Below are 109,513 nucleotides of genomic sequence, written 5' to 3'. Positions count from 1 at the left end.
TAGAAGAACCGAGTTTCCTGTTGTCTTCTTTTGGAATTGTAGTGCATATGTTGAAACTTGTATATCATTTACAGTATTGAGTCTTGTGCCACTGCTGTACCTGATGTATCCAATCCGGATTAAACAGAGTATGTGCCACAAATACCAACAGCATGCTGTCGTTTCTTCCCAAAACCTTCTGGGACGCTCTTCTGGAGAACTCTGGGTGTTGACCTGGGCCACAGGAGTTGCATTTAAATACTAATTAACTCTTCCCAAAGCAATCATTAAGGAAATCAGTGAGATGTCAGAGGACAGCAATAATGCAGATACTGAGGTCTCTTACAGGGTCCCCTCTGTGAATGCTACAAGTTGCAAAAATTAATCCTGGAAACACAATCATGTTGTCTTGGCCTTTTCCAACTACTCAAAGGGGAACCCCCTCCCTGGAGTCATTTGTGACACAAAGGGAGTAAGGCAGGAACAAAGCACAGAAAGAAAAACTTTCAAAATTGGTGCACTGGCAACCCAGGGTCAGCACCCCGAGCCAGCCAGCACTGCCCCAGGACAGCTCTGTATAAGCCAAACAGGAAATATCAATTAGTTTTAGCACTAATGGGTAATTCCATTTCTAATTAAAGCATTCCTGTAAGTGTGGGAAGCCTGATACTGTTGCACCCAGAGGGACAGACCAATTATGATTGCTGCACATTTTTTACATAATTAAATCCTACACTACACAGCCTGCTGCACACCTTGCTATAGAAATGTTATTTATACAGTGTTAATTAACTGGATTTAATTTAGCAGTGCAGGCATTGAGATGCTCCCTTCACTCTGCCACTTCGCTGGGATGTTATCAGCGCCTGGTGTTTACCAAGAGAATCAGGGAAAACAGGATGAGCACCAACTTGGAACAGACCATGGAGAGGGAATCCAGCCTCACCCAACAGGGAGGCAGGAGGGAGGGCAGCCCTGGCACAGGTGCCCAGAGCAGCTGTGGGTGCCCTGGAGCCCTGGCAGTGCCCAAGGCCAGGCTGGACACTGGGGCTGGGAGCTCCTGGCACAGGGGAGGGGGTCCCTGCCATGGCAGGAGTGGAACAAGGTGAACTTCAAAGTCCCTTCCCACCCAAACCACTCTGGGATGCCACAAAACACAACTGGGATTGTTCTGGATTTCCTGACATTTCTTATGTGGGAATGGCTGCCTTTTATCATCCTGTTTTTGCTTTGGATTGTAAAGATTCCAAGTGAGCATCCAGCTGCCTTTCTTTACCTTTTATTAACAAATTGTAACACCGTCACTGGACCTGTGTAAAACATGTACCAGACACAGCTGCTTATAAAAAGACACCATTTTCTGCAAGTCAAACAACATCTGTCTCCTGTGAGTGCCCCTTAGGCAGGGCTGTCACAGCCCTGTCCAGGCTGGTCCCAGCCAGCAGCACCAGCACATCAGTCCCCCTCTCTCAGCAGCTCCTGGAGATACACTGCGTTGGTGTGGTAGGCACTGATGCAGCTCAGGTGCCAGTAGCTCCTGCTGTAGTGGGACAGTGCTGAGTAGTAGCTCTGCCAGGCCTCGTAGTAGCACCTCCAGTGGTGCTCAGAGCTGCAGCCCTGGTGGGCAGCATCCTCCCAGGAGCTGCAGCTCTGCTCCTCCTCAGCTCTGCTCCCGGCAGGACTGCAGAACTGATACTTGTGGCTTTTCTTGGCTTTAGCATTCTGTTTTGGGACTTTCTTTTTCACTTCCTTTTGCCTTGGGCTGTGGGATGGCTCCTGAGGCTGCTTTGGTGTGGGACAGAAACCTGGGGGGCCCTGGCGTGCTGGGGGCACAGGGCTTGGCTCCTGTGTGTCTGAAAAGGCCTCAGAGCAGGAGTTGTTGGCCCTGCTGTTCAAGGAACCCCTGGGGCTCCCTGAGCCATTGTTGGCCCTGCTGTTCAAGGAACCCCTGGAGCTCCCTGAGCCATCGCTGTCAGCAGACTCAGCCTCTGCTGCTGCCTCTGGGTGATGTTCCATCTCTTCCCACTCCACATCCCCATTCCTGGGCAGCCCACGCTGCTCTCCTGGGCCTGAGTAACTTCTTAAAATCTCCACCTCTCTCTCTGACCCTTCTTTAATGAAATAATCATAATCTTCAACAAAATCTGAGAAGCTCCAGGGACTGGTGAGTTGGGTTTTGAAAGAAGACAAGCATGGAATTTTGGGAAGATTTTGTTTTAAGGCCTCCTCATCTGGAGCCTGAGTGCTGTGCTCTCCATCCATCCTGGAGATGGGTTTGACTTGGTTCTTCTGTTCTGTGTGACAGCTGGAAGTTTGGGGGCTTCTATTTTTCTCTACTTTTGCAGGATTTGTGCACTTTTTTGTCTGTTTTTGCTTCGGAGTCTTTTTTGGCCTTTCTGCAGAGGAATTATGCCTTGGAAGATTAGAGGGAGGCTGAGGAATGTCTGGGAAGCCATTCTGGACAGGCTGCAGCTCTGGCTGCTCTGGTTTAGGACACACAGTGTCACAGTTCAGCACAGGAGCCGTGGGTATTGCAGGTTTAACTTCCACCTGCCCATCCTCAAACTGCTCCATCATTCCAGGGGGGATTGGCTCTGCACAGAAGAGAAACAAGCACCACTCAGGCAAGGGCATCCTTCCCTCCAGAGCTCACACCAGTAGCCAAGAGAAGCTTCTCAAAACTGCATGTCAGACATCAAGTGAGGGCCCAAACCAACCCCTTCAATTCTCAGGAGAGTTTAAAGAGCCACAATATTTCCTTCACGGGAGGCACCAAAGGCTGCTCAAGACAAACAACACTGCATTCCCTGTGGGGAGCTGAGCGTGAGGAAAATGGGCTAAAAGCAAAGCAGCCCCAGCAGAGAAGCCACACACCAGCCCCCCTGGGCTTGTCTGAAGCTCTAACAGGAAACCACCAAGCCCAGCTGCACGCCCAGCACAGAGCCCACCTGGCAGAGGAAGAAGCTGCAGGTTGCACTTCTGAGCAATTTTCATCATGGTGTTCTCCTCCTCCCCACGGCAGCAGTAGGTCACAGCCAGCCCCAAGGTGCCTGTGGGACAGAGCAGAGTTAATTGCAGGCCCAGTAGGGCTCAGGCCAGCAGGGTCAAGCCCAGCCAGGCCCAGCCCAACCTAGCAGAGCTGTCCCACCAAAGCGCCCGGCGCGGCCGATGCGGTGCATGTAGGTGTCCCAGGCCAGCAGAGCCCAGCCCAGCACAGGGCTCAGCCCAGCAGAGCTCAGGGCTCAGCCCAGCCCAGCCCAGCAGAGCTCAGGGCTCAGCCCAGCCCAGCAGAGCTCAGGGCTCAGCCCAGCCCAGCCCAGCAGAGCTCAGGGCTCAGCCCAGCCCAGCCCAGCAGAGCTCAGGGCTCAGGCCCAGCCCAGCCCAGCCCAGCAGAGCCCGGCCCAGCCCAGCAGAGCTCAGGGCTCAGGCCCAGCCCAGCCCAGCCCAGCAGAGCTGTCCCACCGAAGCGCCCGGCGCGGCCGATGCGGTGCATGTAGGTCTCCCAGTCCAGGGGCACGTCCAGGTTGATGACCAGGTTCACCTTCTCAGCATCAATTCCACGAGATGTCTGCAGCAGGGGAGGAGGAGAAAAGGGCCGTGAGAGCTGAGTAATAAACCCAGAACCCCAGAGAGGCTGGAAGGGACCACAGTAGGGTCACCCAACACATCTGGCACTCACAGCATGCTGCCCCTACAGCAGCTTTTAGCTGCAGAGCAACTGATAAATTGACACCTATTTTTGAGCCAGATCACAGAATGGGTTGGGTTGGACGTGCCCTAAAAGCATCCCCTCATTCCACGGGCAGGCAGATGAGGAATGGGGTGATGTCTGAGCCCCACTGTGACAATAAGTCACAGTCCACGGTGCTTGATCAGCACATTTATGTTCTCTCCAATTCCAAGCCAAATCAAATCCTCTGAAGTAACTTTATGTGCAATACTCCTGCATGCTGTAAAATTTGCAGAGCAGTTAATAAATCTGAAATGGAATCTGTAAGAAGCTTGTTTGAAAGCAGTAAAAGCTCACCAGGTCTGTGGAAATCAGAACTCTGCAGTGGAATTGCTTTAATTTAGCCATGGCATCAAATCGCTGATTTTGATTCATGTTGCCTAGGAAGACAAAAATTAGAAGCAGGTTACATTCTTCATCTTTATGCCCCTCACATTCCAGAAAACACTGCTTTGTATCATCAGGAATAAGTCAGAAACTTCCTCAAACATCAGCTCCAAATGAGTAAAGAACGAACAAACAAAACTGGAAAACTCAGGTCACTCATTACAAAAAAATAGTCTTTTCCTTGTAGATTGAGTCTCAAAAGACCTATGAAGATTCAAATGCTATTCTCAGCTATTTAACCAGAGGTCCTGCAAGGCAAGATTTAGGAAGTTTTCCTATTTTAGGTCACATTTATGCACAATTTCAGTGGAATCAGAACACTGTGAATGGATTTACCTGAAATGCACTCAGCAGGGAAGCCTCTGGATGTCAGGATTTCAGCCAGATGTTGAGCCCTGAGGGAACACACACACACACATACTGAAAACTGGAAATTAAACCCCAGCCTAAAACACCTGCTAGTCCTTAGGTTATTCTCTACAGGCAGGGACTGCATTCTGATATTTTCAGTATTTCACACTGCATTCCTCAGGCTGTATTTCAGAGCTAAGGTTTGCAGACTGCTCTGAGACCTCACAGCTCTCATAGATTTATCATCCATGGCTGGACATCACAAGCAGTGCTCTCAAACAAGCCTTGTCCAGGTGTTATTGCAAACAAATTACCTGCTGTGCAAATTTGAGAAGACCAAGGCTTGGTTGAAAGGAATCTTGCTGAACAACTCCTGCAGGTGCTGGGTTTTTTCCTCAAAGGTTTTATGTGGGAGGGGATGGGAATTCACGATTTTGTAGTACTGCTTCAGCCCTGAGCAGGAAACCAAAACAACAGATTAGGGTTGCCATAAAAACATGCACAGAGTTCTGTAAGCGTGTGATACTGCAGCTGAAGGGAAACTGCAAACAGACACACAGGAGAGCCTCCAGGAGAAGTTTTTCTTAAAAGGCTATATTTTTTTGAATGGATAGGAAAAATCAGAGTGTTCCATTTGTCACTGGTATTTTAACAATACAGGATCACAGACTGGTTTGGGCTGGAAAGGCCTTTAAAGACCTTCTCATTCCACTTCAAGATTCACTACATCAACACTGGGAAGCAGTATTCATAAACTGAGTAACTTAGATAGGGAAATTCCTAGAAAAATTCATAGAAATTATGAATTATTGTCATTCATAAATTCATAGAAATTATGAAAAATCATGCATTCTAAAGGCACATGTTTTGGCTTTAGTGTCCCCTCCTCATCCATTGCTGACCATGCCACTGTCACTGCTTTATGTGCTTACCAAGAAGGGCAGGGTCCGTGGGGTTCAGCCTGACAAACGTGGGCTCCCTCATGTACCTGGTGAGAGCAGCAGCCAGGGACTCGGGGTAGGTGGCTGACACTGCCAGCATCTGCTTATTGACAGGCAGGGAGGAGTAGATCCAGCTGGGGACACAAGCAGGGCGGTCACTCACACGAGGGCAGCCGACAGGAGCACACAGGCACCAGGGGAGGGCTCTGCCTTACTTGACCTGCTCCTGGAAGCTGCCCTCCTCCAGCAGCTTGTCTGCCTCGTCCAGCACCAGGAGCCTCACGCTGGCCGTGCTCAGGTAGTCCAGCTCGATCAGCTGCTTGATCCGCCCTGCAGGGAGGGACAGCACAAACAGCTCCAAAAACGTCACTCCAAACACTCTAACAATGAACTTTTAAAGTATTCTTTAACCTCTGAGGCTGAGCCCTATTAATGACAACAAGCACAGCCAACCCAGCGTCCCCAGGCCCGGTGACTGAACCGTGCAGGGTCACAGGGACCCAAAGCACAACAAAGCTGCCCCTACCTGGGGAGCCCACAGCGATGTGGCACTTCTTCAGCCTGCTCCTGTCCTGGCTCAGAGGCGTGCCCCCGATGAACACATGGCACTCCAGGCCTTCCATTTTTATGCCGATGGTCGTGATCACGGCGTGGATCTGCACGGCGATCTCCCTCGTGGGAGCCAGGATCAGGATCTGCGCGGGGCAAGGGTTAAACGGGAGGCTCGGAGCCGCAGGATGGCGCTGAGAGCGCGGTGATTTAAACCAACCGCGATGATTTAAACCGACCGCGGTGATTTAAACCAACAAACGGCGGTATCTCACGGCGCTCGGTGCCTATCCCCAGTGAGCGGTTCCCCCTCCGGCCCGGCTCACCTGCGTGGCGGGGCTCTCCAGCAGCACGGCATCCAGGGCGATGGTGGCGAACACGCAGGTCTTGCCGGTGCCGGACTTGGCCTGCACGATCAGATCTGCAAAGAGCGGCCGCGGCGGTCAGGGCAGCCCCGGGACAGCCCCGGGAGCAGGCCCCGGCCCGCCCGCTCACCCAGCCCGCAGCGCCCCAGCGGGATGGCCTTCAGCTGCACCGGGGACGGCCGATGGAAGCCGGCCGCCTCCAGCCCCGCCAGCACGGGCGGCGACAGCAGCAGAGAGCCGAAGTCGGAGGGGCCGCCGGGCAGCAGCACGTCCCGGGTGCGGAACCGGCCCGCCGCCTCCACGGGCGCCGCCATCTTGGCGGGGCGGGCGGGGGAGTCTCGCGAGAGCTGCCGTGATCCCGCGCGGGGCGAGCGCCGCCGGGGGGCGCCGTGCAGGGCGCATGGCGGCGGCTCCGCCTCAGGGCGGGCGCGGAGCGGGCACGGCTCGGACGGGCTGGGCATGGCGGGCTCGGTACAACGGGGAACAGCCCCAAATCACCGCTGAGTGCAGCTCCCGGCCCTGCACAGACACCCCAAACTCCTCCCTGTGCCCGACAGCGCTGTCCGAACGCGCCCTGAGCGCCGGCAGCCCCGGGGCCGTGCCCATCCCCGAGCAGAGCCCGCAGCGCACAGAACACGCGATTTAGGAGCCTACAAAAAATTCCTACAAAAAATTAACAGCACGGTATTCACTCAGCAAAGGGCAAATGTGCTAATCTGTGTGTGCGTTACTTACTACCCTCTGTAGGCCACTTACTTGAAATGTGGGTGGGTTTATGAATATCAGCTTTTATGGCAGCGCCTCGGAGGCTCAGGACGTGCAGCTTGCATTCATTGCGAGGGGATTTGGAAAAGCTCCACAGTGGCTTCTACTGTACAAGCACATACACTGTGCCATTATTCTTACAGTGCTGGGCAGCCAAAATGAATTTTAATGGCTTTGGTGTATCACAGGCTTGGTCACGCCTTTGAAATTCCTCACGTCTATATTCCTGATGGGGGAGAAAAGTCTGTCAGATTCTATTCAGTTCTGTTTTATTGTGATGATATTTTCCTGTGAATATCTGAGCAGCAAACACCTAACCCTGCAGGACAAAGAGCAGCTCCAGTTTGGAGAGCCCAGCAGCTGGCTGGGGCTGTGCCCCAGAGCACAGGTAACGGGATCTACGGGCAGGCCACTATTCCAATAATTTTTTTAATTTTTAAGTGGATATTCTCATTGGTCCTCAAGGGGAAAGAGTCTCCAACATGAGATAATTGTCCCTGGATAAATCTGGGAAAGGAGACAGACAAAGACACCTGGACATAACAAACATTTGATTAAACAGAGCCTTTCATAACCCTTTTAAATTGATGTGATTTGAACAGACAAGAAAGAGCAGCGAGGAGGGACTGTTCCCAGGGGGGAAGGGCAGCGAGGAGGTGACAAAACAGCCCCCAAGAGCCATTGCAGGAGCTGCTGCCCTCTGTGTTTCTCTCACTTATTCCTTTCCTCCCCAGGTTTCATGCAGGCTGCAACACAGCCAAGGTGATGTGTGGACAGACATTATTCTGTGTGTTAATGAGACACTCAGACACTGCACGGCCACTCACAACGATGCTGCTGTTTGTGATTTCATTTTCCTGCAGCCCTTCAGTGCAGACAGACTCCAAGCCGCGTCCCTGTGTGTGAGGCACCCTTGGCAGGTTTGCTGTCCCTCTCCCGCTGGTTTTGGCCCTGGCTGAGGGGCTGTGTCTCATTCAGGCTCCTGCAGCTCTGTCAGCCGATCCCGTGAAGGGTTTTGTTTAACCCTCATTCCCGTAGTGAATCTTACCTGCTGCTGCTCCTGTGTGAGTGCTGTGAGTCACAGCACAAACAGGAATCTTCTCTTTCAGCCTTGCTTTACCTCAGTGATTCTGGAGCCCTGAATTCCCATAGCTGACCTTCACATGTCAGCCCTGCCACGAGGAATCTGCAGCTCTGCCATGACATGGCTTTGCTTCTGCTTGCAGCAAGAGCCAAAGGAAGAATTCCTGCTCAGAGCAGCCTTTGGACAGCTTGACATTGAATCTGAATGCTCTGCAGGCAGAATAGGTCCTGGAAAGGATTTAGGTTGGTGAAAGAAGCAGATGAGACATCCTTCAGAGCTGGAGTACTGCTAAAATAACAGGTTATTTTGAAGGGATATAAACTAGCTTGGGGTCATAAAAATCCGTGAGGTTTTAAGATGTAGAAAAGCCCTGCTAGGGAAAACTCTTCCTCCCATATACACTGAGAAGATGTTTTATTCCTCCAAGAAAGTGCTCCCCACATTTTTGTCCCTGCCAGAAAGTGCACATCACATATTTGATTTAATTCTGTGCTGGACCCATTTCCCCCTGAATTTATATATCAGCTTTAGGTAAGTGATGTTCTAAGACACCTCTGAGTGATGCTGCTGATGCTCCAGGGCGGGTGGTCGCTATTTCACTCTATTTCAGACTATTTCAGACTATTTCAGCCTAACACCTGCAATACCAGGACTTAGGATTTATACTAAATACTTCCCACAGATTTATCCATGTCCTCCTTTTCTTATAAAGCCACTCTTCATTTCCAACATTTAAATTCTTGTTGTGACTCATTGAAATACCGAGGTAAAATGCTCATGGAGGTTGGTATTGGCTTCCAGAAGTGTTGTGTTGTATCTATTTTAAGAATATATTCATTATTGATTTGGACACTGCTACTGCAAGCAGGCACCAGCCTTGCCTTATTCCTTTGCCTTCAAAGGATTTGTCTTTCAGATCTGCCAAGACACGGAATTATTCCGAGCAAATCTGGTTTACATAATATTTATAGAATATTTTGAAAGTGAGATAATCTCATCCTCCTCTCCCAGATGTTTTGAGATGAAGACAGGGAAGTTTCTCTGTTCTCTGCAGCACGTGTGAGTCACTCTTTGGAGTGTGGGCTGTATTTGTGTTTGCACTGCCATGGAAACTGTGTTTGTTCTCTGTACAGTAGAGCTTGGGACAGTGAAAGGGCCATTGATCCAGCACAGACAGTGACTGCATATTCCCCACAAATCTGACTCTGGGCACCCTGCACATTCCCTTGCCCTCTGGAAAAGAAAGCTGCATGGCACGTTACCAGGAGCAGCAAGTCTTGGGAGCAGCAGAATCCTCTCTGTTCCCTCAGTGATGACAAAGCTCTGGGCTCTTCCCAGCGAGTCTGCTGCATGCAGTTATCATCAATAATGACAAGGAGGAGGATGGTGATGGCTCACATCCACCCGAGGCACATCTCAGTGCCCTCCTGAGGAATGGACTGGGTTCCTTGTCAGGCTCATTCTTCCCGAGGATCAGGGAGAACTTCCCAGGTTTCAGATGGAATCCCAAATCCACGGGGCAGGCAGCACAGGCACATGCTGGGTGCAGCTGCAGATAAAAGCAAGGAGATCTTAGGGGTCGGGTCAGAGCAGCAATTTGAGCTCTGCACAGAGAAATGTCAGTGTTTCACTGCTGTTGTTCTCCTCCAAATAAACAAACATCATCCCAGTTTAATCTTAGATACCAAGATTTGCTAAATTATTTTTTGAGCTCGTGTGAGCAGGATGTAGGTCACGAGAAGGCAGCGAGCCGAGAGGAAATCCAAGAGATGCTCAGCACAAGGCAGTGCTGCACAAGGAGCTCCCTGCTCCTCACTCCTGGCACTCCAGGGCAGGCACAGCAATGCCAGCAGCTGGAATTTGGCTGGAGCAGCATTAAAAGTTTAATTTTGAGGATAGGGCATAGCGAGGCTAGGGCATGTCAGAACTTTATAATACAAAGGCCACAAGTGCAGAGACTGTATGCACTAAAATACACTTAATGGAAGGAACAGGAATATTTTCAGGGCTATTTTATCTCTTTATGCACAAATATAAAACCAGACAAAGTTCTGGCATTACAGCCTTACCTATCGTGGCTGGATGTTTCTGCCCCAGTGGGTTTAAACAAGGATGGATGCAATTCAGGTCATGCTGCAGCTAAAGTGGGAGGAAATTCTGAAAGGTTTGTCGTCAGTGTGCAAGAAAGTCGAAAGGAAAGAAAATTCAGTGATAACCACGCTTGTTAGTTCAGCAAAGAACAGTCACGTGGGAGCCTGGAGAAACCAGATCAATGAACTGAAAGACAACAAATGAGATGAGCCTTCAGCTGTGAAGGGAGGGACGTTTCCTCAATCAGGAATGAACGAGGCAGTTCACAGCAGTGGAATACTCCGCTCTGAAGGAGTATTCTAATTTTTGCCCAAGGATCTCAGTTTTTCTTTTTGTCCTGAAATAAACCATGTAACTTTCTGCTTCAGGGAGTTTTATTCTTGGCTCTGTATTTTCTTGGAGATCTGATTTTCCAGTGCACTGCACCATCTGCTCATGGTTTACACCACGACAGAGCGGGAGGAGTGCAGGGCCTGGCATGAGGTGTCGGTGCTGCTTTCAACCAGTTGTCTACACGCCGGAGAAAAATGCTGCTTACTAAGGAAATCCTACTGAGAAAATAGTTCAGATTTTTCTCTTCTCTTGCAAGTTCCCAGGAGTTTGGAGCACATGAATATTCTGTTTTATTTTTTTATTCTGTGCTCCTGAACTCCTTTATCAGTCTCCTGGGACAGGAGCAGCCCTGGAGGCTGGAAAAGGGATCAAAAAGATGTCCTTAGCAGAGCCAAACAGAGCCTAGAAACTCTTCCTGTTCATCTGCCAGAAGATCACAGAGTCTGGTGTCTTGCAGGAGGCACAGGAGCTTGCAGCATCTGCCACTTGCCTTGTACACGTGCAGGTGCCCTCCTGAATCCTTGACATGCACTGAAGGTAAAACGTTGTGTGAGTTCAGTTTGGTCCTTCCAACAGCCGTGGGGATCACTGGCATCCCTGCTGTACTGCCACAGTCAAATGGGACAGCATGAGGTAAATTCGGTTAAATTCACCCAGTGACCCGGGTGCTGGCTGGCCCTTCTTGTCCCTGCCAGGGCACTGTGAGGGACAGCATCAGGTAATTCAGGACACGATCAGTGACCTGGTGCTGGGCTGGCCCTTTCCTCACCCCTCTCAGGGCCACTGCAAGGCCTGGGGGTCACTCCCGCTCAGTGCCTGTGCCCCTGGAGCTGCCCCAGCCAGGGCCATTCCGGCTCCTGGGGCCATCCCACCCTTCTGATCTCTCACTGCTGCCTGGCTCCCCACCCTGCCATATGCTGGGACGGGCTGTGACATCCACACCTGACCCCAGCCCATGGGGAACGGCCAGCTGGCCAGCAAATCCTGCTGGATTTCAGGGAAAAAGCATAGCTGGGCCGGCTGGCTGAGACTGTAAGGAAGAGCCGGGACTGGCAAGCACCCACTCACACCATGGCATGGCCTGTTGGAAGTGATTCACTTTTTGATAAGGTCATTTCTCCAATAAATTAATATCTTTACAGCCCCACATTCTACAGAGCCTCGAAGAGAGATGCTGTTCCCAGCTGAACAGATGGGAAATGGGAGCCCTGAAATGAGCGAGGAGACAGGAAATTTTGACCCATAATAACCCAGACACTGGAAGGATCAATAAACATTAACTCTGGAGTGTTTCCCAAACACATGTGAAAGGGCACATCGCAAATTTCCCATTTAAATTGGATTTTGACACAAAGGTCAGCTTTCAAAAACACTGAAATTGGTTTCTGTAAACAAACAAGCAAACACACTGAATCCTATTATCGTCTATAAAAATGTTTTCCTTCAAAAAATAAGGACCTGGAGAGGCAAAAATTTTAGCCAATCTTTGTGAAATTTATGGGAAAAAACCAAGTAACTACATTTTTAATCCCAAATTTGAAACCACAAAGTAGTATTTCTCCTCCTATCAAGTTCTTTAGCATTGCAGAGCAACTGAGGCTAAAATATCACAGGGGACTCAGCATTTATCATCTAAACAACACATTTTGCAAATAAGATGAGAATAATATTTATTTGTGAGAAACACTCAAAACTTCAAACCCTTTCAAATTCAGCGCAGTTATGAAGTCTGATGATCCAAAAGCGTTTGTATTTTTGTCCCTGCTCGCCTGTCCATCTGTTTGGTGTCCTGCGGTGAGAAGCGATATTGGAGGCTGTTGATTTGAGATAAAAGAATCCTGCTCTTAGAGGGGCTCATCCGTGGCTGCGACATCCCCACACCCGGAGTTTTCCAGGAGCTGCTGCGTGCGCAGAGACTGGCACGGGCTGAAACAGCGAGGGCAAAAATAAACCGCACTCAGGCACCGTGCACACCTGGGAACACCTGGGAACACCTGTCCCTGCGGCTCTCTGTGTGCTGGCCTGGCGCAGGGCGCATCTGGTCCGTGTGTCGGTGTCCCGGCCCGGTCCGTGTGTCCCTGTCTGTCCTGGTCCGTGTGTCGGTGTCCCGGCCCGGTCCGTGTGTCCCTGTCTGTCCCGGTCCGTGTGTCGGTGTCCCGGCCCGGTCCGTGTGTCCCTGTCTGTCCCGGTCCGTGTGTCCCTGTCTGTCCCGGTCCGTGTGTCGGTGTCCCGGCCCGGTCCGTGTGTCCCTCTCCCGGCCCGGTCCATGTGTTCCTGTCCCGGCCCGGGGCCCCGCCATGTCCCCCGCGCTGCCCGGGCACAGCCCGCGGTGAGGACGGAACGGGGACACCGCAGCCGGGTGGCTTTGCAGTTTCTCCCGATTAAGGCCATGTAGGTTAATCCGCGCTTTCGGCGGGGTGGTCCGCGCCCGCGGAGCGACGTGCGGAGCGCCGAGCGCCGCAAACTCCAGCGCCAACTTCGGCGGGGAGCGGGGAGCGGGGAGCGGGGAGCGGGGAGCGGGGAGCGGGGAGCGGGGAGCGGGGAGCGGGGGACGGGCGGGGCGCGGGGCCGGCCCGGGAGGAGCGGCCGCCGCCTCCAGCAGCGCCGCGGCCGCCGGGGCCGGGCCGGGGGATGCGGCCGCCCCCGCCCCGCCGCCCGCACACGCGGCCCCGCCGCCGCCGCCGCGCTGCGCCCGCCCCGCGCCCTGTGCCCTGCCCCGCCGGAGAGCCGCGGACAGACACGGGACAGACACGGGACAGACACCGGACAGCTTCCAGGAGCCGCCCCCCGGACACCGGACTGCCCCCGCTCCTCCCCTCCCGCCGCGGCCCCGCGCCCAGCCGGGCCATGGAGCAGCACCTGCGGCGCCTGCGGCAGGAGCTGGTAAGGGCCGGGAGTCGGGGCACCCGCGGGGCGGCTTTGGGGGGCCCGCTTATGGGTCTTGGTCCCGGTGCCATCCCCATCCCCGTGAGCAGAGGCAGGTCCCGGTTATGGGTCGGGGTCCGTCCGTCTGTCAGAGAAACCGCGGCGGGGCCGTGCGGGGGCTTTAGGGACCAGCTGCCCGCACAGGTCAGAAATCAGGGAAGCAGCCGCAGAGATGGATTGGAACAACTTTCTGTGAGTCGGAAGGATCTAAAGGGAGCGCGCTGGCACCTCCGGTAGCCTGTGAAAGTACTTGTTTAATAGAAAAGCCTTTGTGAGAAAGGAGCGGTGTTTTCGCCCTCCCGCCGCTCCTGCTCGGGGTAGCCCCGGTCCCGGGGCTTGCCGGGGCTTGTCCAGCAGCCCGAGGGGATTGCTGTGCTCTGGGGCTGCAGAGCACAGCAATCTGTTCCTGCGGGGCTGGGCAGCAGGAACCGATCCTTCCCAAAATAGGGCTCCAGCGGGGCTGGCTCGGAGTCTGCGTTATTATCCTGATAAATGGATAATGAGAACAAAAGGGGAAGACAAGGCAGAGCGAGAACGGCTGGGTGAAGTTTCCGAATGAGAGAAGCTCCCGGCATGGACTGGAGGGAGGTGATTCCAGCCGGGTTCGTGCTCCCCGTGCATTGCAGAATCACTCTGTGTGCGTGACCCTGTCCCTGAGGAGCGGGCGAAGCTCCAGCTGTGCCCAGGGCAGAACCGGGGCTGGAGAGCCCCGCGCTGCTCCACATCCCGGTGCCGTGTGAAACACGGCTGGGGCAGTGCCTTTTGCTCCCCATAAACGTGGCAGCAGTGACATTTAACCCGCTGCCGTTCCCAGTGCTTCCCCAGCAAACACAGGAGGTGAAAGACAAACTAAAACAAAGGAGAATGGGAGTCACTGGTGTGCTGTACCCTGGGTGTGATGAATGAAATGCAAACTGCCAACCGGGGCATGTACAGAATAATCTGGCAGCCCTTGAAAATCTGAGCTGGGAGAAGGAATAGCTTCCAGAAGAACATCCTAAGAATAAGGTTCCTAAATCTGTGTTTTGTCTTCTGACCAAATCAGTTTTGTTATCGGAGCAGTATTTTTGTAGAGGAGTCTAAACATTGCACCTCTGAGTCTGAAACATGCCTGTTCTGTAGTGCAAAATACAACTTCTGAAGAGTCAATATATTCAACAGAAAAGGTCATCCCTCACATTTAATGTGAAAGCCAGAAAAAATTACTTTAAATGAGAAAATTCTGGCTTTGTTCAGTCCTTGCTATAATGCAGGAATTTATTTTTTTTAATTATAAAAATGCAACAGTTTTTATTATATGAATAAACCATGACTTAGCCTGACATAAATCTGCATATGCTTGGCTTGAAGCCCTGGGAAGGGGCAGTTGGTACCTGGGAAGGGGCAGTTGGTACCTGGGAAGGGGCAGTTGGAGCCTGGGAAGGGGCAGTTGGTACCTGGGAAGGGGCAGTTGGAGCCTGGGAAGGGGCAGTTGGTGCCTGGGAAGGGGCAGTTGGAGCCTGGGAAGGGGCAGTTGGAGCCTGGGAAGGGGCAGTTGGTACCTGGGAAGGGGCAGTTGGTACCTGGGAAGGGGCAGTTGGAGCCTGGGAAGGGGCAGTTGTCACCTTGAGCTGGGCGAGCTGTGACTCTGCTAGGAGCAGCCCGTGTCTCTGTGACTCTGCTGGGAGCAGCCCGTGTCTCTGTACATTGGGTTTTCACCAGCCCCATTAGTTCCCCTCGCACAGCCCGGGTTTTGTTGTTCAGGACTTCCTTTCACACGGGTGATCCCAGCGTGGTGTGAGCGGCTCTGGGGACATCCGCAGGGTGCAGCTGGACAGGCCTGGGCCCTCCTCCTCCTCCTCCTCCTCCTCCTCCAGCTGCAGGGCCGGTGGGAGCTGCAGCACTGGAACCCCTCGGCGCTGCCCGGAGCAATCCCAGCCTGTCAGAATCCCTCGTGTCCCCGCAGCCCGGAATGGAAACAGAGCAGTGTTTCTGTGGAGGGCAGCGAGCAGCCCGGGGACAGCTGGGCCCATCTGCACCCTGGGCACTGGAGCTGGGCTGGGGAGCTGCTGCTCTGCCTCTGCCTCTGCCTCGCTGCGGGGCAGCTCCTGCCAGCCTGGGCTGCTCCAGAGCCACAGGACATGGGCAGGAATGTGAGAATGGCTTTGGCCACCGGAGTGGGTGCAGGGGAGTCCAGCTCTGGGCATCCCATGCATTTAGGAACACACCAGGCTGTGCTGTGGCCAAGGAGCAGCCCTGCTGTGCAGGGAGATTCTGCAGAACTTCCCTCGGTGACCAGCCAGGCTTTCTAGGGCTGCTCAGTGTCACAAGGCAGGGTTAGAGACTGTCCCATTAGCAGAAGTTCAGTTTGTCTCAGTGCAGGCAGCCTCTGGTGTGGCAAACCAGACTTTTGGCCAGTTTTGAGGAGATTTTCTCAGAAAATAGTGGATGTTGGCACAGCTCCCAGTTCCCAAGGAAAGGCTATCTTCCAGTGCCACTCAATCCCCCAGCAGTGTGAGACAGGAGGATTCCAGCTCTGTTTTTCCTTTCCCTTGCTTTGTTTACTAAAACCACATTTAATGGCTGGTGTGTTTGGCTGGGGGCCCCCCTGTGTCACCTGTGTGAGCTGTGCCAGGCAAGGCAGCCAGTGGGGCACTGCCCTGCTCTCCCCGTTTCCTGTGGGAAAGCTGTGCCAGGGCTGCCCAGGATCAATCTGACCCCTTTCAGTCAGTGGGGAGAGCTCTCCCGCTGCAGCCGCCTGCTTCCCATTGTAAGCTGATCGTTTCTGGCATGTGTGGTGTCCCTTTGATTGGAATCCATTCAGAAGCTTCCACAGCAGTGCTGGGGAGCCTCGGCTGACACAGCCATTCATCCCTGGGAGCAGGACACCCTCGGCCCGGGCAGCTTTCCCAGGGCTGTGCCAGCTCTCTGCACCTCGGCTGCAGGAAATGCGTGAGACCTTTTCTGCTCTGGGAGCCCCTGGGCTTCGTGGGTGCACTGTGGCTGCTGGGAACGTGCTGGTTTCCAGCTCTGGTGATGGAATAATAGGCTGTGCTCCTGCACTCCTGTCATCTGTCCTCCCCTGGCACTTGTGAAATGTGCCCCAGAGCTTGGGAGGGTGCCATTCCTGCCCTTTATCCCCATCCTCAGCGCCCTTTGGTGCATTTGGGATCTGCGTGCTGTTCCTGCCCTTTATCCCCATCCTCAGAGCCCTTTGGTGCATTTGGGATCTGCGTGCTGTTCCTGCCCTTTATCCCCATCCTCAGCGCCCTTTGGTGCATTTGGGATCTGCAGGCGTTGTCCTGAGGCACAGCAGAGCTGTCACAGAGTTATCTCAGCTGAAGGCTCAGGTTCAGCAGGAGCTGTCTGGCTGGGGAATTGGCAGAGAGGAGTTTATTTCTGTGCTGCACATGGCAGTGCCTGCTGCACCCTCAGACAGCAGGACAGCTTGAACTGATGTGCCCAGCACCACCCATGGACTGTGGGATGGGGCATGGGGCTCTCTGCAGGTGGAATAAATCCTTGTTTTGTGTCTGGGACTGCTGAGTCCATGGGGCAGATTCATCTGGCATGTGGGGTATGTGTGGTGTAACAGGCCAGGGGGCACAGCCGTGTTAGCTGTGCCTGTAACCTTACTTGGCTGTGCTTGTAACCTCGCTTGGCATGTTTTGGTCTGGCAGATGAATCCAGGATATATCTGGGCTTTCTGTTGCTTTCTTCTGGGAGGAAAAGTATTTCAGTCACCACTCTGACTGGAACTTCTAATGTTCTTCCTGCACATTTGTCATAAACGCATCGAATTACTGAGTTTGATGAGTCTGACTCCCTTCTTACATTAATTTATGTCCTGGTAGACAGTGTTTCTTGCTATGAATATCCTGCAGGAATAGAACATTGGGTCCGGCTGCAAATACAGCCAATTATTTTTCCTCTTTGTCTGACACCAGGTCCTATTCCGGTAACTGTGTCGCGCTCCGAGGGTTGTGCTGTGTTTGCATCCTGCTCTCTCTGCAGGGGCAGCGCGGGTGCTGTGCAGTGTGCCAGGCACCAGGGACAGCCCCGAGGGCCCAGGGCCACTGCTGCAGCTGCAGCAGGTGGGAACAGGCAGCTCCAGGTGATGCAGGTCCCAGGGATGCAGGTCCCAGGGATGCAGAGCCCTTTTTGGGTGATGGGAACAGGCAGCTCCAGGTGATGCAGGGCCCTTTTTGGGTGATGGGAACAGGCAGCTCCAGGTGATGCAGGGCCCTTTTTGGGTGATGGGAACAGGCAGCTCCAGGTGATGCAGGGCCCTTTTTGGGTGATGGGAACAGGCAGCTCCAGGCGATGCAGGTCCCTTTTTGGGTGACCTCACCCTGCTGCTGGAGGCAGAGCAGGAGGGTGGGTGGTGTCACAGATCTCATCCCTTGGTGTTCCTGAGGGGATGGTGCAAAGGAGTGACTTGGCAGCAGATGTCCTGTCGTGTTTAACTGGGGACAGAAGGCAGTCACAGGTTTGGCCTCTGGGTTATTTCCAGAGCAGCCACCTAAAGATGAGGGTGGATTTTTCAGACTACCAGTTTCACATAATCAGGAATGTTAAAGAGCAGATTCCCAGGACAGCAGGTCTGTGCTGAGAACTGACACTTCTAACCATCATCTTCAGTGGCCAGTGGTCTCTCTTCTCCTTGGGCTGTGAGCGAAATCTCAAGTTTGGAGTTATTTTTGGCCCATTTTTATCCTGGTTGAGGAGAATTGATTTTTCTGATTTGCCTTTAAGCACAGGGAGTGTGACTGGGAAGCACAAACAATATCCTTGCAGTGGGAAGGAAGGTGGGTAATGGAGTGGTGTGAGCCACATCTGTCATGGTTAACATCTGCTTGGGGTCTGTTGAAATTGTTATGAGGGGGAGTCTCAGGTTCAGTTTCAGCATCCTTCCTCTTTCAGATAAACTGTGAGCTCACAGTCAGCATCCCACGCACACCTACCCTGGGAATAGGTAAAAGAGAGACTTGAAATTATTGTGATAAAATGCAAGGACTGAAGGACAGCTGCAGGCCCTTGGCATGCTCCAGGGGAAGGAAAAGAAAGGTGGAACGAGGGGCTGGGGAGAGCTGTGTGTGAGCTCTAGTGGGCAGCAAGGCCATGGCCAGCCACAACTGCAGGCTTGCAGGAGATTAATCCAGTTACTGACCCAAAGGGAAACACAGAAACAATATGGTCAGCTCAGCAGTTCTAAAATAATTTCAGTCTCTCTTATGTCATCTGCTTTAAATACCAATTGTTTGGTGCTGCCTCTGTTGCCCATCAGAACTATTATTAAGAACTATTTGCCATTTGTTCTTTCCTGTCCTCTTAGCAATAACTTCCTCTGTGTGCATTTCTTTTTCCTAAGAGCTGCACATCTGTCTTCCTCCTCGTTGTGACAAACACACTCAGGGCTCTTCTTCCCAGCTCTGGGCTTTTCCTTTCCATCAGCAGCACCGAGCTGGGGATGCAGGGCTGTGGCTGCAGGAGATGGGCTGGAACTGATCCTGAGAGCTCAGAGAAGGGAGGTGTAACAGGAGAGCACCAGTTCCCAAAGGGGCTGGGAAAGGTTACTGATTTACCTGGGAAGGGGAAGGAAAATCTCCCTTGTTTGTGGATCTCAGGTGTTTGGGGTTGATGAAATGCCAGTAACTGCTGGAGAAGGTTCCTTGGGCCAGGTTCTGTGAATCAGTGGTGGAGATCAGTGATTCACCAGCTGGGTAAAGCAGTTGTGGGTTATTGTTTGGGGTGAGGAGATCATGGACAGGGTGGCTTCCAAAGCAGTTGTGGGTTATTGTTTGGGGTGAGGAGATCATGGACAGGGTGGCTTCCAAAGCAGTTGTGCTTTGCTGCTCAGGATGGGGCACTGCCAGTGCAGAAACCACTCTGTGTATGAGCTCTGGCAGCTTTGCTTTGGTTCCCCCCATGTTGAATATTCCCTGACGGTCATTTGAAAGTGAAATTTTGAGTTTTGCGCTTCAGTTCTCAGTGCTTGGGGTGTCTGCAGTGTGAATGAGCCTTGCTCTGAGGAGCACTGAGGCAGAGCTGGCTCCCACCTGCACAGGAGGAGAGCCAGGTAACACCTCAGAGCTGCAGAAGGAACCTCTCCCAGCACACCCCAGTCCCAGGCACCGAAGGGGAGCACAGCCCTGTGAGTACTTGTCTTGCTTCAAAAGGCATGAGTTGGCTTGTGCAGAATTAGGCACCAAATTTTTCATGCCAATTTTTAGGGATTGCAAAAGTCTCAGGGATAATGAGATCCAATTTGAGGCATCTGATTTTTAACTGGTGTATAGAGCTAGATTTGGGTATCTGCAAGCTGTCCTGGTTCTAAGAGGGCTTTTTTGGAAGCAGAGAAGCCAAACCACCACTTGTGTTGAAAGGCTGAGTGTCTCAGGTGAGACACCTGGGGACACAAATCTGAGTTCCTTGTGCATGAAGTGTGTGACCCAGAGCCAGTGAGGGCTGTCCCTTCAGCCTGGAGTTCCCACCACCTCCAGCAGGGCATCCATTTGATTTCCAGCCCAATCTGCTGAATTTTTTGCAGAATCCCTTTTTCTTGTCACAGAGCAGGCAGTTCAGTCCTGACCCTCTGCCAGGGAGGGGATCTCTCCTCCCTGGGACATTGTTCTTTTTCTGGAGAGCCTCAGAGAAGCCAGTCTGGACTTGGGAGAGCTGAGATCTTGGCAAGGAGGAGAGGCTGGCAGTGAGACACGGGGGCAGGTTTATTTTCCCTCCAGAATTTTCTCTCCAAGGTGAGTGCTGTTAATTGCAGGTGGATGGAATCCAAGCCCCGCGGGCTGTTTGGTCACCAGGCAGTGACTTCACCCTGGGCTGGGCTTCCCTCTCTCTCCATTCTGTACAACACTGAGCAGACACCGAGAAGAGCGGGAGATAAAGCAGAGCGGGTTGGTTTGCCTCATTTTCTAGCTTGCACAACCCAAAATTACAAAAGTGTTTGCCCGCAGGGTTGGAAGGCTCGCGATGTTGAGAGCTCGGTCGCTGCTGGCGGGGTTCACATTGCTGGAGGGGCTGGAGGGTGGGATTGCCCCTCCCAGGGCAGGGAACCAAGGGGGCACAGCCCAAAGCCCCCTCTCCTCTGCTGTGCTGCCAGGGCTCAGCCCAGGACCCCCACTCATTCACAGGAGAACATCTCCTCTTCTCTCCAGCAGTTCAGCTGCCCAGGCTGGTGCTGGCCCAGCTTTGGCAGCCCCAGGTGCTTGGTTCAGGAGGAGAGGTGCTGCCTTTGGGCTCAGTCTGTTCCTCTGTCTGTTCCTGTGGGGCAGCTGGCTCTGCCTGTGAGCAGCACTGCCCACACTGCCCAGGAAGGGTTAATGCTCCCGGGGCTGGCCTGGCTGAGCCCTGCAGAGCTGCCCCAGCCCGGGGCAGTTCCCGGGGGCCCGGGGCAGTTCCCTGGGGCTGGGGAATTGCCGGGCAGGTGCCAGGGGGGCTGGAGGAGCCCCGTCCAGGGCAGGACCCCGCGCTCCCCAGGGCGCGATTACTGCCCGGGGGATTTGGTGGGAATGGCCAATGAGGGGCCAGGCTGGCTCCAAATCCAGCTTTTTCCAAAGCCCCAGATAAACCAGACTGCCATTAATAAGGCAAGGAGGGTTAGGACGAGCAGCATCTCAGCAATCTGGAGAGGTAAGGTGCAGTTCTCTCTGAGGCTGGCCCCAGCTCGGGGTGGGAACAGGGACACGGTGAGGATGCAGTTGGGACATTATTTGCACCTCTGCAGCAGGAGTTTATTTGCTGATGCTAAGAAACGCCATAGCTGGAGGCTCTGGGTTGTGAAATCAGGAAGCTGAGCACAGGTTTTCTGTGTCTTTGTAGTTGTGTGCTCATTCTGGGTGATAAACAAGTTCCTTGAGAGGAAAACTCTGAAAAATGTCTGTAACCTGCTGGTGAGTTTAGTTCCAGGTTCTGGGGTTTGACATGGGATTTGTGGTCAGAAACTGTGGAGCAGTTTCCCCTTGGAGAGCTGGGCTGTCACAATTCTCTGATGGCTGCTCTTCCTCACTGCTCAGCTCCACGTACAGAGATGGAAATAGAGCGAGTAATTGAGCCAGCTTGGGTAAAATGAAGGAGATGTAGGAAATAAAGCTTGCTAATGTAAAGCTGAACATAAGAATAACAGAAAAAGCTGGCCCTTTTCACCCTAATCTTGAGATCTGTACAAGAAATGGTGATGAGCTTTTTAGAGGGCTGGTGACAGCGTAGGCTGGAGCTGCCTGGACGGGGTAATCTCTGCAAACCCCTCAGCAGAGTGAAGTGACACGGCCTCGCTGCAGCCCTGCCAGCCCCACTCCCCTCCTGCTAAAAATGACTCATGGCAGCTGTTGGGAAGTGGAGCCCGTGTGTTTCCTGGTGCTGCTTTGGGAATACGATCCAGATCCTGCAGGAGAGAGAGAAAGCAGCAGAGCGAATAAAGGGGGAGCTGGGAAGCTCTGGAGAATAACTTGCTTATTTTAAGCCTGGTGAAGAAAGTTCAATCTTTGTAGTGAGGTTCAGGGACGAAGCAGAACTGCTACTAAAGGTCCTAGCCTGGGAATCAGAGAATTCCTGCTTGAATGTAAGTAATCCTGGAGTTTGTTGGTTGTTCTGTGCAAAATTTCCAGTGCATTGAAATGTCTTTGATTGTCCTCTAGCGAGAGGGGCCTGTGCTGAGGGCATTGAGGGCTGGAGATGGGTTATGGAGTAACAATTTAATTCTTCCTGGGGTTTATTTTTAATCTACTTGAGCACTTCAGGTGAGGAAGCAGGGCTCTGTTCTGGCTCCTGATTTCAGCTGGCGGCAGGGCACAATGGACTCAAAAGCACGAGAACATTCTAAAACTGGCAGCAGCCAAACCCATTCATAGTTCTACACCTTGGGCTTCTGCCTGCCAAGCAATTAATGGGAACCCAAACTCTTTATTTTTGTTGTCAGGTCAAACAATCCACTTCTGTCAGCTCCTCTTAATCCTAGAGGGACGCTCCTAGAGAAATCTAAGGAGAATCGGAGTGCTGTTGGCTGAAGTGGGTGCAGTGCAGGTGGGATGGATGGCAGAGGTGGCCAGGAGGAAGGGCATGGCCCAGCGAGCTGCTCAGCCCTGCTCTGCTGCCCTGGGGACACTGCTGGGGACCCTGACCCATGGGGACACTGCTGGGGACCCTGACCCTGGGGACCCTGACCCATGGGGACACTGCTGGGGACCCTGACCCTGGGGACCCTGACCCATGGGGACACTGCTGGGGACCCTGACCCATGGGGACACTGCTGGGGACCCTGACCCTGGGGACCCTGACCCATGGGGACACTGCTGGGGACCCTGACCCTGGAGACCCTGACCCGCTGTGCTCTCCCCCACAGCTGTCCATGAAGGAGGTGGGTGACGGGCTGCACGAGCAGATGAACTGCATGATGGGCGCCCTGCAGGAGCTGAAGCTGCTGCAGGTGCAGACGGCCCTGGAGCACCTGGAGCTCTCGGAGCAGCGCCACTGCTGCAGGAGCGGCACGGGGACGGGGCTGGGGGACACCCAGGGACGCTGCCCCCCGTCCCTGGCGTGTCCTGTGCCGCAGCCAGCCGGCCTGTGCCAGCCTGCTGCTTCCCCAGAGAGCCACCAGCCCCGGGACAGCCCCTGCTCCTCGCAGAGCCTCTGCAGGGACGGCGTGTGCCCCCCTAAGGGACCCTCCTCAGCGCCCCGGGCACCGGAGCCGGGCCAGGGCACGGCTGGGGCGTGGCCACCGTGCCAGGAGTGCCCGGGCTGTGACGATGGCCACGACTGGACCTCGTCCCTGATGTCGCAGAGCAGGAACCGGCAGCCGCTGGTGCTGGGCGACAACATCTTCGCGGACCTGGTGGGCAACTGGCTGGACCTGCCCGAGCTGGACAAGAAGGGCGACAAGGGCGAGGCCTCCCTGTCCCTGAGCAGGTCCCAGGAGCTCTGCAGGAAGTTCTCCCTCACCACCAACATCTTCAAGAAGTTCCTGCGCAGCGTGCGGCCGGACCGCGACAGGCTGCTCAAGGAGAAGCCTTGCTGGCTCCCTCCCGAGGACAAACAGCCCCACATCTCCAAGAGGTCCAAAAAGATCAGCAAACTCAAGGGCACGTTTTACCTGCCCCTGCACGGGAACCTGCAGAGCCACCACAGCAAGGCAGAGAGGTGCCCACGGGCAGAGGGCCGTGGTGAGCTCCCCAAGGTGGGCACCAGGAAAGTGCCCGAGCCCAGAGACTACAGCCAGGCAGGGTTTGACATCAACACGGCCGTGTGGGTGTGAGCCTGCTCTGCCCAGCCTCTCACAGCTCTGCTCTGCCCAGCATCTCCACACCCACCGCCAGCTGGAGGCCGCCCACCTGCTCAGGGACTCTGACAAGAGAGGATCCTGCAGAAATGCTGCACACGGAATTTTCTGCACAACTCCAGCTGCAGGGACTGCCTGAGCAGCAGCTCCACCTGGGGAGACCTTTGGGGACCAGTACTGGCAAAAATAATGCAGATCTTTAGCAGCTTTAGGGTGAGTGGTGCCACAGGTGAGCAGCTCCTGGTGCCAGGCCCATTCCATCATCTCCAGCTCAATGGTGCAGCACAAAATCCACAGTGTGCATGTGTGTGTATGCGTGTGCAAATATATATATATATATATATATATATAGTTTTGTTTAAAAAATCTATTCCTGCTTGTGTGCACTTGAAACTGGGTTACAAACCAGGCATCCCAAGCCTTGTACCTGAAGCACTTGTTATTTAAATGGAAAGAAATATGTTTGAATTTATAAGACTTGAACAATTGCTGAGTGGGGGCCAGACCCCCAGCTTTGGGGGAGTTTCCCCTTAAACTGTGTCCCTGGTGCCCTGCCAGCATCTCTCCCTCCCCTGCCAGTCCAACCAGGGGGCACCAGGCTCCTTACAGGGGGTTTGTGACCGGGGGTCTCGGTGGGTTTGCCCCTTCCCCTTGTCCCTGTGGATTGTTGCAGGTACAGCGCTGCTGAAGTTCATGGTTGGATTTTCTCCAGATGCAAAGTTCAGTGCCCCATCTCCTGTTGTGTTCCTGTTGCTGTTGTACAAACCCTGCTGTGACAGAACCAAGTTCTTCAGCGTCCGACTCTCTGAGAGTTCCAATAAAGTGGGATTGTCTCACTCTGCTCTGGGACACCCTGGCTCTGTTCTCTCACTGTGGGGGTTCCCTGGCTGTTCCCACCTGGGGCTGGGCAGTGTGGGGAGCTTCCATTGCAGGAGAGGTTGTAAATCCTGGCACAGCTCCCTGCCAGGGTGCCAGCACTGCTGCAGAGTGAGCCCCTGCTCAGCCTGAGCCTGCAGGGCTCCTGCAGCCTCCCCATCCCTCCCCATCCCTTCTGCCCCCCAGCAGGGACACGGGCAGGGGTTTGGGGTTTGGGGAGAGGCTGCTGCCAAGGGAAGAGCCCCAGAGCTGGCTGGAGAGGGGCACAGGGGACAGGGATGCTGGCTCAGCCATGGGGAGTGTGACCGTGTTCACAGGGTTTCTTGGATGAGGGAAGAGACGAGGATCTGACTCCATGTTTCACAAGGCTGATTTATTATTTTATGATATATATTACATTAAAACTATATGAAAACAATAGAGGAAAAGGTTTCATCAGAAGACTAGCTAAGAATAGAATAGAAGGAATGATAACAAAGATTTGTGGCTCGGGCTCTGTATCCAAGCCAGCTGACTGTGATTGGCCATTAATTACAAACATCCAACATGGGCCAATCCCAGATGCACCTGTTGCACTCGGCAGCAGCAGATAACCGTTGTTTACATTTTGTTCCTTTGTTTCTTTATTTTAAACACCCAGCTCTGCTCCTGCTGAGCTTCCCCAGGCTGAGGCCGGCACAGCACAGGCAGAATTCTTGTTCTGCTTTGCAAATTAAATATAGGCACAAGGCAGGCCGTGCTTGTGCCCATACAAGGAGAGGAGCAGGGCAGCCCCCGAGCTCAGCACTGCTGCAGGAACCTGAGCAGGCTTTGTCCTTCCTCCTCGTGGGCTCCAGGGCTGCTGCTTCCCCCTTTCTCCTTTCTCTGAATGCTGAGAGGCTGCTTGGGAAGCATTTTGTTTTCCTCCTCTTTTATCAGCAGTTCGTCCTGTTTGTTACCTCCCCTATCCTTTCCAGAGGGTCACCAAAGAGAAGGAGTTTTCCAGAGAGAGGAGCGGCTTTGCATTAAAATAGGATTTTCCAGGGTGTTTGCAGTGACAAATCCAGTGTGGGCTAGGCTTCAAACGTTTGGAAATAGCAAGAAGATGCAGCTGCATCTCAAAGTTCTTAAGAGAAAAAAATATTTCATAAATATTCTTTATAGACATTCAAATAATGAAGAATATCACCCAAGCCAGACATCCTCCCTAATTTACTCTCCAGAGCAGGATCTGCTAATAGATCAGAGTTGGATTTGTGAATTACCATTTCACCTCTCCAGGGACTTTTCCTGAAATTATAATGGCTTTTGTTCCTCTTTTTTCCCTTCATGAAACTGCCACGAAATTTTTCTCCATTATTGAGTATGAAACCCAGCTAATTAGCACAATGGCAGCGTGTGAGGAGGCCCTGGCTGCGTTCTGCATGGCTGATAGGAGTGAGTGGCTAATCCCAGACACGGGGCAGTAATGGGAGGAGGAGGAGGAGGCTCCCCATGGGCCTGCCTGGGCGGGCAGCGATGGCAGGGGCAGCGTTGGGGTTTATGGAAATCTCTGGTCAGCACTGGGGTTTATGGAGATTCTGGTCAGCACTGGGATTTATGGAGATTCTGGTCAGCACTGGGATTTATGGAGATTCTGGTCAGCACTGGGGTTTATGGAAATCCCTGGTCAGGCTGAGCCAAGGGCTGGGTGAGCAGCACAGCCAGGGCAGCCTGGGCACTGGGATCTCTGGAAATCTCTGGTCAGCCTTGGGATTTATGGAAATCCCTGGTCAGCCTCAGCCCAGGGCTGGGTGAGCAGCACACCCAGGGCTCCCAGGCACCCAGCCCTGCAGCTGCACAGCCCTGGGATGGATGGATGGATGGATGGGTGGATGAGTGCTGCTCGGGCCCATATGGCCTGATGGCAAGAGAGGATTTAGCTCTTAGTGTTAATGGAGTGCTTTTGCAGGAGCTGGTGCTGCTCCCTGGGCTTTCCCTTGCTGGAGCCCACACCCTGCTCTCCGGCCAGATGGCCTCCAGAAGGCTCCCAAATGTGCCTGTAATTAAAGAGCCTTGATTTCCAAACCCATTTCACAGCTTATTCCTCTGACAATGAGATGGGGCTGCTTGGGCTGCTGCAGGGCAGGGGGAGAGGGAAACACGGCTGGGTGCCCTCGGGAGTGTTTGTGTTTGCTGTTTGCTATTTGTGCAGGGGCAGGACAGGCAGGGGCTTTAAACTGGAGCAGAGCAGCGTTAGATGGGATATTGGGATGGCAGGAGCTTTAAACTGGAGCAGAGCAGCGTTAGACGGGATACTGGGATGGCAGGGGCCCTAAACTGGAGCAGAGCAGCATTAGACAGGATATTGGGATGGCAGGGGCTTTAAACTGGAACAGAGCAGCGTTAGATGGGATATTGGGATGGCAGGGGCCCTAAACTGGAGCAGAGCAGCATTAGACAGGATATTGGGATGGCAGGGGCTTTAAACTGGAACAGAGCAGCGTTAGACGGGATACTGGGATGGCAGGGGCCCTAAACTGGAGCAGAGCAGCGTTAGACGGGATACTGGGATGGCAGGGGCCCTAAACTGGAGCAGAGCAGCATTAGACAGGATATTGGGATGGCAGGGGCTTTAAACTGGAACAGAGCAGCGTTAGATGGGATATTGGGATGGCAGGGGCTTTAAACTGGAACAGAGCAGCGTTAGACGGGATATTGGGATGGCAGGGGCTTTAAACTGGAACAGAGCAGCGTTAGACGGGATATTGGGATGGCAGGGGCCCTAAACTGGAGCAGAGCAGCGTTAGATGGGATATTGGGATGGCAGGGGCCCTAAACTGGAGCAGAGCAGCGTTAGACGGGATACTGGGATGCAATTCCTCCCTGTGAGGGAGCGAGGCCCTGGCACAGGTGCCCAGAGCAGCTGTGGGTCCCTGGCAGTGCCCAAGGCCAGGAACTGGGGCAGTGGCAGTGTCCCTGCCCAGGGACTGGAATTAGGGCATGTTTAGGGTGCTTTCCAACCCACAGCATGCTGCAGCTCTCCCCAGGTACCTGCTCAGAGCTTTCCCCTCCTCCAGGCTCCCTCTGCTCCAGACAATTGTGGGGCTCACACCCAGGGCAGGCAGCCAGGCGTTGGTGCTGCAGCTGCCTGATCTGCATGTGCTCATGCTAATGGTGTGGAAACCATTCAGGGCCGGCTTTGTGCTGGGTTTCCTGTGCCCTGAATGGAGCTCTGCCTGAAAGAGGAGAGGCTGGCTCCTCTGCATTTGGCATCATCCAAGAGGGGACTCTCTGTGTGCTGCTCACCTGCTTTCCAAAGGTGGGGCTGATGTGACGCTGTTGGCAGCATGGTCAGAGCTTTGCATGGAATATATGGCTTAGAGAGGCAAATAACAGAGATATTCCTATTTATTCCTAAGAGGAATGGGAGAAACATTCTGTTTGCAGCTCCAGAGTGTTGGGAAATTCTCTGGAGATAAGCTGCACTGCCAGGAAAGTGGAGCAAAAGTCCTCCTTCAGCAGGGGTTTTATGGCAGCTGTAAATCACCCAGAGATGGAGGGGATAAGGCACCTCAGACAGCCAAACCTGCCCCTTCCTCCTGCACCCTGCACCAGCCTGCTCCACCAGGCTCTGAGTGCTGAAATCCCCCCAGAGCAGCCTCTCACCCTGCAGCCCCTCCAGGGGAGGGGTCCTGGTGTCCCCACGCCGGGGATTGTCCCCAGCAGAGTTCAGCTCCTTTGCCATGGTGTGATTTCATGGGACAATTCCATGTGACAGCCCTGGGAATCACAGAGGAGCTGAAGGCTCACAGGACACAGAGCCCCTCATCTCTGCGTGCATCACAGCAGGAGAAAACAACCCCCAGGTGAAGGACTTGCAGCCTTTCCTCTGGAACACAGCGAGGGCCTGAACACTGTACTATAAATTAATTATTTAGATCCCATTCCTGCAGTGAGAGCCATCTGGGCAGATGCCTCCACCCTTCCCCGAGCCCCCAGGAGCTCTCAGCACTCCAGGCTGGAGGAGAGAGCTCCCCACGAGTGTCTCAATGGGCTGGAGCTCCTCCTGCCCTACAGGAAGCAGAGGTGGAACCAGAACAGCTCTCAGCACTTGGGTTCCTCAGCCATTCCGTTTCGCTGGAATTAGGGCAGCCCCGAAGCCTCTGTGCCATAGGAAAGGTGCTGTTTGTGCATGGGGACCTGGAGTGGGCAATGGGAACTGCCTGGACCTGCAGGGATGGCTCAGACAGTTCCTCTGCACCTCAGACAATCCCATTTCCATCTGTGGGGCTCCATGCCCAGCTCAGGGCAGGAGGGCCCTATGTCCTCTCCCAGCTCTGGATTAACAGGGATCCAAGGGCAGTTCTGTGCTCACAGAGGGTCAGGTGTTTGTAGCCCTCAGCTTTGGGGCATTGCCAGCGTCCCCCAATAACCAGGGATGGGGACTGTGGGGAAGGACAGCCCCGGGATGGAAGGAGCTCTGAGGGAAGCAGGGGAGGCGTTTTCCTGGCATGACCCAGGGGAGAGCCAAGAGGGAAAGAGTTAAAAGCTGTCTCCAGGCAGGAGAACAAAACCACCATTGCACTCATCTTGCTGCTGTGCTCATCTAATTACGTTATTTAACAGGATACCCTCTCATTGATTTTAATTACTCACATAATTTGGGAAGTAATTCACAGCACATCCCTGCAGGGTGCATGAGTCTGAGCGGGGAACAATGTGCTGGAGTCTGTGCCAGAGGAGGGAGGGAGGGGAGATGAGCCCAGGCTCCCAGGCCAGAAGGATCTGGAGACCTGTCCCTTGAGAACGGCTCCTCAGGGAGCTGGGGTGATCCATGATATGATAGTGTCACCTGTGATACGATATTGTCACCCATGGTACGCTATTGTCACCTGAAATACAATATTGTCACTCACAGTACGATATTGTCACCTGCAGTACAGTATTGTCACCCACAAATATGATATTGTACCCCACAGTACAATATTGTCACCTGCGGTATGATATTGTCACCCACAATACCATATTGTCACCTGTGATTGATAGAATATTGTCACCCATGATAAGATATTGTGATCCACAATACGATATTGTCACCTGCAATATGATATTGCCACCTGTGATATGATACAATTTTGTCACCTGTGGTATAATACAATATTGTCCCCCACAGTACAATATTGTCACCCGCAGTACAATATTGTCACCCACAGTACAATATTGTCATCCGTGATATACAATATTGTCACCTGTGATTGATACAATATTGTCCCCCTCAGTACAATATTGTCACCTGCACTCCGGGCTTCCCTCCCCAAGATCCCGGAGCCGCTCCTGGTCCCCAGCACCGTTGATCAAACAGTCCCCAGCACTGGTGGCTCTAAAAATGCTTTCACCCCCAGCCCTGCCATTTTCATGTTTTTTTTAACCACAGTTGCACATGGTTCAGTGAAATTGCACCCCCAGCACGCACTTGTTTGGTTTCTTTGCTGTTCTTTTGTAAGTCCCCCTGCTTAATTAGGATGCAAACAATCCCAAAGGAATGTTTAATTAATATTATAGAGCAACAATGGGATGATTAAGCAAGCCTGGGCAGCTGCTATTTATACCCAGGACATGTGCACTTGTTGGGGCCATGAGCGTGTTGAAGAAAAATCCATCCATGGATCTCCTGGTGCCGTTTTATTGCTGGTTTCAATTGTCTGTATCGGGCCTTTCCTCCTCTTGAGGCTGGGCAGGGCTGCTCAAACAGCTCCCTGTGCTCTCACCCTCACACCTCATCATGCTGGGTTTGGGCATTTCCCCTTTGGAAACGAATCCTCTGCAGCCTCTCCGAGGGCTGTGCACAACCTGAAGTAATTGAATTTGCCTTGGGTTGAACTCTTCTGGCACTCTCTAAAAATAAACACTCGATTTCTTCTCCTTCCCGTGGAGCTGCCTCTGCTGGGAGCAGAACCAAACAAACTGGTGAAAAATTAAAGAGGGAAATCCAGCAGAAGGGACACGAGATGGCAACAGCACAGCCCCGAGACTGTCAGGAGCCTAAACCCACAGCAGCCAGTGGCAAATAAATCCATGGGATGGTCTTGGGCACCTTTTAAAACAGTCGCGCTTTACGGCCGGTTTTACGACAGTCGTGCTTTACGGCACCTTTTACGACAGTCGCGCTTTATGGCCGATTTTACGACAGTCGAGCTTTATGGCACTTTTTTACGACAGTCGTGCTTTACGGCCGTCTTTACGACAGTCGCGCTTTACGGCCGGTTTTACGACAGTCGCACTTTACGGCACTTTTTTTTTACGACAGTCGTGCTTTACGGCCGTCTTTACGACAGTCGTGCTTTACGGCCGTCTTTACGACAGTTGTGCTTTACGGCACCTTTTACGACAGTCGCGCTTTACGGCACCTTTGGAACGTGACAAACAGGGGGGACATTAAACACGACACATCATGCTTGTGGTGAGGGCCTCGAGGGGAGAAGGCAAAAGGGACCCCAAAGACACACTAGGGAACACAGAACACTGGACAACACGACACAGACCGGAGCTGTTCTGCACTGCCCACCTGAAAGCTGCCATCAAAAGTAGAGCCGCTCCCTTTAGCTGTCCTAAGAGGCCCTTGGAGAAGATTGCTTTTCCATCTGCTAATTTTTAAATCTGTCCCAAGAACTCCCAACCTGCTACTCTCCCATCATCCCATCTCCAAGCCATGGCCCTCAGCTTATCTTTTGGATGATTGGTGATGTGGATCCACGTTGCACCTGAAATGAGTCTGCCTTGGAGGGCCCCGTGATGGCCTGTGAGCCTCTCGGTCAGCTGCAATAAAGAAAATGAAAACCATGCTGGCTGTTGTCCCTCCCTCCCTGCTCTGCCCTGGCAGCTCCAGCCCTGGCACAGGTGGGGCATAATCCCAACCTGAGGAGCTCCAGAGCAGGAGGAGCCCAGCCTGAGCCCAGCACCCTCAGCAGCAGCAGGACCTGGGGACTCCAGCCCTGGCACAGCCCCAGAGGGCTCCATCCCTGCCTTTACCCCCCAAATTCTGCCCCTGGCAGCCCCAGGGGCTCAGTCCCACCAGGCAGCAGGGGAGACACCCAGGAGCCTCCTCCTGCTGCCCCAGAGCAGCTTTTGCTGTGACTCACCGTGCCTCATTCACCACCTCACTCATTCAATGATTACCTCAGCCCCGCTCTGGGAGGCTTATCTCACACCAAATCCTTCTCAGTGGAGCCCTGAACGCTGATTGTTCCAGAAGGAAAGGGCCCAAAGCTGCCTGTTGGCTGCTGATCAGGGCGAGGGAACCCAGGTGCTCTTCCTGCCCAGGCTGGCAGGGAGCTGTCCCAGCTGTGCCAGCTGCCCCTGCCACATCCAATTGTGCCACATCCATCCCTGCCACATCCATCCCTGCATCCATCCCTGCATCCATCCCTGCATCCATATCTGCCACATCCAATTGTGCCACATCCATCCCTGCATCCATCCCTGCGTCCATCCCTGCATCCATCCCTGCATCCATCCCTGCATCCATATCTGCCACATCCAATTGTGCCACATCCATCCCTGCCACATCCATCCCTGCATCCATCCCTGCATCCATCCCTGCATCCATCCATCCCTGCATCCATCCCTGCGTCCATCCCTGCGTCCATCCCTGCATCCATCCCTGCCCCATCCATTCCTGCCACATCCAGCCCTGCATCCATCCCTGCGTCCATCCCTGCGTCCATCCCTGCATCCATCCCTGCCCCATCCATTCCTGCCACATCCAGCCCTGCATCCATCCCTGCCCCATCCATTCCTGCCACATCCAGCCCTGCATCCATCCCTGCGTCCATCCCTGCGTCCATCCCTGCATCCATCCCTGCCCCATCCATTCCTGCCACATCCAGCCCTGCATCCATCCCTGCTTCATCCAGCTCTGCCACATCCAGCCCTGCTCTTTGCTTCCCCTGCTCCTGCAGATTAATCTGGGGCTGGAGCCCGTGTCAGGTCTCCCTCGTTTCAAACATCATTTATCATACAGGATTATCCTGCAGGGGCTCCTGTGCAGTCAAATTTAATAACATAAACTGCTTCAAATCAAATGATTCCTCCTGTGAATTTAAGCCAAACTGACACAGCTGCTTGACACTCCTTATTTGCAAAGCTAAATGAGAGCTGGGTGTGGGATGCTGGATGTCTGCAGCCTCAGAATGTCACAGCTGGAACCAGGGGCAGGGAGAGTCAGGGTGCAGGGGAGCTGGGGCCAATTTACCCCAGGATTTGGGGCAGCCTGGAGGGAGGGGGCAGCAGAGCTGCAGCACTGCTCCTCTCACTCAGCTCCCCAAAAGGAACTGGATTTCTGTGCAAAACACCTGCAGGGAAAAGGCACCTTAGGGGTCACCTCCATGGGCAGAGGGCTGGGCTGGGGCTGCTGCTCTCCTTGGGTGGTTCTGGAGGAGAGCCAGGGCCTTTTTGGGTTTCTTGGCTGGAAAACTCCTGGAAATCAGAGCTGGGAGACACCAGCAGTGTCCCTGAGCCGGGCGGGCACGATCCAGGGCCCGAAAAAGCTCCAGAGTCCCAAACAGCTCCAATGTCCCTGCCCAGCCCAGGAGCTGCTCCCCGCTGAATTTGTGCTTTGTTGGTGGCTCTGGCAGCAGCTGGCCCGGGCTGGGCACTCAGAGCATCCTCCCTCCCTCCTTCCCTCCCTGCTGCACAAGGGCTCCTTGTGCCCCGCGCCGCCTCCGTGCCAGCCCCATCTGGGCTGGGGCATCAGGGAAATGCCAGGGCTGTCTGACCTCGGGCAGGGCCGGGCGTGGGCTGGGCTGAGCTGTCCCTGGGTCCCCAGGGCTCCATCCAGGGCTGGCCGGGCCCAGCCAGGACAGGGCTGCAGTTCCAGCTCTGCTCCCCACTGCTCCAAACCCTCTGTTAGGTGACTTCAGCCTCCTCTGGTGCTGCTGCCCCTGCAGAGCATCCTGCTGCAGATGGGGACAGAGGATCCAGGAGAACGTGGGTGATGGGGTCCCACCACAGCAGGAAAAACCCTTGTGTGCAGCCTCCTGCAGAGGGAGGACAAGAGGCTGTTTCAGTCCCAGGACAGCACAAACACAATTTCCCCATTTCCCTGGGATAGGAGGGCTCAGCCCCAGGGGCAGAGCTGTGCCAGGGCTGCTGGCAGGCTGCAGCACTGGCAATGAACCCTGGTGGGGGGCTACTGAGCCCAGAGCCCCCCAGTGCTGCTCCTCTCCCTCCTCCTGCACAGCGTTTGTCTCCAAATTTGGGGAGTTTCCTTCCAGGAGGAAAGACAGAGCTGTGGCTGAAAGCCAGAGCAGTGACCAGCTGCTGCAGGGAAAGCAGTGCCAGAGCCCAGCCCCAGCCAGGGGCATGGGAAGGATGCCCAGCCCCAGCCAGCAGGGCTGGCACATGCTGGTTATTCACCAAGTGGCACCTGGGCCTCAGGAAAACCCAATTCCATTGCTCAGTGCCTGGTCCTGGCAAAATAAAGAACACATTAATTTGTTTTGGTGATTTCGCAAAGGTTAATGGTGAATTTAATGTGAGTTTTCAAGTTTCCCTGGTGGCTGCAGGATGCAGGATGTCCACAGCCACTGCAATGGCAGGAATGCAGCTCAGAGCCTGCAGAACAAACCTGCATTTGAGCAGCCTGGGAAACCTCCCTGCCACTCCCTGGGTCAGCACCAGAACCTGCAATTAAACCTTCCCAGAGGGGCAGGACCTGTGGGACCATTCCACCCACACTAGGATCATTCCATCCACATTGGGACCATTCCACCCACACTGGGACCATTCCATCCATGTTGGGACCATTCCACCCACACTGGGACCATTCCACCCACATTGGGACCATTCCACCCACACTGGGACCATTCCACCCACATTGGGACCATTCCACCCACACTGGGACCATTCCATCCATGTTGGGACCATTCCATCCACACTGGGACTATTCCATCTACACTGGGACCATTCCATCCACACTGGGACCATTCCATCCATGTTGGGACCATTCCATCCATGTTGGGACCATTCCATCCACACTGGGACTATTCCATCTACACTGGGACCATTCCATCCACACTGGGACCATTCCACCCACACTGGGACCATTCCATCCACACTGGGACCATTCCATCCACACTGGGACCATTCCATCCACATTGGGACCATTCCATCCACACTGGGACCATTCCACCCACACTGGGACCATTCCATCCATGTTGGGACCATTCCATCCACACTGGGACCATTCCATCCATGTTGGGACCATTCCATCCACACTGGGACCATTCCATCCACATTGGGACCATTCCATCCACACTGGGATCATTCCATCCACACTGGGACCATTCCACCCACACTGGGACCATTCCATCCATGTTGGGACCATTCCATCCACGTTGGGACCATTCCATCCACGTTGGGACCATTCCATCCATGTTGGGACCATTCCATCCATGTTGGGACCATTCCATCCACACTGGGACTATTCCATCTACACTGGGACCATTCCATCCACACTGGGACCATTCCATCCACGTTGGGACCATTCCATCCACGTTGGGACCATTCCATCCACACTGGGACCATTCCATCCACACTGGGACCATTCCATCCACACTGGGACCATTCCATCCACACTGGGACCATTCCATCTACACTGGGACCATTCCATCCACATTGGGACCATTCCATCCACACTGGGACCATTCCATCCACATTGGGACCATTCCATCCATGTTGGGACCATTCCATCCACACTGGGACCATTCCATCCAACACGGGAGGGAGGGAAAACATCACTTCAAATAACCTTCAGAAAACACTAAAAATGACAAACCCAGGCTGGAGTGAGAGCTGCGCATTGCTTTGGGGGAATTGTGCACAGCTCACAGAGGAGCTGGGTGGCTCCAGGGACATTTTAAATGTGTCCCTTTGCTCTCAGCAAAATGTTCTGTGCTCGGCTGGGTTCTGGTCAGAAGCAGAAGCCTGGGACTTGTGGGAGGTTTTTCTTTCCCCCTTTCTTTAGGACACTCTGCAGTTAAGTTGTTTTTAACCAGTCAGACATTAACCACCAAGTGCTTCAGGACCTTCCTGTCTGACCTGGCTCTCCGGGGCAGGACTGCAGCTATTGCGCTAAAATCCATTAAAGAAGAACTTTTATTTTTTACCCAGTGAGAAAACGAGCGGCTCGTGGGAGGCAGAGGGGAAGGAGAGGGGCGGGAAGGCTGCAAATATCCCGAATTAGAGCGGCGATGGCAGCGGAGCCTTCCCAGCCTGCGCCTCTCCCACACTCCCATCTAGCGGCAGCCCGGGCTCGGGAGCGCTCCCCGCCCTCCTCATCCTCATCCTCATCCTCATCATCCTCACTCAGCCCACGCACACCCTACTCTGTGCCCCAGTTTATACAGAGACGTGCAGCAACCACCACGTTCACTGAAATTACTTTATTGCTAAAATATTTTACATTTCAGACAGATACCAACCTGCCAACACGGTGGTGCTTCTGCTGCTCTGAAAAAGGAGCTGCAGGGGTGCCTTGAAGAGAAGCAGCTGAAGTGACTGCTCTGGTCAGGAGGCAGATGTTTCCACATCATCCAGATGTTTGCATCCAGTCCCGTTTGGGCTGCATTAGGAACAGGGCTCTCTAGAATTCACCAGCTGCATAAGGAACACTTTTATAAAATGCTGTTTACAGAGCCTGCTGCCCCTGGTTCCCAGTGATGAGCTCTGTGCCCTGTGCTGACATTTCTGCTCTCACCAACTCGAGGGGGGCAGGAGCCCCCTGCCCTGGGGGTCCCTCAGGGTCTGACCCGCACACACAGAGGATGGAGCACCCAGGGGCCTCTTCAGATGCTGCTCCTTGAAACTTTATAAACAGCAGGGATTGAAGAATGAACAAACGCCAAATGAACAGAAAACCCCTTCAGCTGAGCAGGGACCCCCAGCCAAAGCCAGGCTTGAAACTCAGCATCATCCTCCAAGGCAGACAGAGCTTGGGATGGAACCAAACTCGTGCACAGCAGAGTCACTGTGGAAATACCAGAGAAATAGCTGCAGCAGGACCACCTGTAAAGGCCAATGGGCAACACAGGAGCTGCCTGCTGTCCCTTGGGAGGGGTGCATTAAACACAGCTCAGGGTATTGGGGGCACCTCAACAAACCCCCTGACCCACCAGGATGGGAGAGGAACCCCCAGAACAGGGAGCAAACCCAAAGGCTGGAAACGGTAACAAAAACACAGAAACAAAAATGAAAATGTACTAAAATTTAATCATTCATAAAAGCTGTAATTTAATCTGTGACAGTAAAACACAAGAAGCAATATTAGAGTTGGTTTAGTATATTATATATTTTTGCTTTTAAAGCCATAGAAATCAGTTATCCCAGTTTTTTTTCCTATAAAAGACCCATTTTTCCAAAGCATTATGCACAAACATTTTTAATTAGAATACAATGGCAGAATGAAAATAATGATATTCCGTAACTTTTAAATATAAAATGAAGTCAATGACTCAAAAAGTTATTTGTTGCAGTGAGTTCAAAGGGAAATTTTGGATAATATATATTTATAGTTATAGATATAAAATATAACAGTGGAACATTTTTAGTGCTTGATGGGGAGAAATTATGATAAAATGGTCAATATGAATTTTAATTATAGTAGCAATCTCTAACATTTGAAATGCATCCATGCTCCTTGGGATAATCATATGCTAGAGTCAATTATATTTATTTTCACATCTGTTAATTGCTATTGCAAAGGAGGAGGAATATTGGCTTTCATTTCCAAGAGATATACACAGAGCAACTGCTTTTTCCAGGGGCTGTGTGCAAACCATTTTTAAGATCTAAATTCTTCCTGCAGGATATAAAAAACAGGAGAAGCTTCTTCCGATATGTTACTTGTTTCCATAAGGTTCTGAAGTTGGGAATGCTGGCACTTTCCATTTAGGCAACAGTTCTTCATTCCTGCAATCTGGAGGGAGTAGAAGAAAATACAAATGAGGATGATGGGGGGACATTTCTGACTCTGCTGGTGCCACCAGTGACCTCCAGGGCCTGAAAGCCAACAGGCAGCAGAGGAGCTGCTTTTTCCCACAACTCAGGGCTGCTCCCAGGCACAGAAAACAGGAGATTGTGGGAGTGTAACTCTCCAAATGCCGTGCTTTATCAGGGCCAGAGCAGTGCCAGCCAAGTGCCAGCCTGCTGCCCCTGCCCGATGCCAGCAGTGCCCAATGGCAAAGGCAGGGCTGAACAGCACAGAGCTCACAGCTCAGCACAGAGCACAGCACAGCTTAGCTCAGCTCATTGAAATTACTTTATTGCTAAAAGAAAGTCATTTCAGTAAATAAAAAATACAGTTCGGTAAATAAAAAATAAAGTTCAGTGCAGCACAGCACAGCTCTGCTGGCTCCAGGAACCCCCCGAGAGCTGGCAAAAGCAGGAGGCAGAGCAGTGCCAGCACCCAGTGCCCCTCTCTGCCCCAAATGGGGACATTTCTGTCCCAGCCCTGGAGCTGCAGTTCCCTTCCAGAGCAGGACAGAACAGCTGTGAGCACACAGAGCTCCCTGCCAAGACACACAGGAAGATTATTTATAGCTCTGTCCAGTCTTGGTGTGTTTTTAGGTTGGGTTTGTTTGGGGGCTTTTAATGCTTGTTTTGGTTTGGGTTGTTTTATTTTTTTATTTCTGTGCCACTGAACCCCATGTCCACCCAAAGCCATTTGCAATTGTCCCCAACGGTGCCAGCACAGGGACAGCAGTGGCACCAACGTTTACAGAGAATCACTAGTGTTTCTCAGAGGATAACCAACATTTACAGAGAATCACTAGTGTTTCTCAGAGGATAACCAACATTTACAGAGGATGAAAAGGAAGCACAAGCCAGCCCTGGGGCTCAGGGGAAAGCTCCTGCTCAGTCACCTCAGGAGCAGCAGCAGAGGGCAGGGCTCTGCTGGGAGCTGCTCTGCTCACCTGGCCCAGGTGGGACCCAGGCCCCTCTTACCTGGCTCAGAGCTGCTGCATGATGGGAGTCTAAAGCAGCAGACATGATTTCTTTTTAGGCTTCTTCTTTTCCACTGGTGTTTTTCTATTTATCTGTCTGACCAGGTCATAAAAGATCTGCAAATGAAAAGCACAAGTGATAAAACACAAGCTGTCGGAACTGAGGCAGGCTGGGGAGCTGACAGCTCTCTCCTGGTGCCTGCAGTTATGTAAATTCAATTAAACCGCTTGAATTTATTACACATTTCTCAAGCAGCTGCTTATGGAGAAGGGAACCCAAAGCTCCCATCAGAACTGAAGGGAGCTGCAAACTCAGTTTATCAGCACTACAGCCTTCAGAAGGGCAGGGCAGTGAAACGGCAGCAGTTTCCTTGCTTTGGAAAAGTGGGAGGAAATCGGGATTGACAAAGGGGTTTTTAAAGCAGGCACAAAATCCTCAGGGATCAGCAGCCCAGGGCAGCCCCGGCAGGAGGGGACAGCCCTGTCCCTGTGCCCGAGCCCCCAGTGCCACCAGGGACCACCCCAGGGCCGTCCTGCAGCTGCAGAGCCTGGTCAGAGCTGCTGCTGCTGCTGGGAGTTGTTTTCCCAGCAAGACTCAGCCCATTTATAGCAAAATGAGCTTTGCAAAAATGCGTGCAGCTGGGTCACAGCATTGAGGAGAAATATTTCAACCTTCAGAGGGCTCCACCCTTGTCCTTGTTTATTTTTTCCCCTTCCTGGAGTGGCTGACGGCTCACAAATTCTTGTTGATTCCAGAGAAATTCACAAGACAAAGAAACAGTTTATAACATATTGTAACAACTGAAATCTGAGATTTTCCTTCCTCATAAATTAGATTATTAAAGTGCTAGAACTGACTGTGAGTACAGCCATCTGCAACAAGGTTTCAGGAATGGCACCATCCCTAAAAAGAGTCAGTGTGCTGCAAGAGCATCTCAGAGGTCAGCAGGAGGTCATCTGGATTAAAAACTTATTATCTGAAAGGTTTGGTTCACATGCAGCAAATGCATGTAGGAGTTTATCACTCTTTACCCAGATTTTAACAAATTTAGGAACTCCAAAAGCAGTGAGAAAGCAAGAATAAATCCCAAAAGAATGCAAATGGCTCCCCAGCCCAGGAGGCAGCAGGACAGAGCCCCAGTGCCCTGAGCTGCTTCACTCACAGCTCCTCTCTTTGATTCCCTCAGCTTTTGTACTTTTCACAAGTAGGAAATATCAGCTGGCAGCAAACCAGAACACGGAGATCGCAGCGAGAGCAGGAACTCGTCCTCCAGATAAGCACAGTGTCCTCTGTGCTGTGGGGGCTGCAGAGGCAGCAGGGACAGGCAGGACCCCCAGGGGTGGGGGTGGCACCCCAGGACCCCCTTGGCACGGGGTGAGGCCCGAGAGGGGCACTGTGCCCCCCAAAGCTGGGAATGCTCACAGCCCTGGTCTGGCACCTCCCTGGGCATCTGCTGAGGGCTGAGCTGCTCCTTGCTGCATCCCAGCCCAGACACACACACACAAATAAATCCCTGCTGGAGCAGCCTGGCTCAGCTCTGCTGCTCCTGAGCCTCGACCAGGATAATCCCAGCCCTCCCAGCCCATCCTGCTGGCTGCCAGGCTGATCCCAGCCCAGAGCTGCAGTTATTCTCAGTTCCTGGGGCTCCCCTCCCTCCCAGCCCATCCTGCTGGCTGCCAGGGCAGCTGGGCCCAGGCCAGGATCCTGCAGCTCCTGCTGCTCCCACAGCCCTGAACGGTCCCAGTTATCAGCTCTGCTGCACGGGCTCAGCTCAGCCTCTGGCACGGGCAGATAACTGCAGCACACTCAGAGCTGGTGCCTGATGGGGAGCAGAGCTGCCCCAGCCAGCCCAGGACCCCAGGAGCAGCACCCAGAGCAGAGGGGTCTCAGTTAAACCCAGGGAACTGCTCAGGTCTGCCTTTGGGCATGGCTTTAGCAAGCTGGGGGCTTGCAGGGGCTGTGATGGGGCATCTGCAGCCAGAAATGCAAATATTCCAAACCCAACAGCCAACCCCACACGAGACAAGGAGCACAATGGCATCACCCACGGTGGGCATGGCGGCAGTTATTGTGACAAACATTCTCTCCAGATAAAGCTTATCTAAGCTAAAAGTCATCCAGCTCTCTGTTCATGGCCCCTGGGAGAGGCTGTAAAACACCTCTGAGAGAGCTGGGGACTCACCCTGGCTGTGCAGGGAAAAGAGAGCACATCCCCGGGGCAGACAGAGTGCCTGGCACACTGCACGGCTGGCACACTGCACGGCTGGCACGCTGCACGGCTGGCACGCTGCACGGCTAGCACACTGCACGGCTGGCACACTGCATGCACGGCTGGCACACTGCATGCCTGGCACACTGCACGCCTGGCACACTGCATGCATGGCTGGCACACTGCATGCACGGCTGGCACACTGCACGGCTGGCACGCTGCACGGCTGGCACACTGCACGCCTGGCACACTGCACGGCTGGCACGCTGCACGCCTGGCACACTGCATGCACGGCTAGCACGCTGCACGGCTGGCACGCTGCACGGCTGGCACACTGCATGCATGGCTGGCACGCTGCACGCCTGGCACGCTGCACGCCTGGCACACTGCACGCCTGGCACGCTGCACGGTTCCCTTCCCCAGCTCAGACACACAGGGTTCAATGCCTCATTCACACTGGGAACACACACCACAGGAGGCGCTCACCTCATTTACGTTGATTTTCGACTTTGCAGACGATTCTAGAAAGGCACAGTTACACCACTGTCGTGCTAAGTTCTGCCCCTGCTCTTTGCCCACGACTCGTTCTTCCTCCAGGTCACATTTATTGCCAACCAGGATCATGGGAACCTGCACAGGAGCAACAGGGGGAGAAACCCATCAGCAAGGTCGTGTGCAGGCAGCTCTGTGCTGCTGTGGCTCTCAGGAATGCAGGGGGGGAAATTTTTCTCCTTAAAACTCCCAGCCATAGCCATTAGAGAGTGATCATATTTTTATTTTTGAGGCGTAAATTTTCCTTATTACATCGGGAACCTGGAGCCACAGTACAGATGAAGCAAATGCAAATAAAGCTCATCTGAAATCAGATCTACAGGCTCTATCAGCTTACACAGAGCTGTAAATATCCTGTTCTTTAGAGTTTTCTAGACAGTTAAGAGAAAATTTCTCATACTGAAACATGAAAATGTGTTATGAACATGTTCAGCAAGAAACCAAAGTGAATCAAGATGTGAAATAGGGCAAAAAGGGATACTGAGATGAGTAAGCAGTGCAGGTTTGAAGACATGAAACTGTGTAAGATTACTGCAGAAGGTATTAAAGGTTTATCCAAAAATGGAGTTTGGTGAGCAACTACCTCTGATCATTTGCTGTTAGGTGTAGGAGACGGGAATTTAAACTCTTCCAGATACAGATAATGTAATGATTGATGTACTGGGACTTTACACATGCTCTGAAAGCTCCCTCAGCGCTCCCCAAGGAGATCCTGTGAAAGCAGCTTTGTGTGTGGACGCCCAGCCCTGGTGGCTGGAGAGCAAAGCCCCTTAAGCTCCTGCAGGAACCCTCCCAGCCACGCTGTACTCACATCCTCGGTGTCCTTCACCCGCAGGATCTGCTCCCGCAGGTCCTGCAGGTCGTTGAACGTGGACTGTGCTGTGATAGAATATACTAGTGCAAACCCCTGCCCGTTCTTCATGTACAGGTCCCTCATGGCTGTGAATTGCTCCTGCAAGCAAACGGGTTTTACACTAATTAGCCGTTGAATGCAGCTAATGAACGGTTCCAAAGGAATACTGCTATTGTGCTGGAGACAAGAATGCAGTGCCACAGATGGATTTACATATTTACCCGCCACAGAAACCCACTGGAGCATGGAAATTGAATAAAAGCATTAACACTCCCTTTCCCTTTGCTTTGGGTTTTGTTGGTTTTTTTTCCCTTTATAAAGGGCTTCTTGGAAAAATGGGGGAAAGATGAAGAGCAGCAGTAAAACCATCTCTGCATGGTTTTATTGACTGAAATGCCAGAGCAGGCTGGACAGTGCCAGCCCAGAGCCCCAGCAGGGCCAGGACTTTTACCAGACCCACCCAGCAATGGTTCCTGCTCCTGCTGCTGAGGATTTCCAGGCTTTCCCAATAAAACCAACCTCCAGGGAGCCCCAGGTGCCTGGGGTGTGTTGGTTTGTTGGGGCAGGGCTGTGCCAGCTGCAGGTGACACTGGAGGGACAGCAGGGCAGTGCCAGGGAGGTGCCAGGGCAGCTCTGCTGGGGAGCAGCCCCCTTGGCTGGCACTGCTGCAGCCTGTGGCAAATTCACATTTCAAACCCTCCCGGAGCAGAAAGCTGACATGGGGATGGCACAGGAGGCACCAGGCTCTGTGTGCCAGCATGGGTAGAGCTCTCCAGGCACTGGCACTCACCTCACTGCTGAGGTTATCCAACAAAATCCTTCATTTAAGTGACTGCACTGATTTACTGCCTTTGCTTGGGCAGGATTACTGCTCCTAAGGAAGGCACTGCACAGCAATGAGATACAGAAATGGCACTTACTGTCCCTGCCGTGTCGAGGATCTCCAGCATACACTGCTGACAGTCTACCTCCACTTGCTGAGGAAAGAGAGAACAAAGCTCAGAATGAATGGTCTGCATGGGACAGGCAAGAGAAATCCCAGCTCTGGCTGCACCTCTGCACAAAGGGCTCTCAGCAGAGAGCACCTGCAGGGCTGGGCAGCTCTGCTCTTAGAGGATTAACCATGCCCCAAGCCAGGCATCTGGGTCAGCTCACATGCTCCAGGACTCCCTTCATTAGCAAGGCTTAAATGAGCAGCTCACTGTAAACATCTCAACTTAAGTGAGATTGGAAATATCTCAACTTAATCCACTCTTGCAAATCAAAGCACCCCAAAACTTGGATTTTTCTTTGCTGCCCAGAGAGAAGGGAGTAAGGAAGAGAAGAAAATGCAAAATGTTTCAGGACCCTCAGAGTGAGACTTTGCAAATCTTCCACTCTCTGAGAAATGTCTTGGATCTAAGGAGGGTAATTCCAGGAAAGTCAAGTAAATTTAACAGCAGAACTCACGGCACAATTTAATTCAATTATCACAGGCACAAATGTCACAACTTTTCAGTGTATGTTTTGGTGCCTTTAATGTGCTGACACTTCTGCTAATCCGTGGAACAATGGTTCACTTGACATCCACGCAGGGAAGAAAGCAGCTCTGTGCCTGGATTATGTAACAGCCCAGGGACCCTGCAAGGACTCTGCCCAGCAGCTCCAGCCCTGCACCCAAAGCAGCCCCAGGAATTCCCTCTGTGAGACTTGGAGGAGATAAAAATGATGGTGCTTTACCTTTCTGTATGAATCTTCTATTGTTGGGTCATATTTCTCAACAAAAATTCCCTGAACGAACTGTACAGTCTGGGGAGGAAGGGAAGAAAAACATCCTGAGTGAGCTGAACACAACCAGAAACATCAGGGAAAAGTAACAACAGTAAATCTGCTTTTAAAAGTCAATAGTAAGGAGCAGAGTAAAAGACATAAAATCTCTGTTTTGAAAATAAAATTGCCCTGAGTGTGACAATCTGACATGTGACACTCCTGATCTCTGCTGGACTTTACCTGCATCTATAATAAGTGAAAAGAAAGGCCAAGGGAGGAGCTGCAGGTCTGCGGGTGGTTTTGGGTTCTGTGTAGATCCAGGACTTTTACAAGTTTCCCTGTTTGGGTGGTGCAGCCCAGCTTCAGTTTCCAGCTCCCTGCAAGGCTCTGCACCTCTGGGCACCCTTGTAAATCCTGTCACCCTCTGCCACTCCAGCAGAGTTTCAGCCTCAGAAATGGGATCAAAGTGCTGCACAGACAACAAAAGCTGCTGAACAACTGTGGCTTTGTGACTGTGAGGGTTTCTGCTGCTCCACCAGTGCCCCCAGCAGCAGCCTCAGCACTGGGCTGGCACAGAGGGGTTAAAGCAAGCAGGATCTGCAGGGAACAGCCCCAGTTTGTCACTGCAGCCACGCACACAGGGCTGGACATGAACACCGGGCTCTTTGTTGCACAGGTCAGTCTGTGCAGTTGGGAGAATGAAATTTAAAGTGACCCCCAGATTATTTTAAATCCCACCTTGTAACCTCTCCTTGCCAATGTTTGTAAATAAGTACACAGACTGTGAAAGCTAAATATTATCCACTTCTAGCTGCTAATTGGCAATTACTGTGTGCTGCTATAAAAATAATGGATCATGAATTACCAAATTCATGCATATGAATTACCAGATATGCTGACTTAGCACCCAGCCTGTCAAAAGAATTTAACTTTTGTTTACCAGACTATTTGAGTATTTGCATTTCAGCTGATCAAAAGGTCAGGAATGGTGCTGACTCAGGCTTCACATCACAGAGAAGGAAATTCAAGTATGTCAGATGCTGAGTAATTTTTATTTACAGCATACTACTAAGTGCCCCACTTCACCTAGTGAGTCTTTCAGAGTTACATAAGAAAATTAAGATAATCAGGGAAGTGCTGGTGGCAAAAGCAATACAGATTGCTCACACTGCTGTGGAGGAACAGAGCTTGTAAAAAATTACACCTTGTAAACACCTTGTAGTGATTAGGGTGGCATTGCTGAAGAGTGCATCAAATTTGATGTACAACTGAGTAATCTCTCCTCCTGTTCACTGGGGTTCTGCAGGTGATTTACCAGGATTATCACCTGGCTGTGGCAGCAGAATAAACAATGAGGCAAGACACGAACACTGCTCAGCCATTATCGTGCCAGTGACAAGGAGCACTGCAGTTCTTGCTGCAGATAACTCACACTTGACCAGTTCTTTGCCTGTCTGCTGGAGAGAGCTGCTCGACCGCTGAGTGATAAATGGGTGACAGGAGTTTCTCTCTCAGTGCTCCACTCTCAGCCCTGCTGTGCAAAGCTCTCCTGAGGAACAGGACAGCACTCCAGCAGAGCAAAGCGCTGCTCCTCCCTCTCTGCAGGGGCTGTGGATGCTCTCAGGGCTGGGCTTGTGAGCCAGCTGCTGCCTCAGGATGGAAACCCAGAGCCCTGCAGGTGTGCAGGGCTGATCCCAGCTCTGGGACTGATCCTGTGATTGATTCCAGCCAGGTTTCTCCTGTTGGGCCTGCAATGCTCACAGACACTCAGCTGTGTACAGCACAGCACGCGTGCAGGAGGCAGACATGACACGCTAATTAGCAGCAATTAATCACCTCTCTGAAGCATGGCACAGCTCCCCAGCCCTGGCACAGTGGCTAGTGAGGTGCTGGCACGTGCAGAAGTGACCCAGGGTGCCCAGAGCAGCGGTGCCCCTAGAAGTGACCCAAGGTGCCCTGGTGTGCAGGGAGCTGCAGGGCTGGGGGGCTCAGGGTGACCCCAGACTCACCAGAGCAGACTTGCCCACACCTCCTGAACCAAGGACCACCAGCTTGTACTCACGCATGGTGTGGGCTGTGCAGAGAGCAGCGACCTGCAGGGCAGAGAGAGGGCAGAGTTAGAGCACAGAGCTGGGGGCTGCCCTGAAACAGCAGCACCCTGCACCTCCTGAGAGTGAGAATGCCTTCGCTGCCAGCCTGGGTTTCATCTTCCTGAACACAAGGCTGAGAATGGCACTCTGACAGCCCCAGGTCAGGGGAAGTGGCCACAGCTGGGTCCTGCCAGAGAGGAAGAGGATGGACACAGCAGGGACAGACACGGCGGCTGGGCTGGGCACCACGGGCTGTGCCTGTGCTCTGCTTCCTCAGCCAGAGAGGAAGAGGATGGACACAGCAGGGACAGACACAGCGGCTGTGCTGGGCACCACGGGCTGTGCCTGTGCTGTGCTTCCTCAGCCAGAGAGGAAGAGGATGGACACAGCAGGGACAGACACAGCGGCTGTGCTGGGCACCACGGGCTGTGCCTGTCCTCTGCTTCCTCAGCATTTCACGGCCCCAACCAGAGCACGGGACAGGAAAATGAGATCAGAAAGCAGCAAGTGAAGAGGTTTCCCTCTCCTCTCCACCCCCAGCAGGGAGGGATTTAGGTCAGTGCTTTCTCTCTGGAAAAGGTCAGGCCCAGCACACGGCTGCCAAGGCAGAGCTCTCTCTGCTCGCCCAGCACAGACTCTGCCTTTTTATGGAAATCTCACAACTCCCTCAAGTCACTACGCAGCAGCAGCAAACCGTGCTGCTCCTCGAGATTCCCTGACTAATAAGGCAAATGACAAAGGCAGTGATAAACACTGGCCAGAGTGTTTACAGAGCAGCAGGCTGGGCTGCCCCTGCAGCAAACAATGAGCTCAGCAGCGAGCCCCTTCCGCAGGGCTGCGCTTCCTTCCCAAGTAAGGCTGCACACACACACACACACCAGGCTGGACAGCCCCAGCCCAGGCACTGCAAACCAACCCTGCCCACGACTGTGGGCTTTGGGACAGAAACCTCCTCCAAGGGCTTTGGGACAGAAACGCACCAGGAGCCTGTGAGGAACAGGGGTGTATTTTGTGTTTTCAGCTGAATGTCACCCAGGTATGGGTTAAACAAAAACTCAAACATCCCATGGGCAGCTGGAGAGAGACCCAGATTCCTGTGATCAGTTCAGCACGACTTTAAACTCATTTTAAGGCAGAATAACAGAAATAAAGGGCTTGCCTGTGCAGTCACAGAGCCAAGGGAAGCTGCCCTTCCCTCCCCAAGCCCTGGGCAGGCAGCAAGGCTCAAGCAATCCGTGCAGCCCATCACTTTAAACACCTGCAGGAGGTTTTTCTCCAACTCCTGAAGCCCATGTGAGTGCAGCTGCCTAACTGCAAATTGTGAAAACAACTCAGACCAAAAGGGGCTTTCCAGAACCCCAAAGGCAGAGCAGGCACGGCTGTGCACTCCAGGACACTGACAACAGCTCTGGCTACATTCTGGGAACTGTGAGCTCTTCTGCTCCACCATTTCCCTGAGAAGTGACATTCACTTCCTTTCCTTCTGATATCGTGATTTTGAATGGGATGGAAAGGGGAATTCCAATTAACAATTCTTTTCCCCTTGATAATCCCTAGAAATTAAAAGCTGATGCATTTTTTATAAAGCACAAATGCAACTTATTGATCCAGTTTGTCTTCATTTACCTACAGTCCCAAAGAAAACCCAGAAAGCAATCAAGCTAAGGGTTAAATTTAGTTGTGAACTATTTAACTTCTTATTTATAGTAGAAAATACTTGTGGGAAAGCTTAAGCTGGGAGCAGTACAAAACTAACTTCTCATTTCTTCTCTACAGTATTTGCTGATTTTTTTTTCAGGTGCAACAGGAAACCAAGATCCTGAAAGGCACGAGCCTTATTACTGTAAACCCCACATGCCTTAATTATCTTGTAGCTCTTTCACAAGTATGTTAATGTTATCTGTTTATACGACATGAATAGAGAGCTCAAGAAATTACTATGCTGCATCCCAGCCAACTTTGCATTTGGCAACTGCTGAAGCCCACCTAAATGCAGTGAGACACAGCAGCATTCATTTCCATCCAGAGCTCTCTGGGAGGGAACAGCTCCATTTCCAATGGAATTGGACTATGGCTGTTGAGTGTTCTTTGGAGTCAGGAGAAGGGTATGATCACTAAAGAGTGTAGAAAAATTAACTGTAAATGTTGTGAGACTGGTCTCATTAATTCAGAATGCTGTAGTGCAAAAATAAAGCAACAGCTGAGTGTGTCTCCTTGCTCCCTTTGGCCAGTGTCCTGGTTTGAAAAGTGAGTGAGTGTTTTTGGGATGATGTGGTCAAACTGTGACAGCCAGGCACAGCCCCTGAGCCCCAGCAGGACAAACAAACAGGGGCACAGAGCATGAGTGCCACCCCAGCACTGCCCCAAGCTGCAGCCCCTGTGCCACTCCATCACTCTCCAAACCACCTGCATCACCTGCAGGGCAATGAACCACAGGGTTCTGCATCTGTAATCACCAAAAAACTCCGCTTCAGACACCTGATCCACCAGAATCCAGCTGTGCTCTGCACTCTTTAACAGGAGCATCTCTGCTGCTGCCACCAAAGCGCCCAGGCAGAGACAGAAATGGACTCTCCCCATTCCCAGCAGCAGCCCCAGCTGCCCACAGAGAAGTGGAGCAGACAGGGAGGTAAAAACCTGCAGGATATTTGTGTCAGTCTCCAGAGGCAGAGCAGGCACACATCCCTGGGAAGGACCACGGCTGGATACAAACCCAGCTGGAGCCCAGCCCCAAGCGTGGCTGCTCCCAGCAGCCGCCCCTGGGCTCTCCAGGCCCTGGTGCCCTCTCAGCTGCAGCAGCCAGGGCTGAGCAGGCAGGAAGGAGCAAACTCGAGGGTATTTCCCAACAGAGCTGCGGGAGGCCCTGGGGACAGGGGCTGAGGCCACCCAGGACAGAAACCTGATGCAAAAGCGAGCTGCTGCTGTTTCTAGAGTTTCAGCAGCTCAGCAAGAAGTTTGTAATTTGGGCAGTGGGGACAGAGAAGTGTGAACCAAATTGAGCAAACACAGCACTGAAAGAGTGAGTGCAAGAACTTCACTTATCAATTACTCACTCCAACAATGTTCACAGAAATTTCATTTAAAATATGATGAGAACACTAAAAATGTCTTACCTTGGCATAAAAGATCTCTCATCAGTGTTAGCAGCTCTACTGAAGGTTCTTCCAGGCTCCCCACAAGGAACTGAAAAAAAGAAGAATAAAAAAAAGGAGTTAATAGTTTTTCAAGTGTCAGCATTTGTGAAGCATCTCTGCAGTGCTTAAGCCAAAGCACCCTGTTCCTGTGGACCTCTCCTCCCCAGAACACTCTGCGACTTCACTTACACCGGAGAGACTCAAACTAATCATGTCTGAGGTTGCATCAAGCTCTGCAACACCTACAAAGTTCAGTCATTTTAGGGAATCCAGCAGGTTTGTGGCAGGGCTCCTTGCCCAAGAGCTTGAGAAGCTCCAACATTTCCAGTCCCCAATCTTTGTTCAGCAGCCCTGAGCAGCAGCAGAGCTGATATTCAGTGATCACAGCAAATCAAAATTGTCTTGAAACAGGTAACGGAAGCTCTCATAATCCTTGTCAAATATTTTCCCAAGTGTAAGAGAAAGTGAGCCTAGAGGGCAGGGTTATTGGGATATTGGGATGAAATCCTTCCCTGGGAGGGTGCACAGGGTGGGCAGAGCAGCTGGGGCTGCCCTGGATCCCTGGCAGTGCCCAAGGGCAGGTTGGAGCAGCCTGGGCACAGTGGAAGGGTCCCTGCCATGCCAGGGGGACAGGGCAGGGCACTGAGCTCCCTTCCACCCCAACCACTCTGGATTTTTGTGCAGTGCCGCCAGTGCAAGCTCCAGCACTTCACAGAGCATGGCTCAGCTGCCCCTGCACCCAAAGAGCACAGCCTGAGTTTAAATGGGGCTGAGAGAAAAGGAACAGAAAGGAGCAGCACAGAAACCACAGCACCAGCTCCTAGAGACAGTGTGGGATGGCATCTCGAGGTGCAGCTCATCCCCAGCACTGAGGGGCTCTGCTCCTGCACCCCAGCACTGAGGGGCTCTGCTCCTGCACCCCAGCACTGAGGGGCTCTGCTCCTGCACCCCAGCACTGAGGGGCTCTGCTCATCCCCAGCACTGAGGGGCTCTGCTCCTGCACCCCAGCACTGAGGGGCTCTGCTCATCCCCAGCACTGAGGGGCTCTGCTCATCCCCAGCACTGAGGGGCTCTGCTCCCTGCTCCTGCACCCCAGCACTGAGGGGCTCTGCTCCCTGCTCCTGCACCCCAGCACTGAGGGGCTCTGCTCCTGCACCCCAGCACTGAGGGGCTCTGCTCCTGCACCCCAGCACTGAGGGGCTCTGCTCCTGCTCATCCCCAGCACTGAGGGGCTCTGCTCCTGCTCATCCCCAGCACTGAGGGGCTCTGCTCCTGCTCATCCCCAGCACTGAGGGGCTCTGCTCCTGCTCATCCCCAGCACTGAGGGGCTCTGCTCATCCCCAGCACTGAGGGGCTCTGCTCCTGCACCCCAGCACTGAGGGGCTCTGCTCCTGCTCATCCCCAGCACTGAGGGGCTCTGCTCCTGCTCATCCCCAGCACTGAGGGGCTCTGCTCCCTGCTCAGCCCCAGGAAGATGCCCTGGCATGGAGGAAGATGTCCTGACAGAGAGAGGCAGGCAGCAAGGGCCACTCACCTGGCTGTGAGGAGGACAAAAGCAGTAACTCCTTGCTTGCCCATCACTCACACCTCCTTGTGCCTGGCTTTCAGCAGCAAAGCAGAACATTGAACATTTCCAAGGGAAGAGCGGGGTCAGCACCGTGCCCTTCTGGGCGAGCAGCACAGATGTGCAGAAGGGCAGCACCTCACTCAGGGCTGGCAGTGCCACCCCTGTGCCCGTGCCCTTTCCCAGATAGAGGCAGATCCCTGGGCTGCTGCAGCCACGTGTCCTGGTTATTTTTATCCTGGCAGTTCAATGCTGAATTGTGGCTACTATAAACAAACCTGTTTCATTCTCAACTTGGAAATGTTCTCCGTGCCAGTTTTCTTCAGTTACTATAAACTAGGCCATGGAAAGTGGTGGATTTTCTTTTTTTAAAAGTGTCAACTAAACATTGCTCAACACTCTACCAAAACCACTCCATTACTCAGAGCCATGTTGGCAAAACAAACCCAAACCCAGCACTTGTTCGAGGGGGAGATTTACAGCGATCAAAGCCACGCTTGAGCTGACAGATTCCCTCCAGAGTAAAAACAAAGAGTCCAAACAAACAGAGAACGATGCAGCAGCAAAGGCTGGGAACTCCAGGCCAAGGATCTCCCCTTGAACCAGCCCAGCCCCGCTCCTGGCTCTGCCCAAGGACAGCTCCTCTCAGCACCTGCTCCCTCATTGGTTCTACACCGTGTTCAGAGGGCTTAAATTACTCAATGGTGTCTAAAGCACAAGAAATACTTCCCCAATGCTCACCAAAGCTGTCAGCAATTACACAATGGCTCCAGAGCTGTGCAGGGAACAGGGATGTGCACCCCAAAGGGGCTTGGCTCAAATCCCACACTCCTTAGCAGATACCACCTCTGAACAGCAGCAAGGCAAATAGAGATTACCCTGCTAGTTAGCAAGGAGTCTCTTTAATTAATACAAATCACTGCCATGGACTCACAAAGCCTTCTCCAAGGCAGTCAGAGTCCCTGGCTTCAGGGCACAGGGAAAACTCCTCCACCTTTCCTGAGGCCGCCAACTCCAGAAAAAGGAGAGGGAAGAGGAAAACAAAAGACTAAAAGACCAGACTAAGCAGAAAGCAGGACTCCAATGTGACTTCAAAAGCACAGTTTGACAAACTTCCGCTCACAGACTCTGCATTTATTTCCTTGCTCATTATCACTGCGGTCTCTGACACCACAGCAAGTGTGTTTTAGGTACTGACATTACATAACAGGTAACATTTTATAATTTGTGCCAGAAATCTCAGCCTCAGTTTGGTAATTTTAACACCAAACTCATTATCATTTCCACTGCCTGCTTTCAGCATCAAATCAAACACCAATCAAGGCAGCAAAGGTGTAATTAGCTATGCACAAGCCTGCTGTGGGGTGAGTCATGTCACCACCGAGGTGCATTCCTGATGCTGGAACATGCAGGCTGTCCCTTGTCCAAACCATCAGTAATCCAGGTGTAAATGTATTTTCCTTTCATTTTTCAGGTAACAAATAACCCCAAAAGGACCCAGCAAGAAGCACACACAGAAAATGAGGCTGGTGACAAGCCAAACAAGCAGACAGGTATGCGAGAACACAGGAGAACGATATGGGTCAGAGGTGCTACCTGGAGAGCTCCATCAGAAAAGGCAATAGAGCAGCCCTCAAACCCTGCATCCATCCCCAAAACTGCCAGCCCAGGTGTGTGCAGCTCAGAGCCACATCCCAACCACACTTTGTGCATCACCCCACACCTCCTGCAGCCTGGCAGGCTCCTGAGCCAGGGCCATAAAGGCTGGGCAGAGAGTAAAGTCCTGCAGCAGCAGAGCCTGGGCTGGGCTGGAGCTCCAGCAAATTAACTGCAGCCCACACAAACACGGCCCAGAGACAAGCTCCTTGGAAAACAGCAATAATTCTGTCACGGGAAATAGTCATTTTGTGCACAAACACTCTGGGATTGATCCTCCTCAGCCTGTAATCTTTTGTGCAATCAGCCTCACGCTGAACCTGCAATTTCAAATATCATAATGTTAACTTCTATGGAAGTGGCTGCCTAATTATTCACTGGAAATTGCTCTGCTATAGAAGCTCTCCAGGCAAGGAACAAGGGCTCTGGGCAGCTAAAGCCTGTCGTGCTGAAACGGCTAATTTATTTTTTGTCCTATTGCTCTGCACTTGCAGAAAGTTGCTAGGGACATGTGCCAGCCAGACAAAGGCAGGGGAAAGGAAGCCAGCAGCACAACTCAGAGCCCAACACACTCTGCATCCCCAAATTAGAACAAAGCCCTACGTCAGGGGCTGGAGCTGGCAGCTGCCCTCCAGCCAGACTGCAGCACTCTGCAAAGGAATGCCAACCAGAGCTGCAGGCAGGGCACAGCAGCGGGCACACCGAGGCAACACACACTGCTCAGTTCCCAATATCTGGAATGGTTTGAGGGCAGGGATGGCAGGGACGGCAGGGACAGGGATGGCAGGGATGGCAGGGATGGCAGGGGCAGGGATGGCAGGGATGGCAGGGATGGCAGGGGCAGGGATGGCAGGGATGGCAGGGATGGCAGGGACAGGGATGGCAGGGATGGCAGGGGTGGCAGGGGTGGCAGGGACGGCAGGGCACAGCTCCTCCCAAGCAGCACCACGGCCACATTCACCATTTCTCCTTTTCCATGCAGCCCCACTGGAGCAGCTCAGCAGAGGGCTCTACACCATTCACAGGAGTTCTCCACAGCTTTTTTTGGAAATAAAAATAAAAAACCACTTCCTTTCCCCCTTCCTCATCAGGCAAAGATGTAAACATTAAAGGGCAGATCTGCCATTGGGCACAGCAGCCGCTCAGGGCACTTCCTCCTTTTGCTGCCTATCACATCCACAACTTGCCACTGATTTTTAAACCCTGTAAAGTTTTTCATTCCTCTCCATTTCCTTTAGTGGGAAAAATATTCTGACCTTTCATAAAACAGATTAAATTCCAGACAGACCTGAGGAGGCTCAGTGGTAGCAAAGACCAGCTCCATTCTACTTGGAAGGAATAATTTGTTGTGCTGATAGTAGCTTGGCAACATTCGCCACTATTCTTCCTGGTTTATACAATTAAGAGTAAATAAGTGACATGAGGTAGATAGATTGGCACTGAAAGTTCAGCCTGCACTTTAATTATTTTATTTCTGCAGTAGTAGTGACGAGACATTGGCCATAAAGTCCAGTTTGAGCTTACTTGGTCTCCAGCATAAAAAATATAATAGGGAAAAGCTTCCAGGCCACTAAGGATTCTTTGAAACCTCTCAATGAAGTTGGAGAGGTTCAAACTGCTCTTCCCTTGTATTTCAAGCTGGCAGTGGGTAGGTTAAGACAAGGTATTGGGAAGAAAGTCTTTACCCAAAGGGCAGTGAGGCCCTGGCACGGAGCAGCTGTGGCTGCCCTGGAGCCCTGGCAGTGCCCAAGGCCAGGCTGGACACTGGCACAGGGGAAGGTGTCCCTGCCACGGCACTGGATGGGCTTAAGGTCCTTCCAACCCAAACCGTTCCATGATTCTATGGCTTACACCCACCAGTGATAAACCCTAACACGGGGCACATCCCAGCCCTTCAGCACACCGGGCTAACTCACAAACCCCAGAAAATGCTGAGATTCTTTAAATCTGCCCGGCACAGCCACCATGATCTGTGTTTGCACGCTGGCTGTGACCGTGCAGCCCGTTCTAAAGGTCAGCTCTGCATGTGCAGCCCAGAGATTTTCACTTGCCACAAGCAACCACCCCCCCCATTCCCACGCAATTAAACGCCTCTTTTAACAACAATTTCCACAATGAAAAGCCCCACTGACCATATGGCCGCTTATTAATACTACATTTGTTTATCAGTTTAAATAAACCCCCTGCAGCAATGAGCATCCGTGTAATGAGAACTTAAACACAGCTCACAAGGGATGTCCTGGCACTGCCAAGTGGGACTGCACCTCCCCAATGCTTTTCAGGGCAGATTTCAAGGCTTGACAGGAACCTGAATGGCACTGAGTGCACAGAATTAACTGCAAATAGACGGGAAAGTAACAGTTTCGTTACGTTTCGTAAAGAAATTAAGTTATTTAATGTGGTGCTTAATCCTCCAGTATTTAGCTCAGCCCCTTAATGCTGCTTCCTGGAACCTTGGGCCAGAGTGGGGGTGGAAACTGAATTTTCTTCTACAGCGAAAATGAAACTTCCTTCTGTGTGAAGGTTTTAACCGAAGGAATATTCAGACAGTTATTAACACTTCAGTGCCAGAGAGAGAGCTTCGAGACCAGAGGGGTTTTAACCAAACTGCCAGGCCTGCCCTCTACACCAGGGCTTCTCTCAAATTTCTTAATCCTCCTGAACCTGCTTAAAAGGGAAAAACCCCTTTGACAATTCATCCTGGAACTTCCTTTTTGGTGAATAAAAGGTGACATTAAAGGAAACAGCTCTGGTAGTTTAATCAGTTTTATACGAGCCATTTCAGTATTTACAGGTCAAGCTTGACTACAACCAAAACAGACAATTATAGAGCAGCCTTTAACCAGCAGCAAGGCCAGGGCTGGGGCAGCACAGGGGCTGGATCTGACTCACAGGAAGGGAGGGCACATCCCAAAAATCCTCTCTCCCACACTAGTATGTGCATTTGTCAAACACACAGCCTGGGGACAGGAGGTTCTGCACTATGCAGGACCTGGGCACACAGCTCGCTTCATCTGAGTGTAAATTGCCATCTCCACAAGTTCTGCGCCTTCCTCGTGGTGAGAACACTTTCCACCAAATTAAAAACTTCCTCTATCTGTTTTTTTCTGGAGTAAATCTACAAACAGAGAATCAGACCGACCCACGCTTTCAGCACAGAACTACCACCACTGGTTTGTAAAGTTCCCAAATCTATTTCAACTTCCACCCATGGAGATGCAGGGGATGTGAACCTGGCATGAAAAGGACAAGGGGAGTCACAGCATGAACAGGGCAAGGGCAGCTACAGCACCCAGCTCTGCACACACACTTTCATCCTCCTGTGACACCTGCTAAGCCACCCAGCTCAAGTTTGCTCTGCTGCCAAATGGATTTGGACTCAATTATTGTGTTTGCAACAAGGGTTTGGGCAAACAGCTCGTTTAACAGAGGCTGCAAAGTACTGGAATTACAGAAAAAAGGACAAGCCCCACTTTCTCAGAATCACACCACCGAGGAAAGTGCCCTGGAGCATTACAACATCTGTTTGATCATTTCTAATGGGATTCCTGAAAAAGCCCTGACTGCATTCTAGTGATCAATATGCCAATGCAGTGTATTCACAAAACAAGGCAAAGCCATAATAATATTGTAACCTCCACAACTTCATAAGTGATCTGATGAGTTAAAAGCCCTAAATGCATAAATATTTCATAAGAAAGGCTGTCTGGAACCACTTCAGTCTGTATCTTTAATCATAACGTTATTTTCAGCTACAATTAGTGTTATAATCTAAAGCAGAAAGCAACAATTGGCTAAATTTATTTTATCTTCACCCATATTTACTTCATAAATCCAGCAAGTTTTCTGTTCTTCAGGCCTGATACCCAGTAACAGTTACTTAGCACAGGATTGACAAAAACATCAAATCTCAGGGTAAAGCAAGATGTGCTGGAATGAGACTGTTACACAAAAAAAAGGAGAATTGCACCAGAAATAGCCTTACCCAGTGAACTATGAGTTACTTTTAACTATCACGTGGTGAGTGGCATATAAAAAGATATTATTCTGCACGTCAGCTGTCTGTAATGAAAGTTTTCCTCTTCTCAGCCGCCCCTCCCTACCACTTCAAGTCTATTTGCATGAGAGAAAAGCACATTGCATAGAAATACAACACAAAAGGCATTGCATCCAATGCATGCGGCCGAAGCGCTCCTCCCACGTCCTCGCTGCTTTCCAGACCCAGGGTCCATTTCCAGGTGACAAGGTGGGAAATGCCCGATTGCACAGGGATTCCTGCCTGGGACAGGGAGCTGCAGCAGGGCAGGAGCAGCCCCAGCTGCAGCAGCGATGCTAGAGCAGCCTGCACTGCCCTCGGCTCACACGCAGTGCCCCGCTCCAACACGACAAGTTCACATTTTTGCAGCATTACAACACCGCACAACACAACCTCATTGAACCCAACAAATATTTCCACCAAAAAAACCCCAAAACATTCCAGCCAGCCCTGAATGTGCAGTCTCTGACCAGGGAAATGCAAGGAAATGCAAGTGTCTGTTTTCCTGCAATGCTCCAGCAAGCAGCAGTTATGCAACACAGCCCATTGACAAGCACGCTCCCAGGTGCAGAACATTCCCAAAAAGCAGGGCTCTGACAAAGCAACAATCCCCATCACAGAAATGCTCACCCTGCTTGTTACATGGAGCACATTTCTGAGTGCATTCTGCCTCACTGAAGCCATGGATAAAGATTTGTTTCAGCCCCAACACAGCCACTGCTGTGGGCACATCCAGACCTCTTGCTTCAGTGCCCCAGATGGATTTAAGTATTTCCCATCTTATCAATATTCACAATAAATAACAAACCACAATGCCTCGGGCCACCTGCTCAACAGGACTGCCATTGCCTGGCTCCCCACGTTTTGAGTCAAACAAAGTCAAAGAGGCGAAAGAGCAAAGCCAGCCACCTGCAGCCACGGGCTGTGAGCAGCCCTGGAGATTCATTTTTGCCTGTTTTTCCTGTTACCTGTTTCTCCCTGGAGATTCCTTTTGGGCTGTTTTTCCTGTTACCTGTTTATTCTCTGGTATAAAAGCCCAATGCAGGGTCAGGGTCCCCCTCAGACTGATGATTCTGTTCACCAAAAGAAAGCAGTTTCCAAAGCATGCCAAGCCTGCTTTTGTCAGCATCTGGGCTTCCCAACCAAAAAGATCCAATGGGTGCCTTTGCCTGGGTTCGGGTGAAGCCAGGGCAGCTGCAGTGAGGAAGTGCCTGTTCAGGTATAGCAGGTATTTCCCAACTGCCAATACCTGCTGGAGCACACATCAAAACATCAAAACACCGTCTTTATGTGGCCACCCGACCTGCTCCAGCAGCTGACAGCTGGGAAAGAGCCCCAGCCCTGCCCTGGGCCCTGCTGCCACAGAGAAACAGAGCCAGGCAGTCCTGAGCTCACCCTCAGCCAGGGCTTTGAGCACAGCCTGCAATAGAGAAGTTACAGACCCAAAATGACTGGGCATCCAGGGAGGGATGGGCTCTGGTGTCCCATTTTCTCCCACACACACCCCTGAGGATCTTCCCACAGCACATGAATGCAATTTGAGTTTAAACACAGCATTTCTGATCAGGAATGTAACGCTCGGTGCCTCCTCCTCGAGCACCACCCTTCTTCCCACAGCCTCCTCATTTTAATATTGTTAAATGGCTTTCTCTACACAACTTCATTACTGCAGCATTTGCAAGGGAAGAAGGGATCTCTCAGGAACCAGTTCCTGTCCCTCTGCAGATCAAAACTTGTTTCACAGCAGACCTGGGAGTGAAACGGCACCAGAGGTGCGGCACAGAGTGCTCCAGTGTAAAAACCAGGTACCAAGAGCTGAGCAGGCCCACGTGTGTCCTGACTGATGCTCTGCTGTCACTGGGTTCCCTTTCCCTCATAGGGGAGCTCAGAAAACAGGCACTAATTAACAAAATTATGCTATCACAGGAAATAACAGGAAGCTTCTCATAATGAGCCATTTAGCTCTGAAGGGTTTCAGTCAGACATGTCAAACCAGCTCACAGAGGATGTCAACAGGCACCAGCACACAGCCAGCTGAAAAACAACCAGCACAGACCCTCAATCTGCTGCAGGAGAGAGGCAGCTCCAGGTAACTCCCATGAACACAGGCTGGTCCTTGCAGGTAACAGCCTGGTACCTCTCTGGAACATTCTGGCACCAGAATGAGGCCCAGGGCACGCTCCTGCCAGCTGTCCCAGCACAGCAAAGCCACCACAGCATCCCTGCTGCAGCACCAGGCTGAATGAAGGACACTGCCCTGCCCGGGCCTGGCAGGAGCTGCAGGTTCCTCTCTGTCCTCCATCGGCAGTGCTACTGGCACAATTAATGTGTATATTCTTCACACCCCTTCAATCCTTTCTCCTCTGGTGTCACAGTCCAACAGGGCTCCACTCCCCCAGCACTGATGGTTTTCACTCTGATGCTGGTGCTGGAGACCCTGAACTGCATCAGCCGGGTTCCCACTGGGCTCTGGCTTCCAGGAGGTGCTGAGTGCTCAGCAATGAAGGTTCCGCAGTGGGAAACAGAGGATTCAGAGTTTGCCTTGCCTTCCTCCCCTCCAGGGGTGAGTAACGCACACAGCTCCATCCCACCCCCTGCACTGGAGCCTCTGAGCCTGACCCTGCCCTCCAGGAGCTGCAGGGAGCCCACGGCAAGGATGGAGAGGGACCGTTCACATTCACACAAGGTCTGGCACCTGAGACAGGCTGGACCAAGCTCAGCAACATGGACAGCTCGTTCTTCCTTCAAAGAGACTTTGGGACATCCTTACTTATCTCCGCCATTAGGTGTCATGTTTCCAGCAGGAGCAACTTTCCTGAAGAGCAAACACAAATGCCTACAGGAAAATTTCACTCTGGGATTTAGAAGCATCCTTTTAAGAAGACGCTTTCATTAAAATTCTGTTTAATTTCCAATTAACTATTAAATAAAAGAGTAAAAGAAAACCAGTAACTACTTCAGCACTCAACACAAAATGAACTGAGGCCATACTTTAACCACCATCCTCACTACCTCATCTTCAAAAAATAACCCAACAACTCCTGAAATCAAGGCCAAAAAGTCCAAACAGCACCCCTGGACTTGAGCAAGTTTTCAAAGTTGTGTCTCTCTTGAATCTGCTTCTGCCAAATTAAATACACAAAGTTATAAGAAGCGACTGATGTTCAACACTAATGTGGCTCATCAGAAATGAAAAGAAAGTGATAAAATAGGAAGTCTCCCATATTACCCTAAAACCCAGAAGTTTTGATCAGGATCCACAGCCAGAGCCAGCTAAGCTGATTTTGGCAAGGCTGAAAGTAACACTGGATCAAGGATAATTCTGAACTTCAAACAGCTACACATAAAAAACACTTCAAATATAAAGCCTAAAGGTTTGAACTTATGTATGTTCAAAAGATACACTTTGTTTCCTCTAGGAAAACAGATAACAGGTTCCTGTTGTCAGAGCATTAGGATTCCTCTTGAAGATGATTTTTAAAGTCTGCAGAGCTGCACAGAAGCAATCTGTTCTCTAAACACTGAGTTCAAAGTGCCACTGAGCGCGCTGTGCACGTGCAGGGTACAAGAAAAAGCACTGCAATATAAAGTACAAACAAATGCTTGGAGTTGTTTATGCCCAGGACGATGATTCAATATACAATTAAAACTTTAATGTTCAAGTACATCCACATGTCACCCTCCTGCCATTTAATTACTTTTCAGTTTTTTTAAGAACAGTCCTCAGACTGGCTGAGCAGCCACCAAATGCATCACCAATAACTCATGTCTGTATATTTGCAACTTACGGCTTCAAATATAAACTGCTCCAACGCTCTGTGTAAACACGAGCCTCCAAACAAAAGCATTAACCTGTCACTGGACTTATGCTGCGCGAGTAATGCGGCCCGTTTGGCAGGAGATCCTCTCAAACCTCCAGCAAAGCTACTTACCCTGAACACAGCCACGCCAGGGCCAGGACACGTGATGGCAGGATCCTTCCCGGGAGCCCTGGGGTGCCAGCCTGCCTGGGACAGTGCCCTGAAGTGATGGGCATCATCCCCAGGACCAGGCTGTGAGCAGGAGCTGGGCATCGTCCCCAGTACAGGCTGCCCTGCAGCGCTGGGCATCCCCAGGCCCAGGCTGCCCCGAGCAGGAGCTGCTCTGGAACTGTTCTGGAGCTGCTCTGGAGGGATAACTCCGCTCCCCTCCGGGATCAGGCAGTGCCAGCACTGCGCATGAAAACAGATTTTTATTTTTAGAAGCGGCGCGAGCGCAGCACTTCCTGGCGGCTCCACCTTGAAGAACGACAGACGCTCTGTCACCCTCCATTCCAAAAGCAGCATTTCACAACTTCTGCTACCTGCCACAACACAGGGAGGCAAGGGACAATCTGCTGAGAACGGCAAGTGACAGTTTCCCAGTTTGTAACTTGGCACTGAGAACTTCTGTTGGAATATGCTGCCAGTCTTCGCTCGCATCAATAAATCGATGCCTTTTTTCCTGCCACGGGGATGAACAGAGCATTAAATGTTTTTATGTATGACACTGATTTTTTCCATAGCAACCGGATGTGAACATGGCATTCCCGGAGCAATGAAGTCACTATAGCAACGTGATAATGATGTCAGAATAATCAGCATTTCATACTTGTGAAATACATGGCTTCTGTGAATTCAGAAAGTCACAGAGACCACAAGAGCAAGAGTGCTCCATCTGGAACTTCCCTTTAACTTGTCTGCTTTTGGATAACTTCTCATTAAAGGCACAGAGCTTTGCTAACGCACCATTTTCTGTTTCTCCGAGCCCCATCCATTACTTCCTGAAAGTCTCACAAATTCCCGCATTAAACCCAAGGATCCGCTACACCAGGGAGAATTACTGACACACCATTTCAGCATGAAAAAAGCAACGACACCAATCACAACAGTGAAACATTTCACAGCAGACAGGCACTGTCAGCTGAACAGACGCTCTCCTCGACTCTTCAAATAATCTGGTGTCTCTTTGCGGGGAGCAACACAACCACTCAGAGAGAATTACAGCAGCAACAGAAATTACAGAGCGCCGGTACAATACTCCGAAGGCAGACAGGCGTTTTCAAGTCAAACAACTATTTCAAGAAATATTATCTCCCCTGTCAAGCTACTGAAAGGAAAAAAAAAAACGAGTTTTCATGGTTTGCCCTTCCTGTTTGCAGCTCTTTCCAAGCTGTGCGCAAAGCAAGACCCAATTCCAGCTCGGTGTCAGTCGGAACTGGCTCGGCTGTGTCCAAACCCCAAACCCACACGTTCTGGACCTCAAATATCACCAGCAAAGACATCAACTAACGAGAAGCACCTAAACACCAAAGTTTCCCTACGCAGAGAACGGCTTCTCTTTAAAGCGAGCGAGGGAAGTGCAAGAAGCCTTTCCAGAGCTGAGGTGGTCTGGGACAACCGGTCCTTGGGAGTGGGGGATGATGATGGGCTGGGAGGGTGAAGATGGGCTGGGAGGATGGAGCGGAGGGTGAGGATGGAGCAGAGGATGGGACGGAACGGAGAGTGAGGACGGACCGGAGGATGAGGATGGGCCAGCCCGCTGCTCCACGTGGCTCACGGGGGGCTCCCCTTGGCTTGTCCCACCTGCCCAAACCTCCTGCCGCCCATGCGGGCCGCTTGTCCTACCGTGCCCCGTGCCCCGTCCCGCCGTGCCCTGTGCCAGCCCCCCGGCCGTGCCCCGTGTCCCGTCCCGCCGTGCCCCGTGTCCCGTCCTGCCGTGCCCTGTGCCAGCCCCCCGGCCGTGCCCCGTGTCCCGTCCCGCCGTGCCCCGAGTCCCGTCCTGCCGTGCCCTGTGCCAGCCCCCCGGCCGTGCCCCGAGTCCCGTCCCGCCGTGCCCCGTGTCCCGTCCCCCGGCCGTGCCTCCAGCCCCGCTGTCCCTTCACTCCGCACAAGCCCCGGTGCCCCTGCCCAGCCCAGCGCGGGCAGCGCGGCCGCCCCGCACGCACCTGCCCGCAGGGGCACCGCGACAGTTCCGCCTGCCGCCGGCAGCCCGCCCGGTGCCGCACAAGATGGATGTCCGGCGGGGCCGGCACGGGACCGGCCGGCCAGCACGGGGCCGGGGCCGGGCCCAGCGCCTCCCCCGCGCTCCGGCCGGGCCGCGGGCAGGGAGCGCCCGGCGCGGCCCCGCTGCCCCCGCCCGGCCCCGCCGGACTCCGGCCCGGCCCCGGCCCCGGCCCCGGCCCCTGCTCCGCTCCGCCCGCCCGCGGCCTCGCCAGGCCCCGCCGGGACACCCGCGGCCGCCGCTTCCCCCGCCCGGCCCCGGCCCCGGCCCCGCCGCCTTCCCCGCTCACCGCCGCCCCCGGGCCGCTCCCGCCGCCGCTCCGCCGCCGCTGCGGGCCGGGGCTGGGGCTGGGGCTCGGCTGCTGCCGCGGCCGCTGCTGCTGCTCTGCGCGGCGGCGGCGCCGCTCCGCTCCGCCCTCCGCCCTCCGCGGCCGGGGAGGAGCCAGCGGCGGGCGGGGACCGACGGGCCCGCAAAAGTTCCGGGAGGCCGGGGCAGGTGCGGGGCCGTGTGGGAATGGGTACCTGGTGGGGTCGGGTCTGTCCCTCGGGACCGGCTCCGTCCGGGGATGGGCACCCGGCGGGACCGGGCCGGGCCCGGCCTCTGGTGGCCGGAGCGTGTCCGGGGCAGGGAGCGGAGCCGGGAAGCGGCTGGAGCGCCGGGAGCGGCTGGGAAGGGGCTCAGCCCGGAGAAAAGGAGGCTCCGGGGGGACCCTGAGGCTCTGCACAGCTCCTGACAGGGAGGGATAGCCGGGGAGATTTGGGGTCTGATCCCAGGGAACAGGGACAGGAGCAGAGGGACCGCCCTCAGGCTGGGCTCAGGGTGGATTTTGGGGGAATTTCCCCGTGGAAAGGGCGGACAGCAAGCAGGGTGACTGGGCTGAGGGTGTTTCCATAGGGAAATGATGCTGCACTGCTCACACAGGACAGGACAAGAGTCACCAAGAGGTCACCGAGCACTACCACATCACAGGGCTCAGGAGCAGCAGCACAGCACCTTCACCCCTTAAACACCTTCTCTTGAAACACAACACTTCAAACAGTTTGTTTTCTTGTTTAAAAAAGCGTGAAAAGAAGGAACTGTAACATTGACGTGAAGTACACGTGCAATTGGCAAGAAACAGACAAAGTGCGGGAAGGGGAAACGGAACATGAATGGAAACTGCACATAAATGGGAACAGCACATAAATGTCCTGACGGTGTTTTTGTCACTGAGGTTTGTAAGTGACACACAGGGAGGATCGGGTCAGGAGTCCAGCACAGTCACTGATCTGGGAGATCACTCATCTGCCCCAACTTAACTATAATTCAGCTCTGCACACTCCAGAAAAGCTAATGTCAACAGTCAGTAAATTTCAGGACTTTCTTTCCTCATTGGGAATGTACAAATACCCCGGGAGGAGCAGTCACTCCATGGCTGCGATGCCCGAACATCGCACGCCTGTAACTGAACCTGCTCCAGTTCTCCCTCTCACAGCTTTGTGTGTGCAGCAGAAATGAACACCCAGCGCAGAATTTTGCTTCCAGGTACAATTTGTGGCTGCTGATAGCGATCTGTAAATCGCTGTTTTTATGGCTGCAGAGGTGTCTCCTTCCCTGGGGACCACCGTGAGCAGGTGAATCGGGTGAATCTCTGTTTGATGGGAATCTCTGCAGGCAGGGTGATGTCAGGGAAGGATTTCCACGCTTGTCCCTGCAGGACTTGGCAGCCCCAGCATGAGAGGCTCGGGCACAGGGGTGATAGAAGCAGCTGCCTGCAAGGATGCTCAGCACTCTTGGTTGAGCAACTTGTTTATTCAGAGTAAAACGTTATCGTGAAATCTGTGAACTTAGGAAGTTACTGCTCAATGTTTAAAAACATGAGGCTGTGTCTGGAAAGCAGGCAGGGGCAAAATATCAGCAGTAACTTCCGTTTCAAAAGCTGTGTAAAAACATATTCCTGTGGGCAGAAACTGCAAGGGATGCAATTCCTTTAACAGGCTCAGTGTACATGGAAATGTTTGAGCATTCTGCAAGGCTTTACCCCAAATTTCCTTTGAAATTAAAGCTTTAGCAACCTTTGCCCCAGATATCAACACATTTGCAGCTTTTCCCACTGAGCACCGACTGAAGAGTTTTATTGTATCCAAGAAATCGCACACTTATCTCTTTCATGGCTCGTGGAGCATCTTCCAAGTTTCAGAACAATGAGGGTCCAGGCACACTGAGGGCCTGACTCAGCAGGACACAGCTCCTGTTTGATGTCAGCTCTGGCAAGGGTGACTTTTTCCCCCCATTTTCTGCAGGTTCGAGTGGAAGCTGATAACATTTATTGCTGAGTCAGACTTTGCAAGTACATGAAATTAGATCTGGATGTGAACGTGGTTATGAAATGATCAGAGGAGGAGAAGCAGGTCCAAGTTCAGCTGAAACCAGAGGCACTTTTCCTGGTGGCTCCAGCAGGGAATAAACCTGGATCTCAGTTCCTCCCAGCCCCAGTCCTGCCCTCCTCCAGGCACACAGAGCTCTTGCACTCCTGCCGGCTCCTTATCTCCCATCGGCAGTGGTTGCTGGTCAGCAAATCCAGGCTGTCAGCAGGCTGTCACCTCCCGTGTCCACACCGTGTCTGTCCCGGGGCATTTCCCTTTTCCAACAATCCCCATCCTTGCAGGGACATCCCCAAGTGGCTGACAGCGCTGACACCAGCAGCAACAGCACAGGGTTATGATGCAAAGAGAATGGATTCTCTGCATCCTGTCACATACAGGACACCCCTGGAACATCCTGGACACGGCCCAAGAAACCCAGTGACCCTTCACACTGCACTTTTATTGGAAAATGGTGCCGTTTATCACAGCCCATCTATTTCTACAAAACAAGAGTTGCCACAATAACTTCTTCCCCACACTCTGCAGTCTAGATCCATTAATGTTAAATTACACCAAGATTTCTCTCCCCTTTTCCTGCTATATGGCAGCAGTAAAAACTGAAAGGAAAGCACTTATTTATCCCAGAACCTGCAGCAGGATTGCAGTTTCTCACCTGCTCGTGCAGCTGAGTTGCAGAGGTTGCACTGAGCCTTCTGCAGGCGAATTAATGCGAAGCAGAATCCCTCAGGACTTCTTTTATTCCAAAACAATAATTGCCCAATTGGATAAATGATCACAAGTTCAGCTGATGTAAATATGTAGCTAAGGCCCATTTGCTGATTTAATGAAATTCAGAAACAATTTGTGATTGCATAATGACCTTGGATTCCTGGCTGATAGAATCAGAGGGCTGGCAGTAAATGAAAGTGGGTTTGACACCATGCAGCTAATAACACATTATCCTTTAGCTGTGGCCGTCACAAGTGAAGGTGCTGCTCCATCCTGGCCTGCCCTCAGTGTCTGAGCTGAAGTGCACAGGGAAGGAGCTGGTGCTCTCTAAACTCACAATAACCATGCTTTAGACTCCACTCAGGCAGGAATCAAGAGAAAAACGCTCACTCCAAAGCCCTCAACACAAGCCTTTGAAGTGCAAGCACAATATTTTCTTTACAGATGAGATTGCAGTGTATCATTATGAATAATGACTTAATGATGTAATTAACAGTGAGCACCCACATGGCTGCCAGCACTGCCCTGGCTGAGGGTCACCGAGCTCACACCTCCCCTCCCACGCTGGCCTTGCCATGGATCTGAGCAGAAAGGATCATTTAACACCCATTTAAGCCCCCCAGGCTCGGTAGGGCAGGAGATCCCCAAGCAGAAAGGATCATTTAACACCCATTTAAGCACCCCAGGTTCTGTAGGGCAGATCCCCAAGCAGAAAGGATCATTTAACACCCATTTAAGCACCCCAGGCTCTGTAGGGCAGATCCCCAAGCAGAAAGGATCATTTAACACCCATTTAAGCACCCCAGGCTCTGTAGGGCACATCCCCAAGCAGAAAGGATCATTTAACACCCATTTAAGCACCCCAGGCTCGGTAGAGCAGGAGATCCCCAAGCCCTGAGCCCATTCCCAGACTCCCTGCACAGCCCATCCCTGTCCCACTGCAGGTCTGTTCCAAGCCTGCCTGCCTGCCTGGCTGCAGCTCCCAGGTAATTGGGATGAGCTGTGAGCTGTGGGATGTGGGGAGGATCCCGAGCAGGGCAGTGCCAAAGCTCCAGCAGGTTTGCAAGGGGAAAGCCTGGACTGTGGGCAGCCACAGCACGAGAGGCCCGAGCAGGAAAAACTGGGACAGCAGAGCTCAGCATGGGCAGTAACAAGTGTTTTTCTTTACTGACAAACGTTGCTCGCTGCTCAAAGGCAGCTGCCACCACACATTCTGTATTACCCAACTCCTTCCTGTGCAGCCCTGCGGGGCCAGGCACCGCTCACCCCGTGTGCCTCCTCCATCTCCGGGCACCAAACCTCCTCCTCTGCCTGCTGCTTTCATCCATTTCACCCATTTCAGCTGCAGCTGCCTTTCCCCTCTTCTATTCTGTAAAATCCAGGCAGTACAGTACAAGCAAGTTGGGGGAAAGGAAAAACCAAAGATAAAATGAAAGTTAAAATGTGACTGCAAGAGGAAGTCAGAGACATCCTTTGCCTGGGTTTGTGGAACCCACACATTGAGACAAACAGTGCCTTGAGATTAAATGTCATATATATATTGAAATGAGAGCATGTCTAACTCAGTAAGTAATCCTTCCCATGTTTCCTTTCATGGGGTTTCAACACTTGCTTTCTTTAAACACAGTCACACAATGAGTGTATTGTAGCCAAGGGGCAAGTTTTGATCAGCAGGTAAAAGCAGCAATCCAGGCATTTGTCTATCGGCTCCTGGAGCCCGGTGAGACCCCCGGGGGTTCCTCATTCCCTGTCCCAGTTAATGGGGGCTCCACTCAGGGCCAGGGCCGGTCTCACCCAGGGTCAGCCGCTCTTTGTGCCTCCAGGGCGGCAGCTCAGCAGGCACGGGGCTGCAGGACAGGGTCTGTAAAGGCGTCAGCGAGGGGATAATGCACTCACCTGTACCTGGAGAGGAGATCTGTGTGCCCACTTAGTGCTGCCCTGCTGTCCTAAGAGGGCTGAACCACGGCCCAGCCTTGGAGACCCTGCAGCACCTTCATCCCTCCCGCTCCCAGGGGCTGGCCTGTCCAAAAGCAGCTGTGTCAGAGGCAGCTCCTCAGCTCCCTTTAATAGCTGCTCCACCGTAATTATGACTGCACTAACACTTAGACTCCTGACAGCACCCTTTGTTTGCTGATTGCTTCCCGAGCGCGAGGGCACAGCCCTGGCTCGGAGCCCCTTTCTGGGCAGGAGCGGGATTTCCTTGGGGAGGGCTGGGCCCCGCAGAGCAGACGCTGAACGGGAGGGAGCACCGGGCCCCTGTGCCTGCTCGGAGCCGAGCTCCCCTGCCAGCAGCGCCACCCTGGCTGCCAGCTGGGTGTCACAGCCCGGCTCTGCTGTCAGCTGTCGCCTCCTCGTGAGTCACTTCCACTGCTGAGTGACTCACAGGCTGTGCCTGGGAAGGGCTGCATGCATGTCCTGTGTGCCTGCCACCCTGCCCTGTCCCCCTGGGCAGGGACAGCGGTGCCACTGCCCCACCAGGGCTGGCAGGTCACCCTGGGGCACTGGGCACGGTCAGGGATCTCCTTGGGGCACTGGGCAGCACTCAGGGATCTCCTTGGGGCACTGGGCACAGTCAGGGATCTCCTTGGGGCACCTGGGCACAGTCAGGGATCTCCTTGGGGCACTGGGCAGCACTCAGGGATCTCCTTGGGGCACTGGGCACAGTCAGGGATCTCCTTGGGGCACTGGGCAGCACTCAGGGATCTCCTTGGGGCACCCAGGGGTCATGGAGAGGCTCCCCACGAGCTGTCAGTGCTGTCGGTGCGTGGCTGCAGCCCAGCTGGAATCCCAGTGACATCCCCGAGACGTTTGGGAGCGCTTTGGCTCCCAGCACTTCCCTGTGTTGCCCTTTGAGAAGGGAGTGTTTGCATAAATAGCAGCAGATGCATCTGCAGTCGCTCGTCTCGCAGCCCGAGCGCAGCCCTGGCAGCGAGCGGGGAGGGAGCAGCTGCGTCTGGAGTGAGAAATGCAGCAGACGGGGCTGCAGCCGGCCGGGCTTCATGGGCTGGGGGTGTCCCAGCTCCGTGCAGGGATTGGGAAAGCCTGGGACCCCGGGAGCAGAGCTGCCAGCCCAGCAGGACCTGAGCAGGGCGGCTGGCTCCTGCCCATCGCACCCAGCATGGCCTGGTGGGAGGGCTGGCATGAGGCTCCCGGGCTGTTTTCCCAGCGAGCAAACCTGCCGGGGACGAGGGCGTTATCTGCCAGACCTCGTTTTACCCTAAACAAACGAAAAGCGTCCCAGGAGCTGCTGCCCCGTTGGATAAAGCAGGATGGGAGCTGAGCTCCTGGGCTGGCGGGGGCCGGCTCCCAAGGTTGCCTTAATGACAGAAATCTGCACTTGTCTTTCCGGAGTTACAGAAACCGCAGAGGTATCAGAGCTTTTCATCGCTTGTTTTACTGCCTGGGCTGTGCGCTGTGGTGAGGAGCCGCGTTCCAGACTGACGGCTTCTCCCGAAGGCTCCTGTCACCCCCGATGGTGCTGCCACCCCCGATGATGCTGCCACCCCCGATGGCTGCTGTCACCTCCAATGGCTCCTGCCAGCCCCGATGTCTCCTGTCACTGCCCGATGGCTCCTGCCACCCCCGATGGCTCCTGCCACCCCCGATGGCTCCTGCCACCGCTGTGTGTGCTGCTGTCCCGGCAGCTCCTTGGACACACCAGCAGCTCCTTGGGCACCCACTGAGCTCTCTGGGCACCCACTGAGCTCTCTGGGCACCCACTGAGCTCCCTGGGCACCCACTGAGCTCCTTGGGCACCCACTGAGCTCCTTGGGCACCCACTGAGTTCTCTGGGCACCCACTGAGCTCCCTGGGCACCCACTGAGCTCCCTGGGCACCCACTGAGTTCTCTGGGCACCCATTGAACTCTCTGGACACCCACTGAGCTCTCTGGGCACCCACTGAGCACCCACTGAGCTCCCTGGGCACCTCCCCACCCCAGCAGCCCTCAGGACACCCCTGCATCTCTGCCCGCGCTCTCTGCTCCGTGCTCGCACCCTGGGCCGCCCAGCGGAGCTGTCGCTGCTGCCAGGGGAGCCCAGCCCAGCTCAGCAGTTTCACCCCCGTGTCTGGATGGGGTGGGGTGGGAGTGACGAGGGCCGAGCAGATGGAAACAGAGACATTTTATCTCTGTCCCCGTCCTTCGTCCTGCCCCACGTGCGGCTCCCACGCAGGGGCTGTGCCAGCCCAGGGCTGCACGAGGGCAGAGCTGCATCCCCTCAGCCCAGGAGCACGGTGCTGGGGTTATTATTTACCTGGGAACACGCTCCCTCTGAATTCCCTTCCACTGCAGCGATGGGGTTCCTTCAGACCAACCTTAACTCCAGGTATGTCACGGTGAGGCTCCAAAACTTGCAGCCAGTGTTTCAGAACACTTTATTTCCCTCCAAATCCTGGCAATAAGTGTCATTAACAAAGCAGTTTTCTAGTTTTCTACAGCAGTGGAAGCTCTGTGTGTGTGTTTTGTTGTAAGGAAAAATAAATTCCTTTTTTTCACTAAGGAACTAAAAACCGTCTCTGAGTTAGCTGCAGAACAAAAGAGGCCTTGATTTCTGCCATCCATCATGGAAAAGGTTGGATCCAAATATACATACATCAAAAATAAAAAGGTACAAACAATGCTTCCTTCCTAGAGAGCTTCCCTGGCAAGCCTGGCCCCCAGAGCCTGGCTGCCTCCAGCTCATCTTCCCGTGGTGGAGCCGAGCTCTGGGGACAGCCCAGGCTCCTCTCAGGAGCTCTTCCCTGCAAATGGGTTGTTTTCAGCCCATCCTTGATCCAAGGAGGGCCCAAAGGCTTTCCTGGCTGCCCTTGGTGTGGGCTGAGCTTCCCTCCTTCCCTCTCTGCCCCTTCAGACGCCACGAACTGAGCCCAGGGCAGAGGCAGCGAGCTGGGGGAGCCTGTGCGGGGTCAGTGTGGGCACTGGGACCTTTCTCCTCTCTGCTTTGGGGCCAGCAGCTCCTTCCCCTGCCCAAGGGCCCGTGGGGATTCGTTTGTCCATTTGGAATTGCAGCTCCTCGGGAAATCCTCAGCTCCCACCTCCCAGGGGATTAGAGCAGCCACAGGGCCAAATCCCCATTCATTACCCGGGTCAGGCTGGGTAAATAAATCCTGTTAAGCCATTGGGGCCACGCCGGGCTTACCCGGACAGAAACGGCAGCGCTATAAATAAGGGCTGGCTTTGATTAGGGAAATAAAGGCAGGAAAAAAGCACTTAAAAGATATCCAGAGGAAATATAAGCTCTCCCCTCCAGTCATGCTGGCAGTGATGAATTAGTCCACGAATGCCAGTCAGAGAGTGAGTCATGATTCATAAATAAATTACAACAGATATTCATAGAATCATAGAATATCCTGAGCTGGGAGGGACCCACAGGGATCACCAATCCAGCTCCTGGCCCTGCAAAGGATGACCCAAAATCTGAGGAAATACCTTGGAAACAGGAACTACCTATTCATTTAGCCTGGGACATTTGTGGCCTGAGATGCCACTAAACACTCGAAATTCAGAGTAACTCAGTGGCCCTGTACGAAGCACATATATTTACTGTAGGTGACAGAGCTGATTCCTGGCAGCGTCCAGTCAAGCCTTGCTGGAGACAAACTGCTTTGGAGAAGCTGCTAAGTGGGTCTTAGAGCCCCTGGGACAGGCAGGGCAGTGGCAGTGGGTGCTGCCTGTGCCAGGTGAGCTGTGCCCTCCTGAGGATGCTCATCGGTGAGATAATGGCCTTCCCTCCCTTTCTCTTCAGAGCAAGGCTGCCTTTGCAGTGCTGTGCAGTTTAGCACTTTCCTGGTGCTCAGAAATGAGAGCTGGGAGGGGAGCTCAGGGCCTGGCGTTGCTGTTTCACCCCGTCCTGCCTCCCCCAGCCCTGCTGCGCTGAGATGCAAAATTATCAGCGGAAGAGTTTATAAAATGTCAAAACAGTTTCTCTGCTGTCAGCCAGACAATTTGTGCAAATGGAGCCTCTCTAAAGAGCCTCCTGCCAGCTCCGAGCTCCCTTTCATCTCCCAGGATTTATTGTATGCCATTCCCATGGACTTGTAAACCAGTCTGTGAGGGAGAGCGAGGATGGAAAGGTGTGTGCTGTGCAGGGGGGTCCTGGATCTGCTGTCCTTGGCAGGGCTGGGCAGGGGCTGTGGGACACAAAGCCAGGTGATTTCCTCCCCTCACACGCAGGAGGTGGCTCTGCACGGCTCTGCACGGCTCTGCACGGCTCTGCACGGCTCTGCACGGCTCTGCATGGCTCTGCACGGCTCTGCACGGCTCTGCACGGCTCTGCACGGCTCTGCATGGCTCTGCACGGCTCTGCACGGCTCTGCATGGCTCTGCACGGCTCTGCATGGCTCTGCACGGCTCTGCACGGCTCTGCACGGCTCTGCACGGCTCTGCATGGCTCTGCACGGCTCTGCACGGCTCTGCATGGCTCTGCACGGCTCTGCACGGCTCTGCACGGCTCTGCACGGCTCTGCATGGCTCTGCACAGCTCTGCACGGCTCTGCACGGCTCTGCATGGCTCTGCATGGCTCTGCACGGCTCAGCCCCAGGCTGGGAGGGCAGCTCTGGGAATGGAACATTCCAGGCAGTCCCCAGTGACCCAGGGCTGCCCCCTGTCCTGGGAAGGAAGGGCAGGATAACCCTGGCACGCTGCTGCTCCCTAGGCTGGCACGGATCTGCCTGTGCACAGAGGGGCTGGCACTAAACAGGGCCCTGTGCCAGCCCAGCCCACAGCCACACCCCGAGAGAACCCTAAAAACTCCATTACAGCACAGTTAGCTTTAAAACACACCACAGTTTAACCAGTCCAAGCCCCTGCCCTGCACCCCTGCCCTGTTTGCAGCTGGAGCTCCAGGGCAGCCATGGGGCGCAGGGGGGCATCCCTCCCAGCAAAGGCACTGGGCTGCACTGGCTTGGCAGCCCCAGCTCCTCTCACAGGGACTCAGCAGGAGCAGCAAACTCAGCTCCTCCAGCTCTGGGGCTTTGGGACCAAATCCTGCAGAGAACCCGAGCCCAGCACGGCTCACACTCAGGGAATGGGATGTGGAAGGGAAGAGCTTTCCAGATCTGATTCTCCTCTGACAATTTGCTCTTGACAGCAGCTGAAATCATCTTTGGAACCAGCCCTGCGTTCTAAGGACCGTGAACTCTGCCTTTCAGCACAGCTCTGTGTGCCAGAGGAAGGGTTCCTTCAGGTTTGTGCATCTGTGAGAAAAACCAGCAGCGGTTTTCCAACACCACTGTGCCCCCATTGGAGAGACGGGGGGAAAAATCCCAAACGGGGAATTTCAGAGGGAAACCCAAACTGTTCTGCTCCTGTCCAGCCCTTCCCAAGTTTGTGTAGACCAGATTAACCCTCCTTGTACCATGATGGGGAAACTGAGGCACAGTGACAGGACGCTGTCCCCCATGCCAGGCTCCAGCCTCTTGTTCTGTTCATGATCCAGCAGCCCACAGCCACCCAGCTGGGACTCTGCCCCACACTCACATCCTCCCTCTGCCTCCCGGGGCTCTCACCCTGGAGAGGCTGCCCTGTGCTCCCCCCAGCGCCCCAAACCCCCCCAGAACAAAGGCAGATGTGGCTGTTGTTGACTCACAGGATAAGATCATTGTTGTGGGACATTTTTTTTTCCCTGTGTCACTTAGACATGATTTTTTTCCTAGCGAATTTGTTCTCCTCCCCTCCACCCCCGGAGTGCAAAGGGAATCTGTGCTCAAAGCCGCAGCTGAGGTTGCAGAGACCTTCCCTTCCTGATCCTTATCTCACCAGGATGTAGGAGGATCCCTCGGGAGGAGCTGGAAGCCTTTCGCTGGAGCCATCCAAGAACCGAGCTCAGCCTTTAAATGGCAAAACCATCGAGTGCTGAGGATCTGAGAGCTTTAACCCCATCTCAGGGTGACATCCCCGGCACTCTCCCAATCCCAACCTGCCCGGCACGGAGCCACCTCAATGGATAACAAAAACACCCCATGGAGCCCCGACCTTGGAACCCCAACCTGGGAATCCCAGCCTTGGAGCCCCGACCTTGGAACCCCAACTTTGGAACTCCAACCTTGGAACTCCAACTTGGGAATCCCAGCCTTGGAGCCCCAACCTTGGAACCCCAACTTTGGAACTCCAACCTTGGAACCCCAACCCTGGAGCCCCAACCTTGGAACCCCAACCTGGGAATCCCAACCTTGGAACTCCAACCTTGGAACCCCAACCCTGGAGCCCCAAGCTTGGAGCCCCAACCTGGGAATCCCAACCTTGGAACTCCAGCCTTGGAGCCCCAGCCTTGGAGCCCCAACCTTGGAACCCCAACCTGGGAATCCCAACCTTGGAACTCCAACCTTGGAGCCCCAGCCTTGGAGCCCCAGCCTTGGAGCCCCAACCTGGGAATCCCAACCTTGGAACTCCAACCTTGGAGCCCCAGCCTTGGAGCCCCGACCTTGGAGCCCCAGTCTTGGAACTCCAACTTTGGAGCCGCGACCTTGGAGCCCCGACCTGCCCCAAACCTCTGCCTGCTGCCCCAGGGCACAGGGAGAGCCCTGCCCGTGCCGGGACAGCAGAGGGCACGGCTCATCCTCCTGCGGGGACACAGGAGTCACCGCAGCCGGGCTCTGTCAGGGTTAGCACAGGAAACAGATGCTGCCTGCTGAGGAAGCACCTGAGGAGCATCAGAGCGTCTTGTGCCCGCCCCGGCAGGAACCTGCAGGGAACCGGGGGTGCTGGCTGGAACCCCCGATCCGGCCCCAGCTGGGCTCGGTGGCATCGCCCTCGCGCACAGTGTCCCCAAGGAAAAGCACCTGCCTTGGAGGGAAGGGCACGGGCAGAGGCAGAGCTGTTAAATCCGAGCTGCAGGAGCAGATCCGTGAGCCCCTGGGCAGGGCCTGCTCCATCCTCTGGCTCCAGCTCCGGCTGCCCTGTCCAGCCAGGCCAGGGAGGAGCCTCTGCTCCAGCACCCGCCCTCTGCCTCAGCAACTTGCCTTTCTTTCTCGTTTTCCTGCTCTCATTTGATTGGAATTAATTTTTTCCCGGGTCAAGTCTGTTTTCCCCATGTTGGTAGCAGCAGAGTGACTTCTCCTGGTCCTTACCTTCATCCTTTGGTTTTCAAATGCAGCCCCTTCACCACCCCGCAGCTGAGCTGCCTCAGTGTGACAGTGAGGGACAGATTCACTGCACTGATAAGTGCCCGAGCTTCCTCAGCGTGACTGACAGTGAGGGACAGATTCATTGCACCCCCGAGCTGCCTCAGAGTGACAGTGATGGACAGTCACTGCACCCCCAAGCTGTCTCAGAGTGACTGACAGTGAGGGACAGTCACTGCATCGCCGAGCTGTCTCAGAGTGACTGACAGTGAGGGACAGTCACTGCATCCCCGAGCTGTCTCAGAGTGACAGTGAGGGACAGTCACTGCACCCCCGAGCTGTCTCAGAGTGACTGACAGTGAGGGACAGTCACTGCACCCCCGAGCTGTCTCAGAGTGACAGTGAGGGACAGTCACTGCATCCCCGAGCTGTCTCAGAGTGACAGTGAGGGACAGTCACTGCACCCCCGAGCTGTCTCAGAGTGACAGTGAGGGACAGTCACTGCACTGATAAGTGCCCGAGCAGCGTGACAGTGACAGCGAGATGAAGCTGCACTGATAAGTGGCCTCTTTGCAGCCAACTGCTGTTGCCACTTTTGCACCTCCAAAGGGGCTTGAAAGAGGAACCTGCGGAACGATTTCTTTATAAGTTGCTGGTAAGGACTGTGGGAGGACAGTTCTCCCTTCCACACGTCTTCCCAAGGCACCGTGCTGGCTCGAGGCTGCTGGAGGGATGCAGTGAGCTCCAGAGGGGTCTGCAGAGAGGGGAACAGCTCCTGGTGCTGAGATAGCAGCAGATATCTGATTTGCTGCCCGAGTGCTGAGGTCACGAGATAGCACAGAGGTGTGGGTGTCTGTCAGAGCCCCGGAACAGGCGAGCACAGCCCGAGGATCCCAGCGTGGCCGTCGATGCTGTCGCGTTGCTGCAGCTGCAGAGCCCGGGATGCCCAACAGCAGCCTGGCCCTGAGCAGCCTGGACGGGATCTACATCGGCACCGAGTGCCTGCTGGCCCTGTGTGCCACGCTGGGCAACGCCCTGGTGATCTGGGCAGTGCGGCTGAACGCGGCTTTCCACAACACCACGCTCTATTTCATCGCCTCCCTGGCGCTGGCCGACGCTGCCATGGGGCTGCTGGTGATGCCCCTGGCCATCGTGGTGAGCCTGGGCACGGCCATGCCCACCTACGGCTGCCTCTTCGTGTGCTGCCTGATGCTGGTGTTCAGCAACGCCTCCATCCTGTCCCTGCTGGCCATCGCCATCGACAGGTACCTGCGCGTCAAGCTGCCCACCAGGTGAGGCTGCCCCACCCTGGATCCTCTGCCCTCCTCCCCAGCCTCCCATTACCGTGAAATGGATGCTTGTGCCTCAGAGCCCACCTGGGATGGGCTTTCCAGAGAGCTGGGGGTGCTCAAGGAGCAGTTTCTCATGAGCTGGATAACCATCTCAGCTCTGTTATCCCCGATCAGAGTGCGGTCACAGGATGCATCTGTGGGCAGAGTGTTATATTTTCAGCACTTTTGGTAATCGCACAGGATGCTGAGTGTGTTATAGGGGTTTTTGTAGGCTTCTGAGGCTTATCTTTTAAATAAAATTCCTTTTAGTATTTGCTGAAAATACAAAAGTGGTAACAAACATTAACAGTTAACTCAGCGTTAATTGGTCTCACTCACTGTTTACATTTAAATGAAAAGTACACAAGCTAGAACAGCAAAGCATAACCTCAAGCACCCAAGAAGTCATGTTTTATAATGGGGAAGGACCTGTGGAGCTGTAGAATTAATTTTCCCTACAAATGGCATAAGCCAAATAAAAAGAGGAAGGTACACCCAAGGAAGCCAAGAAATGAGATAGGACTTCCAAGCGCAGCAAAGCAATATCCTGGCAAGAGGAGAACTAGGATCATAATGAAACAAGAAATAAAATAGGTTAAACATCCAATTTTAAACAAGGGAACTTAAGTACAGTTCCTGCTGATGCTGCAAAGTCACTGCTTCAAATGAGGAGGTGGGGCTTGCGTCAAGATAAAATTTGGGTTCCTGCAGTACCTGAACAGGTGAGTTCATCCTTAACTACCTTGAAATGCTTCTCTTTAACATGACCTGGGATTTCTTCCCCTACAGATATAAAACAATCACCACAGAGAGGAGAGTTTGGTGGGCCCTGGGGCTGTGCTGGTGCCTGTCCCTGCTGGGAGGGCTGGTCCCCATGTTTGGCTGGAACAAGGCAGGCCCCAGGAGCTCCAGCTTCCTCCGCTGCAGGTTCATCTCCGTGATGAGGATGGATTACATGGTGTATTTCTGCTTCTTCCTGTGGACCCTCGTGCCCCTGCTCATCATGTGTGCTCTGTATGCCGAGATCTTCTACATCATCCGCACCAAGCTCAGCCAAGGAGTCAGAGGGGCTGGGGCTTTCTATGGCCACGAGTTCAGGACAGCCAAGTCTCTTGCCCTTGTCCTCCTCCTGTTTGCAATCTCCTGGCTGCCTCTGTGCACTATAAACTGTGTTTTCTATTTTCACCCTGACTCTCAGATCCCCCCATATTTGATTTACTTGGTGATCCTCTTATCCCATGCCAACTCAGTCATGAACCCCATTGTCTATGCCTACAAGATAAAGAAATTCAGAACCACATACCTTTTCGTTTTAAGGACCTACATCCTGTGCAAAAAACCAGAGCCAGCTCTTGCAGAGCAAACAACAGACCCAGAGTCATAAACAGAGGCTGAAGCAGCCATTGAGCACCAGAGCATTGATAAAGCACCTGGCTTTGCCAAGAAACTCCTGGGAAATGCAGCAACCGGTGGGTCTGAGGCTGCTCTAAAGCTCCATGTGAATATATGCCTCTATGTAATATAATTTCTAAACACAGAAGATGGAAACTTTTTCTGATTGGGGGTTTTGGGTTTTTTTAACACAAGGATTGGATGAGTTGATTGAAAGATAGGATGTGTTCTTTGCTGTTCATAATCCAGCAGCTCACAAGCTCACTGACCATTCTTGTCTGTCCATTCAGACTAAACTTGAGTCTGACCAGCTTGTGCTTCAGCCAGTGTTGTCATGTTTTCATGAGTAATAATAAACAGTAGATGGATTTTATATTAATTCTGCCTGCTGAGTCCTCCCATGACCAAAAAAACCTGCTCAGTTCCAGTCGATGTCCTGCCTGGGATGGCTCAGAAGTGGCAGCAATAGTTACACCACAGCTGGCACTGCCCACGGTTAGGGAACATGCGTCAGACTGAAAAGAGGTTGTTAAAGGCCAGGCTCTTTTCTTTCTCCATCTTCAAATAAAGGAGCAGGAGCCCTGCTGGGTGTGCGGGGCTGGAGCAGCGCAGGGCACCCGGCAGCCCCAGCCCAGGCTGCTGCTGCCATCAGGTGGCACCTCCAGCCCTGCTCGGACGCTGCCAGCCCAGGAACGTCATCCCGCCCATGCACAGGGAACGATTTTCACACCGCACTTAGAACTCCGTGGGGAAAACACCTGCATGAACATTCCCGGGGATTTTGGTTGCCACTCTCTGATTGTGCATTCCCTTCATGGGAGCCAACCAGGAAGCACAGATTTGCATCCAAACGTTTCATGATCGTCACTTCAATAACAGAAAATAACTAAGCAGAACACTTGGCAATCAAAAAAAAAAAAAAAATGTTGGAGTTGGTGACAGAAAAGGGAAACACGAGGGCACAGATATGGATAGATGCAGAGAAACATTTTCATTTCTCACGTCTCTCTGGTGGTTCTCACAAACGGAAACTTTACAAGGCAGGGAGATTTCTACAGACGAGGAAATCCTGTATCGAAACTCTCCATTTGCCCGCAGCCGTTGGCAGCCAGTTTGAACAGGAGACAATTTCCTGTTGTAACTACAAAAAGAGCTGTGTTACAGAGGGCATGGGGGCATTCCCAGGGCATTCCCTCGGTGTAACACCCTCGTGGCTTTTGATGTCCAGAAAGTGGGATCGTTTTTATTCCATTTGGAGCTTCCTCATCACACAGGCAGTGGTGTCCTGCCCCGCTGGAAGACCAGAGTGCTGTAGGTCACTTCACTCTGGGGATGTGAGAGAAGCCACAGACGTTAGAGGATGCATGAACACTGCATGTCAGCAGGATTTCCCACTTGTGACTTGTCCTCAACACCACATCCCATTAGCAGCCTGTCGTGCATGGGAAATTGCTAAATGCTGGTTCATCCCACAGGCCAGTAGGCTCAGGGTAAAGTCTCCTTTAGGGGCTTCCAAAAAATTCATATCACAGAGGAAAACTGCAGACATGCTCCCCCTTTAAAAAGATTTCTCCTAAGCTGCCTCATCAGTGGTTGAGCCCCAGAACCCCTGAAGTTGTCAATAGAACTGCTGAATAACAGTTGAGTCTCAAACATGACTTTTCTCCCTCCCATCCCAAATTAATATTTACCACACTATCAAGAATGTGAAATATCTGCAAGAAGCATTAAAATGACAGTTGTGACATTTACCTGGGTGTTCCTAACAGATTCTTCAGCTGCCATCTGGGAGAAAGTTTCCTCTTGTAAATTTTGGTGGCATCTTTTAGACCCTAGGAAGGAAAGGGATCCCAGCCTCAGGTGTTTGCAAGGGAGGCTGCAGAGGGTGACAGACAGGTGATGTGTAACATCTGGCACACACCTGCACAGCAAAGTGGCACTTTGGGCTGCCCAGTCCCTGCCCACCTGCTGGAAGTGGCCAGGATGAATTCAGTGCAGCCAGGATTAGGATGAGAAAAGCCCACAGCCAACAGAAACCCCCAGAACTCATCAGTGGCAAAGTGAATTCTTTCCTGAAAACACCACTGGGACAATTCACGAGGAGTTACTGCCAGAGGTGAGCTGTTCACCAACACACAATCATTCAAGGCAGACATTATTTGAGCCACTTTCCAAGTAACTTCTGCAGCCACCATCTGTCTGCTGCTATGCCCTCGAGTGTGTCACTCACTTTTCCTGACGAGGAAGATGATTGCAAAAACCAGGACAGTCAGGAGGATGCCAGAGACGAAGGCCAGTGACATGTACAGTATTTCATAGCTGTTGGTACACAGGACATCGTGTCAGAATCCTCAGTTTCAGCAGAGGGATTGAAGCACCAGCAGTGCTCAAATTCACCAGACTTTATGGAGTGTAACATTTATCCCCAGCCCCATGAGACTAACGTGTGTGTCTGCACTGAGCATCTCTAGGAACACCCATCCAGTGCACAGAGCAGGCAATTCGAACCAAACTTAACCCCCCAAGATGTTAAACATGTGATATATAACCCTTCCCTTGCAGCAGGAGGCTGCGGTCTCAGGGAACTCTGGGTTTGAAATCAGGAAATAAAGGTGCAGTATTTACTTATTAATCCCACATCTGACTTCTGCAGCTCTGAAATCATCTGTAGGGGTGTGGGCAGTGGTGGGGACAGGGACAGTAGGGCAAATGGGTCCTGGTACAACTGCAATAGAAAAAAAAAATCACAAGCTTGTTTTAGAATGTTTTAGAATTTCTCCAGCAGTACTACAAGCAACTAGAAGCACACGGGGGGCTGTGTCTGTGCAGTCTGTCTGAAAGTGGAACCAGCAGACAGGAAAATTCTGCTGCTCAGACGGTGACTGTGGCAGGCAGCCCCTGGCAGCCGTGCAGCTCTTCCCCAAACACCCCCAGGGGCTGAGCCCCCCCAGAGCAGGACACCACCTCAGTCAGCAACACTGCAGCTAAGGAAATTCCTTAAAATATAAAATACCTGAATCTTCTTTTGAGGACCAGCCTCCCATTTTCTCAGAGCATTAACTGACAGGAAGAGAAGCTGAAAGAAAGGCTGAGAGTTGTATTTATATACACATACAAATAAGCAAAACAAACTTGTTATCCTCTTCTAACTCAAAAGACTTGACTTAGTTTCTATCCATTTCTTGGAAATCTTGTAGAAGTGGCACAAAGCCACTCAAACCTGTCAGTTCCTCAGCACCAGCCCCTGTGTCTTGTTCCTGTACACAGAGTTCACTGCTGCCTGCCGGGCACAGCGCCTTCTCCACCCAGAAAATGGAGGATATTTAATAACTAAAAAGCACCTACAGAATTATTTTTGCAGCAGTTAAAACCCTATGAACATTTTCATGATCAGAAGCGGCTTTGAAAAGTTTCTCCCTTGATGTTTTTTAAGTTAAATTGACTTTTCCCACCAGAACAGGAACAGTAACTTTCTCCAATTTGTGTGTGGAATCTTAGAGATAGGGATTCTAAAAGATATTCCACTACAAAACCCCTGCACTGGCATTTCTCACCACATGCTTTGCAAACTGTGGATCGTGAACAATGTGAAAATATTCCAACAACATGAAAACAAACACCCCGTTCTCTGCTGCTGCCACTTTTCCTCCTGCATCCCATTGTTGCCACATTCCAGAGGAGTCAAGCCATGAAACCTCCCAGTTTCCCACACCAAACCTCACAGAGTGTACAAGAATAAAAGAAACAAGAAATGATACGGCTCCATCTTACCTCCCACCATGAAAGTGCTGCTGGAAAACTCCCCAAGTGTCAGCACACCACTCTAACCACTTGCTGTGTGAGAAGAATCTGTCACACGAGCTAAAAGCTCAAATGTCAATCAGATGTGGGCTTACACAATTGTGGAAGTTAAGCAACTTCACTTTTTTATTTAAATTGACAAATAACAGGAAACCATGAAAGACACCTGCATTCTCTGGAACTGTTAGTCTAAAAAAGGAAGGCAGCTTCAGCTTAGGTTGGGCTGAAGTCAGGTTCTTGCCTCTAAAGAACACCATTTTGGTGAACTGCGGTACTGGAAATGTAGGAAAACTGTTTCTTAACCTCACAGAGAAATGTGATTGCAGGCGGCCCCAGTCTGCCCACTTGGGTTTGTGGACTCCATAAATCACAGCACACACACCAGGAGTTTATTTGTGTGGGTGCTTTGCTGGGATTTTTGAGTTTTAACAAATTCCTTCAAGGAAAAGCTTCCCATAAAATGAACAGAACGATGGAAGTCCAGAAAAACCCTTTTGGAATAAATGTGCCCATGTCCCATTTCAGACTGAGTGCACACACACGGCCAGCTGAGGGCGTTTTTCAGGCACCTTTGACACATTTCCTGCCCCATCTCTTTTCCCAGAACCCAGACTTTCAATACGTCACAAGGCTTTATGGTGAAAGGGAGTTTCCAGCTCCTCTGGAGAACAAGAACGTTCACCCAGAGCCCCTCCCAGCCCAGAGCAAGGTGAATGGGAGCACAAACCCTCCTGACTTTAGAACGTGTGTACAAGACAGCAGGTATCTGGGGCTGCTATCACCCAGAATTCTAACACGGGAATCAGATTCAGCAGCAGAATTTTTCTCTGTATCTGTGGAAGCGTTCCTGACCAAACAGGAATCCAACAGGATCTCACACACTGTGGTTCCAACTCATCCCCCACCACAAACCAGCTGTAGTGGCTGCTGTGACCATCCAGTGACTTCAAACAGACAGGCAGGCACTGAAAAGACAGCAGAGGAGGTTTTTTGTCTGTTTAATGGTATTTTAGAGTCATACACTATCCAAGAGGAGGTACTGGGACATGTCAGTGGGCTCAGACTGCTCGCACAGTTGCTTGGGCACTCTTGGACAGCACCTTCAGGTCCAGGATGCACTTGGCAATGCTTTCCTTCTGCTGCAAGAGACAGGAAACAGCCTTCAGGGACATTTCAACAAGAAAATAAACATTTTAGTGCATTTTAGATAAACCTTTTTAGACCTCTAAGTTACTGATCAAGAGGGACGCAATTATAGCTCATGAAGTGAGAGATTCACATCCACTAAAGCACAGATTCCTGGAATCCCAGAAGGTTTGAGTTGGAAGTGAGTCAAAGCTCATCCAGTCCCACCCCTGGCCAAGGTCACCCACCACCTCACGAGCCAGGATCCCTGAACAGCAAACCTTTGTGCAGGCTAAAATGTAAAGCAGGTAAACCCCAGCAAGTACCTGCTGAGGTGTGATGCTCTGAACAACGCTCTTCTCCACCCACTGGATCATGTGGTCCTGCTCCTTCTGCCGCTTCAGGTTCTGCAGGGCCACCTGGTAGTCCAGCCTCTTCTTCACCTCGTTGTACACGGTCAGCAGGCGCTCCCGGTAGTTGGCTTCCAGCAGCATTGCGATGTTGTTCTGCAACACAGCGGCACACGGGGGCTGGAGGCTGGCACAGAGCGTGGCGTGTGTGCAGGGGTGCCAGGGGCCCAGCAGGGCAGGCAGCCCTGGCACTGCAGCAGCGCTCACCCGTTTGGCATCGAAGAGGTAACTGCGGCCCTCGGCCCTCCACTGCTCCTTCTTCTCCTCCTCGATGGCCGTCTGCAGCGCCTGGATGGTGTCGTTCTTCATGGCCAGAGCTGAGGCCATCTTCTCCTGCAGGAAAGAAAGAGAGGACTCCAAGCTTTAGAGGCAAGGAAAACCAGTGCTCTGCAGTTAATGCTGCACTGAGCTGTGAGAACCTGTGTGCCAACTGCCCTGGGCCAGGGCTGAGGTTATGCCAACAGAGCAGAACGAGGGCTCACAAACAGTCATGGAATCCCAGACTGGTTTGGGTTGGAAGGGGCTTAAATCCCATCCAGTGCCAGCCCTGCCATGGCAGGGACACCTCCTACTGTCCCAGGCTGCTCCAAGCCCTGTCCAGCCTGGCTTTGGGCACTGCCAGGGATGCAGGGGCAGCCACAGCTGCTCTGGGCACCCCGTGCCAGGGCCTGCCACCCTCCCAGGGAACAATTCCTGCCCAACATCCCATCCAGCCCTGCCCTCTGGCAGTCTGATGCCATCTGTACTTTAACAAAACCCTTCCTTTGCAGACTAACAGCTGCCAAGTCAAACTGCAGTTTCTTCATTACCTCGTTAAGTTTGTCAGCAAAAGCTGCCACCTCAGGCCCAAACTTCTTGATGGCATACACGAGGACTGTGAGTATGCAGGCAGCTGCTGCTGTCTCATGGTTGACCACGTAGATCTCCTTGGAAAGGAAGTAGAGCAGGAGGCCAGTGCCCAACATGTAGGGCCCTACAGGAGAAATGAAGCAGCACTACTTGTATGAAGCACAACGAGCACCAATAAACTCAAATACCTAAGAAGCAGATACTTTAAAGGCTCACAAGGTCAGGAAGAAGTGTTCTATTTTACCAGGACAAAAAGCAGAGCCACAATTCCACCTAGCAAAGGTGCCACAAGAAATCTCAATAAAAGTGGGAGCAGCTTGCACCTGACGTGGGACCTGCTGCTTCTGCTCATTCAGAGAAACAGGAAGAATTTAAATTTTTTTAAGGACAATCAGGCAACTAAATCTTTCTATAAAATCAAGCTCACGGAATTCTTTCAGCCATTGGTGTCAAATTTAGAGCCAGGAGTTCTACAGTGACTTGTTATTCACAACCTGCACCTGCAAAATACTCATTTTGAGTAATATTTTATCTTTTCAGCAGCCAGAACTAGTGAACAGAACCACGTTAAACATAGCTAAAAATGGTAAAAGTCTATATTAACCTGTCACTCCTGTTTTAGGGTACAGAAACTGGAAAAACTCCTCAGGAATCAAACCATGACGAACTTCTCCTCCCTTCTCAGGCAGAGGTGGCACAGGAGCCAAACTCTGCTGAGTTGTGTGCAGTGGTCTTGTGGTGTGCAACACCCTGTGAACAAGGAGAACATTCAATTATAATTCTCATTAAAGAAATAGACAGAAAGTCTCCCAGAGCACCCTTAGATGAGGCTCAAGCACAATTTCCAATGAAATAAGCAGTAACTGGTGAGGCCGGGCACAGGATGCCCCATCCCTGGCCGTGCCCAAGGTCAGGCTGGCCCTGCTCTGGTGGAAGGTGTCCCTGTCCATGCAGGCGGTGGAACTGGATGAGCTTTAAGGTCCTTTCCGCCCCAAACCCGTCCGTGATTCGAAGAAGGAGGCACTGCCTGGACACACCTCCCCCCCCAAGTGGGTGGGACTAGATAACCTCCACAGGCTCCTTCCAGCGTCCCTGCTCTACACTCCCGCAACACAATGAGAAAAACGCGAGACAAAACCCCACAATGACGCTGTTTGAGCCCAAATCCCGGCCGGTGCCCCCGGTACTCACCCCACGGCGACGGGCGGCGGCAGCGCCCTGAGGGCGGCGGGGGCTGAGGGGACAAGAGGGCAGAGAGCGCGTCAGGGCAGGGCTCGGCCGGCACCCCCCGCCCGCCACCCGCTCCCCCCCGGGGGCGGCACCGCCCGGGCTCACCGGCGCGCAGGACGAGGCGGGACAGCATGGCAGGGCACGGCGCGGGCTGTGAGGAGCGGCGGGGCAGGAGGAGCGGCGGCGCCGAGCTCGTCCCGGTCCTTGACCGCCGCCGCCGGGCGCTGAGATGGCGGCGCGGCTCTCGCGAGAGCGCGGGCGGGGCGGGCGCGGGGCGGGCGCTCTCGCGAGAGGAGGCGGCGGCGGGAGACACGTGGGGGCACGGCCGGCCCCGCCGCCGCCGCCATGGAGGAGCCGCTGCCGCCGCCGCCGCCGCCGCTGCTGCCCCAGGCGGCCCCGCCGCCCGCCCCGCCCGACGGCGCGGCCCCCGCCGTCCCGCTGGATGGGGACCCCGCGGCCGAGGCCGCCGCCGAGTGGAACATCCCGCCCAACGCGCCCGCCTGCATGGAGCGGCACCTGGAGCGCGCGCACTACCGCGCAGGTAGCGGGGCGGGGGGCGCGGCGGGCCCGGGGCCGGGGAGCGCTCCGGGGCGCCGCCCGCGCCTCTCCCCGCGCCGCTCCCCGCGCCTCCCCTCGTGTCTCTCCCGCAGACGGGGCCCTGCTGCTGGGCGCCTCCGGGCTGAACGGGCGCTGCTGGACCGGCTCGCTGTGGGTGTTCGCCGAGCCCCGGCGCGCCCCCAGCGAGGGCTTCTGCACCGCCGGCGTGCAGACCGAGGCGGGGGTGGCCGACGTGTGCTGGCTGGCTGACAGGGGCATCCTGGTGGCCTCCGACTCCGGTAAGCCGTGGGCACGGCCCCGTCCTTCCTGGGGTGCGCCTGTCCCCTCTGCTGAGCTGGGGGTCCCCTGGTCCCTCCCCTGATGTGTGCGGCCCCCTCCCCTGCTCAAAGGCGGACGGGTGTCCCTGTGCATCACTGAGCTGGGTGTCCCTGTCACTGAGCTGGGTGTCCCTGTCACTGGGGTGAGTGTCCCTGGCCATCACTGAGCTGGGTGTCCCTGTCACTGGGGTGAGTGTCCCTGGCCATCACTCAGCTGGGTGTCCTTGTCCATCACTGAGCTGGGTGTCCCTGCCACTGAGATGGGTGTCCCTGTCACTGGGGTGAGTGTCCCTGGCCATCACTGAGCTGGGTGTCCCTGTCACTGGGGTGAGTGTCCTTGTCCATCACTGAGCTGGGTGTCCCTGTCACTGTGGTGAGTGTCCCTGTCACTGGGGTGAGTGTCCCTGGCCATCACTCAGCTGGGTGTCCTTGTCCATCACTGAGCTGGGTGTCCCTGTCACTGTGGTGAGTGTTCCCCTGCATCCCCCAGGTGCAGTGGAGCTGTGGGAGCTGGAGGAGAACGAGAGCCTCATCGTGAACAAGTTCTGTAAATATGAGCACGATGACATCGTCACCTCGGTGTCGGTGCTGGCTGGCAGCAGCCAGGCTGTCAGCGGGGGCAGAGACTGCTGGTGAGTGCGCCCGGCCTGGCATCCCTGTGCCTGGCCTGGCAACTGTGTGCCCAGCTGTGTGCCCAGGCTGTGCTGGGCAATCACTGCTCCCTCTCATCCACAGTGTGAAGGTCTGGGACATCCCAGAGCAAACGGTGCTGCACTCCTACAGAGGTGAGTGCCAACACACCCCTCTCTCCCTTTGATAATCCCCTTTATGTCCCACTTTGACCCTTTCCCCGGAGCCCCTGTCTGGCTCCCTCAAGCTCGGGGCTGTCACAGGGACTGTGGCCATGGCTGGATTGGGCAGCTCATCACCTTGGTAGGAGGCAGCTGCTGCTGAGCAGGAGTTATCACTGTCTGGGCATAACTGTTAAACTGCTGTGCCTCTGGTGGGCCTTGGGAATATGTGGGAAAATTGGATCCCATCTTTGAGGCTCTTTATCCTTTTGTGCTTTTGGTAGCTCACTCCGATGCAGTGACATGTGTGGCTTCCTGTCCTGGTAAGGACACTGTGTTCCTGTCCTGTGCTGAGGTAAAGCTCATTCTATTCTCTAAATCTACCCCATTTAAACGAGATTTAGCTTTAGTTATTTACAGTTTAATGCACTTAGAAACCACGTCATGTATTGCAACCTGCCTCCCTGTGTTACTGCAGTGTTCCAGTCTGATAAATTTATAATCAGTTTGCCAAGCTGATTCCTACAGGTTTGTATCAAATTTTTGGAGCTCCTAGGTCTGTCCTGGGGATGACTGAAGGCTGCACTTGGTGACAGCATCATTTTAACCCAGAGGAAAACACAGGGTCATTTTGCCTGTGAGTCAGCAGTGAATCTGAATTTATGCCACAAAGAAATTGTAAAATTCTTCTAATTCCTTTTGGATTTCTAGGACAACAGAACTTTACTCTGGGACACCAGATGCCCCAAACCGGCTACCCGAATTGGTATGTGTCTGTGTGCAGTCACTGCTTCTGCATGAGTGTGTTGGAAGAAATAAATTATTTTAACTCCAAATCTAGTGATTGGAGTGCCTGTTAAAACCTGAGGAGATCTAACACTGTCACAGAAATACAGTAAGCTTAAAACACTTGTCCTGCTGCAGTAGCAGTGCTGAAGGAGATAGATGAGGAATGTCCTTGTGCTGCCTCCTTCCACTCTCAGCCCAGTTTGTTCCCTTGCAGTTTGCAGTGCCTGTAATTACCTCCCTACCTCAGTCATGTGGCATCCACAGAAAAGTGACATCTTTGTCTTGGGTAAGAGCCTGCTCTCCCCCCAGGCGTGCCAAGGTGGCTGTTTCACAGGACAGTTTCTGCTGTAACCTCGGTGCCCCTCTCTCCCAGGTGATGAAAGTGGAACAGTTGCACTGGTGGACACAAAGAATCCCGACTCTGCCCTCAGCGCTGCCGTGCACACCCGAGCCATCACAGGCTTTGCTTTCTCTGCACACAGGTACTGGTGATTCTGGCACACAACGTGGCTCTGCCTCCCCTCAGAAGCCTTAGTTCTTCTTGGGTGAAACCTGTGAGAGTACCAGTTTTGGTCTTCTCATCCAGGAGATGGTAGCAGAGAATAGAGTAAACCAAGCAACATCTTACTTCTGACATGTGAATGTCCACAGCAAGAATTCTGCAGCTTCAGAATTACTGACCCACACACTGGGGATTTCTCTAATTACAGTCACCCCTGATTAAAGAAGGATCTCTTGTTTTCACATTCTGATCGAGTATTCTGATTGAGTATTCCCACTCAGTGTAAGATTTTTGTGAGTTCATTTACTGAACCTGGGTCTTGATCACTAAGAATCCTGCTGTTTACAAGTTTGTCCCTAAAAGTTCTTGTATTTGCTTGTTCTGACTGTGCTCTCATCTCTCTCTAGTTCACCCTTACTGGCTTCCATCAGTGAAGACTGTTCAGTTGCTGTTCTGGACTCAGACCTCTCAGAGGTGTAAGTACAGACAGAATACTCATTGCTGTTGTCTTCTCGAGTTAATTATTAATACATAGGATGGTTGGGGGTGGAAGGCACCTTAAAGATCATTCATCCCACTCTCTGCCACGGGCAGGACACCTTCCACTATCCCAGGGCTCTCCAAGCCCCCTCCAGCCTGGCCTTGGGCACTGCCAGGCCTGGGGCAGCCACGAGGTGAAAATGTTCCTAAATGGAGGAGCATCATCCTGACAAGCCAGCAGTTAGGGATTGCACAAGCCCAGTACTCTCTAGTGATGGCTAATGGAGTGTTGGTGTTTTCCAGGTTCAGAAACCATTCTCATCGAGACTTTGTAAAAGGCTTGTCCTGGTCTCCTTCAGATGATGCCTTGCTCACTACGGTTGGATGGGATCATCAGGTTTTACATCACACTGTCCCCCTACCAGCTGGTGAAGCTTCTGGAATCAACTGTGTAAAAGAATAGTTTTATAAACTCGTGGTCCAAGTTCCTTGCTGGCATCACTTTGATTCTGCTGAAGTCGCAGGTGTGTGAGCTGGAGCGGGGTCTGGTGTCTGCCTCCAAGCTTGTGGCTAAGAAGGTTCCTGTAGTAATTTTGAATTAGGCATAAGTTAGTTACAAACCAAGCTTTACCCTCTCCTCAGGAGTGGTGGCTTCTCCTGTAATAAAAGACTTAGGTTTTACTCAGAATAAAACTGACTTCAGGCACAGAGGAGACTTGGAGAGACAGGGAATTAGGTGTAATGGAAAAAGAAATAAAGTCAAAAAGACTTATCTTTTCCTCAGTTCTCCAGACTACCCATGGAATTCATAGAGCTTCTGGGGGAGGTTTACAACACACCTCTTGCTGGGTAGATGTGAGAGCCTCACCCTTGAGCCAAGTTCTTTGCTCTGTAAATCAGGTGGAATGAAAATACCTGTTGGGATCCAGGGGCTGGAAGGGTTCCAGTGTTGTCCTTAATGCAGCTCGTGGTGGGTGGAGAGGATTCAGCCTCAGTACCAGTGGGGAGCCTGTGGTGTGCACTGATGTAGAATACCAGTGTTTGGTGTAAAATACCAGTTTGGTGTAAAATACCAGAGTTTGGTGTAGAATACCAGTGATTGGTGTCAGGATGTAAAGTGAGGATCCCTGCAGTTCAACACTGGGATGGTGCTGGAATCCTGGTGTGCCAGGAGACACTGGCAGGGGCTGGAAACAGGAGAGAGTGGCTGCTGTGCTCTTGGACACCAGGGTTCATCTCCTCTGTGCTGAAGGCAGCTCCCTCAAGGATAAGAGCTGTGAACAGAAGGTTTATGTGGGGTAAAACTGGACCAAGGACTTCAGTTGTCATTTGCTTGCTCCTGTACCAGCCTGTGCTTAGTGATAGGCCAGATCCACGCACTTGTGACAAGTGACTTCTTGTGCTGGCACTGAGGGGACAGGACACTGCCCCAGCCCAGGCCAGCCTGCACAGAACCCACAGAGGTGTTTTTGTCAAATACCACAGACATTTCTAACTCAGCTGTTTACCTGGAGAAAGTCACTGCTCTGCATGCATTGCTGCTGCTCTAGGTATGGCTTGGTCTGGCCTAGTGTTTGCTAGACAGAATTAAGCAAGTCCTGACTGATGAAGCAAAAATACCATTGAAGTGAATGTTATCCCTGGTTCTTTAGCATGATAGCAGCACTTAAATGTACACTGCTTCCAATCTTTACCTCTGCATCCACATAGGTTTAGTTGTGCAAAGCCTACAATTAATTTTGAGGCAGACTAAGCTTTCCCAGGCTCTGTACTTCTCTCATACTCTCTGTAAACCTCACTTGCTGCTTTTTAAATTCCCCTGTCATACAGGTGTTCACAGCAGCTGCCTGTTCTAGAGCAGGGTATGACAAGAAACGGTCAATGGTGATAAAAACTGACACATTTCCTCAGAAATACCCCTTGAACCACAAAGTCCTCTCTTGGGGGATGCTGTACTGAAACAGGCCTTGTGCTGGTTCTGAAAATGTCTTGGAAGATGGTTTTTATTTGTAACTGGGGTTGACTTTCACTGGGCCACTTCTGTAGCACTCAAGAGCCAGCTGAGATCATCTACACAGTTCAAGTTGTGATTTCAGTCCCTGATATTGAAACTGTTCTTAAATAAATGTTCACCGTATTCCTGTTCAATGCCAGGGTACTGCAGTTCTTCAGCACTGCTGCAAGGCAGGTTCTAGCTCCTGCTGCTTTCAGGAAGTTGTTCTTGCCAGAACTCTGAACTTGGGGTTCCATCATGCACAGCTAAAAATAAAAGTTCAAATGCCAGACATTAAACCACATTAGGCTGCTCACATTGCCACACCTGAGCAAAACACAGCAGTCCATGGCAAAAGACTCTGGTGGGTGCTGAAGCCTGTAGGGAGAGCAGGTCATTGGTGATACATTAACTCATTTTTGCAATTAAAGACCAAACAAGCCTCAGTGCTTCAGTGTCTGGCAGGTGTTTGTGGTGCCACAGGATGGCAGCAGCCGCCCTTGACAAGGGCAAGGCACCATTGCCTGAAGGAGTGGGGTGTCTGCTTTTGGCGTGCCTGGCACTTGCACCCGGGGTGTTTCACTCATGGGCACAGAGGAGCAGCAGTTCAGGAGTCACTGCTGGGGTGCAGCTGGGCTCAGAGCTGCTGTACCAGTGCTGGCAGTGAAGTCACAGGGACAGCAGCAGTCCCACATCAGTGCTGGCTGCCTCTGCAGCTCCCTAAGGAATGGGGGCAGTGCTGGGGGGTTTGTGCCTTGCTCAGCTGTCCCTGCCCCACCACACAGCATTCAGGTTTGGGGACACTTGGGGACAGCCACTGTGGCTCCAGTAAAGCTTCAAGGCACACATTGCACCCTTCCCTCCCTCACAGAGCCTGCTTCTGTGGCAGAGCTGGCTGAAGGAGGTGGAATGCAAATCAGTTCAGTTCTGAGTGCAGAGGAGCAGCCACGCTGCAGACAAGCCCTTCATGCTGTGTGCATTGCTCACGCTGCCTGCAGTTGTGGGCGCAGCGCTCCAGTTGGGACTTGCAGCAGGCAGGAGAGTTTCAGCCCTGCTGAGCAGCTCCAGCCCAGCCTATTTATAGAGGCTGCTCCTCTGCCAGCCTGCCCAACCTGCTGGGTGTGAGTGACAGAGCTCCTGGGCCTCAGCTGCCCCTTCCTGCCCTGCCTGGGCTCCTGCAAACACTGACGCGGCCGCAGGCTCTGGGTCGGGCTCAGAGACACCGGACCAAGCCCTGGGCAAGCTGAAATTCAAACCTTTCCCCATCCTTTCAGGGATGTGCAAACTTCCAGTCCTCCAGCAGACATACCGTGTAAGCAACACCAAAAAAAGTCAGGCCACACAGGTAATAAAACATCCAGAAATGTTTAATGCAATAAGGTTGGTGTTCAGTGGCACTCATAAATAAGAGACTTTGTTCAATACTTTACAGCTAAGCTCCGTTACGCTCCCCTAGCAGGAACCTGTGAGGAAGAGGCAGCTGCAGGGGATAATTTCAGTTGTGTCACGACTTGAATTACCACACTGCCTCAGAGAGGGTGAAGTGAGAACAATTCCACACTCAGGCTTCAGCATTGCTCTCAGCACTGGGCTGAGGCAGGGTGCTTTGCTCCATTAATACCCCTTGGTTTTGTTTCCTCTTTCTCTATTGCTAAATGCCTGTAGTGAAAGAGCTGGGAGGGGTAATGGAATGCAAGGACAGTTTGTTTATCCAGTTACCTGCCCCAGGAAGGGGGGCTCGTCCCCGCCCTGCAGTCCTCACTCCTGAGAGATCCAACTCTGTCCCCTTTGGCTGCCAACAGCTCTGACAGTGCTCCCTTTGTCACAGCGGCCCCAGAATCAATGCTGAGCTGTTCCTGAAATACCAGAATCTGCTGAATGCATTCAAAAGAAGCAGGGATAGTGCAAAGTGAAGAATAGAAGAGTCCCACTGCTGAGAACCTGCCTGCTAACCAGTCCTACAACTGGGAGCAGAGTCCAACCTGGTGCAGTGACAGCTCAGGCCCCTGGGCAGCCCCTGAGTGCTGTTCTTGAATGAGGAGTGGCTACTTTATAAAGCTGATTCTATTATCACACTTCTAATGCTAAATTAAAGCAATTGTGTCTGCTAGAAATGAGACACTCCGTGGTGTCTAAGACCATATTTCACCTACATGTGAATTGTGTGTCTGGGTGAAGTAAATGTGACATTTAAAGCAGGTACCAACATTGGAGTGTCACATTTTTCTCTAAAAAGAGAAAAAACAACTTCAGGAGATTGCAATTTGGAAGAATTCTTGAGGTGGAACACTGCACACATACCCCCCTGCCCTTCCCGTCTGGGCAGTATCAAAAGCTGAAATTGCCCACCCAGCCTTAAAATTGTTTCTGAGAGCTCGTTTCCAAATATAGCTTATTATTTTGAAAAAAGAAGTATCAGGAAGAAAAAACCATTAAGTTGCAACATTACCAAAGAGACTTCTTTGTTTGCTTTCAAGTTAAACTTGTGAAACTTCATCCACTACCAAAACATGACCCTGAAGCCCCTCAAGGGGAGCACGGATTTACTTCTACAGATGAATAAGAACGCTCAAGATGCTCCTTGCGTGGAGAAAATTCCATGTTTTGGGGCAGGTGGTATTCCCACATGACACTTGGTACACTTAAATGTCCTTATAGTTACTCCATAGTCACTTTTCCCCATAAATATTTTTTTAAAACCAACACCCATATATTAAAGGCCTATTATTTCAATATTGGCTGGGGTGAGCAGTGGAAATCTTCTAAGCCACTGTGACTTGCTGGCATAAAAATGCCCTTTGAATTAGCTATTGGACTGATTATTGTATTTGCATTTTCATTTTATTCACAGCAAAGTGAAGTTCAGAATACTTTAAAGCTGCTGCAATATCTCAAAGGGCTGTTAAATTATTAGGTAAAGCTGGAAATAACACAAAACACAGAACGTCAATGACATGACTCGAATATCAAGATAACTTTTGAGAACTCCACAGTGAAGGAAAATTAATCCCTGATTTTGAGCTGCATTGTAAAGCAGGATCTGCTTGCAGGCCACATCCAGGTGTGTGCCAGGCAGGGTCAGCTGGAGTGGAATCAGTGGCATTTATAGCATTGAAAATAGAAAGTGCTTTCCATAAAAACAGACTCATGTCTCAAAGTGCTTTCAGTTTATCAGTGACAAGAAAAATTTCTCTACAAGTTTTTACAGTTATCTTACAGTGATTTTCAGCAGGTTTGCCTCCAAGGAAGAGTCTCTGTTTCTAGTTTCAGCACGTTGGCTATTCACAACTCAGGTCAGCTGTGAGACCCTACGGCTCACTCTGGAAGCTGGAACCCTCTTTAAGGCTTCTCAGAGCTCCCACCCTGCCCAGGCAGCAGAGGGGAGCAGGGCAGGGCTGCACCTGCAGCACCTGGAACAGCGCTGAGGGAAACAGAGAGAGCCAGCTCCCTTTGGGTGTCCCTGCGGACACCCTCCTGCACAAACAGCCACACTGAAATGGAGCTCCTCAGCCCCAGATCAGTGCAACAGTTCATAAAGACGCTTATTAACAACTGAGGAAATAAGGACACTTTGGGGGGCACAGGGCTGTGAGTGGCAAGGGACCCCTCAGAGAGAGCAGCACAGCACCGGGTGAGTCACTGGCACCCACCAGCCCAAGGAAAAGGATTGCTCCGTGTCCTACACCTCCAAAGTGCTTCACAGCCTTCCAGCCAGGCCTCACAGCCTCCTTCCACGAGGAATAATTGCCAACAGAAACATTTACAGTGACCAAAAGGCACAGCAAAGCAGGGCCCCTGCTCCCAAAGCTGCTCCTGGAGAAGGGTCAGAGCCTGGCATGGCAGGACAGGCACTGACTGCTCAGAGCTGGGCTTAAGGCAGAACTGATTTGCTCCAAACTCTTAAGGACAGCAAGGGTCAGGATCAAGGCATCCTAAACTCTCCTCCTTCGCCACTGGGCTCACATTCTTATTTCAATCCCTGACATTTAGCTATACACTGCTTTATTTCCATTGTGCACATCTCTCAGTTGGTTGCTCCCTGCTCCCAAACATGCTGGAGTCAAACCAATTAAAAACCAAACTAAAACCAACCTTTCCAGTGGTGACGCTCTCTGAAGAGAGCTGAGGATGCTCTTTGGCTTTCCTAGACAGCCAATCAGGCCGCAATTCTGAAAATAATCCAGGAGGGAGAACGGGAAAGAGGGAAACCATGATTGCTCACGTAACACGGCAGCGGCCTGCCCTCCGCAGTAACAACTCTCCATGGCAGTCTTTGAGAAAAGTCCGGTCTCGGGCTCATTCCCCACCAGCAGTTCCAAGCAAGTGCATTTCCAGGCTGGGTTGGGACCATCCCTGGTGCCCGTAGAGAAGGAAATGTCCAACCCAGGCACCTTCTCATCCCTTTCCAGCAGCTGCCAGCGGGGCGGCCCCGAGCTCGGCCTACCGGTGGCTCGGGTAGGCGTAGGAGATGGGCTGACGGGTGCCAGGCCGCACCGTGAAGGTGTTGGAGGGTGCCCCGTAGTGTGGGGTGCCGTGGGCAGGCCTGCAGGGAGAACAGAGGGACAGTCACCCAAAGGGAGCCCAGGCAAACCTCGGTGTTGGGTCAGCACCATGGGGATGCATTTCAGTGCTTGGTGTCTCCCCTCAGTGAGGTGGGATAGGGAGGGACGTGGGGGTCACAGCTGGCACCAGGAGGCATTTCAGTGCTTGGTGTCTCCCCTCAGTGAGGTGGGATAGGGAGGGACGTGCACAGGGTCACAGCTGGCACCAGGGAGGAACCAGGAATGGTCACTGCCCTCAGAGCAGGAGCCAGGGGGCTCCTGGAGCCCCAGTGCTGCTCTGGGGCCATTCCAAGAGACACCGAGGGCAGGGAGGGTGGGCTCAGGGTGGCACATGGGCTCAGGGGACACGTACCTTCTGGCCGTCAGCACGCTGGCGGGCGAGAAGTCCCCGTTCTGCCCCTTGTACTTGGCCTCAGCCCCGCTGCCGCCGTAGGCCGCGGCTTTCCCTGCAGCATCCATGGACGCCCGCCTGCCCTGGGCGCTCGAGGGGCCGTTCCTGAGGCCGGGGCCTGGGCGCCGAGCCCCCTCCCCGGGCGTGGAGCTGAATCCCCCGGGGCCGTAGGAGGAGAGGGTGGAGGACAGGGTGCCCGAGGCCCGGGGGGCAGCGGCGGCCCGGGGGTAGGAGCTGTCGGGCTCCGACACGTACAGGCGCTTCTTGATCAGCGGCCGTGGGTTGGGGCCGTGGCTGGGGAAGCTCGAGGAGCTGCTGTTATCCGGGTACTGCGGTGCGAGGTCTCCGTTCCTCCGGCTCTTCTCCAAGGGCGGCAGAGCCGCTGGTTCTGGGTTGTTGGCCCCATAGATGCGGCTGTAGCCAGCCCACCTAAAATAGCGTGGCTCTCCCGAGCCCCGGCCGCTGTCAGGGACGCTGGGGCACTTGCGGCTCTCCTCCCGGCTCGGGAGGGAAGCCTGGTCCGCCTCATTGCTGAATTCGGGGGGCGGGGGGATAATGCCAAAGTCCAGCGCCGCGTCCCCGTTCTCCTCCTCGCTGGGAGCTCCGTGCCGGGCCGGGCTGGGCTGTCCCGAGTCCAGCAGCCCCCGGAGCAGGCTGGAGGCAGCGGCTCGCTGGGGCCTGGGGAGCTGCGCCTCACCCACCGCCCGCACGGCCCGGCCCTGCTCCGAGGAGCTGGAGAACGAGGGGGGTTTGCTCCAGCCAGACCCCGCCGGGCTGGCCGCAGACGGCCGAGGCACCACGGTGAAGGAGAAGGGCTTGGACTCGTTGCGGAAGAAGCTGGTGGAGGAGGTGGTGTCCGACGAGGCACTGCCGAGTCTCAGGGCTGGCCTCACCCTGAGTGCAGCTGCTCCATCCCCGGGCTGGCGGCCCCGCTGGGCACGCTGCCGGGCTGCCAGCAGCAGGGCCATGGGCGAGCCCCGCTCCACGCGCTCCCCCGTCACCGGGTGGATCAGCACCTCCTCCTGCCCCGCTCCCGAGGGGCCTGGGGGGCTGCTGCCTGAGCTCCTGGGGCAGGGTGGCTCAGCAGAGCCCGATGCACAGGGCGGCTCGGCTGAGCTCAGGGCACGGGGTGGCTCAGCTGAGCCTGGGGCACGGGGCGGCTCGGCCGAGCTAGCCCCAGCCCGGTGCACTTTGTACTGGAAGACGGCCGAGCTGGGCTGTGGTGCCGGGCTCTGAGCAGGGGACACAGGGGCCGAGGGCAGGCTGGGAGCTGGGGGCTCCTCTGCCGGCGCCTGAGGTGGCTCTGGGGGACTCACACTGCTGCTGCTGAGGGACCCAGGAGCAGGGCTCACGTCCTCTGTGACCTTGCCAGCAGCAGGAGCAGGATGGTCCTCATGGTCTGTCTCATCCTTCTCCACAGCAGCCACCGGGGCTGGGAGCGAGCTGGGGACCGGCTTTGGCACCACTGAGTCTCTTGTGTCAGGATGGCCCTTCCTCACGTCAGGGGGGCTCTTCCTCACTTGTGGGGTGCTGATGCCATTCTCCACAGCCTGCTTCTGGCTGCTGGGCCCTGGGGCAGGTTTCCCCTCTTTCTTCAGGGACAGCACAGCCTCCAGCTCGTTTCTGATCATCATCACACTGCGGGGCTGTGTGTCAGGGTTGCTGTCTGGGGCAGTGACTGCCGTGATGGGAGAGCCCACACTGGTGCTGGGGGTGCTGCTGGGCACCTCTTTCTTCTCAGTGTCCCCTCCCTTGGGTAACCCCATGTCCTTCCTGGTGATCTGGGGCTCGCCGGGCCCCGGCTCACGGCTGCCAGCACGGCTGGGACCGCTGTCCATGGGCTGGGGAGCTCCTGGCTTCTCCAGCGGCCTCTCCAGCGGCTTCTCCTCGCGGCGCGGGGAGCGCAGCAGCGCCGAGAGCTCGTCCCGCAGCTTGTTCAGGTTGCTGGCATCCTTCCAGTCATCCTCGCAGCTCGGGTAGTCCGGAGGAGGCAGATCCAGGTCGTTGGCAGTGAGAGGTTCAGATTTTGGAGGGGACTCTCTCCCGGCTGTTTTCAGCTGGGGAATCCTCTCCCCCTCGGAGCCTGGCAGAGGGGACCGGCGGCCGGGGGGATTCACGCCTTGGCCGAGGCCTGTGCCCGGCTTGGGGCTCAGTGGAGGGGGCACAGCCACCTTCCCCAGGCCCTGTCTGAGCCCGGAGCTCCTCTGCTCGGCCTCTCCCGGCCGCGCCTTGCTGGCGGCTCTGATGGTGAAGCAGGGCGGCAGGGGCGGCCGGGCGTGAGGCTGCCTGGGCACGGGGGGCTCCTGCCGGCCCTCCTGCACCGGGATGGACGAGGAGCGCGCCGGGGCCGGCGGCGGCACCTTGAACGACCTGGGGAAGGTCAGGTGGGGCTCGGCCTTGGGCTGCAGGCTCTCCTTGGGGCTGGGGGCCGCGGGCACCCCGGGCTCGGCAGCGCAGAGCGGCCCCTCGGCGTCCCCCTGCCTCGAGTTCAGCACGGTCTCTGATTTCCACTTGGACATGCCGGGGCCGGAGGGGTCGCGGGCGCCTGGCGGGGCAGGAGGGATGAAGTCTGGAGGAGCAGGAGTGCTGGGCGAGGGCAGGGCTGAGGCAGGCGGCGGCGGCGCTGCCATGGCGGGGGGCGGTGGCACCGCCTCGGGTGGCACTGGCGGCGGTGGCGGCAGCATCTCGGGGGGTGGAGGCACTGGCGAGGCCACGGGCGGTGACACGGGCGCTGGAGGAGGTGGTGGGGGCACCGATGGCGGCGGGGGGATGTCTTCATCCAGGTCGTGCCCGTCGAGGGCCTGCGGGCGCAGGTCGCCCACCGAGCTGTACATGCGAATATTGCCATTGAGCTGGGAGCCAGAGCCTGCAGGAGAGAGAGCACAGCTGTGAGCACCTCCCCAGCACTGCTGAGTCTGGCCTGTGCCAGTGGCCTGCCCAGCCAGCCAGCCCCTTGCCAGGCTTGTCTAAAACTCCCTGAACTTAACAGCCGCTCTGCTTCACCCCTGAGGAATTTATTAATTCTCAATGACTTCAAAAAATAATTAATAGCAGACTCTATTTGAGCATGAAAATCTATGAGCAGACTGTCTGCTCCTGAGCTGGGTACACACACACATTTCCTGCCCCGAGGGCTCCATGAGCGCTCTGTGCTGGCCAGGGCTGCACAGAGAACATCCCTTACCAAGAGCTGCCTTCTCCACAAAGTCTTCTGGCACCGACGGCGTTGGCACAGCCACCCCGTGGGATTCCTGGGCGTTCTGCAGGAGTTGAGAAAACAGAGCTGTCAGTCTTACAGCCAGGGATCAGAGCAAAGGGCCGACAAGCAGCCGGTAATTTGTCCACAGAGCCCTGATGGATCGGGGCAGTGTCTGTGATATGGAGGTCCCTGTGGAGGCTGCTGTTGACAGGCTTTGAGGGGACAAGTGAAGTCATCGAGGCTGCACAGGCCATGGCCAGGATTCCCCTGTGGTCAGGCACCAAGGCTGGAGAGGAATTCTGCTATTTCCCATCTCCCTCAAGGAATTCAGCTATTTCCCATGCCCCGGGAGGAATTCAGCTATTTCACATCCCCCTCGGGGCTGCCCAGCTGCCAGCAGCAGCAGCAGCCCTCACCATTGATGAACCAGAGCACTGGGCACTTTGGTGGGCATTTCTCTGCAGCAAGCACTGCCACAGTCACCTACACACAGACAGACCTCCAGCTTTTGTGAGACTGGCACAGCATACCTGAGCACTGTGGGGAAAGCTGCTCCTTGTGTGGTTTGTGTTTTGCTCAGTTACTCCCTTCATGCTGAGAGCTCGGCAGTGCCTGTAGCTGGTACAGGACCGACAATTTGGCAGCCTACACACCCGGGAGGGCGCCTGCAGCCAGGGCACTGCTGTAATTGGTAATTGCAGCCACCCAGGTGAGCCATCGGGGCAGGTGACTCACCTGGAGCCAGCAGCAAAAGCCTCTCCTGTCCCTGACTCACGGCTGGGGTGGCTCCGAGGGGCTGGGGTGGCTCCGGGACACACCTGGGCACCCGGGACACACCTGGCACCCGTGTGCAGGGCACACCTGGGATGAGCTGGGCACAGCTGGGATGAGCAGCACAGCCAGGGGGTCTCACACCGGGCCTGGGGGCAGCTGGGGCACAGCAATGTCAGAGACACAAAGCTCGATGGAGCACCCCAAGAGGGACGCACTGTCCCATTGGCAGGCCCCACATCCATCCCTGCTCACCAGCAGGCAGCTGTTTGCGCTGCTAACAGCCCTTGACAAAGGAATTGTTATCCTGCCATCAGCCTGCGCCTCTCCCCAGCCATTTCCTGCGCACAAAAGCCTGGATAATGATTGAGCCCCTGCCCTTTGCCTTTCTCTGCCGTTATCACCGTTTTTACAGGAGATTGCCGTGGGATTCCAAAGTCTCCTGGATCAAAGGTCACTTGGATTTGTCCATCCAGGCTCATCACAGCCACATTGCCCTGCCTGGGGACCTCATTCAACAGCAGCACCTGGGCTCCTGTGGAAGAGCCCTGCAAAGCCCCAGATCTGGCCAAAATAATGGGAAATGCACATATTTCACTTGCTACATCCATCACCCTGCAGTGACCAAAGATCCCCGATAACCACAAGGGCCTGAGCAGCCACAGGTGAGCCAGGAGTGAGGGAATTCCTACCCTGGGATTGCACAAAGGACCAGAAAACTCCGAGCTGATGGAGAAGCCAAGGGCTGCAAAGGCACAAGGGCAGACCCTGAACTTCATCTGGGAGCCAGAGGGAAGACAAAGGCCAAGAGAGGCACTTCAAGAGCTGATAGTTAAACTGTCCAGAGCAATGAGACACCAAAATCACAAAGAACAAACCAGCAGTCCCCATTTGCAATGGAAATGCATTGCTGCAGGTTTGCAGAGCACCCCGAGGGAGCTGCTCCTTTGCAGGGAAACAGAAATGTCTGAGCCCTGCATCACCTGTTGGAGGAGTGCAGAGGGACTGGCAGTCAGAACAGAGCCCTGCAAGGCTGGAGGACACAGCCTGCACTCCATAAAGGAGCAGAAATCGCGGACGTGTCATTTCAAACTGGGCAAGCCTGTTCCTCACCAAAACCTTCTGTGGCAGCTGCTAATGCTCAGCATCTCTCCAAAACCACCCATCCCCACGTCATGAGGTGGAAAGCATCCCCAGCACGCTGCCAGCCTGCAGAGATGGTGGGGAAGATTGTTCCCGGTGCTTGCTGGGGTGTGGCCAGCCCAGAAAAGCTCCAGCTGATTCAGGGCAGGCTCTGGGTGCTGTGCCAGGAACCTGCATTTCCAGTTTGTGGTGCATGAATCAGATCGGGGCCTGCTGAGGATCCCGTGGGGGGGAAGCTTTCACTGCAAGCACCAGGAATCACTTCTCATCCCTGGAACAGAGTCAGCCATCCCCAGTGAAGGGAGCCTGCCTGTCCCCGTGGTGCCCAGCCCTCAGGAGCCCTCCCATTCAATCACCAGGGCTTGAGCTGCCCCTTACAAACCCCACCCAAAATACAACTGCTGAGCACCCGGGCTCTCAGAGACACCAAGAATTTCTCTGAGTATGAGCAGCTGCCCCAAACTCCCTGGTTTTGAGTAGGGCAGTGTGGAGTTTGCTGCAGGAGTTCGTTCCCTGGGATACCTGCAGTGCTGGGGGAGCAGGGGGACCCCTCTGAGCAGTCCCTGCTGCATTCCTGTGGGACAGCAGGGCTGGGGCAGGGAGCTGCTGCTCCTTGGGAAGAGCTGCCAGGTGCAGAGGCTCAGGAGCTGCAGGGCAGGGCGGGAGCATCCTCCTGACTCACCCAGAGCTGCTCCTGGGTGGGTGGAAAGGGTTAAGGCAGGAGCTGCAGAACAGCCCCGTGCAGGTGTGTACCTGGGGCAGGTATGTGCGAGGCAACAGCAGAGTCAGTGCCAGATCAAATCATCATCAAACCTCACCAAAAGCGTGCAAACACCCAGCACACCCCGGGCCTCCAAAACGCTGCCTTTGCCTGCTGATTGCTTCAGTCACAGCTGGGGCTGGGAGGGGAAACCCAGGTTTGTGAGGGACCCTCAGAAGGGACAGAGAGCCCTAGGGCCAGCTGTGCCTGTGTGGGCAGCAGCAGCAGGGCTGGGGTGACAGCTCTGAGGATTGGGAATGGTTTTTCATACAGAGATTGAAGAGAATCACCCCTGCACAGCCACAGCATCACCTCACCCTGTGCTCAGCAGGACTGGGTGCAGCACTGCAGGCTCCAGCCACACTCCTGATCTGGGACAGCACCAGGGAGATGAACTGCAGTGCAAGCCTGATCTACCATCCCCGTGCTCAGCAATCAGCTTTTAATGGAAAATGCAGTCTGACAGCGCTCACACCTCTCCCTCAGTGCCTCCTCTGTGCCCCAGAGCAGCCTGAGCTCAGACCACCCCCAATCCCTCACAGCCAGCCTCATTACAGAGGGGTTCTGCTTTCATTTCTGCTCCCCTTGGCTGAGAGCAGCAGCTCTGGGTCTGAGCACCAGAGCAGCCCTGTTCATTCTGGGCACCAGCTCCAGCCCTGTTCATTCTGAGCACCAGAGCAGCCCTGTTCATTCTGGGCACCAGCTCCAGCCCTGTTCATTCTGAGCACCAGAGCAGCCCTGTTCATTCTGGGCACCGGCTCCAGCCCTGTTCATTCTGAGCACCAGAGCAGCCCTGTTCATTCTGGGCACCGGCTCCAGCCCTGTTCATTCTGGGCACCAGCTCCAGCCCTGTTCATTCTGAGCACCAGAGCAGCCCTGTTCATTCTGGGGACCAGCTTCCAGCCCTGTTCATTCTGGGCACCAGCTCCAGCCCTGTTCATTCTGGGCACCAGCTCCAGCCCTGTTCATTCTGAGCACCAGAGCAGCCCTGTTCATTCTGGGCACCGGCTCCAGCCCTGTTCATTCTGGGCACCAGCTCCAGCCCTGTTCATTCTGAGCACCAGAGCAGCCCTGTTCATTCTGGGGACCAGCTTCCAGCCCTGTTCATTCTGGGCACCAGCTCCAGCCCTGTTCATTCTGGGCACCAGCTCCAGCCCTGTTCATTCTGGGCACCAGCTCCAGCCCTGTTGGTTCTGAGCACCAGCTCCAGCCCTGTTCATTCTGGGCACCAGCTCCAGCCCTGTTCATTCTGAGCACCAGAGCAGCCCTGTTCATTCTGGGCACCGGCTCCAGCCCTGTTCATTCTGGGCACCGGCTCCAGCCCTGTTCATTCTGGGCACCAGCTGCAGCCCTGTTCATTCTGGGCACCAGCTCCAGCCCTGTTCATTCTGGGCACCGGCTCCAGCCCTGTTCATTCTGGGCACCGGCTGCAGCCCTGTTCATTCTGGGCACCAGCTCCAGCCCTGTTCATTCTGGGCACCGGCTCCAGCCCTGTTCATTCTGGGCACCAGCTCCAGCCCTGTTCATTCTGGGCACCAGCTGCAGCCCAGCAGTGACTGGGCACCAGCTCCAGCCCTGTTGGTTCCAGGCACCAGCTGCAGCCCAGCTGGGTCTGGGGCACTCACCAGGGGCAGGAAGGTCAGCAGGGGCCGGACCCTCGGGCGGGGTTTCAGCGTGGCCGTGCCCGAGTCTGTCACCGTCCCGAAGCGATTGTCCCCGTAATAGACCTCGATCACATCACCTGGGGGGAGAGCAGAGAGTGAGCAGCAGCAGCACTGAGCTGGGCACTGCTGACAACAGCACAGGCACCCTGAGCTCACACAGAGCTGGGCAGAATTGGCTGCAGCAGCCCCAGGAGTGGGCAGAGCCCATCAGACCCTGAGGAAAAGCTGGGTGTCCTGGAGGTGAGGGGAACACAGGACAGGAAGGGCCCTGTGTGCAGGACAGGCACTCACAGCCCTGTCCACGCCTGCAGAGCACAGAGAGCCTGGGGAAAAGCTGGGTATCCTGGAGGTGAGAGGGATAAAGGAGAGGAAGGGCCCTGTGTGCAGGACAGGCACTCACAGCCCTGTCACACGCCTGCAGAGCACAGAGAGCCTTCCCTGAGCTCTGCAGGATGAGCTGGAGCAGCTCAGAAGGATCAGGAGGCAATCCTGGCTGGGCTGAGCAGCAGGAATTGATGGGAGGAGCAGGGACAGCTCCTGCCCTGCCCAGCACTCTGGGCACAGCTCTGCCATCCCAGCCAGAGGGATGCCAGGTGCTCCAGCCTGCCCACAGAACAGTGCCCTGCGTGGGGAGACAGCAGGGCAGGAAGTCCCAGGGCCCTGCTGTGACAAGCAGGAGCAGCCGTCAGGAATTCCTGGTTCCCAGCCTTGTGCTTTCACCTGGAGCCACACCTCTTGGGCTGGTTTATTTCTGACAGCGAATAAAGCTCATAAAATTAATTTAATTACGTTCTTTGTGTCTGATTAGTAGCATGAATTAACAAGCAGAAAATAGTGAAGCATGTAAACCCCACCTTGGCTGGAAGGAGATACACAAATAACTCGTAGCCAAGGAGACAGACATTAAAGAAATTCTGAGAGTTTGAGGAAGAAGGGGAAACAACAAAATGGCTCTGATTGAAGGGAAAACTGCAGGAGTGCTCCCAACAGACTTTGATAGTAAAGGAAGGGAGGAGAAGAAGGATGGGAAGAAATGAGGAGGAACCTCCCAAGGAAACAGCTTTACCCCAAGTCCAGGAAAAAGAGGAGGGCAAATACTCTGTGTGCGTCCCACAGGAGGAAAACACTTGCACGAACACCTGGAATGGGGAACCTGACCACACCAGGGGCTGGGCATGAGGCAGCACAGCCTCTGCTGAGGGATGGAGGCAGGAGGGTTCCACACAGCCTTCAAACACACCACAGAGCCCAGGAGCACGCCAGCTTCTCCCTTCTCCCACTCAGCACCCCCAGGTTACCCTGGGACACCCCCAGGAACGCCTGCCCTGCTGCCCCTGCAGGCAATCACAGCCTCCCCTCCCTCACACCAAACTTCTCCCACCACGAGTGATTCTTTACACACAGGACATTTGCTCCAGCTTTCAAATCACCTCCCAGCTGTGCTTCAGCCAGCCTGGTCCTACCAAGCCTGGGAGGGGCCCAGAAGCACCCAGGAGGAGCTGCTGCAGTCCCGGGGAGGACAGCAGGTGCCAGCAAATTGCCTGCAAGTGTTCAAGGCCAGGCTGGATGGGGCTTGGAGCAGCCTGACCTGGTGGAAGGCGTCCCTGCCCATGACAGGGAGTGGAATAAGATGATTTTTAAGGTCCCTTTCCACCCAATCACTCTGTGATTCTGTGATGATTAATTCTGTGGGTGACCCCGCACGCAGTGAGTAAGGAGCAGGAATTAAGGCCAAGGCAACAGGAGAGTTTGGACTCAGACAGCCCAAGCAGCAACAGAGCAGTTCTGAGACTTGAAACGATGAGTTTTATATTTAACAGTCACTAGGTAAACCCAGTGAGAAACTGGATTAAAGATCACAGGGACTTTGATCCTAGATTACTAAGCATCGCTACCCTGAATGCTTTAATTAAAGGAAAATGAAGTGCTTGTAGTTGTGTTTTCTCTGCTAGATAAACAGGACTTGCCTGCTGGGAGCCCATCAGCAGCAAGCCCTGAGCCCTGCCAGCCTCCTTTCCTGGAAGGAGGATCAGGAAATGCACCCTTGGAGGCTGTGGGGAGCAGCTGGCTCAAAGCACCGGCCTTGCTTGGGCCACTCTCTGACATCCAGCCTGTCCCGGAGACATTCGTGTTTGCTCGGCCACGGGAAATCAAATAAACAATTTGCCACGCATGTAATGGAACTTCTTCCTCCCCGGGGGTTGCATCACCTGGAGGAGGCGCAGCAGGTTTGAGCCGGGGTGCCCACAGCAGCAGGAGGAGGAGGAGGCTGCAGTCACTAAATTCAGGAATCTCTGAGTCAGGGACATGCAAACCTACACCCATCGCACGTTGCCTAACTTGTGTTTACTTTGTATGAGAAACCAAGGTGGGGATCTGCAGGAGCAGGGGACTCCTGCGGGCACGGAGCCCTGCAGGAAACGGGCCAGGAACGGGGCCAGGGCTGGGGCAGGGCGGGCTGTGTGTGGGTCTGGGGACAGCGCATCGCTCCCTGGGCTGCCGGCCCCCCTTCCTGAGCTGTCTCTGTCCCACTGCCACCGCGCCCTCACGGAGCCCCATTCCGGGCACAAACTCCACCAGGAGGATGCTAAGGAAGGAGCGATCCACCAGCTGCTCCCCAGGCTCAGGTTTCAGGATTCCCAGCCCTTCCCCGCGCTCCGACCCACACCTGAGCAGAAAGCCTCCCTACTGCCCCTGCAGAACCGCAGCCACGGAAATCAGGCTCCTAATAAGCAGACACAGCAACTTCTTTTCTTTTTTCTAATCCAAACCACATCAGAGAGAAGCTTGAATCCTCCTCAGATTTACGACAGTTAGAAATCAGCAATTTTCCTCCCAGGTTGCAGAGTTGCACGAAACTCCCTGTCGCATTTTCATTTTATCTTGGTTTCAGCAGCTTGGCCTTTGGGGTGTAACCACCTCGCAGTTGCTTTCACAGACAATACTTCGCCCTGCATAGCTCAGCAGGCAGCGCTTCCATTTTTCTAATCTTGGAAGAGTTTGTTGGGCTCTTGGAGCCACCAAACTTCATCCACAAACTGCTATCTTCTATCTACCTGGCTCCATTACTATTAATTTGGCTCCCTCCTACATGAGCCTCCAGGGCACCGTATTGCAATTAAAACCACAAAGAAACACAAATAAATCCCGAGGAATATGCAACCCTCAGCTCCGTCCTCGCTCGCAGCCCTGCGAGAAACAGGTTTATGAGTAAATAACTCCGAGCGGGCAAGGCGCGGATCAAACATGGCGTGGGAAAGCGCGACGGGAAGCAATAAAGTGAATTTTCAGTCACTCATCGGCCTCTTTGAGCCGAGTTTAACCCGCCGGGAGCGGCAGCGACCCAGCCGGGGTTCGGACACCCCGCTCCAGCTCGGGCACAGCTGCGGGACCGGCGCTGCCGCATCCCGTTGCCACCGAGCGCTCCCGGAGACCTCCCGTTGCCACTGAGCGCTCCCGGGACCACCGAGCGCTCCCGGAGACCTCCCATTGCCACCGAGCGCTCCCGGGACCACCGAGCGCTCCCGGAGACCTCCCGTTGCCACCGAGCGCTCCCGGAGACCTCCCATTGCCACCGAGCGCTCCCGGTGCTACCGAGCGCTCCCGGGGCCCTCCGAGCGCTCCCATTGCTACCGAGGGCTCCCGGAGACCTCCCATTGCCACCGAGCGCTCCCGGGGCCCCCCGAGCCCTCCCGGAGCCCCCCGGCCGGGCAGCAGCGGAGCCCCCGAGCCCACCGCACCCTCCTGCCCCGGGACCGCCCGTCCGAGCCCCGCGGCCGCCGGGGGACCCTGGGCCACTGACCGGTGCCACCCGCGCTGTCCGAGGTCACCTCCTGCGTGAAGATCCAGGGCGGGTTGGTGGCGAACAGGGACGCGGCGCTGGGGCTGGAGTGGCGCTTGCCGAACAGGCGGCTGAAGGTGCCCTGCACCGAGTGAGGCTGGTGCTTCTTCATGCTGGCCGAGCCGAGCCGCGCCGAGCCGTGCCGGGCATCCCGCGGCACCGGGGGGACGGGGCCGAGAGCTCCGGAGGGGCGGGGACGGCCCCACCCACCCCGGGCCCGCCCTCCGCCAGGTGTCCCTGCTCATCCAGGTGCCCCTGCTGTGCCAGGCGTCCCCGCTCTGCCAGGTGTCCCCGCTCCTCCAGGTGTCCCTGCTCTGCCAGGTGTGCCTGCTGTGCCAGGTGTCCCTGCTCCTCCAGGTGTGCCTGCTGTGCCAGGTGTCCCCGCTCCTCCAGGTGTCCCTGCTCTGCCAGGTGTGCCTGCTGTGCCAGGTGTCCCTGCTCATCCAGGTGTCCCTGCTCTGCCAGGTGTCCCCGCTCCTCCAGGTGTCCCTGCTGTGCCAGGTGTCCCTGCTCTGCCAGGTGTGCCTGCTCTGCCAGGTGTCCCCGCTCCTCCAGGTGTCCCTGCTGTGCCAGGCGTCCCCGCTCCTCCAGGTGTCCCTGCTGTGCCAGGTGTCCCTGCTCATCCAGGTGCCCCTGCTGTGCCAGGTGTCCCTCTCATCCAGGTGCCCCCCTCTGCCAGGTGCCCCCTCTCCTCCAGGTGTGCCTGCTGTGCCAGGTGTCCCTCTCCTCCAGGTGTGCCTGCTGTGCCAGGTGTCCCTGCTCATCCAAGTGCCCCGCTCCTCCAGGTGTTAACATCTTACACCTCTTTCTATCTCTATCAAGTTTTGAGAGTCAAAACAGTATAGATTGATTTTTTTTAAGTGATAAATATCACTTTCTTAATCGCTTTAAAATTATGTTTTTCTTGTGAAAAGCATCTTCTTTTTTGCTTTAAAGAACTAAGCAAAGCAACACATTAAATACCTTGTGATCAATGAAAAATGATCACTGTTAGGATATTCCAAAAGTCTAATCGTGGCACAGATACGAGGCAGCACTTAAATAAAGTGAATTATGAATGGGAAACGGGGCAGGAAAAGGAGAATTAAAATGTCAAATTCAATTCCGTGGCCGTGGCAGAGGAGCTGGGACACTTTAAGGGATTTTCGGGGATTTCAGCGGGGCTGCGGCTCCGGGCGCTGCTCGGGTGCCTCTCCCTGGCTGGGGCCGCTCCCTGCGCCAGCCCTGCAATTACTGCCGTGTCCTGACAGTTATCTTAAATGGTGTTTGTGAGAGGAAACGCCGCTGCAGACACACACACAGACAGACGGACAGACAGAGGGGGAGCTGCCCGGGCACTGCAGTGGGCTGGGGGAAAGGGGATTGTCCTGCATGTGGGGAAAGAGAGGGATGGGATAATGGGATAATGGGATGGGATGGGATGGGATGGAAACTGGGAAACAGCAGCCACTGCATTGCCAGAGGAGCCCAGGCCCATCTCAGCACCCCTGGAGCTGCAGAGCAAAACTCCCCCCTTGTGCAGGATCCCTGCTGCAGCAGAACCACAGCTGGCACCGTGTGGAAATTCCCGGCTGGAATCCCCATTCAGAACCTCTCTGGTGACAATGCTGTTGGAAACACGCTGGCTGCACATTCTGGTGCTGGTCTGGTGTCAGGAGCTGGTAATGGCACCGTGCACGCCTGGGGCTGCAGAACTGGGTACAATTTCTGCAGCTGTGCAGCCAGCTTCCTTGGACAGTGAATGAGGAATGTTTGCTTGTGGTTTTGACCAGCCAGAAAGCAGATTGCTAACAGCTGAAGCTGATAAAAGTACACAAAGAAGATGATGCTGCTACTGAAGAAACCCATCCTGTCAGCTGGAAACCAGAAATTATCAAGCGAAAGTGATTTTAGTGCAGCAACGTATTACTTCTGTAATCTTGTTTTGGCTTTCCTGAGAGCATTCAGTCACATTTTGTTCTGCCTAGAACACCAGAGCAAGAAGCCAGCTATTTCAACATATAATAAATTTTATTTCTCTTTAGGAGGAAAAACAAAAAAAAAAAAAAGGAACAGAGCTGCAGCGGCCAAGCCAATAAAATCCTGTGGAATGAGAGAGCCTGGGCTCGTGCATGAAGGTGTCCCACAAAATCTCATTATTACAGCAAGGAGACTTCAAAGGGGTGGGAGCAGCAGGGGTGACTCAGCTGCTCCTGTCACTGCTGGGTGCTCCAGGGCCCGGGGTGCCACATCCCCACATCCCCACATCCCCACATCCCCACATCCCCACATCCCCACACCCCCACATCCCTGCATCCCCACATCCCCACATCCCCACACCCCCACATCCCCACATCCCCACATCCCTGCATCCCCACACTCCCACATCCCCACACCCCCACATCCCCACATCCCCACATCCCCACATCCCCGCATCCCCACATCCCCACATCCCCACATCTCCACATCCCCACATCCCCACATCTCCACATCCCCACATCCCCACACCCCCACATCCCCACATCCCCACATCCCCACATCCCCACATCCCCGCATCCCCGCATCCCCACATCCCCACATCCCCACATCCCCACATCCCCACATCCCAGCCCTGCTCCTGCCCCACATGCCAGCCCTGCCTCGCCCTGGGTGGTGAGCACAGGCACACATCGCCCTCAGCGCACGCAGGGATCCCGAGGTGAATTTATCACCCCACAGAGCACAGGCTGCCGCACAGCCCTGCCAGGGCTCCGGTGCACGTTCCCATCTGTGCGTTCACATCAAAGATGTTTGGTTTCACCTTCCAGCTCCAGACCTCCCCTCAGAGGGGCAGCAGCACGGGCAGCAGGCTGGGCACGGTGGCTTCTGTGAAATGCAGCTGCAGAGGCGCAGGAGGTGCCGGGCTGGGTGCCGGGGCTGTTTCTGAGCAAGCACAACTGTCACTGCTGTGTGTGATCGGGGCCACACAGCAAAGGGACTGCTGGGCTGGGCGCGGAGCTCAGGAAAGCACTTGGAAGATCTCCAGCAGATT

At 53.8% G+C, this 109,513-nt stretch overlaps 8 protein-coding genes across 9 annotated transcripts; 3 read left to right on the top strand and 5 right to left on the bottom strand.

Moving 5' to 3' along the window:
• Positions 1-1,261: 1,261 nt before the first annotated feature.
• On the bottom strand, positions 1,262-6,621 carry DDX20 (DEAD-box helicase 20). Its single transcript, XM_058819368.1, has 11 exons — positions 6,433-6,621; positions 6,264-6,358; positions 5,915-6,083; positions 5,604-5,718; positions 5,380-5,522; positions 4,762-4,900; positions 4,433-4,491; positions 4,007-4,089; positions 3,442-3,547; positions 2,928-3,029; positions 1,262-2,573 (listed from the first exon to the last, which is right to left on the bottom strand). Exons 1-11 carry the CDS (start codon positions 6,614-6,616, stop codon positions 1,435-1,437), a joined length of 2,334 nt encoding a protein of 777 aa, XP_058675351.1. The 5' UTR covers positions 6,617-6,621; the 3' UTR covers positions 1,262-1,434.
• Positions 6,622-13,419: 6,798 nt separating this feature from the next.
• Positions 13,420-24,524, top strand: INKA2 (inka box actin regulator 2). Its single transcript, XM_058819569.1, has 2 exons — positions 13,420-13,458; positions 22,835-24,524. Exons 1-2 carry the CDS (start codon positions 13,423-13,425, stop codon positions 23,741-23,743), a joined length of 945 nt encoding a protein of 314 aa, XP_058675552.1. The 5' UTR covers positions 13,420-13,422; the 3' UTR covers positions 23,744-24,524.
• Positions 24,525-36,851: 12,327 nt separating this feature from the next.
• Positions 36,852-62,868, bottom strand: RAP1A (RAP1A, member of RAS oncogene family). 2 transcript variants are annotated; one of them, XM_058819580.1, is made up of 9 exons: positions 62,759-62,868; positions 49,172-49,241; positions 45,978-46,061; positions 43,939-44,007; positions 43,140-43,196; positions 42,178-42,318; positions 41,301-41,444; positions 38,606-38,721; positions 36,852-37,577 (listed from the first exon to the last, which is right to left on the bottom strand). In XM_058819580.1, the coding sequence occupies exons 3-8, from the start codon at positions 46,032-46,034 to the stop codon at positions 38,635-38,637; spliced, it is 555 nt and encodes a 184-aa protein (XP_058675563.1). In that variant the 5' UTR covers positions 46,035-46,061; positions 49,172-49,241; positions 62,759-62,868; the 3' UTR covers positions 36,852-37,577; positions 38,606-38,634. The 2 variants fall into 2 exon arrangements, with proteins under 2 accessions (XP_058675563.1, XP_058675565.1); XM_058819582.1 differs by lacking the exon at positions 62,759-62,868 and adding an exon at positions 62,414-62,470.
• A 12,678-nt stretch (positions 62,869-75,546) lies between these two features.
• On the top strand, positions 75,547-77,706 carry ADORA3 (adenosine A3 receptor). Its single transcript, XM_058819530.1, has 2 exons — positions 75,547-75,896; positions 76,725-77,706. Exons 1-2 carry the CDS (start codon positions 75,547-75,549, stop codon positions 77,317-77,319), a joined length of 945 nt encoding a protein of 314 aa, XP_058675513.1. The 3' UTR covers positions 77,320-77,706.
• Positions 77,707-78,593: 887 nt separating this feature from the next.
• Positions 78,594-81,218, bottom strand: LOC131567836 (transmembrane protein C1orf162 homolog). Its single transcript, XM_058819589.1, has 6 exons — positions 81,099-81,218; positions 80,341-80,403; positions 79,953-80,052; positions 79,558-79,646; positions 79,080-79,159; positions 78,594-78,653 (listed from the first exon to the last, which is right to left on the bottom strand). Exons 2-6 carry the CDS (start codon positions 80,369-80,371, stop codon positions 78,594-78,596), a joined length of 360 nt encoding a protein of 119 aa, XP_058675572.1. The 5' UTR covers positions 80,372-80,403; positions 81,099-81,218.
• An 892-nt stretch (positions 81,219-82,110) lies between these two features.
• ATP5PB (ATP synthase peripheral stalk-membrane subunit b) lies at positions 82,111-84,987 on the bottom strand. Its single transcript, XM_058819494.1, has 7 exons — positions 84,848-84,987; positions 84,704-84,746; positions 84,117-84,262; positions 83,473-83,636; positions 82,871-82,996; positions 82,580-82,759; positions 82,111-82,267 (listed from the first exon to the last, which is right to left on the bottom strand). Exons 1-7 carry the CDS (start codon positions 84,873-84,875, stop codon positions 82,187-82,189), a joined length of 768 nt encoding a protein of 255 aa, XP_058675477.1. The 5' UTR covers positions 84,876-84,987; the 3' UTR covers positions 82,111-82,186.
• A 100-nt stretch (positions 84,988-85,087) lies between these two features.
• WDR77 (WD repeat domain 77) lies at positions 85,088-90,300 on the top strand. The gene is made up of 10 exons (XM_058819407.1): positions 85,088-85,283; positions 85,393-85,578; positions 86,108-86,249; positions 86,353-86,402; positions 86,693-86,763; positions 87,120-87,174; positions 87,412-87,483; positions 87,571-87,679; positions 88,107-88,175; positions 88,483-90,300. Exons 1-10 carry the CDS (start codon positions 85,088-85,090, stop codon positions 88,640-88,642), a joined length of 1,110 nt encoding a protein of 369 aa, XP_058675390.1. The 3' UTR covers positions 88,643-90,300.
• Positions 90,301-91,524: 1,224 nt separating this feature from the next.
• C24H6orf132 (chromosome 24 C6orf132 homolog) lies at positions 91,525-106,653 on the bottom strand. The gene is made up of 5 exons (XM_058819505.1): positions 106,465-106,653; positions 102,624-102,739; positions 98,310-98,385; positions 95,087-97,991; positions 91,525-94,715 (listed from the first exon to the last, which is right to left on the bottom strand). Exons 1-5 carry the CDS (start codon positions 106,613-106,615, stop codon positions 94,613-94,615), a joined length of 3,351 nt encoding a protein of 1,116 aa, XP_058675488.1. The 5' UTR covers positions 106,616-106,653; the 3' UTR covers positions 91,525-94,612.
• Positions 106,654-109,513: the final 2,860 nt, after the last annotated feature.

Source organism: Ammospiza caudacuta, chromosome 24 (assembly GCF_027887145.1).
Source record: "Ammospiza caudacuta isolate bAmmCau1 chromosome 24, bAmmCau1.pri, whole genome shotgun sequence".
Classification (NCBI taxonomy): domain Eukaryota; kingdom Metazoa; phylum Chordata; class Aves; order Passeriformes; family Passerellidae; genus Ammospiza; species Ammospiza caudacuta.
This window is presented reverse-complemented; position numbering and strand designations above follow the sequence as displayed.

What these genes read in the sequence shown, in the direction of transcription:
- DDX20 (XM_058819368.1), bottom strand. Translation starts at nt 6,616, where the DNA reads ATGGCGGCGCCCGTGGAGGCGGCGGGCCGGTTCCGCACCCGGGACGTG. An exon ending in GCTGGGGCGCTGCGGGCTGG is followed by an intron (nt 6,359 to 6,432) that starts GTGAGCGGGCGG and finishes CGCTCTTTGCAG; the next exon opens with ATCTGATCGTGCAGGCCAAG. An exon ending in TGGAGAGCCCCGCCACGCAG is followed by an intron (nt 6,084 to 6,263) that starts GTGAGCCGGGCC and finishes TGCCCCGCGCAG; the next exon opens with ATCCTGATCCTGGCTCCCAC.
- INKA2 (XM_058819569.1), top strand. Translation starts at nt 13,423, where the DNA reads ATGGAGCAGCACCTGCGGCGCCTGCGGCAGGAGCTG. An exon ending in GGCGCCTGCGGCAGGAGCTG is followed by an intron (nt 13,459 to 22,834) that starts GTAAGGGCCGGG and finishes TCTCCCCCACAG; the next exon opens with CTGTCCATGAAGGAGGTGGG.
- RAP1A (XM_058819580.1), bottom strand. Translation starts at nt 46,034, where the DNA reads ATGCGTGAGTACAAGCTGGTGGTCCTTGGTTCAGGAGGTGTGGGCAAG. An exon ending in TAGAAGATTCATACAGAAAG is followed by an intron (nt 43,197 to 43,938) that starts GTAAAGCACCAT and finishes CTCTTTCCTCAG; the next exon opens with CAAGTGGAGGTAGACTGTCA. An exon ending in TCCTCGACACGGCAGGGACA is followed by an intron (nt 42,319 to 43,139) that starts GTAAGTGCCATT and finishes GTTTGCTTGCAG; the next exon opens with GAGCAATTCACAGCCATGAG.
- ADORA3 (XM_058819530.1), top strand. Translation starts at nt 75,547, where the DNA reads ATGCCCAACAGCAGCCTGGCCCTGAGCAGCCTGGACGGGATCTACATC. An exon ending in CGCGTCAAGCTGCCCACCAG is followed by an intron (nt 75,897 to 76,724) that starts GTGAGGCTGCCC and finishes CTTCCCCTACAG; the next exon opens with ATATAAAACAATCACCACAG.
- LOC131567836 (XM_058819589.1), bottom strand. Translation starts at nt 80,371, where the DNA reads ATGGGAGGCTGGTCCTCAAAAGAAGATTCAG. An exon ending in GTCCTCAAAAGAAGATTCAG is followed by an intron (nt 80,053 to 80,340) that starts GTATTTTATATT and finishes TTTCTATTGCAG; the next exon opens with TTGTACCAGGACCCATTTGC. An exon ending in GTCAGATGTGGGATTAATAA is followed by an intron (nt 79,647 to 79,952) that starts GTAAATACTGCA and finishes GTGTACCAACAG; the next exon opens with CTATGAAATACTGTACATGT.
- ATP5PB (XM_058819494.1), bottom strand. Translation starts at nt 84,875, where the DNA reads ATGCTGTCCCGCCTCGTCCTGCGCGCCG. An exon ending in CCGCCTCGTCCTGCGCGCCG is followed by an intron (nt 84,747 to 84,847) that starts GTGAGCCCGGGC and finishes TTGTCCCCTCAG; the next exon opens with CCCCCGCCGCCCTCAGGGCG. An exon ending in ACCTCTTCGATGCCAAACGG is followed by an intron (nt 82,760 to 82,870) that starts GTGAGCGCTGCT and finishes GCTGTGTTGCAG; the next exon opens with AACAACATCGCAATGCTGCT.
- WDR77 (XM_058819407.1), top strand. Translation starts at nt 85,088, where the DNA reads ATGGAGGAGCCGCTGCCGCCGCCGCCGCCGCCGCTGCTGCCCCAGGCG. An exon ending in CCTGGTGGCCTCCGACTCCG is followed by an intron (nt 85,579 to 86,107) that starts GTAAGCCGTGGG and finishes TGCATCCCCCAG; the next exon opens with GTGCAGTGGAGCTGTGGGAG. An exon ending in AAGTGACATCTTTGTCTTGG is followed by an intron (nt 87,484 to 87,570) that starts GTAAGAGCCTGC and finishes CCTCTCTCCCAG; the next exon opens with GTGATGAAAGTGGAACAGTT.
- C24H6orf132 (XM_058819505.1), bottom strand. Translation starts at nt 106,615, where the DNA reads ATGAAGAAGCACCAGCCTCACTCGGTGCAGGGCACCTTCAGCCGCCTG. An exon ending in TGTGGAGAAGGCAGCTCTTG is followed by an intron (nt 97,992 to 98,309) that starts GTAAGGGATGTT and finishes TCTCTCCTGCAG; the next exon opens with GCTCTGGCTCCCAGCTCAAT. An exon ending in AGCGTGCTGACGGCCAGAAG is followed by an intron (nt 94,716 to 95,086) that starts GTACGTGTCCCC and finishes TTCTCCCTGCAG; the next exon opens with GCCTGCCCACGGCACCCCAC.